At 50.6% G+C, this 105,007-nt stretch overlaps 5 protein-coding genes across 5 annotated transcripts; 2 read left to right on the top strand and 3 right to left on the bottom strand.

The window, feature by feature from the left end:
* Window positions 1–6,401: 6,401 nt before the first annotated feature.
* Window positions 6,402–25,689, bottom strand: LOC130491685 (protein-arginine deiminase type-3-like). Its single transcript, XM_056865472.1, has 16 exons — window positions 25,595–25,689; window positions 20,348–20,522; window positions 19,222–19,291; window positions 18,784–18,845; window positions 18,026–18,143; window positions 16,796–16,921; window positions 16,262–16,440; window positions 15,445–15,548; window positions 14,779–14,902; window positions 13,883–13,990; window positions 12,915–13,072; window positions 11,546–11,678; window positions 10,581–10,674; window positions 10,423–10,502; window positions 7,854–7,979; window positions 6,402–6,635 (listed from the first exon to the last, which is right to left on the bottom strand). Exons 1-16 carry the CDS (start codon window positions 25,687–25,689, stop codon window positions 6,402–6,404), a joined length of 1,986 nt encoding a protein of 661 aa, XP_056721450.1.
* Window positions 25,690–36,802: 11,113 nt separating this feature from the next.
* Window positions 36,803–67,362, top strand: LOC130491807 (protein-arginine deiminase type-2-like). Its single transcript, XM_056865601.1, has 16 exons — window positions 36,803–36,909; window positions 42,709–42,892; window positions 44,736–44,808; window positions 46,237–46,298; window positions 47,054–47,171; window positions 48,164–48,289; window positions 52,662–52,840; window positions 54,542–54,645; window positions 55,163–55,274; window positions 55,918–56,025; window positions 62,711–62,862; window positions 63,409–63,553; window positions 64,715–64,808; window positions 65,342–65,427; window positions 66,272–66,400; window positions 67,120–67,362. Exons 1-16 carry the CDS (start codon window positions 36,818–36,820, stop codon window positions 67,351–67,353), a joined length of 1,998 nt encoding a protein of 665 aa, XP_056721579.1. The 5' UTR covers window positions 36,803–36,817; the 3' UTR covers window positions 67,354–67,362.
* Window positions 67,363–72,743: 5,381 nt separating this feature from the next.
* On the bottom strand, window positions 72,744–76,629 carry TRIM62 (tripartite motif containing 62). The gene is made up of 5 exons (XM_056865471.1): window positions 76,147–76,629; window positions 75,780–75,875; window positions 74,559–74,815; window positions 74,238–74,353; window positions 72,744–73,297 (listed from the first exon to the last, which is right to left on the bottom strand). Exons 1-5 carry the CDS (start codon window positions 76,627–76,629, stop codon window positions 72,747–72,749), a joined length of 1,503 nt encoding a protein of 500 aa, XP_056721449.1. The 3' UTR covers window positions 72,744–72,746.
* A 1,238-nt stretch (window positions 76,630–77,867) lies between these two features.
* On the top strand, window positions 77,868–78,601 carry SVBP (small vasohibin binding protein). The gene is made up of 2 exons (XM_056865606.1): window positions 77,868–78,017; window positions 78,509–78,601. Exons 1-2 carry the CDS (start codon window positions 77,868–77,870, stop codon window positions 78,593–78,595), a joined length of 237 nt encoding a protein of 78 aa, XP_056721584.1. The 3' UTR covers window positions 78,596–78,601.
* A 2,180-nt stretch (window positions 78,602–80,781) lies between these two features.
* Window positions 80,782–100,282, bottom strand: TMEM269 (transmembrane protein 269). The gene is made up of 7 exons (XM_056865605.1): window positions 100,224–100,282; window positions 86,986–87,050; window positions 85,557–85,704; window positions 84,372–84,469; window positions 83,144–83,287; window positions 82,402–82,602; window positions 80,782–80,900 (listed from the first exon to the last, which is right to left on the bottom strand). The coding sequence occupies exons 3-7, from the start codon at window positions 85,604–85,606 to the stop codon at window positions 80,791–80,793; spliced, it is 603 nt and encodes a 200-aa protein (XP_056721583.1). The 5' UTR covers window positions 85,607–85,704; window positions 86,986–87,050; window positions 100,224–100,282; the 3' UTR covers window positions 80,782–80,790.
* Window positions 100,283–105,007: the final 4,725 nt, after the last annotated feature.

Raw genomic sequence — 105,007 nt, 5'->3', positions numbered from 1 at the left:
TGTGTGTAGTGGGGAGGTAGTTGTGAATTTCCTGCATTGTGCAGGGGGTTGGACTAGATGACCCTGGTGGTCCCAACTCTCTGATTCTATGATTCTAGTTTGCCCTGGGATATTTTAATGGGCTTCTTTCAACACACACTCTGTCCTGGAGGGAGGAGATCTTCCTCCTCATGAGAGATCTTAACTGCTGGCCATTGTAACTGTGCTGATCTGTCTCTAGACAAGCGGAGTGTGTGCCCACATTGTCCTGGTTGCTCTGTGACTGTGCCAGAACCACTCAACCCCCAAATTTGCCTTTTATACCAGAGATCAGTTTGGGGACTTGTGATAAAAAAGAAGAGGTGGACATTAGGAAACAGAAGAAGTGAGCTGTGGCTCACGAAAGCTCATACCCTGCCAGAAAATATTTTTGTTAGTCTTTAAAGTGCTACTGGACTCTTGCTCTTTTCTATTAGGAAACAGAGTACACATTTACATTTGAGGGGCCTACATCATAGGGGACCATATCACTCCAGGCATGGACCATCTATACTGGCTCCCAATTTGATTCCGGGCTGAACTGAAGGTGTCAGTGTTTACCTTTAAAACCCGATATGGTTTTGGATCAGTATACTTTAAGGAATGCTGGTTCCCATGCAAACCTACCCTACCGCTATGGTAATCTACTGAGGCTCAACTTCAGGTGCCCCAGCCTTCAGATGTTAGACAGGTGGCAACCTGAGACAGGGTCTTCTTGGTCATGGCACCACAACTGTGGAATTCCATCCCCAGGAAAATTCATGTGCCCCCTTCTATCTCTGAATTCTGCCAGTAAGCAAAGACTCTTGTTTTGTTTTGCATTGTGATCCCTCAAGAACACTTCCATCCTGCCCTATGTTTTAATTGTTGTCCTCATGTTTGATAGATGTATTTTAGTTTTGTTTTAACTGATTTTATGATGCACTTTTATATTGTTTTGTTTTTCATTGTTAGCCACCTTGGTGGTGCTGATTGGACAGAAAAACAGAATATAAATTTTGTAAATAAAATTTAAACACATTAGAAGAGCCCTACTGGATCAGACCGGCGGAGGTCCACCTAATTAAAATCCACACTGGCCAACCTGATGCCTCAGAATGCCCACAAGAAGGGGCACAGAAGCCAAAATTCCCCCTGCTGCTACCACAATGATCACTGTGGTTTTATTTTATTTTTGTTTCTTATGGTTGTTAGAAAAGCTGAGCAACCCCCACCCCAATTCAACAAAACAAGGAGAAATCTGGTTCAGATGAGTATCCCAATCTTTTTGAAAGAATTGATGAGTTTTGATCTTTGGGTCTTCATGGGGTGAACTTCTAGTAAAACATCCAGGTTTTGTCTGTCTTAAAGTCTTCTGGTCACTCAAATGAAAGCAACTAGATTCAATACTAGTAGCACCTTGTTCACCTTTCAACATTATATATGCCATCAAATGTCAGCTCCATCTTCCACTCTCTACATCAGACAAACAGGTCAGTCCCAAGCAAGAGAACAAATGGACATATAAATCCGTCATTAAAAGGCACAACACTCAAAAACCAGTGGGAGAACATTTTAATCTTCCAGATCATTCCATTTCTGACCTAAGTGTGGCAGTCCTCAAGCAAAGAAACTTCAAGGGGAAATACAACAGGAGATTGTGAGTTCATTCACAAGTTCAAAACAATGGACCCTTCCAGGCCAAACAAGGACATATGATTCTTATCTCACTACAGATGCTAATTTTCTCCCCCCAAGCATTTCCCTTCTGCTCTAATCAAGCTGCTTACAATATGCATGGCACCTTTGCATCCTTCTCAAGCATTCTTTACAACACCCCTCCCACTTCTGACTAAGATTAAAGGACTAAGAGATCTCCATTTCTACTTGACTGGTGTCTGACTAAGAGAGCTTTGACTCTTGGAAGCTTATACCTTGAAACCTTGTTGGTCTCTAAGGGGCTTGTTGGTCTCTAAGGGGCTAGTAGACTCAAATCTAACCATTCTATCACAGACCAACAGAGCTACCCTCTGAAACTGTCAAATGAAAACAAGTTTGGCCTATCAGAACCATCTCCTATTCCTCTCTGTTATCCCCTTCCTTTCTAAATGGTTTGGAAACTTGGAAAAATTAAGTAAAATTAAGCAGAGGTAAACTTTTTTTTTTTGCTTTTACAAGCCTCTAGATAGCAGCAAACTGCAGCTAGAAGCAAGCACAGCCTTAATCGAGAAAATCTGCACACCCGTCTTCTTACCCCCTAGTGCTGGATGAGTCCCCACAATTGCCACAAAGGTGTAATGGCCCCAATCCAGCTAAAGCTCATTGCCACTAAGGTTGCAGCCATGTGCACATGTTCTTGGGAACAAACCCCCTTGAACTCAGTGGAAGTCAGTTCTGAATAAATCGGCTAATGCAAATTCCACCGAGCCTAGCAAGTTAGACCAGTTTAACTCAAGTCCTTTCAAAGTGCCGTAATCAGGACAGACCTTTAGACCAGTGTCAACAGGGTACTGGACATGTTCTTTCCAATGTTGACTGATGTTCATTTAAGCCTTTGTTTACTGGCTTATTAACAAACTTAGAATTGGCTTGGCTTGAGGTTTTTTTGTTTTTGTTTTTTAATAACTGGAGTCCACAAAGGCAGAATTTACTTGGTTTGGGGACATTCAGTGTGAAAATTTCATGATAAAATATATTTCCATTAATTTTTAAATTTGTAACAGTTTAAAAAGTGAGAGGGAAACCTCTAAGGAAAACAACAGAAAAGAGCTGTCATTCATTGCTCTTCAATACGAAAAGGTGTTGTACAATAAAATGATTATGATGATATATATCACAAAGGATGTGGATTTCTGACAGCGCCTAACCTGATCGGTTCCTCCTCAAAAACTTTCCCTGGATAAATTAGCATTAGTAACAAATTGCCAAGGGAGGGCAGCTGACACCAGCAGGTAAGGATTGCTTAATTCCCCCCATTATAAATTACGGTGATTTACATGTCAGCTTCTACTTGGACAGACAATACACTCTGCCCTGGAGGGTTTGCCATTCAATTAAGACCAGAGTCACAAGACCAATACAAGCAGGGCAAGTAGGAATAGCAACAACGCTTCCTCCAGAAGTGGCTGCAAGAAATCTTTCTCTCTCTCCCCCTTTCTCATGAGTGGGTGTTACAGGTGTGTGTGAACATAAGGGGGCTGCTGGATGGTCCGTCTAACCTAGCATCCTGTTTCCCACAGTAGCCAACCAGAAGGATGAGAAGCAGGGATGAGAATACCCAAACCTTCCAGCAGCTTGCATACAGAGGAATGCCACCTGAACAGCAGCTTATATGACACTGCTAACAGCCTATTTGTTCAGTGGGACTTGCCTATACAAATTTGGGTCCATAAAATCATAGAATCTTAAAGTTGGAAGGGACCACCAGGGTAGTCTAGTCCAACCCCCTGCACAATGCAGGAAAGTCACAACTGTCTCAGTGTTTGGTTTTCAAACATGAAATATAGGGTATCCAAGAAAATATCTGTTTTCTTTACGGGTTTTTAACTTAATTATTTACTACTGATGTGTATTATATGCTGCCTTTCTGTTAAAAAAACGCACACCTCCAAAGTGGCTTATAACTGTTACAGCAAAATCGAAGGCTGATACAGCACCTAGAAAATCCCTAATAAATCAATTTTAAAAACACGACTAATCAGAATAGCATTATCAGCCTGGCTCCTCCTAAAAGATAATAAAGTCAGCTCATGATTCCATAAAAAGGAGAGGGACACCACAAAGGCTCTTAGTCAATGTTGCACATGTGTAAAATGGGTATGAGTTGCCTGCCTTTCAGGGAGAACAGGAAAAAAAATGGTGGTAGCCCACAGTAAACTAGTTGAAAGCAACAATGTTGAGGGTTGGAGGAATTTCCTAATTTTCGGAAATGTAGTGTAATTGTATTAGAATACGTGTTTTGTTTTTAATTCCATCCAGCACAATATTAGGCACTTATTAATACTGTTTCAGAACAAGAATGAAAAACTTTACATATTGGTGGTGTGACTTTGGAGCAATATGAGCAAAATGTAAAAGACCGGGCTTTTCACCCAAAAAAATGGCTGCCATCCACTTCAGCATTCCCTGCCTGGATTTTCCCGCCAGCTAGGAATAAAAAGTGTTTCACTGAACAGTCAGTATATTTGTCTCCTTGGCAAATTTATGTACTTCCTCCTTCCTTCTTATATGCTATCTTTGTAAAAATAAAAAAATAAAAAAAAAGACCAAGGAGCGATTTCCCCTTCCTTCTTTGACAAAGGCGCAGCAAAATTCTCCTCAGCGGCTCAACCAAAATGGCTGCCATCTGCCTCACTCTAAAGGGCAGATTAGACATAAAGGCATCCTGGTGGCTGCTATGAGGATGATGACGCCATTTTAAAGTGGAACCACTCCTGTAAAAAGTAGCTCATCATATATATAGAAATATTATTAACTGGAAAGAAGGGATATGGATTCTAAAAAGTAGAGAAGAACTGGATATAAAGGATTGGTTTCTATACTACAAAATAAGAGATATATTTAATAAAGATAACCAAATTGGATTCAATAGAAATAAATCAGAATTAGAGAAAATATTAATAAAAGGAAATAAAGGACTGATAGGTAGACTGTATAAATTGTTAATGGAAATTAATCTGGAACAAGAAAGGGTTAAACCAATTATGATTAAATGGATGAAGGAGCTAGGTTTTAACATAGATTTGGAACTATGGGAAAAATTATGGAAAAAAGAATTTAAATTTACAATAACCAATGAAATTAGAGAAAATCTATATAAAATGTTTTACAGATGGCATATAACACCAGTGATGATTTCTAAAATAAACAGAGAAGACAGGGGTCTGTGCTGGAAATGTGGTAAGGAAAGAGGAACATATATGCATGTATGGTGGTTTTGTAAAAAAATAAAAAAATTCTGGAAGAAAGTTTTGAAGGAAACGAATAATTTGATTAATGGTAGTGTGAAAAGAAAACCATTATTTTGCTTATTGGGAATACCACCAAAAAATATCAATGATGAAGACAGAATTGTCTGCCAGTATAGCTTTGCTGCTGCAAGAATTGTGATAGCTAAAGTTTGGAAGCAAGTGAATAAACCTTCAATTAATATCTGGAGAGAGAAGATATGGATATATATGAGGATGGCCAAATTAACAGATTTCCTACATGGGAAAGATATGGAAAAGTTTAAACAAACTTGGTCAAAGGCCGCCTCATATTGGGATAAGATGGCAAAAATGGATTTTATGGTTATAATTAACGAGTTGTAGAAACTAGAGTAATTTTATACCTTTGTATTTTTAATAGTAAAATCTGATTAGACACCTGCTGCGGAAGTCGGGTGAAGGGTCACTGTTAATGGTGGGTGGTGGGGGAAGGGGTATCTTTTTCTTTTCTTTTTTTGAATATAAGAACTTTGATATTTGAGATTGTAATAAATGAGATATATGGATACTCCTCCAAGTTTGCATTATGTATTTTGTAATTTTTGTTACTTATTTTTTTTGTTATTGTTGTTACATGTATTGTTTTTTTTTGTTTGATATTTTTTTATTGTTAAAATAATCTTAATAAAAATTTATTAAAAAAAAAAAAAAGTAGCTCATCATTCAGTGGGATAAAATACACCAGTTGAACCAGGTCTTCCCTTTTCCGATTTCCACCCTATATGATACTAACACCCTCTGTTTTGTCACTCCAATACATCACAGCAATGACACATTTCTTCCAGATAAGAGGTTGTGGTTTCTGAATTCTTGAAACCTCCCCATGTTCCTTCTCAAGAATTATGCTATTTCTCCCCTTTATAGAATGCTTTGGAAATGTATTTATTTTGAAACAGCCCGGTCCCATAGAACAAACATTGCCCATTCCATTTTGTGGAAAAGTTGCATTTTTTATTCTATTACATGTTTCCATTGCGACCCTCAATGGGTGTTGTAAAAAGAGAATTGGCATATTTTATAAAAAATAAAATTATAAAGCATGCATGATTCTGTTTACTCCACAGCTAAGTCCTATAACATTCAATGGGACTTACTGTTCAGTAAGTGAACATATCTCTGTAACTTTAAATATCAAAATCCCCCCTTCTTCCAAAGCCCTCATGTCTCCTAAAACATCCTTTCATTGTTTTATAAAGTTTGATGCCCCTCTCATTTCAAGGGGGTTTAATCCCAGTTTGTCTCTCATTTAAAAAAAATCCAAGGGTTGAGGAGTTCTGGGGTGTCTTTTCCTTTCTCAGTTTCTCCCACTCTCTTCACAAAATCTTCCACACCATTCGTCCTCTCTCCTTCACGCAAAGCGCTGAGGAAATGTTAGGGCTCCAGAATCCTCCCCCCCCCCGACATAAACACACTGATTCAGGGGGATATATTCCACCAGTGGAAGGAGAAGGGTTCCCGTCGGACATTGGTGCCACAGTGAACTTCTCCTGACAACTGGTGGTAGGTGAAAAAGTCATCAATAAAGGTCAAGGTCAGGCCCAGCGGATCCAAGAGGGAGCGGACCTTTGCTTCCAGGCAACACTGCCCATCAATGATGGGGCCGAACGGTTTGGGAATGCCCAGGTGTTTCCCCAGCACGAGCATGTTGACCTGCAAGGAGCAGAAGAGCAGCGGTCAGTGCTGGTTTCAGCCAAGAACTTCCCTACTAAGGTTTCCTTGCACCTGAACACCACCTGCTTGCAACCCCCCAGGTTTGGGCCGGACCACGCTCAAGATTTAAACTGCATCAATTGTTATTCTGTCCCCGCAGAGTGTGTGTATATTACACACATACTCCCCTCCCTCCAAGACAAAATAACGTACTGTGGAAAGGAAATAGCTATCAGAGTTCTGTAGATTGTCACTCGACAAGATTTGTTAAGCATTCAAACGACGATTCTTGGGATACTTTGGCAAAGCTGTGCCAGAGAAACTGGTATTAAACCATTTGTCATGTGGGGAGACAGTGCAGCTTTGCCACTATTGTGAGAACAGCACAACAGACACTTTGGTGCTTAATGGCCATTCAACGTTTGTATTAGTATTTGTGTTTTTCTGGCTTAAAGCCACAAATAACAACAACAACAGAAACATTTGCCAAAGAAGCAAATGCTTAAGTGTATCCTGATTTGTGGCTTAGCTCCTCCTGAGTTTCAGTGATGCAACTGCTGAGAATGCAGCAAGATGCCCCTGTTTTTAAAAGGAAGGTGGAGAGGGAGGGTCACTGAAAGAAGAAGAAGAGTTGGTTTTTAGATGCCAAGTTTCTCCCCACAACAGACACCCTGTGAGGTAGGTGGGGCTGAGAGAGCTCTAAGAGAACTGTGACTTGCCCAAGGTCACCCAGCTGGCTTCATGTGGAGGAGTGGGGAGACAAATCCAGATTAGCCTCCACCGCTCATGTGGAGGAGTGGGGGGAATCAACCCCAGTTCTCCAGATCAGAGTCCACCGCTCCAAACCACCGCTCTGAACCACTACACCACGCTGGCTCTCTCTGAGACCTTTGAGAGAACTTTGAGACTTGACCTGGCCCACTGGATCAGGGCGTAGGCCAGCATTTTGTTGGAAAAGGTAGCCAGCCAGGTGCACGTGGGAAATTCACAAGCAAGACAAGATGGGGAGGATGGCTGTCCTGACTGCGTTGTCCTCAGTGCTGTGTATTCACAACCATTTCCCACCAGCTGAAAGCTGCCACAGGCCGAAGGGGAACAACACCCACCCGCCAGTAGGAGCAGGCTAGGGAAGCCCCCACAGAAAGCTTGACTTGGGTGGTGGTGGTGATGTCCCTCCGTGATGGATAAGAAAGGCAGAGGGGTGGGTGGGCGCCTCACCATGTTTGGGAATAAGGCAGTTGCTCTGGAGCCCTCTAGCTCGAAGAGCTGAGGGATGTCGACAATGTCTGCTTCGCTCAGCCCCAGCTTCCGCTTGAGAATGCTGCGGTTCCAGTCAATCCAAGTCTGCAAGAAAAAGAAGCGGGCAGCCATCATGCCCAGTGCCAACCGCCTCAGGGGTCAGGCCAGAGTTGCTTCTCAAAAAACACCCCCGTGTCTACCTCAAGACACACCCCAAGTCTTCGCTCAGGGTCAGCCTCGGTTAACATTTTTCCTCAGGTTACGTTTTACATTTATTGACTAAAATACTGATGCCCTGCCTTTCTTCTTGGACCAAGGCTGCTTCCTCTCAGTGAAATGTAGTATATTCTAGACTAAAGAAAGATAAGGCAGCCTAATGAATGACAAAATGTACCATCGTGAATTCACGAAGTGCTTTTATCACACCATCTCACAAATGATTGCTTTTTGACATAATCAGCTATGCTCCATGTCCAAGCCTGAACTAATGAGAGGTGTGTGTGTTTTTAAACCGCCAGTGTGTTACAGTTTACCTCAGTTTAGCCAGCTGCAGTTTCTGTCAGGCTGTTACCGCACTAGGTACCGTATTCCCAGCGATGTATCAAGAGTTTGGAAATGTTATAAAAAACATCGCTTTAAAAGGGTTTTTGGATGCCACGGCTAAAAAATGGTTGGAAGACATCTTCACAGTTAAAGGGGCCAAACAAAGTGCGAACAGTATTTTTTATAACCGTTTCAAACCCTTAATACGTCGCTGGGAATACATAGAAAGTGCGAACAGTATTTTTTATAACATTTTCAAACTCTTAATACATCGCTGGGAATACCTAGTGCGGTAACAGCCTCAGTATTCACTCTGAAATGGAATCCCCTATGAGGCTTAAGAAAATGTCAACACCTCAACAATGCCACATTTTGCCTGAAGATAAAGCCAGTCTTTTTTTCTCTACCAAATATCAAAACCCCCATGTTTGAACAGAATTATGTTTCAGTCCCATCAGCTGTGAAGCTGTGATAGCTACCGGAAGATATCACTAAACACACGTGGTGGGGCTTTTCATGAAAAGGCACATAAGCTTTAAAAAATGTTTTGTTTCACAATAAACAGTAGTGCCTTTCATTCATGTCCAACCAAGTGACTTTTCACTAGTGGCTTGTTAAAATCTGTATCGAACTAGAATCGAATCTGTATCGAACTAGATTGTCCAGCCCCTTAATTCTCTGTGTGATCCTGGCCCATTCATGGAGGTAAAAAGAAAATTAGGGGGGTTATTTAGTAATACATTTTTTGCAAAGCGCCTCTTGGGTTGGTTTAGGATATTGAAGAAAGTTTTCAAGTGCTATCCATTTTTAATTCAAATGTACTGGGGTTCTCTTTCAAATTTCCTGGAGGATAATAATTTCTAAATTTCAGTTTCTTTGGTAAAAAAAAAATTGGGGGCTCTGGTAATGGGATAGTGACCTTCCCATTCTGGTGGAAGCAGCCCTCACTCTTGGGATGCCTGGATGGAAAATACTGGGACATGTGTACCTACTTGCCTCTCTCAGCAATAACACCTGGCATTTATACAGCACTTTCAGTATCCAAAGTGCTTCGCATGTATGTCCAACAGCCCTGAAAGGTAGGTCAGTGCTATTTCCCCAATATTGCCGATGCTTAGGTGAGGCTGACAGTGGCTTGCTTAAGGCCACTTAATGCTTCCTTCTGCTTCCTTTCCCTATCTTGTATGAATATTCTCTATTAGAACTGACATTTATCTCTGTTTGACAATACTGACATTTCCTTTGGGGAGATTGCTTCTTCCCCCCTTTTCTTTGTATCTCTAAGTCTGGTTCACTCACGCAGGAGAAGGAAGCAGTAGAATGGGCAGCACCGCTGCAGGTGTGGATTCCACATGTGAATGCTCCTTTGCACAAAAATATCCTCCATGGAAAGAGAAAAATAGCCCAACAGGGAAGGGAGTTCTGTTGGCTTGCCATAATATTGTTCAGTTTGCAGGGAGTTTTTAACATAAGGCAGTATGCCAAAATGTGACATTTTTAAGAGCTGCGGCCTGTTCTAAGGCTCTGCTGCTTTGCTCCTCTGCCATGTGTGAACCATATCCCAATCTTTAGAGCATATAATAGTCTATTCCAATACAGCAGGGATTCCCAACATGGTTCCTGTGGCTGCCGTGGCACCAGCTGACACCTTTCCTGGCACCTGCCAAGTGTTTTTAGAAAGTAGCAGGAGCCAGGTGAGCATCTACCCAGCAGGGCTTCTGATTGGCCAGTTGGAGATCTGATTGGCTGTGGAGATTAACATTACGTGTTTCTGCTGTGTAGGTTTTATTCTTTCACCCTCTTTTCTAGTTTATTTTAAAAAACTACTTCTCTTGTCCCCTGTACTTGGGCTTCTTTTTTGTTTATATGTGTGTGTGTCTCTGCCTCCTGTGTGTCTCTGTGTGTGTCTCTGCCTCCCATTAGCTATTGTGAAATGGCTAAATTTTGGGAGGCCACTATCACAGTTCTAAAGTCCTAGATCCAGAAAACTTCAATAAATTGTTACCTGTGCATATTCATTGGCACTGCGCTCGGTTTTGTTTGTTAGGATCTCGTCAATAGTCCTTCTCTTTATTCCCTTTAGGCCTGCAAATAAATTTAACAAATAAGCCCTGTTGACCAAAGAGGGTGACTATCCAGGAAGAAAACACATTCCTGACTCACTTTCAAAGAGCGTGGCATCTCCATAACCTTCTTTCTGCTTCTCTTTGAATAGTTTATAACAGGCAAGGGGGCTGGCAAGAAGCAATCTGAAACCCTGCATGGAGAAAGACAAAGGAGGAAAGCTGGGCAAGATCCAATTAATCTTTGTAATCTCCTACTTTTGTCTGCCTATTATAGCCTGTTGACTTACAGGCTTCTGTAATGCAATGGCTAAGTTGCCTTGATGTCACAGAATGTTCATCAGCTTTCCAACGTCTTAAGCAAAAGGCCACAGAATGTTTACAACCAGAGCAGTTTTTGATTATGAAAGTGAGAGAATGAAATGAAAAGCCCTCCTCCATAAATTGGGCAATTTCACTGACAATAAAGCTTATCAGTGGCTGTTATTATAGCTATAGGGAATCACCAGATTCAGAGGCAATGGGTATTTGAGTACAGAATGCAGAGAAGTGACATCAGGGGAGGGATGCTGCCTTTACACCCTGCTCATGGGCTTGTAAGAAGCATCTGATGCATGGTGTCTGCGTCAAGATGCTGGACTAGATGGACCCTTGGTCTGATCCAGCAGAGCTGTTCCTGTGTTCCTAGGTCAAAACTTCACACCACACCTGAGAACAGCTGTTGGTAGGGTTGCCAGGTCCCTCTTCACCACCAATGGGAGATTTTTGGGGCGGAGCCTGAGGAGGGCGGGGTTTGGGGAAGGGAGGGACTTCAATGCCATAGAGTTCAATTGCCAAAGTGGCCATTTTTCTCCAGGTGATCTGATCACTATCAGCTGGAGATCAGTTGTATTAGCAGGAGATCTCCTGCTACTACCTGGCAGTTGGCAACCCTAACTGTTAGTGACTAGTGGCCCAGGGAGCCCAAAGAAATGGCACGATGGGTTGGTAAAAGCCGTCCCAGGCTAGGATTAATGGAAAACTGAAGCATCTTAAGAATTAAACCATCTTCTTGCAGATCAGTACCTGTCTGTCAGGAGCTGGAACGAAGGTCAAGAATTCATCCACGTGCCCCACGGCAAGCCAGTCAGAAAAGAGTTCCACTGGGGACTGAACTTTCTGGGCATAGAGGAAGTCCCTGACAATTTTGGCCATTCTCCTGCTACCAGGCCTAGGAGGGAAGAAAAGAGAGACAGAGTGTGCGCAAAGTGGAATTAGAACAGAGGAGCTTGAAACCTGAGGTTGGCTTTTCACATTAATACAATTTCATAGGTGCAGAGGCATGCTCATACATTAAGTTCCATGTATTTTGTAATGTAAGAATGCCCAAATGTGTATTGCATCTAGGAACAGAAACAGGGGTTAGCATGCAGAAACAGGTACACACACACACACTTAGATTTTTGAGGATACTCATTCATGCATACCAAAGCTGGAAAACAAATATGCACGTTGCTCTAGGCACACAAAATGGCAATCATGATCTTCCACTATAGGAGGCTGGATCGCTAGACTTGTAATGACTGAACAGGCCTCGCAACTAAAAGCATCCATTGAAAGCAGCCATTTTATCATACTTGGCATCTTTGCCCCTATATAAGCTGGGAAGTTGGAACAGTGTTCCTTAAAAATGCTTTTGCTTTAGCCATATCTCTAGCTAGTCTTGTAAGCTGATACTCTTCTTTTCTATGGATGCTCACATAACTGACAAAGCAGCACCCAGTAACAGAAAACCTCTTGTTTATGCCTTAACAGTATCCTCCTAGTCTCTCTCTCTCTCTCTCTCTCTCTCTCTCTCTCTCTCTCTCTCTCTCTCTCTCTCTCTCTCTCTCAAAAAAGGCCAACAGTGCAATCCTAGGCAGAGTTACCCCACTGATTTGAATGGGCCGAGACTGGAGTACCTCTGCATGGGATTGCACAGTAACAGTGCACTCCTAAGCAGAGGTAGAGCTTTTTTCCCCTGGCACTGCTTGCTGCCATACCAAACGTTAGTCAACGTTAGTTTAAAGGTTTGCCCACACTTTCTCTTGTAGGGGAAAAGGCAAGGTTTTATTTGAAGTACAGTATATTATTTTGTACTGACATGTTAGATTTTTTAAAGAAAGGTGCATGTAACATGTACATGTACACACTCATATAGATCTTGTGTCTGCCTGCATGTGCTCCATAACTATGATACCTTTCCTGTTAGACAACCTCATTTTATCATGGAAACTAATCATGGCTGACCCTGGGATGCTTCTGGTCTCTGGGTCACAGATGTTGGGTGTGTCTCTCCACAGTTCTGAGTTCCTAAGGTCATGCAAAGTCTAAACCACTGGCAAGCCAGAAGCCCAAGAACATACACCCCCACACATTCTCTGGCTATTTAAGGTGCAAAGTGCATTCTTCCTACACTTTAGAAGCTCCTGGGAAACTGCTCCCAATGAGGATTCTCCCCAGAGGATATTTCTTCCCTTCAACAGTCACAGGAGGGCTAACATCCAGATTTCCAAATGAGTCCAGGCTGGAGACATCTTTAGGTTCTCGAGTCACATACCCAAAATCAGGTCCCTTAAAAAAGAATAAAACATTAAAAAGTAGTGTGTGTGCAAGAATTTTAAAAAGGAAGGCATTCCACAGGAAGCTGGATATTTAACTTTTTGTTGGTCTGTAGAAAACTTTTTTTGATGCCAAAGGGGGAGGGTGAAATGCCATTACCCAGCCAAAGAACTCTTTAGGACAGTTGGTGTGGGGTAGAAGGGACTTGGACTGGGAAAACTTCAGATTCCCTCTCAGCAGTGAAGCCCTCTGTAAGCTCTCTGCTCTCCTACTGTAAACAGCCAGCCAGCAGCGTTTAGAGAGAGTGGGGAGATCCAAATTCAAACCCCCACTCAGGCCCAAACTAGACAAGGCATTAGCCCAAGAGTTGGGTCAGGGTTCTCCCAACCCAACTCACCTTCCTCTAAGCCAGAGCGCAGATGTGGGGAACTGATTTCCCCAAGTGCTGATTCAGATTGGGACTGTGGTACCGGGGGAGGAGGGGCTTGTGCCTTCCCCCCTGAACTGTTTTCCTGAGCCGAAACAGCTCTGGGAGTGTTATTTGCCCCCCTTGGAGGCAGATGCAAGGGCACCACGTCTACTTCAGGCTTTCGTTACAAAGCTTAGTAACTTTGGGCCATTCATTCATTCTCTCACCTAATCTGCCTCACAGGATCCTTGAGGATACAAAGGTGGAAATCCCCTCCCTACCCACCCCCAACCTCATTGAAGGAAGGATGGGGTAATAATGTAATATCAGTGTTTCTTTTCTAGGCATCATTAAGGGAAGGAAGGACCACTCCCTAGTTAAGGAAACTACATGCTGAGGAGCCCTTGCCTTACCAGAATCTTCTTAACTGGGAAATACTTAAGTCCTCTGTTCCTGGGAGAGTCAAAGACAACAGGGAACAACTTATGGGGAGCTTCCACATAACCAAACTCCATCTCATCCTGTAGGTAGAAAAATTAGGGTCAATGTTCCCATTCAGATCTCTCTCTCTCTCTCTCTCTCTCCCCCTCTCTCTCCCTCCCCCCCCTCTCTCTCCCTCTCTCTCTCTCTCTCTCTCTCTATCTATCTATCTATCTATCTATCTATCTATCTATCTATCTATCTATCTATCTATCTATCTCATTCCACTTCCCAGGTTGGCAGGTGATTTTCCCTGGGTGGCCACCTTCCTGTATTTGTTTCCTTGTATTGAGATCACTGGTGTCTTTCGTAATTTTAGATACTTGCAAAATATACAAGTAGAGCATATTGGGAACATGCAGATTCTAAAGGTGAGCATCACAACTGCTAATCCAGCAGGTCCCCAAAGAGCCATCTGTCCATCCCCTCCCCTGCATCACATCAAAATCTGTGTTCCACCAAGTCCAGCCAAAATTCACAGATCACAGTCTTCTTCTTTCTGAGCTCAAATTCAGACTGTTCAAACTGCTCCTTCTCTGTAGATAGAATTCTGGTTCTACAGGCAGATGGCCCAGTAATCGATCATGGCCAGGGATGTTTGGGTGATATTTTTTTCAAAGGGAACTGAGGCTAAAACACGTTTTATCAGCCAAACATCCCTGGTGATCAGCAATTCTTATTGCAACAAAGGAAGTCACATGCCTTGTGGTATGAGGCTAGACTTATACGCTTGGATCAACTGGACTTTATGGCTGCTTGGTGGACTAAGTTCTGCTCCCCCCTTGACTTCCTGCTTCAACCCACTGCTGTGCAATCTTAAGGAGGATACCTGGATCCAGCGGTCACGGTGATTGTCTAGCTCTGGGCAAACTGTCAACTTGCAATTGGCTTCCTTGGCCAGAGTTCTCACAGCCTCCACAAAGTCCTTGTTGGATTCCGACCATTTCCCAACGCTGGGAAGAAAAGGAAGAATCAACAAAGAGGGCAGTTCCCTTCCCCTGGGAAGCATCTGTGTGCCTCAACTGCAAATTTAAGCCCATTTCAGATTAGGTTGGCCATCAGGATTCTACCCATTTCCCAAACTTGATTCTTGTCTTGTCACATCTGTTCCCAGCATTCCATAGGAAAATTGTAAGAGAGTCAGCGTGGTGTAGTGGTTAAGAGCGGGGGACTTTAATCTGGAGAGCAGGGTTTGATTTTTCACTCCTCCACACGAAGCCTGCTAGGTGACCTTGGGCTAGTCGCAGTTCTCTCAGAACCTACTTCACAAGGTGTCTGTTGTGGGGAGGGGGAGGGAAGGCCACCTTGTAAACCACCTTGAGACTCCTTAAAGGTAGAGAAAAGTGGGGTGTAAAAACCAACTCTTCTTCTTCTTCTTCTTCTTCTCAATATCCAGTCCAACAGAACAACCAAACAAGCTTCACTTTAAACACTGGCTTTACAATCTTAAGCAATTCTAGCATCTCTAACACTGAGCACTGTTTTCCCTTCTTACCTACAGACAAAGACCTCTAAGGGCTTCTGGGTATTTGGGGTCATTATCCAAGGAGCCACCCGGAAACGCACCGTGTCTGAGAAAACGGGGGTGTCTAGACAATCCTGTGGAAAGCAAACAGGGAGAGATTATATTTTAAAAGCAACGATTAAGAGACCTATGGACTAGGAAGTTGTCTTGTATTGAGTCAGACCATTCTTTCATCTAGTCCCGTTCTGTCCACCATGAAAGCCAATGTCTTTCCGGCATCTTCATGAGCTGGGACCCACAGATGTCCCTGTGCACCAACGACAGTTGTCAGGCAGCTCTCCCACCACTCAGGGTGGCCCATCTGGCATCAACCAGAGCCGGGGCCTTTTCCATCTGGCTCTGTGGAAGGATATCCCAGAAGAGGCGGGGGGGGGGGGGCTCCTTGGAGATCTTCAGGAGGGGCTGCCAGGCCTGCCTGTTTGCCAGGGCTTTTGAGGATGTTTGAATGGCAGGTATCTTTTAAGAAGGGGAAGAGGGAGGCCTTTGGGGTGTGATATTTTATCTTTGGTTTCAACTGGGGATGTTATAACTGTATTATTGTAAGCCACCTTGAACCAAGAAGAAAGACAGGATGTACATGTTTTAATAAACAAATAAATAACATCTCAGAAGAACTTCCCAGTCAGATTGCTAGGCAATGAGCACATGACTTGAAAGCTCGGCCACTGTGCTGTGTCCTGTACCACTATGCTATGGCCACTCCTATAGTAGGCTACATGGGCGGTAAGCAAAGGCTCCCTCCGCTCCACTGCAGACCACATCCCCATTTCCCCCACCAGCACTGTACCTGGCTAGAGACCTCCAAAAGTGTGGCGCTCAAGGAAACCAGGCCATCAAATCCAGCGTCTGGGAAGGCCAGGCCCTCCACAAGGAAGGAAGTCTGCTGTTTCCCACCAGAGCATTTCACTGTATAGGAGAGCTTATCTGACCCCAACACATGCTCATAAGTGGAGAGAGAAGCATTACCTGCAGCAAAACAGAGCACATGGCATAGCATCAAAAGCATTTTCTGAAGACTGGTAAGGCTGAGAGGACAGGAGTTATACAAACATGCAATGTCAGACTCTCTGCCTCCTAAGCAGTTTGATAAATCTGGAATATTCCTTAAGAAATCAGAGAGTGGTTTTAAACTGGTTTAAATGGTCAGGACAGACACTGTCTTGGGCACTTACAATGCAAAAGCATAAGGAAAGGCATCAACGGCTCATGCTTCATCAAGGATGTGAATCATACGCTACCCCTCTGCAGTCCATTAAACCCGCCAGAAGCATCTGTACCTGGCCCTTCCACCAGACATTAGAATAAAGCAATGACATCTCACCACTATCATGGAAAACTCTCAGTTTGGGTGCATCAGACATGGAGACGTAGAGATGAAGTTTATAGTTCTCAAAGACGTCAGCCGGGCCTTCGGTGGTCAGGATCATGAGTGACATGTCTTCTAGGTCTTGGAAAAAAGAGGGAAAGGCTGGGTTGCACAACAGCAGTTCCTCAAAGAAGTCCTGATCAGCCCCAAGTCTGGGGTGGGGGGCTGAGTTTCTAGCTGTCTGTCTGCCCAAGGGAAAGTCTAGTGTAAGCGAAGGTGACTCTTTTGGGCTACCTCTTGAAAACTGTGCTGGGAAATAACCAGTCAAGTCTCTGAAACTGAGATGAGTCTATGAACCTTCTTTTGAAGCCATGAGGGCTGGAGGCACTGGATGGCTACCGTCTCGATTCCTTGGTTTGGGGGTTATTATTTCCGCCATATTGATTAGTATATAAGGGGAGAACAAATTAGTATATAAGGGAAGTGTGCAGACTAGTAGGTGGGCAGGGCCCATTCTCTGGTTATTTATTTATATCTATTTATAAACCCACCTTTCTCCCAACACTTTGGACTCAAGGCAGGTATGACAAGATTAAAAACAACCCACACCAAAGGCAGAAAAGCCAACACAAAATAAAAACCATCTCCTTTCAGTCCTAGACCAAGAAGAGTCCCCATAGATCCTCCTAAACAGCTCCTGGCTATATCTCTCTTGAACACTACTAAGGCAGGGATTTCCTTACACTTTCAGGGAGGTAGCTCCAAAGCAAGGAGGCTGGGAAAGAAGGACCCCGAGGGGCAGTTCTCCAAGAATGTGGCTCCCAGGTCAAGACAGGTCAAAACTGAGCCTGGAAACCTCCAGGCAGCCAATCTAGCTTCTGAGCAACATGAGCACAATAGCTCACCACTGATTACAAATGGGCCACTGCATTTTGAACCCACTGAAGTTTCCCAACTGATTTCAAGGGCAGCCCTACACAGAGCAAACAGCACATCACAGTAGTTCTAAGTTTGCTGTGTTGTGAAACTGAGTGGCCAGAGTGAGTCAAGAAAGGGAGATCACTGCATGAGGTAGCAGATAAGAGACCTGGTTATTTATCTTGACTGCTGTCAGCCACCTTAGCACGATGTCTGTCCAGGAATGGCTGGAAGAGGCACGAGGGAACTGAAAGATAGTTTTTCCTGCCTGCAAATTGTGCCCCCTCTCCCCGGCTGCATAATGTAACCCTTGGCCCTAGTGAATACCTGCAGAGGATTGCACGTGTGAGTAAGCACTGTCCATGTTCCCAGAGTTTGGGCCATCCCTATCACAATTCACCAGCAAAACAGCTCCTTTTCCATTGGGGCCCCAGGTCCATTTTTTCTGTTGAGGAAAGGGAGAAAGGGGAAGAAAAGATCCCATGAGGGTGTTTTGACTCTCCCCTTCCCAGAGCGAGGGCTTGGTGCTCAGGGGCTGTTGAGGGGAGACTGAGCTCACTGCTCCTCATTCCAGTTCCATGCATGTTTTTGTGCAGATCTCTTTCCAGGGTGAAGTCCCTTGACAGGAATTCCCCCTACCCCACCCCATTTAGAGGTCATTATTATTCAAAACTGCCCATGGATGCGCATAATTTGAACAGATCTTGTAAAACAATGAGAAACACTTCAAACATTGTGACTCATCACTTTGCTCTTCCCCAAACACTTTGCTCTTCCCTGTCATAATGGGGTTGTATGCCAGAACATTCATGAGACCTGGTTTCACATAGGAAACATTTTGGTCCCATCGGTTGGAGAAGATTTTGCAAGCTTAACCTTATAGAAGGCTGCTCAAAAGGCGGTATCACCTTCTTTATACCTGAATTGGGCAGCGTTCTTCATGTGAACTTCATTCAGTTTTCTGGCTCACAGATGCTGTGTAGAGAACGCAGACTGCCTGTGGTTGCATGGACCCCTTGGATTTGAACCTGGATGCAGAAGCGCTCTGTGCCTCAACCCCCAGGGAATAAGAATTCATCTGTTACCTTGTTGGTTGCATTGGTCTGTACCACTCCATTTCGGTTGGTATCAACATCCAGAGAAATAGCTAAGATAGAGCCAAAATTAAAATATCGGTTATCTTCTCCTAGCCACATCTTTGATTCCCCACTCCTCCACGTGAAGCCTGCTGGGTGACCTTGTGCCAGTCATAGTTCTCTCCGAACTTTCTCAGCCCCACCTACCTCACAAGCTGTCTGTTGTGAAAAGGAGGGGGAGGGAAGGTGATTGTAAGCCACTTTGAGACTCCTTATGGAAGAGAAAAAGTAGGGTATAGAAACCAACTCTTATTATTATTATTATTATTCCTGGAGACACTGGTGTGAGATACCAGTTCTTCCATTTCTGCAAGATCTGAATTAGGACTACATTCTGCAGGAATGCAGAACTGCATTGCAACATCTCAGAGTCATCTTATTACTTACCCATGCAAGTGAGGTACAGCCAAGCACTGGAAAGCGTCTCTCCTGCTGGACCATAATAGGAAACTTTAACCTACAAGAAGATAAAACACTTGCTCACATTCAGCAGCAACTAAATCTTACGTCCACCTGAGGCTTAAATTTTCTTTTGCTCACTTAGGTCTGTAAATGAATGTATAACAGTGACTCGGGTGCTGGGAAGGGGAGCCATTAAAGGGGGGATCAGAGATGTTTCAACCCAGAAGCACAAAGTAGGAACCAGTGGCTGAAGAAAAGGGCCCTGTGCCAGCGTGCCACTTTGGAGAACGGGGTGTGATGCCTGGTCCTCCTTTTTCAAAACGGTCCTCCAACAACCTATGTGCTATTCAAGGAGGTACGTCTCAAGAACCCTGTTCTCTAGTGCAGGAGTCCCCGAAGAGATGCCCATGGGCACCACGTTGCCCACCAGCACCTTTCTAGGTGCCCACCATGTGTTTTTAGAAAGTGGGAAGGGTCAAGTGAGGCTTCCCCCCAGCAAGGGTTCTGTCAGGCTATTGGAGATTTGATCAGCTGTGTGCAGGTTTTTTTTTAAAAGTTGCTTTTACAGCAGCTGCCATCACAGAACAAGGATCTTCATTGTGTGACCGAAGGTAAGTTGCAGTAGCCATCTTGTGATGGGCTCCACCTCCTGTGGGAGCCATTTTATGGCTGCACCCATCATGCTGTGTCAGAACTCCAGAGGTGCCCTGCCCATAGGCTGAAAAAGGTGGGGATCCCTGCTGTAGCGTATCTGGTCTTCCCATCACCACCACCACCTCATGCCCAGAGGGTAACCAAGAAAAGACTGAGGCCCTAGCCAGACACTCTTCAGAGGAATTTGCCAGACACCAGCAAGGTAGGGATGGTGCAAACCAGGACTGGTGGGCAAGGCCAGGAGACTCAGGATGATGCCTAGGAGAAGTGGAGGGGGGCTTGCTTCCCAACAGCACTGAAGCAGGAGCAAGCAACTTATGGGTGAGAGACCCCCAGTCTAGACCCAGTGGCCTAGAGTGGCCAAGTAACCAAGCAAACTTCTGACCCCTAAGCCTACCACTTGCTTCCAGGAGGTATCCGGTGACTCATGAAGTTTTCTCATGATACCTGTGCTCACCTTGTTATCGTTGACAGCGCTGCTGGGGCCATTCATGGCCACGATGACCTCCACACCAGAGTTCAGGGGCCATCGTGATGCACTTGGTGTGACAAGCTTTGGATCGTAGATTACAGAGACTCTGAGATCAGTGGTTCCCTGGACCACAAAATCTGTGGCACCCTCTGGGATGGATCTAGTGCCAAAACAAATTATTGAGGGAAGCATTCAGTTGCAAAAGGTGTCACAGTGAAATCAGAGGCAAGATTCTTTGAATCTGGCAGCAGAAGCACCAGTTAATTAGCCAGTCTTGCCCTGTTGTGCTGCTGATTTCTATGATCTTCAGGCCCTGATGGGCAGGAGGCCCTGGAGAAGTCGTTCCACAAGTGCAAGCTGTGGAAACAGACCTTGTGTTTATCCCGAGGAAGGGCAGAATTCGAGCCAAAGCCTATTCTGGGCTAGAGACAGTTTGATCTGTGGTGGTTGCTCTGTGTTGATGCATGCCAGTGAACATGATGCTGGGTTTTTGAATACGCATGTGTGAATCAGAGAGAAAAGCATCTGACAGTGCCACTTTATTCCAGGTGAACACACATGTAAGAGACCAAAATAAGACTTCTTTCCTCCCTTGAAATTAACTGTACTCTTTCTCCAGTAGAACGCTTCATTCTGATTTCACTCCTGAGATTTAAAATGTGCAACTGCAGGCCTGCATCTTAAAATATGGTAAATATTTGTGTGGTTTCTTTTTCTTTTGGGCCTTAATCGTAAGTCTTTTCTGAATGGCTGTTTCGCTTGCCGTCACTTGAAACCATGGGCAAAATGCAGGAAAATGCAGGGGGAGAGCGAGGCAACCTCTGACGGTCGGAAACAGCATGCATAATCAATAGGGTTGCCAGGTCCCTCTTTGCCACCGGCAGAAGGTTTTTGGGGCGGAGCCTGAGGAGGGTGGGGTTTGGGGAGGGGAGGGACTTCAATGCCATAGAGTCCAATTGCCAAAGCAGCCGTTTTCTCCAGGGGAACTGATCTCTGTCACCTGGAGATCAGTTGTAATAGCAGGAGATCTCCAACTAGTACCTGGAAGTTGCTGCCAAAAAGCCACAGACTCAATCCTTTAAAGTACAAGATTTTAATATCAACAGATATTAAGCAATAATTCTATTCACTGCATTATTACAAAAGACTGTATAACTATGTGAACTATTACAATAATAATAAACCAACTAGTGAAGTCAAATTACATATCCCAACAGGTATATACCATGCATATACCAGGTATGTATCACAAAGTTCATTCCTATCAAGTTCTAATAATAATATTTTGTCCCAATAGGACTAATCTTCTATATGTTCTTTTTCCAGATGTCAGGCAGAAGAGGAAGGCGGCCGTTTCTGTTCTTCTTCAGTTCCTCCTCTGACACTTTATTTCTCCAGTCGGTATAAATTTTATATGTTATACAATTCCATTCAACAAACTCCTTCTGCCTTCAAGAGGCTAGTGTGATTTCATAAAGTTCCTGGGTTCCCCTAATGGGAGGTTGGCAACCCTGATGATCAACACATAGACCCAATATCATCGGAGGGGTGACTCCGAGTGAAACAGCCATGCGGGAAAAAAGAACTTGCTGTGCTAGTCTGCTAATGAGCGGACACTTTCCTTTCACCTTCTGTTCTTATTTCACAAGCCCAAAAAGAGTTTTGAGGCCATCCATGTTTAAACTACTTAAGTAAAAATTATAACAATTTCATAGATAATGATACTTTCCCTAGGTGCAGTATTTCATACCTTCTAAGAACATGACGGGTATCAATCAGCCTTTACAAAGCAAAACTTCTCTGTGGGATCTGTGTTTTGCATGGCTGCATGCTAATCTTTCCGTCAACCCTTTCAGGAGAAAAAGAGAGAATAAAAGGGAGAGAGAAGAAAAAGAAAAACAGAACGAGAGCCAGACAGACAGAAAGGCAAAGAAAAAAGAAGAAGAGAGAAAGTATGTAAATCCAGGCAATTAGTGTATGTGCCCTGGAAACAGTTAGATTCAAGTCCAACAGTTTAGAACAACCTCCCCAGGGCTGAATAGGGACTTAGGATTCGTATCTCACTCCAGATGCTAACCCTCCCCCAGCATTTCCCCTCTGCTCTAATCAAGCAGATTTCATTTTGCATTGTACCTCTGCATCCTGAGTTCCTTCTTTCCAACACCCCTCCCCACCTTCTGACTAGGATAAAAGGATTCAGAGGTCTCCAATTCTACCCCACTCGGTCTGATGAAGGGAACTCTGGCCCTGAAACCCTTATTGGTCTCTAAGGTGCTGCCAGACTCCAATCTAACTGCCCCGTAAAAGGATATGTAGAACCTTTATGCAATAGAGAAAGTAATCTTTCCGCTACTCTCTCTCTCTGCCCCCTCTGTCTCTGCTCCATCAATGCCTTGCAGCTACTTGTAAAGAGAGATATTAATCTGTCAGCATGCAGAATTTAACAGGGGAAAGAAAGAGGCAATATATCTAGCCATAAACCCCTGTAATAGCTTCTTCTCTTGCAGTTGGTTCCGCTAGATTTATGATCTGTAGCCATTAGGGTTGCCAACTGCCAGGTAGTAGCAGGAGATTTCCTGCTAATTCAGCTGATCTCCAGCTGATAGAGATCAGATCACCTGGAGAAAAATGGCAGCTTTGGCAATTGAGCTCTATGGCGCTGAGGTCCCTCCCCAAACCCCGCCCTCCTTAGGCCCCCCCAAAAAAATCTCCCGTCGGTGGCAAAGAGGGACCTGGCAACCCTAGTAGCCATGCAGCCAATAACCATATTCCTGAAGCTGGTTCTGTCTGGAGGAGTGGTTACGGGGGAGGGGGGAATCTCAGTAACAATTGATCCTCAGACTACAGAGATCAGTGCCCCGTGGAGGAAAGGGCAGGGCAAACTGATTTCCATCACATCCCCACTGAGCTCCCTCCTGTCCCCGAACTCCACCCTGCCAGCCAGGGTGGCATGCAAAGGGCTGCCCTCCCCCATTTTATCCTCACCTTTGAGGTGTGTTGGGCTGAAAGAGAGTGACTGAGCCAAAGACATGTGAGCTTTATGGCTGAAGGGGGATTTGACCCCAGATCTCCCAGGTCAACACTCTGACCACCTCAGCATACTACTGCTGAGTGAAACTCCCTCTTGGGAGTGAGGATGGGCCGTCTTAATATGAAACATATCTGGAGAAAAGCTCCAGAATGTCACCATCTGCACAATGTCCCACTTGCCCAGGGCTGCTCCCAGAGTGGTTCAAGACAAGCGTCACTATTGACATCATAATGGAATGACTGAGGACCATCAACCCATGTCAAAATCTTGGTTCAAGCCCATTTAAAACTGCATGTCTGTCTTCCATGCATAGCCGCCAACAGTGGGACAGGAGCTGTAAAACACTTTCAGACACCCACGTGAAATCCATCTAAGGATTTAAAACTGTGTGCAGGGCGGCTGCCACCACCGTAGGGAGGGTTGCCAAGTGCCAGGTAGTAGCAGGAGATCTCCTGCTAACTCAACTGATCTCCAGCCGATAGAGATCACATCACCTGGAGAAAAATGGCCAGTTTGGCAATTGAACTCTATGGCATTGAAGTCCCTCCCCTCCCCAAATCCCACCCTCCTTAGGCTCCACCCCCAAAATCTCCTGCTGGTGGCGAAGAGGGACCTGGCAACCCTAACCGTAGGACATCCTTCTTCGCTTGCACAGTATGATTTGCAACCAGTTACTCATGTGAAAGTCTGCAGCCTGATGTCATCATAGACAGAAATAGCACCTGGTTCCCAGGGGTGTGCACTTTTTGTGTGTGTCTCTAAAGTCTTTTTATGTTGAGTGCTTGAGTCCCCACCCCCCCATATATAAGGAGTTCAACGTAAAGCTAGACCTGATCCTCTTGAAAATGTACACCTTCCCCTGCTCAGAAACAAGGGCAATGTTTCTTATCAGGGTCAGGATCCAGAATTTCGGATTCAGAGCTCAGATCCTGCAGGACTTTAACTACTTCCTGGGTTGCATGCAGAGGCTGGAAATGATCAGAAGACCCAGGCCCTGGTCATGGTACAGGGAACCGGGGCCATTTATGCAGGGCTGTTTCCCCGCGATCACCCTCGTTGACTGCTTTAGGGCTTCCTTTTGATTATGCATGCCTTTGCCAACCGTCAGAGGTCGCCTCGCACTCCCCGCGTGTTTCCGTGTGTTTTGGCCGCGTTTTCCAGATTCTGGCTAAAACAGCATCTGGAAAATGCAGGCAAAATGCACGGAAACGCACAGGGAGAGCAAGGCGACCTCAGATGGTCAGGAAAGGCATGAAACCTCTGTGTAAAAAAGGTGTAAAAAAAGGTCCCCTGTGCAAGCACTGGGTCATTCCTGACCCATGGGGTGGCGTCACATCCCGACGTTTCCTAGGCAGACTTTGTTTGCGGGGTGGTTTGCCAGTGCCTTCCCCAGTCATCTTCCCTTTACCCCCAGCAAGCTGGGTACTCATTTGACCGACCTCGGAAGGATGGTAGGCTGGGTCCACCTTGAGCTGGCTACCTGAAACCAACTTCCGTTGGGATCAAACTCAGGTCATGAGCAGAGCTTGGACTGCAGTACTGCAGCTTACCACTCTGCGCCACGGGGCTCCTATAACCTCTGTGTACCTCTCGCTTATTTGGGGACAAACAAGAGGGTGGGCTATTGCCACAATGCTCTAATGATCAACTTTTCTGGGGCATTCCAGGAATAGGAGAAGAAGGAGAAGAGTGGGTTTTTATATGCCGACTTTCTCTACCACTTAAGGGAGAATCAAACCAGCTTCAACAGACACCCTGTGCGGTAGGTGAGGATGAGAGAGTGTTACTAGCCCAATGTCACCCAGCTGGCTTCATGTGGAAGAAGGGGAAACAAACCCGGTCCTCCAGATTAGAGTCCACTGCTCCAAACCAACGCTCTTAACCACTACACCACGCTGGCTCTCAATAATATTAACAACATTGTGCAGAGAGTTGGACTAGATGGCCCTTGAGGCCTCTATGTTGCTATAACAACAATATTTAACAGCATTTATATAGAACTTTTTCCTATGTGCCCCAATAATAATCCTTACAATCACCCTGTAAAGTAGGCCCATACGCTGTGGAAGGGAAGCGGGGGCCAAGGAAGAGGCACTTTGGCAAGGGCTGTCCCAGACAGCTCCTGGCTGAACGAGTGTCCACGTGGCGCATGCTCTTCCCTGTCACACAGCAAAAGTGTCCTTTCAGCCGCCATCACTTACCCGCCGACGTCCAGAGAGATTTCTGTTCCCATCACACAGACAGCATAGGTGGGCTGCTCGGTGGAGACCCTGAGGACTCGTTGCTTGGTTGTCATTGTCTCCTCTCGGAGAAGGTGGTCAAAGGGAATGAAGGCTTCTCCGGTGCGCCTGGGCTGTTTATGGCCAAACAGGAGCGACTGGCTTGAAGATCATGGGAGTTTTGCCCCTCCTTGTTCTCTCCCTGTGCAGGTAGAGCTTTATATAGTTGGGGATGGGAGAGGGGGAGGTGCCAGTTCTCCCCCAGAATCCAGCCTGCCGCCTGCCTTCCGTAGGTTTTAAGGACTGGGTGTGCTACATCATCACCAGGGAGGTCATCACACATTCAGACACAAAAAGGGCTGGTCCCCTCCTGTAGAAATGCTATAATTTAGCAATTCACACTTCCTGTAATATTACTCAGGGAATCTGGCTGCTAACAGGTGGTGTGCTTGGTCTGAAAGGGAAGCAGGACTACCGTATGAAATGAACCAGACTTAGGGGTTGCCTCATTTCACCAGGGGCCTGTTCATTCTGAAGAAGCCACCAACAAATCCCTCGCTTTGGCTTCGGTGGCTGGTCTTGAATGCTCAGGGAGACATATGGGTCGATGGGTGGGCTGCCATCACCCCACTGTGGGATTCCTGGACAGCAAGATTTTATTTGTTTGCAAAGTATCCTAGTTCACTACAGGAAGTTCTCAATGTGACACAAAACAATGGAACTAGAACTTCAATGCAACTAATGTTAAGAAAATACCAAATACTGTGTTAAATATCACAGAGACAGAGGAAACAAACTGTCCCTATGTTAAAATCCTGACAGGACAGGTCCCTTGTCACCTAAGTTTCAATAAAGAGTGTAGGGAGGGCCTCCTTGAATGGCACATGCCACAGTTTGAGTAGAAACTCAAATATAACACTCCTATAGCATTATTGGGAGGGCCTATAGGCAAACGTAGATTGTGCGACTGTCGCTATTTCTAGCCCCCCGCTTCCCCTGCAGATGGAACAGCAGCTAGTGACTGCTTGAGAAGCAGCATGTCTCTCCCTTGCCGGATCCCAGGGCTGTGTAAAGATGTCCCGCTGGCATAGAGTACAGTGCTGGAAGACACCGCCAGACCACCCTGACAGCCTGGGGCCTGAATGAAGAAGACAAGGAGCCAACGTTCACCTCAAGACGCGACCTGGAGGCTTAAGCCCCAAGGAGGCAGATTTTGTTTAAACATCAGGAGGAGCCTCCAACGGCAGGTAAACTGCTTTGGGGGCCTTGCGGGAGCCTCCTTTCTTAGAGCTTTCCAAGACAAAATAATAATTGGAGAGGTGTTTTCTGGGGACTCTTTAGGCAGGAGGATGACTGATGGAAGGTTGGATGCATCCCATGGCCAGCCAGTCGCCTAGGGCTGGCTGGGTCCAGGTAGAGCTTGGAGATCTCCTGGGATTGCGATTGATCTCCACACTGCCGAAATCAGTTTCCCTGGAGGATGGAGTCTGTTGTATTACCCCACCGACACCCCTCAAATCTTGCCCTTCCAAGGCTCCGTGTCTAAATCCGCAGGAATCTCCCAACCTGAAGCTGGCGACTGAGTTGCCCACCTCAGTGTTAAGACGACCTGCTGAAAGAGGGCAGATCCCTTTTGACAAAGGAGAATCGATCCTCAGACCTGCTGATGGCCCCCTTTGAACCACCACTTTGAAAAATGCATTCCATGCCTCATGCTGGACACTCATTTTAATCAGCCACGTAGCAGCATTGCTGCATGGGAAGTCCTTATGCGGCTAATTACTTGCATTAATTATTATGCCACGTGTTTAATTGCAGCCGGTGGCTTTCAAAGGCTTCCCAGCTAATTACAGCAATGAAGAGAAGGCGGCAGACCAGTTATTGTGCTCCTGTCCTTGTTTGTGGGAGGATTTATTTAATTAGCTCAATCGCTTTGGCCATATGGGGGATGTCTGGCTCACACACAGCGTGCAAAGCCTCTACGGAGCCTAGGAATAGCACCAGGTGGCAGAGAAGATGAGGAAAGACGGAGAGGGAGAGGGAGAGAAACAGGCTATAAAGGCACGCTGGACCAGGAAACTGGGAATCTGATCCCGTTAAAAGAAAGTGCATGTCTTTAACCTCAGAAACACAGTACAATAGATATATCAGAAAGCTGCAGCCCCTCAGAATTGGATAGTTGTCTAGATAGTTGAGATCACACATAAACACATGAAGCTGCCTTATACTGAATCAGGCCACTGGTCCATCAAAGTCAGTCTTTTCGATTCAAACTGGCAGCAGCTCTCCAGGCTCTCAAGTAGAGGCCTCTCACGTCCCCTGCCACCTAGTCCTTTCAACTAGAGATGCCGGTGATTGAACCTGAGACCTTCTGCATGCCAAGCAGATGCTCTACCCCTGTGCCTCAGCTTCTACCCTGAAATCAGTTTCAGATGAGTGACCATGTTAGTCTGTACTAGTAGAACCAAATTTGAATAGAACAAAATTGGCTTTCAAGTTGCTACTGTACTCGACTTGCTATCAGAATTGACATCTCGTTCTCAGCCAGCTCTCCACAGACATGTGGCCAAGCAGCCTCAGCCCCACAAAAGCTTACGCTACAATGAAGGTGTCGGTCTTTATATTCCACAGGACATTTGATTGCAAAGAGCCAATGGACAGAGTTGAACTTAGCGACAATGGCAGGTCTCGCAAACTGGACTTCTGGCCCAGCAGAGGCAAGACACCTCCTCTCTCAACCAGCAGCCCAATTAATATTTTGTTAGGATATTAAAAAACTATGAGAAAGCTGAATGTGGCAAACAGGTTGACTACTGGAAGGATTTTACTGGCCCAAGTCTAGAAACATAACCAAGTACATGGAATATGGTATATCTTGTTAATGAATAAACTTACTTTCCTCATTTACTGTGGGAAGGAAGACATCTTCCACCATTTGCATTCTACCCTTTTGTCATGGAGGAACTCATGGATGGGATGACTCAATCCCCCACCCCAGACAACAATCCTGTGCAGTTGGTTGCTCTGAGAGAATATGAGCGAATGGCCCAATATCATTCAGTGAACTTTTATGGCAGATTTCCAATACTTTGTACAACACCATATTATAGTGGTTGGGGGGTGGGTAGAGCAAAGAGCAAAGAGCTACCACAGAAGTAAGAAATCTTAGTTGGTTAAACGTATAAGTTTTAAATTTTTATTTATACCCCACTTTCTCCCTAATGGAGACCCAAAGTGGCTTACAAAGTGATCTCTTCTGTCTTATCTTCACAACAACCCTGTGAAGTATAACTGCATCAACATAAATTTGCATAGGTATGAAAACAGGCTGTCCCTCATTCCCAAGTTCAGCACTCCCATGTGTCAACAATGCCTCCTCTCGCCAATGGTTGTTTTGCTAAAGATATTGTGTAATTGTTAAAACTCTGCTGCTCCGATAAAAAGCTGCTTCATTAACTCATCTGGTTAATCAGGGTGTTGCAGTCCATAACAGATCTAAGCCAATTGTTCACCCCCATAGGGAGACAAGATTTCTCCCACCCTTCACATAATGTTTCAGGTCCATCTTGCATGACTAGAATAAGCCTTTAACTGGCTTTCCATCATCTGTGATGTGTATAATTGCTTGAGGGACAGGTACAAAAGCCCCAGCATAAGACTTATGAGCAGTGCTGATGTGCCTGAACCAAAGCTGGGTATTAAGTAATGTGGTAGCTCCATTTGTCAGAGGAATCGTGGCTTATTTCAGAACAAGCAGGTTGAATTTTTGGTGCCACCTTGGTAAGAGCTACCAAATGGAGTCTGGGAAAATACTGTTTGAGGCAACATTTGGGAGTAGCAGTTGTCCTTCAAACATGTATGGCAAAAAAAACCCACCTAATTAGGCCAAAGACCACAGTCACTTGAAAAGACCCTAATGATAGGCAAAGTTGGAGGCAGCAGGAGAAGAGGAAGACCCAACATGAGATGGATTGACTCCATCAAGGAAGCCATGGCTTGCAAGATCTGAGCAAAGCTGTTAAGAATAGGATGTTTTGGAGGTCTTTCATTCATAGGGTCGCTGTGAGTCAGAAACGACTTGATGGCACTTAACCCACACACACAGGCCAAAGACAGAGCTGGAGAAATGTACAAAGGGCACATCAGGATTGCTATTTGGGTGGCTCAGCTGCCGTTGGAGACATAGCTCATAAAAGGGTCCTACCCCACGAGGCTCACCAACCCTCGGGTGGGGCCTGGAGTTCTCCTAGAATTCTAACTGATATCCAAATGACAGAGACCAGTTCCCCTGGAAAAAATGGCAACTGGTGAGGATGACCTCCTTTCTCCCTCCAAGCTCCACCCTCCCCAGACGGGCACCCCCACCCAAATGTCTAGGAGTGACTCTACCGCAGTTGGCGGCCCTAGGAGGGGCTGCTCTGTGACAGGCACCCGCCGAACTGTGTCTAGGTTCAGGGAACTGGCTGTGTGTTACTTTGAGTACTGCCCATAATTACTAATTTTACATGATCAGTCATCTTTAAATGTAAAGCAATTAGGCAAATCATATTCACATGGAAAGCAACATTCAGAGAGGAATAATAGGAAATGGAATTTGCCTCACAGCCTTCTAAAAGGGGGAGGTCTCCTAAATTCTTGTGGATGAATTGAACTCAGATGTTGGGAGCTAGAAAAACTATGAAGGGAATGGGTTGTGGTCCAGGAAGAAGACGAAATGTTGGTTTTTATATGCCGACTTTCTCTACTACTTAAGGCAGAATCAAACTGGCTTACAATCACTTTCCCTTCCCCTCCCCACAACAGACACCCTGTGAGGTTGGTGGGGCTGAGAGAACTGTGACTAGCCCAAGGTCACCCAGCTGGCTTCATGTGTAGGATTAGGGAAACAAATCCAGTTCACCAGATTAGCCTCCACCGCTCATGTGGAGGAGTGGGGCATCAAACCGGGTTCTCCAGATCAGACTCTACCGCTCCAAATCACCACTCTTAACCACTACACCACCATCAGCCTGGAGAAAGTGCTCTGTCCCTTTAATAGGGGCTTAACAGGATGATATTTACCCCCATGCCATGAAAAACTTCACATGCCCATTTCCATCCATGAAACAGGACGTTTTCTCTCTCTCTCCAGGTTGTTGGTGTCCCTAGCCATCTGGGAGGTCCCTGGTTTGACTATCACCTCTGCCATGAACTCAGGAGGTGGTCTTAGGTAAGCCCCTTTCTCCCAGCCTTGACACAGTCTACAATGTTTATTTATTTCAATTTATAACCCGCCCTCATTCCCGGTCAAGCCGGGCTCAGGGCAGATAACAACATTTCAACAACATAAAACCATAAAACTCTACTTTAAAACAGCAACAAACATCATAATCAAAGCCACATTAATGTAAATGAGTATCAAATAAATACCCTATAAAATACCCACAAAATACCAAGCTGGCTCTCAGTCAAGTAGCAATAGTAATAATACTAGCAGCTACAAAAGACTGATCAGGCAGCTCAACCCCACAAAGTTAACAAAAAGTGGGGGGAGGGATGGGGAGGCCAGCGCCGATGGACACCTCGCGGCTGCCCTCAGTTGTGGGCCTGGTTGAGTAATTCCATCTTGCAGGCCCCACAGAACTCTTTGAGGCAACAATACTAGCATGCCTCACAGATAATGTGTGTGAAGCACTTTTGAACACTGAAAGTTCAGTATAAATGTCAAGGACTGGTTTTCTTATGTATATCCCCCCTTTGTCCACCATTGAATCAGGTGATGCACCTGGGATTCCCAGGAAGCCCTTCAGCCAGGCCCTGAGGAGGCCCAGCTCCACTTGGCTTTACCAAACACTCCGCCTCCTGTGCCTTCCACCATCCCGTGCCATCACAAGTGGTAAGCATGACGACTACTGGAAGATAATTCCTTTCTCCATGTGGCTGTCAATAAGTAGGACTGGAAATGAATCCCCCCAAGCAGATCTGACAGAGACCCCTGAAGGTCTTTTGCTGTCCCCTGAAGCAAGTGGTTTGGTCACAGTCATTGCCTGAGACACATGAACACATGAAGCTGCCTTATACTGAATTGGTCCATCAAAGTAAGTCTTGTCTACTCAGACGGGCAGCGGCTCTCCAGGGTCTCAGATGGAGGTCTTTCACATCACCTCCTTGCCTAGTCCCTTTAATTGGAGATGCCACTGGGGATTGAACCTGGGACCTTCTGCACGCCAAACAGATGCTCTACCACTGAGCCACGGCCCCTCCCCAACATTTGGCACTGTTGCACTCTACGCTCTGCAGGGCCTCTGCACTGCTGGCTTGAGGTCTGGGAAAGTGTGTGTTGCCTGGTGGAGAGAATGGGCAGGGTGGGCATTTAGAGGACCCTTGGTTCTTTCATGCTCTCTTCTATGAAACCAAGGTGTCAGTTGTGCATGAGGACCATTATGCAATGAAACTGATCCATGAGGTCCACACGTACAACAGGTGGGGGGACAAGAGGCTGAAACCTATCTTCCCCACATGCCAGGCTCCCAATTTGCATCAGGCATGTACAAACCTAGAACTGGGTTCCTAGCAGGGAACTCCCAGAACAAGTCTGTTGAAAGGCCATGTGGGGAACATGTAGACTCCGTAGTATGCATTGTGCAGCCTGCCATTCCTGGTTCAAGAGATACCAATTGCAAGGGATGTGAAGTTGCGTGCCCCGTAACAGCTCTGAGATCCACAGGCTTTAAGAGTGTGTGTTTTTGGTCCCTTATCAGTTCTCCAGGCTTTCCTTTTGCTCTGGGACAGGTTTCCCTTCAGCACCACCTGCCTTGATTGTTACAATGAACCCCCCCCCCATGGGAGGGAGCCCCTTCAGAAGAGTCATCCTCAGTGTACCCGTGGCATTGGTTGTCCTGCCCAGGCAGGTTGGCAGTGGCATCACCCTGGCTTTGTAAAGTATAATCTTCCAATTTGTCATGCAAAAAACAGTGAGTGGACTTTTAGGTTGTCTGCTCCATTTGCAACCGGTTGGGTTGGTTGGTTGGGTTCCTTCTCTTCCCTCTCCAGGTGTCTCTATAAAAAACTTTTTAACTGAGGGCTTGATAGATGAGAGGTGTGGTCCTTCCTGGAGGTTAGGGAAGGAGCACCTGGAATGTGTGCACTGGGTTCGAATTCTTGTTTGAACAGAGGTTAATTTGGGCTTGTAAATTTTGCCTTGTGCCTCTTGGGCAAGTAAGAAAAGGATCCAGATGGTCAGATAAGGAAGCGTTTATTTCTTTGACTTTTGTCCTAGCTCTTTCCCAGCAAGTCTGGCTCAGAGTGGCTTGTAGTTTGCGTGATGGTCAGTGGGTTAACTGAGGGCTTGATGGATGAGAGGTGTGGTCCTTCCTTGAAGTTAGGGAAGGACCATCTGGAATGTTTACTCTGAGTTCAAATTTTTGTTTGAACAGAGAGGTTAATTTGGCCTTGCGGATTTTGCCTTGTGCCTCTTGGGCAAGTAAGAAAAGGATCCAGATGTTCAGATAAGGAAGCCTTTGCTTCTTTGACTTTTAGCCGGCTCCTTCCCAACAAGTCGGGCTCAGAGCGGCTTGTCCTTTGGGATGGTCGGTGGGTGATTCTTTCAGGCGCGCCTCGTTAACTTGGGGAGAGATGAACAGACGAGCCGGCGACGGTTTCGGGGGCGGGGGTCAGCTTTTCTGCCCTCCTTTCCGATCCTGCGCGGCCTCTGGTCAGTCCCTGCGGAGGCGCTGGCGCTGGGGCCGGCTCTCTCGCCAGCTGACCCCCGGCGGCGCGCCTCCTGCCCCGGCGGGCGGGCAGCAAGAGGCCGGCCGCGACCCCCGCGCACTCCCGAGCCCTCCGCCCGCCTCCGACGTGTTTCGAGCGGCCAGGCACGGTGAGCTGGCGACATCTAGTGGAACCGGCAGCAAACTGCAGCCGGTTTTGCAACCGTCCCGGCTCTGTCCGTCCCCAGTAAAGTTCTCGTCCTCCTCTGCCTGTGGAGCCTCGACCGGTCTCACGACAAAACTCCACGCGTGGATCTGGGATTTCGTTTTCCTCTCCGCAAAAGATGCAGGTATTATAACCATTGCTATTGATGTTGCACCATCAAGGTCCCTTCCAACTCCATGATTCTAGGTGTGTGTGGTGCTGTACAGAGCGCAAGAGCATAGTTCCCTCCTACCCCCCCCCCCACCAGGAGCCTAATCTTTGCCCCCAGGGAGATGGCAAAAGGAGGCGGGAGTAAACCGGAGGAAATCTGCCCTCGTTCCCACAACAGGTGCATCAGCCCAGCTTCGGCAGGGGATGACGACTCAACGGCTCTCCCAAAGCCTTTGTGGCAAAAGGGAGCTTGGGGGAAAGAGGGGAGGGGGGGGGAGAGAGAGATGACATCTCTCCAAGCTCAGTGGAATACCAGGCAGAGAGTCGCAGAACGTTTTCACATCTTTAAACAAGATCATGCCTGCTTCTTCGAAAGTAATAAAGAATTACTGGGGGAAAGGTACTGGCTGGATATTGGGGGTGGGTTACAGTAAGAGTTATTCTGGCTGCCTAGGGAGGTGGTGAACTCCCCCTCACTGGCAGTCTTTAAGCAGCAGCTGGACAAACACTTGTTAAATCTCCCAAATCCACAACAAAGGGAGGAAAGGCATATGCCACACATGGTCAGGAGCATTAGTCAGCATTTTTTCCATGGTCCTGAAACACCCTTTTGAGGACCAAAGCCCTGGCCCCCGACCCCTTGCACCTAATTATGGCCAGCCAGAAGAAACACAGCTCTGAGTTTTGAGTCCCTGCATGAACCACCATCCAGTTCAGCCAGGGATGACAGGATTTCCTGCAGAACCTTAACAGAGCTGTGAGGAAGGAAGTGAGAGCAAGCGAACACCCCTGACCAGTGCTCTCTAAAGAGGTAACCCTCTGTGGAGCAGTCAGCCGGGCATCACGACCTCTGTCAGGACAAAAGATTTGTATGCCCTGTGAGAGGTGCTGACAGGCTGTTAGGCTCTGAGGTGCCCGGTCTATTTTAAGGTTCTTCATAGCACATTAGACCTATTCCAATTATTTTTAAAAGACCGAGATCTATTTCTGAGGACATGTGGGCCTCTGAAATCTCCCCCAGCCCAGAACTTCCCCCAGAATGTTCAGTGCTCCGAGTTTTATTAATACTTTGCTTTGGCTTAATTATGAGATCTACAGGAAGGTGACAAATATATAGGCTCTCGGTTCTCACTGTAAAAGGAGGGTGCAAAATTTAGGGTTTTAAAGGCGAGGGTCAGATTTGTTTATTTTTAAAGGACATTTCTGCTCAAACTATCACTAGGAGACTATCACCAGTTTGAGTACACAGTGCAATATTTCATTTGAACTTCCTTGCAGAGAAAAGATACTATAATTTTTTTCCTTGTGGACCGAAACTTTTATGATTTTATCATGTTTTATCTTGCAAGACGCTTGGAGCAGGTTCTCACACTGCATACAAGTTTTCTAAATCAATAATGCCATGGCTGATATGGTAAGACAAAGGTAGAGGAAGTTCTAAATCCTTCCTCAGCCTTCTGTTCATTGGGGACTGTTTGTAGCCACAAGTTCCTGAGAGAAATGTACACTGAACGTGCCTGCGCATTTTGCCTTTTATCCAGATATTCAAGAGCCTGGTGCTCAAAACTGATTCCAGGGATGCAACATGCCTCCTCCCTGAACTGCTGTCTCTTACGGTAACTCCAAGAACCAAGCAAAGATTTTGGAAGCCTGAACTTGCCCTCTCACAAAATGTCCCCTGAAGTCCTTGTCCCCATGAGCTCTTTGGGAGTCAATGAAAGGAATAAACAGCAGCAGTTTCTCATGCTTGATCCTTGCAAACATGTTTGGGGGGGGGGGGCGGTAACCTGACCTGAGTCCCTTCTGGCTCCAGAAGAACTCCACAAAGGAATGTGTAGATAGTAATTCTATTTGTTTCACCCAGGAGAATGTTCCCTTTTGCATAGATACCTTCTGGGTGTTTTGTTTTGTGCTTCCTTGCTGCTTTGGATCAGTGGTTGTCCAACCTCCAGTCCTGTGGGGAATCTTTTGCACATCCATTTGGCTCCTGATCACATAGCATAGCACACAGGAGAAGAGGCTGAGCTATGTGTTCTGGGGAATATTCTCAGGGCTTGCAGGGCACTGGCTGAGCCTCACCTCTCTTGAACCAAGAAGGGTCCCCCACAGCACCTGTGAGCAATCTGTTGTTCGGGTTCCATGAGCTAGAGCAACTAAGCCTTACACTTATCTAACCATCCCCTACCTAACCATCTCTTTCTCTCTCTCTGTTGCCTGCTGCAGGGTAGCCTTTTCTCTTGCAATGACTCTCATAAATCCACGCCTGCGAAACAGGAGTGTGCTTTCAGAATGTTGGTTCTGAGGCTTTCGGGGCCAGCCCAGTCAGTCTCAGGGAAGGGCAGCCTTGCCCAGGGAGTCGGGGTGTGTGTGTGTGTGTGTGACATTGGAGGGATCCAAGCTGGCTCCAGGCTGAAAACACAGGACATTCCCTCAAACACTAGAGAGGGATGCTAGGGGTTGCCACACACCAGGGCTGAGCGCAGAGTAGCTTTCAAGGGCAGGTGTGGCACCCGGATGGAGGGCTGCGTTTCTGTGGAAGAGCTGGATGCCTTGGCCGCCCTAAGTGGACAGCTAAGCAGCAGAAAGGCGGGGGGGGGGAGCCGCGGGGCTTTGCTCCATCTGCACACCAGACCTGGCCAAGGCTCTCTGTTCAGAGCAGCTGTCTGTCAATCAAGGCCAATCAGGGCTGGCATTTCAGGCTGGGTGGAAAGACCCTCCTCGTGGCCCCCGAGTGCTGAGGCGGCGGCTCAGTGGGCGGGCGGTGCGCTCTGCCCCTCTGGCCCCGACCGAGCGGGCATAGGTCTCCCTGCAGCAGCAGCAGCAGCAGAGCCTGCCCTGGGGGCCCTGCCGCCCTCTGCCCCGCGGCGCCAGCCCCCTCCGGCCCCACCCCAGGCGCCAGGGGGAGGGGGTGGGCCGCAGCCTTGATTGGCGCCCCCCGGGGCCACTGGGGGGCCGGGAGGTGGGGCCGGACTGGGCCGGGTTTAGGGAGCGCGCGGCGGGCGGGGGCGCGCAGTGACCACCTGTGGGGACCAGAGGCGGCGGGCGGGCGGGCGAGCCGAGCCGGGCAAAGGGTCGGAGGAGGAGAGGAGGGGACTTGGCCCCGGGGCCGCGACGGCGACTCCGCTTCGCGCCGACGGCGAGATGCTGCGGGACCGCACGCTCCGGCTGCAGTTCGGGAACCGGATCGAGGCCGTCTGCGTGGTGGGCACCCAGCTCTCCATCGACGTCTACGGGTGAGTCGGGGGGCCACAGCCTTGCCCCCAAGCAGCAGCGGCGGCAGCCCCCTCCGTGGTGACTGGTTTTGCTTCTGGTGCCTCGGAGTATCCCCCCCTCCCGTATGGCCTGGGCAGCCCCCTTGCCGCCCCCACCCAAAGTCGCCCGAGCTCTCAGCCGGTGCCCTAGACTGGCATTCCTGCGAGGCAGCCCCCCGCCCCCGAACCTGCCCCTGGCTACTGCCTTCATGCTGAAAACGTCCAGGCCCGGCCCGGCTGGTCTCCCCGGGGGTCTTTGGACTGCAGCCGCCCCCTTTCACCTGGGGCATCCCCTGGCGACCTTACAATGGAGAAGGGCCCCCTTCCTGCCCCCCCTTTAGCCTTTAACGCTCCCTTGCACATAAATTGGGGAATAGGGGTCAGAGTGTCGGACTCTGATCTGGAAGAGCCAGGTTCAAATCCCCACTCTGCCATGGAAGCTGGCTGGCTGGCTGACTTTGGGCCAGTCAAACGTTCTCCGCCTAACCTACCTCACAGGATTGTTGTTGGGAGGATAAAGTGGAGGAGAGGAGAACAATGTCAGCCTTTGCATCTCCACTGAGGGGGAAGTCAGGGTGTAAATGAAGGAAATCATCTGAAATGTCCTGATACTGCAGCAGCTCCTCCAAAAGAAATGCACCACCAGGCAGGAAGGGCATGCACATCGACCCACAGTACCCGTCTTGTTTAGAGAGACAGTGTTTAAAGGAGGTCCCTGCTTGCTGGTCAGGTGGAAATCATTTGGCAAGTAATGACTGAACAAGGGGAAATTGGTTACCAGATTTTCTATTGGCCTAGAAATGTGCAAGCTTTTCAGTCATTCAGAACTCTTTGTCGGATGCAGCCCAGCAGCTCCTTCTGTGAATGAAAAGGCCTGCAAACGTTTAGCTTGATGCTCCTTTACTAACAAGTGTGAAAAAAAGAAAAGCAACCCAGCAATCCTTGACTGGCGGGGTCGATGTACTTGAGCTGATCTCATCTGCTCCCTGCCCCCCCTCCGCGCGTTTTGGCTGCCACCAGCTGCATCCCTCTAGAGAAGGACCTTGTGACATCTGTAACGTGCCTCACATAGAGCGGCCACAACATGCAGCATTGCGAGAGCTCACTCTTCTTCCCAGGGCACCTTACGGGTGCCAGCCAGGTCTCTGTCCAAACGAGGCACACAGAGCCAGGGCCAGAGGGGGAGTCTCTTTGGGAGTCTCCCAGGTCTCTTTGGGAGTCTCCCAGGTCTCTTTGGGAGTCAAAGCAGTCTTGCATGCAACACACAGCGGCATGCAGCTGCACCAACTGCAGGCAAGTCTGCATCTTTCTGTGTCAGCAAATAATCCAAAATATATCTCCGGCTGATGTTAGAATGTCTTGCAATGTAACTTTGCCGGGGGGGGGGGCGAATCCATGCTTCCGAGTGTCGCATCACTGTAGGCTGTGGAGACCATGGCTCCACCGTCTCTAATCCAGTACCCTGGTTTGTTCTTGAGGTGCTGCTGGGCTCTGGGGGGGGGGATTAGTGCTAGGACAAACTAACACACCTGCCCCTCTGAGATACAACCTTCTTTTCTCTTTCTGGTCCCCGCTGGGCAGGTGTCCTTCCCTTCTTCTCTGCTCGCTCACTTGGCTCTCCTGGGATCAGCCGCACCCTCCGCTTTGCAGAGCAGCTGGTTTGGGGCATGCGAGCGCGGAGATTAGACCTTGATCCCTGGATTCCTGTTCAGAGGGCCTCTCAGCTTCATGTGCTGGGTGCTGGAGATGGAGTGGGTGACTTGTCAGCCCCTGGCACTAATGCCAATATCTGTCAAGAGTCCTGTCTTCACAGACCTGCAGGGCCGTCACCAGGCTTTACTTGAAGCCTTTTAAGAATCGGAAATATTTTTAAACCCCCAAACTTTAAACAATCTAATCATGTCTTAATGCTGCATAGTACTGAATTTCTAAAATGCCTGGCAACCACCACACCCTCTGACCCGACAGCCTTTCTTGCAGTCCCAGGTTCTAAGGGTTGGATGTGGCAGCAGGAAATGTAGCTGCCGATGCTCCAAAGCCTGGTTTTCCTCTGGCTGAACCCTGACATGGCAGAGGGATCCGTTTAACCCGTAACTTTCCAGCATTTTCTCCAAGGGTGCCAAAAACTCTCTTTAGCCAATAAAACATCACTCTCAAATGCTGTTAGTTTCAGAGAGTAGCCACATTGGTCTGCAGTAGAACAGCTAGGTTCAAGTTGAGGAGCATCTCAGAGACCAACAAGATTTTCAGGGTATCTGACGAAGAGAACTTTGACTCTCAAAAGCTGATACCCCCAGAATCTTGTTTGGCTGTAAGGTGCTATTAGACTCAACTCTCAATGCTGATGGGCAGCAGAAATGGAAAGAGAGCTGTTTCTGAAACAAACATACATTCTAGTCAGTGTCGCTTTTCATTTAGATGGAAAGGGCGTGGAGGGCAAAGGAAGTTATCATAGCCCAGAGATGCTGCCCAGGTACTGGGGCGAGGGGCGGAAAGAGAAGGCCATGCAGGGCTCCACATCGAACCATTTCTAAAAAAAGAGGTGCTGCTGGGGCTCATAAGCCATGCTTCTGCTGGCGAAATGTGGATGTATGGTTGTGGATGCACTTGAGCGGTTATATATGGTGCTTTAGGTTGTGCTCAAAGTAGGGAGAAAGACATTTTGCACATGCTCTAGCTGAGGTTGATTCCTGGCACTGAAGCAGGATTTGGGGCTCAGCTTCAGCAAAGCCCTTTTTGTACATCCTTCCTGCCATTGGGACTGGGGGAGGGGAGGCTGGGTCTCAAATTTGCCCTAAAATCACTCCCTCTGCTCTAGAATCTTTGCAGAAGTTGGTTGTGGTTTCTTGGTGGTGGGAAGCAGCAGGAAACCTCCGTATCCTCAGGGGTACGCTCGTTTCTCGATTGACTGCTTGCCCCGAAGCTTACACACACACCCCTTTCCCAGCCCTCTTGGCTTTGTGTTTTTAAGCAGTGATCATCAGGATAGCTCTCGTAATCCCGGTGTAAGCCTCTCCTGTCACTGCAGATGCTTGTTTACAGCTGATTGTTCTTTGTTCCTTCACTAAATGAGCCATTCATGCCAGGCTGTGGGCCAGGGCATTTGCTGATGCCACCATCCCACGGCTATTCTGTGAGTGTGTGTGTGTGTGTGAGAGAGAGAGAGAGGCAGAGATAAGCCTTAGGGAAACAGAGTTCAGAGGGCCTTCGTGAACATCTCTGCAGGGTACATTTCTTTCCTGTTTCTCTTTAAATGCTCAGTCAACTCCATTCCCTTTTGCCAGAGCATTTTATTGTCCGGCAAGTCTACAGAATGAAAGAGGAAGCAGAATTGTTTCTCTTGCAAGCCCTGCAGCTTGCGTGCTTATTTTTTAGCAAGTTTCACAGATGCAGGTTCTTGGATAGCTGAGACCTGAGGTCTAGTAAGGAGATGCCAAGATCAGAATTTACAAAACAGAGTGGAATTCAGTCTACTGCTTGGCCTTCAAACACATGTAATGTGTTCTGCATTTTCTATACACTTAGGAATGAAGTCCAGGAAAATGCAAATCTTAAAATAGCTTTTATTTTCACTTGTAACTGAAATAGTGGTGATGACTGAGGTTTGGGTAGGAATCGTCTTCTTTTCGGTTGTTCAGACATTGATAGGAGAGCAACTGGTAGGGCACACGGAACATCTGTCAGGTGTGCTGTATTACACAGGACAATTGTTCAAATTGGTCTGAAGTGCCACGTTTGAACTGGAGCTCTGGGTTTCTGTATTGGCCACAAATGGCTACGCCAAGCCTCTTCCCCCGGCTGAGCAGAGCAGAGGTGATGTGGGCCAGCACAGTGTCGGTTGCTCATGCTGCACTCCAGCTGCTGCTGTCAGGGGTATGGTTGATGCAACACTTAAAAATAGATGTGGGAAGCCATGCGTATTATGCAACGCCGCCCAAAATGGGTGGTGTGGGCGTGGCAGCCATCTTCTGAGAATCCAAAAGAGGAAGGGGTTCAGGTACCTCCCCTGACCTTGAAGCCCATCGTGCGCCTGCCAGGACTGAAAAGTAACCCAAGGGAAATTGGGATGCCTGTAATAGCATTCAGGGCAATCATACTTCGCCAATCGGCATCATCTAGCCGCTGCCATTCAACAAAGCCAGCCCTGATTAATTTGCAACGTCGGTAAGATCCTGGAAAGAATGTCTTTTTGACTGGGCGCTCAGGTTCTGCAAAACGTCCCCAGGCCCAAGAATATATCTCAAGTCTAAGGTCTTGCAAGGTGCCTGGCTGAGAATATGCAAGCAAAAGAAAAGATATTCCTGTTCATAAAACCTGCCTTTTCCTGGGAAGTGTTTGACCTGAGGGCCAGTGTGGCACAGTGATTAGGGTGTCAGACTAGGACCTGGGACAACTGGAAGCTGTTGGGTGACCCTTGGCCTGGCACAGTCTCTCAGCCTAACCTACCTCACAGAGAACTAGCATATCAGGAGAAGAGTTCTAGGCAAGTCTGCAATGCTGGCTTTCTGTAAGCAGGGCTTTTTCTTCTTCTTTGTATGGAGGCCCATAGAAACTTTATTATTGTATTTTATTAGATTTTTATCCAGCCTTTTCCCAACTAGTGTTGCCAGGTCCCTCTTCACCACCGGCGGGAGGTTTTTGGGGTGGAGCCTGAGGAGGGCGGGGTTTAGGGAGTGGAGGGACTTCAATGTCATAGAGTCCAATGGCCAAAGCGGCCATTTTTCTCCAGGGGAACTGATCTCTTTCGGCTGGAGATCAGTTGTAATAGCAGGAGATTCCCATCTAGTACCTGGAGGTTGGCAACCCTATTCCCAACTGAGGTTGGGCTCAGGGCAGCTTACATCAATAATGTCATCCACAACTAGGGTTGCCAACCGCCAGGTAGTAGCAGGAGATCTCCTGCTAATTCAACTGATCTCCAGCCCATAGAGATCAGATCACCTGGAGAAAAATGGCCGCTTTGGCCATTGGACTCTGACATTGAAGTCCCTCCCCTCCCCAAACCCCGCCCTCTTCAGGCTCCGCCCCCAAAACCTCCCACTGGTTGAGAAGAGGGACATGGCAACCCTATCCACAACATTCCAGTTAAAATACAACACACATGATAAATCATAATAAATAGTTTCAAATTAAACGCCTATAGTATCCCAGAGTTTTGACAGTTAGAATCAAAGGGTCGAGGTGGCACTTTCCATGCCAGAATAATAGCGAAGGAGTCAGGGAAGAAGGCGAGGCAGAGCCAGTCAGGAGGCCAGCCTATGACGGGACCGCCACTGCCCTCAACCACAGGCCTGTTGGTAGAAGCTCCGTCTTGCAGGCCCTGTGGGGACAAGCTCAATCTCACAGGGTCCAGGTCCCATTAGGAAAAAGGAACACACGGATACTTGCATGTTTGTCATGCTTCGCTGACCTGAATTGTTCAAGGCACAGATTCAAGGCATTAGAAAAAAAAAGTTCTAATGCTCTGGGGTCGACAGCTGAATATTTAAGAGCCAATGTAAAATATTTTGACACTTGAGTAATAATTTCTGGGTGACTTTTCCTCAGCCTTGGCACCAGGGTCCTTTGTGTCTTCTAGGGATGGAACCCAAAGCAGAAGGAAAATCCCACCCCCGCAGGGAGCTCTGGAGCTTTCAGGGTAGAGAAGCGTCTCTCCTGCGGGTTGTGCGACACGCAGCACGTTGCAGCAGCAGCAGTGGCGAGAGGTGTCCTCCCTCGTGGGCGGGGGCTCCTCTCTGTGGCTGCCTCACACACCTCTTTCCTCTCCTCTCCCTCTTACAGAGCAGCTCCTGCGGAGGCACTCACCTTCAGTGTGAAGCACACAGATGGGGTGGAAGTGGAAGTCATCACCCTTGACCAACTGGAGCCGGCGCCTACCAATGGCGGGAAGCAGTGGCCGCTGGACGCCAAGACCATCCTTAAGGTCCAGATGACCCGGCCCAGCACCGAGGCCAACGACAACAAGGTGAGCCATGCTGCTTGTTCCTCATGGCCCTGAGCAAGAGGAAGTCCTGGGGGCAGCCTTTTGCAGGGCTCGTTTCCTTGGGGTGCCTTTGTAATAATCTCTGTCTACGAGAGAATTTCAGAAGAAAATCAGCTTGTGTTTCATAGATTACAGCAAAGCTTTTGACTGTGTGGATCATGAAAAGCTATGGCTGGTTTTAAAGGAAATGGGTGTGCCACTACATCTGATTGTTTTGATGCCAACCTGTACTCTGGACAAGAGGCCACAGTTAGAACAGAATATGGAGAAACTGAATGGTTTCCAATTGGCAAAAGTGTCAGACAAGGATGTATTTTATCTCCCTATCTCTTCAATCTATATGCAGAACATATAATTAGGAAAGCTGGATTAGATTTAATGAAGGTGGAGTGAAAATTGGAGGGAGGAACATTAATAATTTGAGATATGCTGATGACACTACATTATTGGCAGAAAATAGTGAAGATTTGAAATGACTACTGCTGAAAGTAAAAAGAGAAAGTGCCAAAGCAGGACTACAGCTGAACATCAAGAAAACAAAAGTAATGACTACAGGAGAATTACACAACTTTAAGGTTGACAATGAAGAAATTGAAATGGTTCAAGACTTTCTATTCCTTTGCTCCACCATCAACCAAAAGGGAGACTGCAGCCAAGAAATTAGGAGATTGAGACTGGGAAGTGGGAAGGGCAGCCATGAAGGAGCTAGAAAAGATTTTGAAGTGTAAGGATGTGTCACTGGCCACCAAGACTAGATTAATTCATGCCATCGTATTCCCTGTTACTATGTATGGGTGAAAGCTGGACAGTGAAGAAAGCTGATAGGAAGAAAAATAGATTCCTTTGAAATGTGGTGTTGGAGGAGAGTGTTACGGATTCCGTGGACTGCCAAAAAAACAAATCAGTGGGTTATAGATCAATTCAAGCCTGAACTGACCCTAGAAGCTAAAATGACTAAACTGAGGCTATCGTATTTTGGTCACAAGAGTCACTGGAAAAGATAGTCATGCTAGGAAAGGTTGAGGGCAGCAGGAAAAGAGGAAGACCCAACAAGAGATGGATGGACTCAATAAAGGAAGCCACAGCCTTCAATTTGCAAGATCTGAGCAAGGCTGTCAAAGACAGGACATTTTGGAGGACTTTCATTCATAGGGTCGCCATGAGTCGGAAGCGACTTGACGGCACTTAACACACACACACACCTGCAAATGGACAGGTTGCGCCCGGTGGCTGGCAGTCAAGCAGGCAGATGCAAAAGGCTAGCGTTTGCCCAGCCCTCCGCCAGGGGAGCTCCAGACAAACACGGTCTCTGGCTGCCACTGGGCATTTGCCCTGGCCGCTGGCCTGACCCCACCCTGGCCAGAGAGGGGATCAATGTCCCAGTCCCTGGAAGCATTGACTGACCATCACTGTCCTTTTCTGAGTAAAGCTGGTGTCAACTGACCGGCTGTTCCTGGGATTCATCCACTGGCCTGCTGCTCACCAAGGTGCCTTGGAAGCTGTCCTCTGGGTGTGAGCCCCTGGCCCACAGATTTCAGTGGGACCCTCGCAAAGCTTGGAGTCCCTCTTTGGGCACCTGTGGGGGTAACTGCTTGGATCCTCCTGCTGTCTCATCTCAGTCCCAGCTTATTCTGGAGGAGCTGGTGCTGGCCTTTCAGGTGCTGCTGGAGTCCGGTTTCCCTTCTCCTCCTGTGTCTCCCTTCCTTTAGAGTTTTATGTTTTAACCTTTTATGTTGTAAGCTGCCTTGAGTTCCGCGAGGGATAGGCGACTAATAAATGTTCTAAATAAATAAATTACAATAACCTGATGTTGTTACCCCTCCAGGTAACCGTGGGCTACTACGGGGAGAACGGAGGGGCCCCTATAGACCAAGCCGGCGTTTTCCTGACAGGCGTCGGTGAGTGCCTGAGCGTTCTTCTGCCGGTGCCATTTGTGCTGGGAAGTGTCGTCATCCTGTTCTTCTCTGCTTTATGTTGGGAGTTATTACAGCTTTCATGGGCTACTTGAAGAGACTCAGAGCTTTTCAGCTTTGGAATGTAACAAGAATAGGTTTTCTTACTTGCCTTGGTGGAGTGGGCAGGACACAAAACCTGTTGCTTTGGGCCAGCAGCCCTCAAACTGGATGCCTGCTCCACCCTGGCATTTTCAGACTTATTAAATGTTAACATTACCTCTCTGTCTATTTACTTAGATATTTATACACCGCTTTTCTCCCCAATGGGGATCCAAAGCAGCTTTTGTACCATTGTTCTCCCCTCCTCCATTTTTATCCTCACAACTACCCTATGAGGTAGGTTAAGTTGAAAGAGAATGACAGGGCCAAAGTCACCCATAGAGCTTCCATGGGGAGTGGGAACCCATCAAGTTCAAATGCCAGTGTCATGCTGGTCATAGTACCAATGGAGGTAGATGCTTCCAGTCTCCCTGCAACCTGGAATAATATGCATCGTGCATCTGAGGCTGGCCAGAATGCTTTTCTTTCCCTGCTGTGAACCCATAGCCAGTTCCCTACCGATCCATGACTGAGGTAGCAAAATTAAGCATTGGTGGCGGCTGCAGCTAGAGACAGGGCATTGGGTAGCAGGGAACCACACTCAAGGAAACTATCTGGGGATGAGCTGGGAGCTGGATTTTGTTCCCCTTTGGGGTCTGGCCAGTTGCTGTCTTTGCAGTTATGTACAAGAGTGGGAGCACTTGACTTCTGGTATCCCCTTCAAAGGGTCACGGTCCCACTGCCCGATCTCCGGCTGGAATGTCCCTCCACCCCTGCCATGTCTGTGAAGTGGGAAGCCACTCTGCTTTGCTTGCTCCAGCTGAGCCTCTCGTGAAAGGCACTCGGAGTAACCATAGACGTGAACGTTGTCACAGCCGTCACCAGGGCAGCAGCAAAACAGATTTCCAGTAATGTTGGGACTGTCTCACATGATGGCCCCAAATGTTATTGAGAAACATGATCGTTGGCCGCCTTGTAGGCTTGTGGGGTTTACTGGGCTTGTCATTCAGGCTGGGAAGGGCTGCCCATGCTGACACCGGCCGGCCCTTCCTCCCCGCTCCCCTGCCCTCGCCAACATTTTGACACATTACACAACTCTGATAAAGGGGGCTCTCACCTGAGGCAAAAAAATTTGCATCGAGATTTGGGGACTGGGTTTTTTTGTGTGCTGTCCTGCCAGCCAGTTCCTCTTGCAAGGCAAAAAAATCTGCCTCAAAATTTGGGGACCGGGGAGATGGTTTGCCTACGACACACAGCCATTAAAAGGGCAGGAGAATTCTTGGCCATTCCTTCCGTAGGGAAATGATCACTGACTCAGGTTGATATTTCTAGGGATTTCCTTGGACGTCGATGCAGACCGTGATGGGGTGGTGGAGAAGAACAACTCCAAAAAGGTGACTTGTGTGTTTTCTTTGTGTTCGGGATGCCCTACGCTGTAGTATGCCCAGGTGAAAGACCACAGTGGCCAGTCTTGGAGAAAGAGTGTGCGGGAATTGCTACAGGTGTTTGTATCTTTCTCCTGCTACGTTGTCCCCCCTTCCCTTTACACACTCTGCACCTAACTCTTGGGGAAAGGATGCAGGCCTGGGAGACCCGGAGCACGCTGATCCCCGTCACGTGCCTCTGTGGCCAAGAACTCGCCCTGGGGTGGGAGAAGTAAAGTCAACTGGGGTTTCTTCTTGGAGCCTGCCGCCTTGGAAATGGCTGGGACACTCTGTACGACAGGGATGCCACCCGCTCTTTGCCTGCCTCCCCCACCCGCCGTACGTGCTTTGGCACCGAGGCCTCCACGCCCACCCCAGCATTCCTCCAGGCTCCCCTGCTGAGCCGGTGATCCTCAGCTGCACGGCTCCATTGACACGCTTTTGCCTTTGGGCCGGCAGATAATATTCTGCACAGCAGAGCCCAGAGGTGGGGCAACACATCCATGCAGGAGGCCAGGAAGGGCTTTCTTCAGTTCAGAAGTGCTGCTTGTAGGCCAGCTCTGTGGGTGGTTTCATTAAAGCACGTACCACTAGTCAACCTCAAGCTGCTGTAATCTGACGACTGACGGCCCCAGTTTCCTGCCTCTGGGTTTCCAGATACTGGTGGTAAAGGAGCCGGTCCTTCCTCTAGCGCCCCACACTGAACTCAAACATTGCCATTTCAGGCGTCGTGGACGTGGGGTCCGGACGGACAGGGTGCCATCCTGCTGGTGAACTGTGATAAGGAGAATCCATTCATAGCAGTGGAGGACTGCCAGGATGACAAAGTATATTGCAAGGAAGGTATGCAGGGGCTTCTCTTGACAGTCTTTTTGGAGAGCTCCAGGGAGGGAAAGCCCCCCGCCAAGCAGGACAGGGGAGGACCTTATTTTGAAGGTGTTTGCACACAGGCCAGGCCTCTCAGTTCCCACTCAAGTCCAATCCTTGTCATACATGAGGTGGCTTTTCATCTCAGCTGCGGACTTCTCCAGTTCCGATGGCCCCTCTCCAGTCATGCTGGTGAGGCCTGACCTGGAGATCTTGCTCTTTAGGGTTGCCAGCTTCCTGGAGATTTGGGGGTGGAGCTTGAAAAGGGTGGGGTTTGGGACTTCAGTGGAGTTTAATTCCATAGAGTCTACCTTCTACGGTGGCCATTTTCTCCATGGAAACTGATCTCTGTCACCTGGAGATCAGTCGTAACAGTGGGAGGTTGGCAACCCTATTGCCAGTGGATGGGCTAGCTCCTTGGCTGTGCGAAGCAGTTTTATTCTGAAGGGCTTTCTGTTCATGGTTGATGTATCTGCTTTTAACACTGTTATTTTATGTGAGATGTTTTTATTGTATTGTTTATGCTGTGCACAAATTTGTAAGCTGGCTTGAGCTCACAATGAATGAATGAATGAATGAATGAATGAATGAATGAATGAATGAATGAATGAATGAATGGTGGTATTGCGCTGATGGTTTCCCAAAGGGTCTAGGGGGAGAGGGGCAGACTCATCCTGAGAGAGGGGCAAAGTGTCTTTCAGAAGAAGGTGCTGACTGGCTGGGCATATGGAGCCTCCGGCTGCCAATGTCCCAGAGTGATGGTTAGCCCGTCACCCACAATGCTGTTGCTAGGCGGCCCGGCACAGGGATCAGCCTAGTGCCACGTGGAGTGTGCATGTCCAGCATGCTGGTTCCAGCCCCAACCCTTCACCAGAAACAGCCGTGGTGACCGTTCTGAATCCAAAGCCCTCATGTGTGCTGTTCTCCTTCTCCCCCTCCCTATCACTGCCTGGATGCTAAACCTTCAGACCTGGAGGACATGTCACGGATGATCTTGCGCACGCAGGGGCCTGACAGACTCCCTCCTGGGTACGAAATGGTTCTCTACATTCCTATGTCGGACTCTGACAAAGTGGGGGTCTTTTACCTGCAGAGTAAGTAGGTTTTCTACTTATTGTTTCTCGCTGTGTGTATCATGATATCTCTAACATCTGGGCTACTGCAAGCTTATTTCAAACTCTCTCTCTCTGGTTCATTTTGCTTCACCGTTGGCTGTGAATCCTTCCTGTAGCAAGACCCAAGCTAGCATCTGTTGAGAGACCAAAATAATTTATTGATTTCGTTTTTAGTTCACCTTTCTCACAGCAGTTGTTTCCCCATGGGGTGGCTGGTCGTAGGGTTGCCAGCTCTGGGTTGGGAAATACCTGGAGATTTTGGGGGTGGAGCTTGGGAAGGATGGACTTTGGGGAGCAGAGGGTCCTCAGCAGGGTATAATGCCACAGAAGAGGCTAGATGGCCATCTGTCAGCAGTGCTGATTCTATGACCTTAGGCAGATCTTGAGAGGAAGGGCACCTTGGCCATCTTCTGGGCATGGAGTATGGGTCACTAGGGTTAGGAGGAGGAGGAGGTAGTTTGGAATTTCTTGCATTGTGCAGAGTGTTGGACTAGATGACCCTGGTGGTCCCTTCCAACTCTATGATTCCCTAGGGGCACTGATCTCTATAGCCTGGAGATCAGTCAGAATTCCAGGAAATCTCTGGCCACTACCTAGAGGTTGGCAACCGTAGCTGGTGGGCATGCCAAATGTACACTCCTGAATGCGTGCTCTCTCTGTGTGTCGCTGTCTTACTTGAACAACAAGAAAGAATTGTGTGACTGACACAGCTATCCTTCTGTCAGTTTCCGATTAAGGGCCTGACTATGATAGTCTGGTTGGCCTGAAAGCTCCTTCTGGCAGACTCTTGTCATTGCTTTCCTTCATCTGGTTTTTCTTGGTACTGGATATCATGCAGGAATTGTTTTGAGAGTCCCAGTTCAGACCAGAGGGATTGGCATCAGTTTATGCGCCTGAGAAGCATTGAGGGAATTTTGTCATAGCCGGTGCTGCATATCTAAAAGGCAACGAGGGCCCAAAAGCAGAGGGGAGAAGGTTGAAGTCCACGTTCTCATTGGACCTAACCAGCTCATTCAAATTTTTGCTCTTTTGGATCGTTCATTCTGGAAAGGGGCCAGGTGCCGTGTGTAGCACTTAAGCCTCTAATTACTGGAGATATTATTCCACCTCTCCTCCCTCTGACGTCTGAGATTTCAGCAAGCTGTGTCCAGGCTCTTTCAAACATATCTCTACTGCTATTAAGGCTAGAAAATTGGGTGCCAAAGAGAAAGAAAGCTATAGAAACAACCTCCTGTATGGTTTTTCTGGGCTTCTGCATAATTGCAGCAGGCACAGAGGGTGAGTTCCCACGTACAGTTGTCCAGCCTGATGGACAGTAGACCGAGGGCCAGCTGCCACCATGGACTCTGGCCCAATACTCTTCTGCATCTGGGGCAGTGAAGACAGAGCATGGGGGGGGGGCTGTGTCCCCACCTGCTGGGGGCCCCCCAGGAGGCTTCTGTCTTTCCTGACGGGCCCAGCCGGTGTGCCTGCTGGCTTTTTTCTGCGCGTAGCAAGTAAACGCTTGGTTTTTACCATCCCCAGAGGACCAGACATATTAATTCTCGTGGCTTGTGCCAATGACCAACTTGGGAATAAACAGTCTTTGGTCTGGTGAGTTGCCCTTGTCGTCAAAATGTCCAATTAGAAAAGCCCCCCATGTCTGCAGCATTCCAGCTGCTTAATTGGACCACCGACATGTTGCCAAAGACTTGTTGCAATCTGAGCTGGCAGGCCGAGGGCCAGGCGTGTCTGGCAGGGCGCCGCTGGGACTTGTCACTCAGTCCTTCACCGGCTGACCAGAAGCCGCTCTCCAAGCCCGGTGGCTCAGGCTGCCCTCCGCGGGTTAACTCCGCACATCCCTCTGAATGGGGCAGCTGGGGCTTCTGCTTTGTGCCAAGGCGGGTGCCGCTGGAGAACTCCGCAGATACTCTTGAAGTCTTAGAGAAAGGAGGAGCGAAGAAGTGGGCAGCCGGGTGCTAAGTAAAGCTGAAGGGCATTTTGAGGGGCAGGGGAGCAAATTGTGAAGCGCTCTCTTTGCCTCGAGACTTGCCTGCCAACATTTGCCTGCAGCCCTGGAAAGATCTGTTGGCCTGGGGTGAGTCAGGGCCTCATGCAAGTGTCCGGCTCAAGAAGCTCTGCAAACAGGAGCTCTTTTTCCTGTAGGCCTCAGAGAGGCCTGTCTCAGATAAGGGATGTGGTAAATCGTAATCTGAAGGGATGAAGATTAATGTAGGGGTCAGATGCACAGTGTAGTGCATACTATTACTTCTGCTCAAAGAGCATTTTTGGAAGCCTACAAAATGTGACCATACACACATCAAGAATCTTAATGGTGGTTCATTTTGCCCCTCTCCTTCCCCTGTCTAGCAATTATCACCCCGGGGTCTTGGGAGGAGACCTTCCCAGCCTCACTGAACCCACTGAACAAGGATTGAACCTTGGCCCTTCTGCTTTTGAAGTCTGGCTAGTGCCCCTCCCCAGAAGCTGTTAAGTCCGTGGGTTTGCGTTGTCTGCAGGGTCTTCTCCAGCCACGCTACCCAAGATTCTCTTTTAAATGAAAGATACCTGGGCTTGAACCTGAGGCCTCCACACTCACGCAGAACTTGGGTGCTGCCATTGAGCTATAAACCCTTCTTCCAAAAACTTGTCTTTCAAACCACCTTTGACTTTTTTTGGGGGGGAAGAGGAAACTATCATTTGTCTTTAATATAAGCTAAAAAAGTGGAAATCGTTGCATGATGTTGCTTTACAATTTTACCAAAAAGACTTAAAGATTTAGGTGTATTTTGTAAAGCATTCTTAAAAAGTGAAATTTGCAAGTGGGATTTTGCATTCATTTGAAATGTAATCTCAGTTTTTGGTGAAGGGAATGAAACAGAAAGAAACCGAGGAACAGAAGGGTCCCAACTCCTAGAATATCAGAATCTCCGGATCTGCCTTCCATCTTCCATAAGAACAGAGGATTAAAAGCCCAAAGGTCAATTGCTCATCACGAGGAGTGTTTAGCTCCTAAATGGAAGCGGCTGAGGGGGTCTCATACCCCAGATAAGCCACATTTTGGCTCCTGCTTCTTTCACTACAGCAACGAGGCACCTGAGATGCTGCACTTGGAGGGGATTTCGGTGCTGGAGTGTTTCTGGCCATGATACCCACTCTCTTTTCAGCCTGCCTAATCCTCCGGAGGCATCTCTGCCTCTCACTAAGCTTGTTGTGTCTTCATTGCTGGTTACAAAACCACGTTCAGTTACAATGACACAAGATACTCCGTGTCGACAGAGTTGGGGTGGGCAAACGTTGCGGGGGGAGATCACACGGGTGCCCTTGGCAGGCAGGGGCTGGTGGGCTGTGCCGCAGTGGAACGTTTCTTGTCCCTCGGAAAGGCCAAAGAATTCAACTGGAAGATGCACCCAAGGTCAGGGTCATCCTTTTTCAAAGTCGGAGGGTGGAGAGAGAGGGTCGTGTTGGCCCTGAGACTTGGAAGTCCTCTCGGCAGGCCTGCCTGCGCTTCAACATCTGTCAGTCACAAACGGGACCAAGAAGGGGGTGGTCTTCACCCTGTTTCTTCAGCCTCAATTTCCTTTTTCCTGTAAAGGATAAGTGAGAACAGGGCTTGATTTCCAGCCCAGATTCCAGCTTTTCTTGGAGCAGATTTTGTTTTGGGGTGCAAAATATTGATGATGATGGTTCTTTCACGTAATCTTTTACAGAGCGCACAGCTTTCCCCCAGTGCTTTAGCTCTGAAAAGCCCCTCCCCTTCAACCTGCAGGGCTCATCTCTTTTGGTCCCTTCTCCCAAGAGTGCAAAGGTCTGGCTGAAGGCAAGCAAAGGCCCTTTTTTGGCCCAGTTGTTCAGTGGTGCCCTTGGAAGGAGGGAGAACCCAGAACAAGGGCCATTTTTTTCCCCCAAAGTCAATGGGAGAAAGCTCACCAAAGCACCCTGCTGTACTGAGGCTGGATTCCTGTTTTTCAGCACTGAGGGGAAAGCACTGTGCACATGTTCTAAGATCATTATTTGAAAGTGTCTACCAGAGCTGTAAAAGAGCAGTATTTCTTTCCTCCCACATAAGACAATACCTCCCTTTGTCTCCAGTGAGAGATGTTTATGCATTTGCAGTTGGCAAATCTATGGAGTCTCTGAATGTAGATTTGAACCCGGCTCTCCCAGACCCTAGTCTGACACTTGAACTGCTGCCTCATTCCGACTCTCTTCTCATTGAGTAGCAGGAACTGGTCTCTGCATCAGGGAGCGGCAGCTGCGCTCGGGACACCTTGACTTCCAGTAAGGCTTGGGCCCTGGCACACACACACCCTTCCCACAGAAACCATGACCCTTCCCTCTCTCTGACGACTGCTTCTTCCTCTGCCCACAGACCCGTTCTTTGGCCAGCGCTACATCCATGTCCTGGGCCAGAGGAAGCTCTTCCACGTAGTGAAATATACAGGAGGCTCTGCAGAGATGGAATTCTTCGTTGAAGGTCTTCGCTTCCCCGACGACAGTTTTAACGGGCTGGTCACAATCAGTGTCAGCCTGCTGGAGAAGTTGGCAGAGGTAACCCAAAAGGGGAAGCAAACAGGCGATGGGCTTGCTTTCCTCCATGACAGAAGGTGTGAAAATAACTCAGGGAGGTGGCTGCAACTGGTGCCATCTGGCATAGCCATGAAGCGTGACAGGAGGTCTTTGCAAAGAGTGACTGGAGAGGCAGAGCACGCCGGGGCACATTGGCCATCGGTGGTTTGTACTGATAGGCCCTGCAAGGCAGGCAGAAGAAGGAAACCACCATGATTAAGGGGCTGGAGCACCTTTCCTGTGAGGGAAGGCTGAAGAGTTTGAGACAAAAAGAGATGATCAAGGGGTGACACGATAGAGGGCTATAAAATTATGCATGTGATAGAGAGAGTGGGCAGAGAGAACTTTTTCTCCTTTTCCTAAACTTCTAGAACTTGAGGACATCCAGTGAAGCTGATGGGCAATAGTTTCAGGATGGGCAAAAATAAATACTTCTTTACTCAACAAATGATTAAAAGGTGGGATTCGCTGCCAGAGGATGTAGTGATGGGCACGGGCATAGACGGCTTTAAAAGGGGATTAGACAGACTCATGGAGGAGAGAGAGGTCTCTCAGGGGTTCCTAGCCAGGGTGACTAAAGGCAGCCTCTGCATTCAGGCGCAGCAAACCTCTGAATCCCAGTGCCAGGAGGCCTGGAAGGGAAGGCCTCGGCCTCTAGGCCCTGTTGTTGGCTCTCCAGAGGGACTGGTTGGCCACAGACAGGCTGCTGGGCTAGATGGACCCTCATTAGTCTGATCCAGCAGGGCTGTTCTTATTTTCGGTCACCAGAGAGCTGGAGCACCCAGTTTAGCCATCTGAATGCCGAATGCTGCTTCCTGTCCCACTGGCATGGCTAACCAGCTGCCCCCTCCGTCCCATGGGCCCCACCATCTCCCAGCTGCCTGTGAAATAATTGGGCGTCCACCTTGCCCACTGCACGTTCCTCCACTCTGCCTGGCGGGAGGTGTTATGTGATTGCGGAAGGAGCTGCTGATGTTACGGCTCGACACTTCACTTGACACTTCTAACGAGCCAGTCTGAAGCTGGCAGGTGACGTTTCCTTTTCAGGTCCCCTCCCTTTGTTTGTGCTTCAGCTGCAAAAAGCCTGGTTGGAGCGCAAACCCTCCGCACTGCGTGAACTGGACCAGGAGAGAAGCCCACTTTATATTAAGCCAGGCAGCCCTCTCAGGTTCCCTTGCCCACTGCTGACATACCAGGCATAACCGGGAGGCCTGGCTGTGTTGCTGGATAAAAATACAACCTCTATTAGCAAGTTGCTAATTTGGCTAGATATTTCTGATCAATACTCCTCCTGCCTTCCGCTTCCTCACCACTCCCATGTACTCACCTCTTTAGCCCCCGTTCCCCTAGCCCGAAATGACCTTTCTCTTCTCTTGCAGAACCTGCTGTTGACCAGCAGTCTATAGGAGACACATTTTCAATGTAGTTGGAGTGCTTTGAATTCTCCATCTTAGGTCATGGCTTTTAGCCAGTTCATTGATTGAACAGATTTTCTTCAGTCAAAAAGATGCTCTCTCCCACGCAACAGTTTTTTAAAAAATGCTTGTGGTAACGTGGTAAGGCAAGTAGGAAACCTCTCAGATGGCAGACGAGGTTTTGAGAGTCAAAGCTCTGATGAAGGGTATCTGATGTGACAGTTGTACACTGAAAAACAAATGGTGTCAACCGTTGTTTTCTCTACAGGGTATTCCACAGACCCCCATTTTTACAGACTCTGTAGTTTTCCGGGTGGCTCCATGGATCATGACCCCAAACACCTTGGCACCAGTCACTGTCTTTGTGTGCAGGTAAAGCAATAGGGGGTGCTGGGGGAGGGGGAGCAGCAGCTTAACCAAAAGGACCTTATAGGGGGAGTCATTTCCAAGGGAAAATCTTACAAGGTTTTTAAACTGAATTTTGAATTCTGAAAATTTTTTCCTGTCCTAGTGAGGAACCCCCCACCCCCTGGAAGTAGACCACTTATTGCAATAGCAGTTCCTGAGAAAGCTCTAAGTGGCTGCAGACAGCCCTAGCCAAAAACCCACAAGAGAGATCTGGCACAAACTGTGCCTTGCAAGCCGGGTGGTGGCGTCTACTTGCAACCAACTTGGCTGACTTGAAAATTAGCCTGGCTCCTCTGCTAGTTAGAGCAGATTGTGGAATCAGCCAGTCAGGTTTTGGGGAAAGAAACAGGTTTCCCACCCCCCTATCTGCCCAGCCTGTGGGTGAGGCCGGGTGCCCCACAGAACCCCCTTCCAACTGGCAGCTCCCAGCTGGCTCTTGCTGCTGACTCCATTAACAACGTGGTTCTTTCCCCTATGGCAGCGTAAAGGATAATTATCTCTTCCTGAAGGAGATAAAGAACTTGGTGAGCAAAGCCAACTGCCAAATGAAAGTTTGCTCCAAGTACATGAACCGCAGCGACCGGTGGATGCAGGTGAGCGGGGGCTGGGGCCGAGGCGGGGGAGTGGGGCTGGGCCTAAAAAGACAGCAGTGCTGGCACCAGCCTTTCAAATTCAGAGGGGACTGGTCTTTTCTGGAGATATTTGAGGACAGTTACTGTGATACAAATATGTCAATTGCCAGTTTCTTAAAAAAAATTAGAAGCCCTCAGGTGAGAAGGGGAAAGAGAATTGCAGAGAACTGGGGCAGGGAAAATGTCACTGATGTAGGCAGGGCTGGGAAGGTCCGGACTTCTGTGCCCACACAGGTGCCACCTGGCTTCCCTGCGATCTTTCCCAAAACATCTTAGCGAAGCAGGTTTGGGAGAGGAAAGATGTTCACCCGGGAAGTGAACAGGATGCTGTGTGGAAGCAGAGGAAAGACCGCTTCCCAATAGCATTCAAGCTGGGGGATATGGCCTGTGTGTAAATAAACTTAACTCACCTGACAGAAATAGATTCCTAGCGTCCCTGAGAACGGGGAGTGACCACTAGCCCAATTGAAAGCTATCATTTAGTTGTGCCTCATCTCTGCCAAGGAACCTGGCAGGGGTTCTGTGACCAGCTGTTGCCAGCCAAGACACGTGTCTTGTGTGTGTAGATGCATATCACTTTTTAATGTTCTTCTTCCCTTGCCAGGATGAAATTGAGTTTGGCTACATTCATGCTCCTCACAAAGGTTTCCCGGTGGTTCTGGACTCCCCGAGGAATGGGGGCCTTCAGGATTTTGCCATCAGAGAGATTTTGGTAAGAGCTGCCTCTTTGGCCATGCACCTGAGCATGTGATGCTTCTGAGGTAGATTGTGTAAAGGAAGGTTGACAGGAGAACCTATGTGGTGCTGAGCTTGTAGCGGTTGGTAGCATTTCTCCTGCATCAGGCCCTCAGAGAACTCCTGTTTTCTCACGCTGCATAGAGTTTGCTAAGGGACAGAGCAGTCGTACCCACCCCTGGGCCTGACCTGCCACCACTGCCTGTTCTGGGTGCACAATACTTTGGGGGAAGGGGTGGGGACAACATATCGCCTGCCGTACTCGAGAGCCTCTTGTACTGACTTAGGAAACTTTGGGGAAGTTCCGAATGAGGGTGTTGCATGGTGGCAAAAATGCGAGAGATGTGATATCAGAAACAAGAAGCCCAGAGTACTGAATCCTGACCAGATATCCAGTTGCATATTTTTATGGTACAATTGCAGATTCCCAGAATAAATGCAATCCATGAAATGCAGGAAGGTGGGGGGGGGCAATACAGGCACGCATCTGCACACAGGCACACACACACACACTTGTGGCTGATGGCAATGGGAAGGGTCATGGTTTTGAATTGTGTTGTTTTTTAAAAAGAAAAGTTTTATGCTGGGAGATTGAAACCACCTAGAGTAAATGGTTCAAAAGCAGAGTACAGATTTTAAGATAAATAAATTGAGAAGACATCCACCATGCTTTCTGGTTCAGGGAGAGTGCACCTTCGCAAGGGTCATGACGGATCCAACGTTTGTATAAAACCAAACCAACATCTAGCGTGTCCATCAAATCCTCACACATAAGGAAGGGCTATGAGGCTCAGAAATCCCATGTGGAGCCTCTGTGTTTGTTTGCCCTCTGTTCCTGCTTCAGAGGAGTTCTCCTTTGTCATGGCTGAGCTGGGAGGCCCCTGCAATCCCCTGGGCACCGGGGCACTCCAGCCTTGAGGAACTGGCCAACATTTGTATAAAACTTCTAAGACAGGCTTCCAAATGCAGGAGGAGACCTCCAGTATGCCCAGAAATGTAATGTTGGCTGAACCTGGTTCATCTCCCCGGATCCCCTCTGGAGCCACACTGAGCAAGGAGGCAGTGCCGTTCTATTCTCACAGCAGAGAAAAGAAAGAAAATGATGAAAGGGGAAGCAGCAGGGGGTTGACGCAGAGACGACAGGGCAATTTGGCTAAAAAATGAGCTTTTAATTCTGCTTTTTGCTCTGCCAGGCCACACGGCCCTCAACTGCGCAGTTCCCCTTTGAAGAGCACAGCCGAGGAATTGCCTTGAGGCTCTGCTTCCTGCTCTTAAGATGGTTTCTTTTCTGCCCTCTAAATGCAGAGGGCACCTTCCTGATTGTTCCCAGGGGTTATAAATAGCCAGCAGACCCATGTTGGCCACAGCCAAGATCTGAGAAGGTTCGTTTTCAAAGCCCCAGATCTAATCATGGCGGATTAGAAGCGAACTGGGCTACCTGGACACTCTCTCCCCAGGGATGGTATGGGTCCCAAGAGGGACTGGAATGGGTACGATGTCTAAAACTGGCCCCCTGGCATGCAGTAGAAAGTCCACCAAGGGATTGCATCAGGCAAAGTCAACCAAGGACAGATGGGACCCTTGCCAGCACTGCGACAAAGATGGAAGAAACAGGATTTGGGTCCGGGGGACCTTTCAGCAGCCGTCCTTGATGGATGAAGGTATGGATTCACACAAACTGTAGGACCCCGGACACCTCTGAAATTTGGGGGAGATTTTGCATTAGGACGCACCTGTTGCCGCTTGGCGCCGCCTCTTGCCACTTTCATGGCGGTGGCTGTAACTGGAGACGTGAGCGAGGCGCCGCAGGAATTAAAACACAAACGGCTCCCTTTCCATATATGTCCGCTTGGAGAAGGTTAATCGCTTTTAAATGTGGCGAAATCTGTCATTTATCATGCCTCGAATGAGTGCAGGAGATCCTAGATTTGTCATGCGGGATAGGAATACCACATTGGTCTCTCACTCTCTTGGTAAATAGAAAACGGGCGCCTTCTTCTTCCTGCCCCTCTCTAAAAGATATTCTGAGCATTTACAAAAGCAATTTTCATACTCCGGAGTGGCTAAACGTATTATATTCCAATCTTCTGTTTTGAAGCCTCCTGTAATCCCGAAGCTATCTTTTCCAGATGGGCCTTTTTCTTCCAACGCCCCCACCCCACCCCCGCTAATGGGGCACATGTCCATCATCAAGCTTTCAGGGGCCGCTTAATGGAAAAAGAGGTGGAAGGGAAGGAGGTCTTGGCTGCCATCAGGGGGTCCTGCACTCTTACTCTTTTTTCCGTGGCGGAACCTGCACGGGCAGGTGGGGGCTGAACGTCATTCTCTAGAAATTCCAGACCCCCCCCCTTTCCTTGTACAATCCAACAACGGATGCCTTGCAGGATAATAGAGAAGTCATGTACATTTTAAAGAAGATTAATAAAGAGGCTTGATACCTATTCAAAGTTGGAAACCCATCAGCTATGTTGGGTCATGATATGTTGCTCTCTACTGGATTTAGATTTGCCTGCCGAACTTGCTACTCTTTACCAAGTAAGGGCCTCCAATGTTTCTCTTCCCTGCTTTGAAATGAGGCCTTGCGTCTTGATTGTTTGGTCTATTGGTATAAAAATGGATAGCACTCTTTGTCTTTCAACACATGAACACATGAAGCTGCCTTCTACTGAACCAGACCCCCTCGGTCCATCAAAGTCGGTATTGTCTACTCAGACCGGCAGCGGCTCTCCAGGGTCTCAGGCAGAGGCAAGTCAGGCGGCGAGCGGGGGCCGTCCTGGAGGTCTCTTCGCCACCCCCTGCAGTTCAATGGGACTTTACAGTTCCCACCCACCAAACTCACAAAAGGACACGCTGGTTTGGCCACCTCCACATATCCTCTTACGGAGAAAGTTGGTGCCAACATACTGAAACTTTCATCTAATGAAAAACCAGAGCTACGGAAACGAATCGGGCATTTGGTCAGGATTACTGAATGATTAAGGCTATGAAATTAATATCGTGAGTCATTCTGGAGTCTATTTGGGGAGGTAGGGAGCAGAATTAGAACACATCGTAACGTTATCCAGGCGGTCTCTTTGCTTTGTGAAATAGCTTCGCCCCTGCCCATGCGGCCTCTCATGCCACCAACTATTTAGGAAAAAGCGGAGGTTCGCCCATAGAAGTGGGCTCAGCTCTTTCCTGGGCTCAAAATGAAGACGTCAGGCTGTCAGCTGCCGCGCAGTCCCCTGCTTTCAGTCTTTTGGCGCAATCTCCAAAGCATCTCCTGGCATGGAAAAGGCCCTTCCATGATGCTCTTCTCCATACCTTCCAGTAACTTAATCATGCAGATGGGATTAAGTCTCTCAAAGTGGGTTCAAACAATCTAATTTACTGCTGTGCCTGAGTGCCATCTCTTAACCTGAACTCTTCCTGGATCTGAACTGTGCCTTTCTCACATTCTGGTTTTAACCGTGTCGTGCTGAGCCTATCTTTGTTCTTCCTCTGGATTGAGTCCCATGGGAAATAGTTCGGAAGAAATATGGACGCAGGCTTGTTTACGCAGGGTGTGTAGGAAACAGAACGCTCAGGGGAGATCTTTGGCAGGGGCTCTCGCACCAATGCGAGGGACTCGCTTGACATTTTGCCCCAAAGCGCGGCCCCTGTTGCTGATCTCAGCCGGTGGGCAGGGTCATGCGGTGCCCTTCAGTGGCTCAGGCCTTGCCTGGGTGTCCTCGTAGAGGGCAGCCTCTGTCACATGACGGGCTGTGCTGATGCAATGGTGTCCCCACGGCTAATGACCTCCTTGAGGAGTGAGCCAGGAAGTTGGCTGCCTTTCTGTGGGCCGGCTGCCTACTCATGCAGTGGCCTGTCAATTGGCTGGCCTGTCCAGGCTTTGTTTTATACTGTCCTCGTGTGTCGTGTCTCTGTTGTACACTGTGTGCAAGTAAACGTGTGGCAATGATGGAGCCCACCTTTGGGGAATGCTGACTCAGGAGAGGTAGAGAATGTCTCCAAAGGTACTCTTAAATACACAGGAGGGGAGCCACTGTCCCTGAGCCAAAATTGCAGTCATGCATGGTGCAGCTTCACCCAAGTCACGCATTATGCCCCTGTGTAAAAAAGGTTAAGGTCCCCTGTGCAAGCATGGGTCATTCCTGACCCATGGGGTGACGTCGCATCCCGACGTTTCCTAGGCAGACTTTGTTTACGGAGTGGTTTGCCAGTGCCTTCCCCAGTTGTCTTCCCTTTACCCCCAGCAAGCTGGGTACTCATTTCACCGACCTCAGAAGGATGAAAGGCTGAGTCAACCTTGAGCCGGCTACCTGAAACCGACTTCCAGCGGGATCGAACTCAGGTCGTGAGCAGAGCTTTTGACTGCAGTACTGCAGCTTACCACTCTGCGCCACGGGGCTCCTATGCCCCTGTGATCCACCAGCATTTTGAGAAATGAGAGAAAACTAGAAACCTCCATTCCACATGAGGAGGCATCTCTTCCCTCCCCACTCCCCCACCCCACATCTTTCCCTTTTAGGGCTGAGATTTTTTAAATGTTGAATTGCATATTCCAGTTTGCTACTCGTATATCTTTCTAGTGATGACTTGAATCTGCGACATCTTATCCATGTACTAGACAGGTGCTTCCCAGCAGTTGCTGGCTTATAGCTTTCACCACCGCAGACTGCGTAGACCTTCTCTGTTCATTTTTTTCCATACGTGGACTCCCCAAGATCAAGACAGATCTACAAGAGAACAGGGTGGCTGGGTGCAAAACACCCTTGAGAGAGGGCTAAATCAGCAGCTCCTGATTTATCTCCAAGGAAAGCGGACGGTGCATCTCTCCTGCCTCTAAATTTGAACCAATTTCAAACCAGAGGAATTTCTACTGTGTGGAGACTAAAGACATTACATGTGTGCATAATTTCCACTGATCCCATATAAAACATTCTGCGGTTGTCTGTGCAATTTGAGCCCTGCTGCCAGACAAGTTGGAGCATAGCAGGCTTGGAGGCCTCTCGCGTTCAGCCCGTGAACTCCCTCCCTTTCTTGCCGAGTGAAAATGGAATATTTTCAGCGCCAGGCTGTGAAGATGCCTCTGAACATGGGGCAGGTGTTTTTGTCTGTTCTCTTCCTCTGAGGAAGTCTGAGCACACAGGTGATCTGTGGTTCCCATGACATCTGCCAGTCTAGGTACAGCTCAGCTCTGAGGAACGGCATGATTGAATTCCTGCCTCTGGAGCCATTCCCCTACCCTGAACGAGAACCTGCAGCAGTGCCAATGTTGGCATAGCTGGGCATCTGGAGGGTATCTGGCCATCCAGAACCCAGAGCTGGCCCAGAACCGCCGCTCACCCTCTGCAGTTAAGGGCCAGCAATGGTCAGAGGATGCCGTCTCCCAGACAGCCACCTCTTAGCACCAGTCATTACGTTCTGTGATGCCACTTCAGTTCATTACATGGTTGTGCCCTTGAATGTTTTTCAGGTATTGTGAGGGGTTCCCCTGGCATCCTCCCACCACACGCCAGGCACAGAATAGTCAGCGCATTATCATGTGCTGAACGGAGAAGATGAAATTCCACAGGGGGTCCTTCTGCCTGCTTAACTTCTGCTGATGGCCTCCAAGCACAGTTTATGTTGGATTTGAGGCCTTCACCACGGGGCATTTCAGGTTGATTAGCACAATATTGCGATGATAGCTTTTGCGAGTCCGTCTTTCAAGGGCAGCTGCTTCATTCGCCTGAAAGGATAATGTCAGGTGTGACCCTCGTCGCCTCACTGTGCCTTGTGTGTGTTTTAAAATCTGTTTCTGGGGACAGCCCTTTGTGAACCATGGCGCAGGAAGCCCGGGACTGGGAAGAATGGCATCCTAGCCGCCCGGGTGACAGATGAGGGACTTCGACATTGCTTGTAACTCCTGCAGAGCAAAACCTCTTCTTGTTCCACCAGTCTTGTTCCTGAGGCTGCCGTTGTGCAAGAAATGGCTCTGTGCACATCGTGATGGGGAAGGAGGGAGGCTCAGGATGTTGAAGCTAACGTTGTTTGAAGCAAGGCTGCTGACATTTCTCTCTGGGAGGCATGTATAAAATCCAGAGGGGGGCAGGAGCTCCTCCATCCCATAAACTTCTATGAAACAAAATCCCACAGGTGCATTCCTTGAAAAGGGCTCCTGCTTGGATATCCTGCGAGGCCTCCCTCCCAGGTTCTGGCCAGACCCGCGCGGGTTCCCTTCCAAGACAAAACTGTGTCCTGCCGTTTCAGATCCTTCTCCCAGGCTCTCTTCCGCAGAGAAAACCAGCCTGGCAGAGGCTGCCCTGGACAACCCCACTAATGCTAATCCTGTAAACCCCAGTGAAGTCAGTCATGCCTAACGTAATTTTATTAGCATTTAAGCACAACTAATTTTAGTTGGATGGGGATCCACAGCTTTGCCAAGTTAACTGAACTATCTGTTTTCTTTCGGCATTATCTTTTGCTAGTCTAGACTTACAAACTGTAAACAGAACTTTCAACAGATGATGGGTTAGCCAAGTTATTTTGTTAGACTTTATAGGATGTTTATATGAAAGGGTTTGGATTTTACAAGCTGTTGCAGCCACCAGAGATAAAATGGTGGGAACGCACTGCTACTCCTTTGTGCTGATCATAGGGCACCTCTCGTAACCAAATCCTCTTGCTCTTTTTCGCAGGGTCCGGATTTTGGCTATGTGACCAGGGAGTCCCTGTTTGAACTGGTCACCAGTCTGGACTCTTTTGGAAATTTGGAGGTCAGCCCCCCCGTGACCGCCAATGGGAAGGAGTATCCCTTGGGGAGGATTCTCATTGGAAGCAGCTTCCCCACGTAAGAAAGATTTGGGGAAACCCACCGAGCTAAGATCAGAGAGGCAGCTGACCTTTTAGTAAAAATTGAAAGCTGTCACCAGCCGTGATTCTCTCTGTGAAAGCCAGGCGTGTGCTTGGGAAATCAGGGCAGAAAAACGATTAAAATTTAGACCAGAAATGCTAGTAAGGATCGCGGTGTGCAACTGTCTTTGTTTTTGTCACAATGGGAAGCATTGCAAATTCTCATTGGTCTGTCTCTCTGTAATTGCCGTCTCTGGCAGAGCTGTTAATTGTTATGTTTCATTGCCGGGGCTTTTCCATGTATTTTGATTTATTTGAACATCTTATTAGTATTTATGTATCATAAGCCATTCTGAGGGCTTCTTGTGATGCTGGAGGTGTCAAATTGCCTTTTAAACACCTAGCAGGGGTTGTTCAGTATGCCTTTATGTCTTACTAGTTAAGCGAACAACACAAATGTGTAAGCAAATATTGGAAAAATGAGTGCATACCCTCTCTCTTTCTCTCTCTCTCCCTCCCTCTTGTGGGGAATCCAAAACATCAGCTCTGCTGGAAGAAGAATGACGAAGGTTGTCCGGGACTTCCTCTATGCCCAGCTAGTCCAGTCGCCTGTGGAACTCTATTCAGATTGGCTGACCGTGGGTCATGTGGATGAATTTGTGACCTTTGTTCCCATTCCTGGCAAAAAGGTGGTGGTTTAGTGGGTTTTGGGGGAGTAGGGGTAGGGCAAGGGGAGTCCAACACACAGGCATGGGCCCCATGACACACAGCTGATCTTCGGATCCAGCAAACCCAACTGCCAGATGCCACAAGCAGCAAGGGGCACGTTTGCAGAGCAGAGGACTCAGAAAAGTGGGCCTCCTACGACCCCCTCCCACAAATACAGCTGCCGGAGCAAGCAGAGGTTTAATTCCAGCATCCGGCAGGGAAACTGTCCCGTTTCCTCCACCAGGGAGTCTTTGAAAGACTGCTGGCAACATGTGGAGGCAGCAGAGTCCCTCCTTCGGAAGGATGCCGTTCTGCCTCTTGTGTAGTAGCTGCTTCTCACTCGCCGTCATCCACTGGCTGGGAGCCATACCCTGCCCTGGCTAAGGCTTAACAGCCAGATTGACCTAGATGGACATGTCTGTTTACCATCCATCCTCCTGAGAATCCATGGCTGCATACGCAGCTCTTCCCTGCTCCACCATCCCTCACATTGAGAGACACTTCCATCGTATGTAGGAACAACATGCACCCGGGTACCAAGACTGAGTGAATCTGTGGTTTACTCAGAACAGGGCACCTGAGGGGCTAGAGGGCGGATGCAGTGAACATCCCATAGCTCACATGTATAACAGCCTAGCAACTGGCTGTTGCTTGCCTGTGAGCTCCCACCCACACTCAGCAGAACGGCCAGGACGTTATTTTGAATGGCTGCGCAGAAAAGTCGGACGTGAATTGCTGACAGCTGAGACGGGAAGTGGAAGGGCCTCATGCTCGGATGGTCAGCCTTTCTACTGGCCCCTTCAGCAGCGATGGCATGGCCTGCAGATATGGGCACATAATACTGTTTATTGTTACTCCATGAAGAAGTATCACCTGCCTATTTCTGCATATCATGCCACTCTTAAAGGCACCCAGAGAAGAGAGTGCCAGGCCAGTTCGTTGGCTTTTCCTGGCCAGCTAGAAGCTTCGCCCACAGGTCAAGGGGGGGGGGCAGGAAGAGCAAAAGGGCATCAGTGTTTGGGGAGGGGAGATAACCTCCTGCCTTTGGCAGGAGTTGGGTGCTGAGAGGCAAGGACCGCAGAATTCCACCTCTTGATCAGCCCCCATTTACTCCGATATTTGTCTGCTGCTTTTCCTCCCAGCAATTCCGGATGCTCATGGCAAGCCCCTCTGCCTGCTACAATCTGTTCAGGGAAAAACAGAAAGAAGGTCACGGTGAAGCCGTCATGTTCAAAGGTAGGCTCCCTTCCAGCAGTGGGTGCACGTCGAAAGGAGCCACATCCGGCTCCACCAAATCCAGAGGCAGAACGGGAGAAAAGCAGGGGCGCCCAGGAAGATCCATCCTCTGCTCACTGGGCGTGGACGGGAGGAAGCCGGCTGCCCAGCTCCTCTGACATTGTGGAGGATGAAGAAGGGCCCTTATTTTAGGCACTTGTCGTGGGGGGCACAACGGATTCAGCTTGTAAATTCTCCAGCCACCCCTTGCGGGAGAATCTGATCTTCCTGTAGCATCAGCCCCCACCAGATGACACCTGCTGTGTGTGAAATACACCCGGACAAGAGGAAGGCCTCAGCTGTGCCTGTTAATATTGGCAGTGTTGCTGGGGCAAATTTGTCAGCCGTGGGGGCCTTGCAGAAGCGGGGAGGGGCCTCCACAAGAGGTCTCTAATGCTCCCAGTCTGGTACTCTGGCAAAAGGAAGCCACGGCAACACGAGTCGTGGCTTTCTTTGGAAGAGTTTTCAGCGGCTTCCTTTTTGTGTCTTGGCAGGGTATACCGGGGCAGACACAAAACGAGTCACCATTAACAAGGTCCTCTCCAATGAGATCATGGCACAAGAGAATCAGTATGTGCAGGTAATGTACTCCTTTGAGAGACTGATCTCCTGTGATCTCCAAAATCTGCCCAAGGCAGTAAGGAAATATCTTCGTGTTGCCATGGTGGTGGATCGAGATAGTTTGGTCTCTGTGTCAATTGTGTACGGCAAACTTCAAAGATGTTCATATTTTAATTTGTAAGCCCAAGTATTTTGGGGGAGACAAGAGCAGAGCAAGGTTACGGTTGCTTTCCTTCCCACTCAAATATACTTAAACTCTAGTTGGATGATTTAAACCCCTCACGACAGAGCTGTGCCTGTATGTTTCCCATACGGGGATGAGGTTCAGGGTGTGGCCCCCTTGCCAGGGGAGCCTTTTGCATGGGTCTTTACTGGGGGAGATGGAGCTGAGAACAGAGCCCTCAGGAGAGGAAGGCTGAAGAACATGGGGGATTAGCTTAGAAAAGGTGACTTAAGGGAGGGGGCTAGGACTGATCTCCAAAGCCATAAAAGGTTTTTCTCCCACTCTCATAACTCTAGACTTTGCATCCCCCTGATAAAATTTATGAATGAGGAATTCAGAGCAGAGAAAAATAATTACGTCTTCACACAACGCATAATTAACTTAAGGAATTCACTGCCATAGAAAGTGGCATCGGCCCTTGTACGGGATGACTTTATGGAGGAGAGGTTGATTAATGGAGCCTCCATATTCAGAGGCAGTGTGCCTCTGAATATGGGCTGGTGTGGAGCAAACAACAGAGGGAAGCTATTGTCCCTTTCTTGTGGGCTTCCCAGAAGCATCTCTGTAGCCATGGTTGGAAAAGGGATGGGTCCGCCTTCCTTAGGACTCTGTGAAGGACTCTGTCCTCATGCTTCTTTAGCGTTGCATCGACTGGAACAGGGACATCCTCAAGCAGGAACTAGGGCTGTCGGAGGAGAGCATCATCGACATCCCGGCCCTCTTCAAGATCGACAAGCAAGGCAAGGCGATGGCCTATTTCCCCAACATGGTGAGTGCTCATCCCCCCACCCTTTCCCGGGCTCGGCTCAGTCAGGGCATCGTCTCAGAGGCCCAATCTTTGGCGGCGGCCGTGCTGGTGCTGCCCTGCTCTGGGATATTCAGAAGGAACACATCTTGGGTGCTAAAATCAGAAGTGGCATGGTGGAGAAATGCCCGGGGCATCGCTTCTCTCTTTCTCTCTCTTCCACTCCGTCCAACAGCTGGGTCTTTGAGACCAGCAACCATTCAAGAGAGAGTTGTACATAGTCATGGAGAATATCTTGGGATTCCTGGCATTTCAGTTACTGATGCTGATTGGTACAAGAAAAGGGGTGTCCTGGGAGGCTCCGGGAATCCCCTTTACAGACGGGCACGAGGTGGCATTTCTGCTGCCATGTGTGGACTGGCTCTCTGTGGCACCGTAAATTGCTGTAAGCAGATCTGTCAGGAACTGGTGGCCCCAAGGCTGATTGGCAGAGCTCCTGCTTTGCACGAAGAAGGTCCCGGGTTCAGCCTCCAGCCATGTCTTCTTGAAAGGGTCTCCAGCAGGAAGGCTGAACGCAGTCTCGGGCCCAGATGCTGGAGAGACCACGCCACAGAGAGTTGACCTCGCAGGGTGGGAGTTTGCCAAAAGCCTGTGCAGTGGGTGAATCCTTTCCTGCTGTTTCCTGATTCTGCCTCTTCTCTCCCCCCAAAACCGGCCCTTGCTTTCTCCCCTCTGGCATGCAGGTGAACATGATTGTGCTGAACAGGGACCTGGGCATCCCCAAGCCGTTTGGGCCCATTATCGAGGCTGAGTGCTGCCTGGAGCAATACGTCTGCTCCCTGCTTGATCCCCTGGGGCTGACCTGCACTTTCATCGACGACATCTCCTCCTACCACAAGCACCTGGGAGAAGTCCACTGTGGTACCAACGTTCAGCGCAAGCCATTTTCTTTCAAGTGGTGGAACGTCATCCCCTGAAAAGCCACGGAGCTGTGGGAAGGGAAACGGGGAGGAGGGCTGCCGGAGTCAGAAGTCAAAGAGCGGATTCAGACCAACAGCCCTCCCCCTCGGCACAGGTTGACCCGTGCCGCCCTTGACCGCGAGCTTTGGATCGAGCTGTGGATTCTGCAGCCGGCTCTCCTTGGAGAAGCTGCGCCAGTCATTCGCAGCTGGGCCTTCGGGGAGGGGGGGGTTTGTTCTTCTGAATCCTCCTGGCAGAAGCTTCCTTGCCTTTCATTGTATTTCATTGTTTCCTTGGTGATTGATCCGTGTGCTTAAGGGAGCCTTCTGGGGCGGTGTGTGCAATTGAGGTTTTATTTCCCCGATAACTCTGCGAGTGCCGTGTGTGGTTCACTGTGCCCACGAGGCTGCCGAAGCCCTTTGACAAAGGGCCCTCCTCCTCCTCCTCTCTTCTTCCTCGTGCATGCGGTAGACCCAAAGCCCATTCCATATTGTGTGTGTGTGTGTGTGTGTGTGTGTGTGTAGGAAGTTATGGCAGCTGGAGGTTGTCTTGCTGGTTTGGGGGCATTATACCAAAACAGATTTTCGGAAACCATGGTACAAAAGCTGCTGGGTTCAGGTGGCACCGGTTTGAAACGACGATAATAAAATGGGGAGATGGCTGGTTGGCTTGCGAGTCGTTTCTGCACATAACTTCCCTTCCTAAGCCCATCACCTGTTCCAGGTGGCACATATTCACAGGTAATTCCTGTACTTCAGCAGACTGCTGTATCAACAGTTCCTTTTATATGCAAACACACCACAAGCTAGCTTTTTCTAATGTTCACATTGAATGGGGAAGGCAGATGGGCCGTTGTGAAGTGAGCAAGCTATGTTATCTGCTGCACCATTATTGTTCATCCAGTGTTTTTTGTAGCACCTTAGAGACCAATGAGCTTTTCAGGGTCTAAGCCTTCAAGAGTCAAAGCTCCCTTCATTTGACGCAGACCCCGAAACGCTTGCTGGCCTCTAAGGTGCTTCTGGACTCAAATCCCGCTGTTCTACTGCAGACCAATGCGGCCACCCTCTGAAACAAATGTTTTTGGAACAATTCCCCTGGAGACACGGATGTGGGAAGACACGGCACAGGAGCTGGGAACATACCTGTCTTTTTCTGGAGACCAGTGACTCTGAGGAGGCCACTGGGCCCCACTTTCCCCACTGCAAAGATGAGGGCAGCGTTCCCCAAGGGCAATGGAAATGGGCCCGGCTCTCCCCCCGGGAAGGGCAGTTTGTATACACCCATGTTGTTAGCCAGATAAGACACCTAGAGACAAGGCCGAGGGCTTCCACAGGAGTATCAAATTAAATGAATCAGGGATATTGGCTTAGGAGGCAAAGTGGAGGGCTGAGCAGAGCAGGGGGCGGCTGCCACAGAACCCAGGGGCGCAGGCGCTTGGGCCGAGCTGCCTCTGACAGTAATACCACTGACATTGAGAAATGGAATTAAATTTAGTCCCACGTCTCCCCAGTGATGATAAATGGCTCCCATGGAGTAAGACCACTGGGATCTACATACCAGGCAGAGAGCAAATTGTGATCACATTGCTGGCTCTTCTGGACAAGGGCCAGGGCTGGGGAAGGGAGGGAGGAGGCTGGGGATGGACAGCGTAGTGGCTTAGCAGGCTCCAGACCCTCCTGCCTTTGTTGTGGGTGCAGGTAGGGTGACCCTCCAGCCAGGTGAACCTGGCCCTCGTGCCCCCCCTCAACCATCCCAGTTGCTTGGGGATACATAACCCCCACACACATTCCCATCAAGGGAGGCGGCTCCAAGTTTGTCCACATGTGGCTTTTCTCCCCGTTGAAGGGACTAATGATGCTCCTCGGTACGTGTGAAAGGTTTGCTGAGGTCTCCAGCCAAAGCCCATGGGCCACAGCAGGGCCCGAGGCAGTGGGTCACACGGACGAGCTCCAGAAATCATCTTTCCTCTGTGGATTTTAAACTCTGAAGGAAAAATGGCTAAAATCAGCACCTCTCCACTGTCAGAGACTAATCGTTTTATTGATGGATTTAATGCATTTCTTTGCCACTTTCTCCCCTGAACAGACCCAAAGCTGCTTACAGAAAATTCAAAACCACTTAAACAAAGACGACAAAACATAATTGTACTTGGGCTGGTCTTGGACCACTGGGGGTGAGTCACGGGACTCAGGTTTCCGGCTTCAGCCAGGCTGTGAGCCCTTCGAGTTAGTACATCTGGCTCCAGGACCTCCCATACCTGTTAAGGGCAGGGAAGAGACTCCACTCAGAGGAGCTCAGCTGCGGCTAGGAAAGCATGGCATCTTGTGGATTTTTTCAACCCAAAAAAAGCATGCACCTCTAGAAGTCAGCAGCAACACTACGCAGAGTTAAAGCAGTGTTTAATTACATGTTTCAGCAAACAATCTGTGGACGGGGGGAACAGAGGCTTCTCCACCTGTCCGGAAGCATCTTTTTCCTTCCCTCTTTTTACAATTTGAATAGAGAATATTCAGGCTGAACAAGAGTTCCAAGGAACTCAAAAGCCTGCTTTGTGACACTTTCATTGATCCTCATAAAAAGTTCTGCTACTGCTGCATTTGGGTTCTCTCTTAGGGGCCAACCTGCCTGTCTACCTGCCATTTTCCTCTGTGCCGCATCAGTTTTATCTCTGACTGATCAGGCATCTCCAGGCAAAGCGCTCCCCCTGCAGTTTCACTCTCAGAAGGAGAAAAACCCAAAGGAGGCAATCCGGGAATCTTCCAGCAGGAAAACAGCGTGGGATACTGCCTTGTTCTCTCTTCCCACAGCCAGGTGGGGGCCCCTCACCACCTTTCTGCCTCTTGCATTAGTGGCTTAGCAAATTAGATCAATTTGGATTTTTCACTGGAGAAAATAAGCACAATCCTGGCTTTCAAACAAGCCATCTAATCCAAAGATTTATCGAAGTATTTGTTAAGGCAAGGAGCTATGCAACGGGATGAAGCCCTGCGGAGCTTCCGTTAGCAGCACCGATCCCATTTCTCATTCATATAAAACTAAATCCTTTCCTTGTTCACCTCTCTGAGCAGGGCAGGGGCCTTCAGGATTCTAGCATTGCCATGAGGTTAGCCACGGAAGCCTTGTCGTGGAAACCACGCCAGCCACGGTTACGAGGGCTCCCCAGATCCCAGGTAGCTGGGAGCTCAGATCAAAATAGGAATGAAAGCCACGAGTATGGCTGCTGGAGAGACTCCATTCCTCCACCACCCCACTTTCTCAAACTAGCACGATTCTTGCCCTCAAGATCCCAAACAAAAAAGGCTGAAACCCCACAAGGTCTGCTGGATGCACAGAGCACCGCTGCGCATCTGGAAGTCCAATGGTGCCAGCCAGCTTCCGGGTTCCCTCAGCAACATCCAGAGGCCCCTCAGCCCATATGGGCGACCGTTCCCCGATAACCAAAAGCCCTCCAACAGGCCCCAAAGGCGGCGAGGGGCTGGGCAATGCAGAGCCACTGACCACAAAGGCATCCTGGGGCAGCTGGGAGATTAACCGGGCTCAGCTGACGGAGGGCCAGGGGTCACGCGCCGTAGCAGCAGGCAGCTCGCCTTCACCTGCTGGCCTGGAAATGGCGGCTCAGGAGAGCCCCTCGAAGACCCGGTCAGCACAGGCTACTTTCTGGCTCCTGCACACCCCCCAGCAGGCAGCACAACTGACTGCAAGCAGCTTCCAGCCTGCCATTTGACGGAGGGGGGGAGGCCTGAATTTCACTTTCACAATACAAATGAAGCCTTGAAGTAAGGAAGGTGAACATGGCCCCCGGTTGCAGAGTTGGTGGCTTGCCTAGATCAGGGGTCTGCAAACTGCGGCTCCCGAGCTGCATGCGGCTCTTTGGCCCGTTGAGTGCGGCTCTATGAACTTGGTTCGGAGCCCCTGCTCTTGCGCCCGCTCGCGCCAGCAGCAGGGCTGTGGAGCTGACGCGCCTGAGAGACAGAGAGAGCGAGTGCGAGAGAGCAGGTGAGCGGGCGCGCTGTCTCTCCCCCCCCCCCCACGCCGTAGAGAATGGCCAGGTTCCCCTTTCCCTTGTCCTCAATGGTTGGGAGGCTAAAGCCTCCCCTCTAGCCGCGCGATTGCTGGGCGGCTCGGCGGTTCCTGCCCCCCCCCCGCCCACCTATCAGCTGTTGGGCAGGGCGGGCTTCCTTTGGTAGACCTGGCCTCCGGCTGAGTCCCATTGGGAGGCCATGTCTACCCACTGACTTTCTTGGCGGTAGACCTGGACTCCGAGGAGGGGGAAAAGTTCCCCTTCAGAGGCCAGGTCTACCCATTGGCTTCTATGGGCCTCTGGAGGCCAGGTGTACTGCCAAAAAAGCCAATGGGTAGACCTGGCCTCCCAATCGGACTCAGCCGAAGGCCAGGTCTACCAATAGGCTTTTATGGCGGTAGACCAGGACTCCACAGACGGGGAGGGGGAAATGGCAGGGACCTACAATTTATTTTTTATCAATAAATAAGATCACTATTAAGTATGATATCAAGTTTTATTCAGTGTGCCTATAGTTTAATTAAGACTTAAAACTTTAATTAAAGTTTATTAAGTTAATAAACAGTGTACCTACCTATATAGTTTAAGTTTAAGAAATTTGGCTCTCAAAAGAAATCTCAATCGTTGTACTGTTGATATTTGGCTCTTTTGACTAATGAGTTTGCCAACCCCTGGCCTAGATCATTGGGCAGGTCTGGGGGGAGGAGCCGAGAACTAAGGGCAGAAGTTTGCCCGTCAGCCTCTGCACCCTTCTGCTCCACGAGACACCAACTCAGCGGGTGGGACAGAAGCGGAGGCTTGGGTAGTTTGGCGTCTCATTTCGAGGAATGCAACAAAGCAGAAGGACAAATGGCTGATCCAAACTTTGAGTTTATTTTATTGTTTTCCCTCACCCTACCCACAGTATTTGCTTTTTTTAAAAAAAACCTTTTAAATTGGGAGTTGACCAGTATATCCAAATGATAGAAGACAGAGTGTTCATTTTACACGCAGCCTCTGTAAGAGCCAGTAAGAAGAACGGAAGTCTGTATGAATGCACATGGACCCAGTTCCCAGGAATGCCTACAGAGAGGGGGGTGGGCATTTGGTGCATTCAGACGTGCAGCCCCGGCTGCTCCTGGCGAGAGTGCTGCGCGGTTCCTTTGTCCCCTCACAAAGTGCTTCTCTGCTGGTCCAGGCAGAGATCCTGGCAGCCACCCGCATGAGGGCTGACTCCCCACTGCCCGCCCCCCCCCGCGACACTCGGCACGCGGATAAAGCCCCCCCCTTGCCCCAACTTCTCACAAGGAACCCTCTGCATTCAACCCTCCCCCCTGGCAGCTGTGCACCGCCACGAGCAATGGCCGTTTTGCTCACACAAGCACTGCCCCCCCTTCAGGACAGGAGCCCTTAGATGCGGACGGTGTTGATCCGGAGCGGCTGCACATTCTTGCCGTTTGCGTGGCTCTGCCCAGGGCTGAAGTAAGAGCAGAGCTTGCCAGGAAACCTCTCCCGAAAGGTGTAGAGCCACGACATGTCGTCTGCATTGTAGAAGATCAGCAGCCCCTTGTCAAAGTCCAGGAAGACGCCCACCTTCTCCAGCTTACTCTTGACGTTCAGCCGCGTCCAGGGCTCTGTGCAGGCACTGTACTGGTTACCGTCGTGCATGACGATGCAGTAGAAGCCGCGGCTGGGCTGGATCTGAATGCTGCCCTTGCGGGTGACGACCTCGTGGGCCAGGCCGATCATCCACTGGGTCTTCTCGGAGACCACCACCTCCCAGTAGTGCACGCCGCTGCCAAAGGCCTCCGAGCCCAGCACCGACACCTCCACATCGAAACGCTTGGGAGAGTCCTGCAGGGGCTGCGGGTGCAGGTTGCCGTAGGCCACAATGGTGCAGTCGTCGGACAGGATGAGGCGCTGGTGAGCGGTCAAAGGGTCCAAGGTGAGGGCGGCTGGCACTGTGACCATGGGAAGAGAGAGGGAGGGGGGTCAGAAGAGGCACCAGGGGGCCAGGGGGGCAGGAGCAGCTGGAAGGAACCCTTACTACCTCAGAGGCAGAAGGGCCTCCAAGGATGCCACGCGGGAGCCACAGGGTCCAACCCTGGGAAACTGCCTGGGCAGAGGTCAACGGAGCCTTCCAGGGAGGTTCCATCCCTCTGCACTGAGAGGTAGGACAAGCCCGATCTCCCTGCCCGTTGCTTAAAAAGGGAAACAGGTGGCAGCCTAGCGGTGAAGTCCAACACAAAATTAGGGGGGAAACCTTTTTTCTTCCTGACAACTTTTCAACTTGTCTGGTAGAAAAAAAATATTAGGGGGGTACTAAAAAAACCTCCTAGGAAAGATAGTCTTTTTGGGTTAGAAAAACCTTCTTTTCCAAAGCCTTTCACTAATTCCAAACGTACAGCATGAAGTTGTCCCAGAACTTTCTCAATTTTCCAATGAGAAAGTTGGGAAATTTAGGGGGGCATTGGAAAAGAAACTGGTTTATAATGCAGACACTCAACATTTTCAAGAACTTCTTTCTTTAAACATAAATAATTTTTGCAACAATTACTATGCTGTGCTTTTAATGATAATACATTATTAATTAAAGTGATGTTTTCAGTGTTAGAAAGTATAGCTTAATCCCCAAACGTGCTGACGGTTCTACCTGATGTAACCCTATGAGATAATTTTTCTTCCAATAATACTTTTTAAAACCTCTTACTGACGTTACCTGGCTCCTGGCAAGGCATCTCCGGGGCTCTCCCCAGTCAAAGTGTGCGATACAAAAAAAGCATCCCTACATACAGAACATCCTGGGCCAAGGTGGCTGCCAGGGCCTCCGTTCCCCCAGCACAGACGCCACAGGTGTGGGGCCCTGAAAGCGCCGTTGGGCTGGGCAGGAACCCAACTCACCTGGGTGGATATCCTGGAAAAGAGACTTCCAGATGGTGTACTGCAGGGGTCCCATGTACTTGGAGGTGGGGAAGTCCTCGTACGTGAGGTTCGTCTCGTGGATCTTGCCCTTCAGCCTGCAATAAGGAGTGAGGCTGCCAGTCCGCAGCAAGGCCCTGCCTGTCATTCACCGCGGGTGGGGCTTCCCTCGCCCCCAGCTGCTGAGGCTCAGATATCACAGCCTTGACCTGGACGGCCTGAAAACCTTGACTGTGAGCAGTGCAAGCCTGAACACTCTTGCGCTCCACCCGCTGCCACACCCACCCCTGCCCCCGCACATACCTCTCGGAAAGGGAGCCGATACCCTCCAGGAAGGCGTGCTTGTCCGCCTCCGCCAGCCTCTCCTGCAGGATCTGGCTGCCCTCCTGCACTTTGCGCAGCTGCTGGCTGTAGCGCTGGATCTTCTGCTCAATGTCCGTCAGGGTCCTGGCCGTGTCGGCCTCCAGCTCCTCCAGCATGGCCTTCTGACGCTCCCGCAGCAGCCGGTGCAGCCGCTCAAAGGCCTCCCCGATGGTGGCTCGCAGGCTCTTGGCAGAGGACTGTGCAGAGAAAGAAGCTCAGGCCAGTCACAGCCGGGCTCCCTGCTGGGCCAGCAACCCCTCCCCCCGTGTCCCACCCAGCCGGCCCCATCGCAGCCTCAACGGGGCTGGGAAGAGACAAAGCCAACTCTCACTCCTCGCAACCAGCAGCCGCTTCCTAAGCCCAAAGAGCAGAGCCTGGAGACCCCCCAGGGCTCATCGTGCCTCTGCCACAGACTCGTTTTTATGCCCTTGGGCAAGCCACGCTCCTGGCCTCAGGCGTCCATCTGCAAAGCGGGGGCCATCGCAGCCAGCCTGTTTCACAGCAGAGTTGAACAAGCGATGGGAATAACATCCACCCCCTTTATTAACTGCTTTGCATCACTAAAATGAGCTCTTTAACCAAGTTAAGGAATTGTATTGGTTTGATGTGCTTTATTTATGCTTAGCATGTACCCTTACATTGGCTGATCTTGGATCATAATAAATGAAATGAATGCTCACCCCCTGTAGAACAATTCATAAGAAAAGAGAGAAGAACAGTGGATTTAGTGAATAAAAGCAAAGTAAGAGTTGGTGCTGTAAAAAAGACTGGGCTGAATGTGTGCCACAGGATGAGGCAGCCAAGCGGGAATCCCCGACATGGCCCAACTTGCCGACGGGACGGCACAGCCGCCTGGACAGACAGCGAAGCGTTCCCCAAAAGGGAGTGAAGATGTGCCCGGCTAGGTCGGAGCGAGATCCCTCTGGCCTGGCATCGCATGATCGCCTGGGAAGATCCCACGCCAAGCAGGGCAGGAGCAGTTGGCTCTTTTCCCCGCTCACCTGCAGAAAGGAGCTGGAAGCCCCCAACGGGGACGGAACTCCGGCCTCGTCCCTGCGGCAGAGCCATTCTTCCCCCGAACACAGGCGGGATTCAGCCTGCCCCGCCGCCCCAGACAAAGCGGCCACTGTTCTCCTCTGGCTCGGGCAGAGGCGGCCTTACCTTGGTCTCGGCCAGCTGGCGCTTGAGGAGGGCCAGGGCCTCGGCGTGGCCGCGCTCGCTCTCCTGCAGGGCCTGCAGCTGCTCCTTCAGCTCCCGCTGAAACAGGCACGACAGAGCGGCGGTCAGGGCCGGCCCCAGGGACCCCCGCCCCTCCCACAGAGTGTCCCTCGTGGGACAAAGCGGGTGCAGCAGGGCCAGAATTGCACCGGCGGCCCTGCAGGGCTGGGCTGCAGGTGGAGGCCGAACCCCCGAGCGGGCGAGCGAGCGAGCGAGGGAGGGAGCGAGCGCCTGCCTGCCTGCCTGCCTGCCTCCCCCGCGCGCGGCCCCGTCCATGTGTGGCCCCGCGTGCCCCGGGCGGGGGCGGCACCTGCAGCTCGTCGAAGGCGTCGTCGAGGCTGGTGACGGGGTGCTGCTCGTGCCGGGCGGGCTGGTCGCAGAAGAAGCAGACGACGGCGCGGTCGGCGAGGCAGAAGAGCTTGACCTTGGCGTGCTCCTTGGCGCAGGCGAGGCCGGCCGGCCGCCGCGCGCCCCCCAGGATGGCGTCCAGCGGGAAGGCGGCGTAGCGCTCCACGATGTTGGCCAGCTTCAGGCTGGGCGCCAGGCAGGGCTGCGCGAAGCGGCGGCGGCACTCGGGGCAGTCGCGCCACCCCCCGGACCCCCCCGGCCCCGACGCCTCCTGCTGCTGCCGGCTCCAGTGCTCCGTGATGCAGCGGCGGCAGAAGTAGTGCTCGCAGCCGAAGCTCACCGGGTCGGCGTACAGGCTCAGGCAGATGGGGCACACCAGCTCGTCCTTCAGGCTGCACGACGGCGGCGGCGGCGGCACCGAGGGGGCCCCCCCCGACGACGCCATCCCGCGCGCTCAGGCGGCCCCGCCGGGCATCGCGCCCCCGCCCGCCCGCCGGGGAGGGGGGGAGAGCGGCGGCCCGAGGCGAGGCGCCCCGCCTGCCCGAAAGCCCACCCCGCGGCGCAAGGGGGGCGGCGGAGGGGCGCAGCTGCGGGCCTGCCCGTCCCGTCCCGTCCGCCCGCCCGGCGCACAAAGGCAGCGTGAATCAGGCGAGCGGTGGGCGTGGAGCGGGGCCGCCTTAAAGGCGCAGGAGGCGCCGCCGCCCGCTCCGCTCCCCCCCCCCGCAGCGCGCAGGCGGCGGCAGGACAAAGAAAGGGGCGGGGGTGTGCTGTGCGACCCCCCCCCCCCACCTCCCACCCGCCGCGCGCGGAGCCGGGGCTCCTGCGGCCGGCGGCTCGGGCCTCGTGCGCGGGCTGCGCCCCGTGGAGCCGCGAAGCTGCCCGACCCGGAGCCAGACCCGTGTGCGTGTGTGTGCGTGTGCGCGCGTGCGTGTCAAGCGCCGTCCAGTCGCTTCCGACGCGTGGCGACCCTGTGCATGGAAGTCCTCCCACGGGTCCCGTCCCCGACAGCCCCGCTCAGGTCCTGCCAACGGAGGGCCGCGGCTGCCTTGATCAGCGCCCGTCCGTCCACCCATCCGCGGTGGGGCCTCCCCCTCTCCGTGCCGCCCCCCGCTTTCCCTAGCAGGACCGCCTTCCGTGCAGACCCCGCAGGGCCCATCCAAGCCGGCGCCGTCTGCTCCGGCCGGCAGCGGCTCTCTCCCCGGGGCCCCCCTCCGGGGGCCTTGGCCGCCGCCCGCTCGCCGGGCCCCCTCGTTTGTGGGCGATGGAGGGGGGGGCCGGGGGTGGGGGGCCCTTCGGTCCTTCCGGGTGCCGAGCAGAGGCTCCACCGCACAGCCACGAGGGGACACGGAGGCCGGGGCCAGAGGGACCCCCCCGTCAGGGGGGAGGGGAGGGCCGGTCCAAGGGGGGCCGCGTCGCCCGCAGCCCGCCTTTCCCACCGAGGCCAGCCCGGGCGGCGCACCGTGGCGCATCAGCAGTCAGGCCTCCTCCTCCTCCGCCCCCCCCTCCCCTCCCCATTGCGGGGCGGCGGGTCGCTGCGATGCCGGAAGTGTCGCGCCGCCGCCGCCCGGCCCTCTTCGGCTGCCCCGCGGCCATAGAGGCGCGGCTAGAGCGGCCCCGTGCTCCCTCCGCGCATGCGCCGCCCCCCGCCGCCATCTTGCCGCCTGGCTCCCGGCGGCCGCGAGGATGGAGGCCGGCGGCGCCCGCCGCGAGAAGCCCCCGCCCGCCCCCGCGCCCGCGCCGCCCCCCCGCGCCCGCGACCCGCCCGGCGGCCCCCGCGACAAGGCCAAGCAGCGCGCCGCGCAGCACGAGCTCAAGCAGCGGCAGCGCGCAGAGGTGGGCGGGGCCGGGCCGGCGAGGGGGCGGGGCCGGAGCCACGCCCACTCCTCCTGGGTGCGCAGGCGCCGTCCGCCTCCTGCGGGGGCGGGGGCTGGGGCGGGGGGGGCCGCTCGCTCCCCTGCTGTGGGGCGAGATTGCCTTCCTCCCGCAGGGTGGGGCTCGTGCCTTTCCCCTGCACGCCCCCTCCCCATCCTTTGCTTCCGCCTAAGAGGCGCGCAGGGGACCTCCGCAGAGCCCTGCAGGAGCTGGCCCCGGTGGCTGCTCCCTCCTGGCCGGATGCCCCTGCAAGGCCTCAGCCCTGGCACGGGAAGGGAGGAAGGGAAGGGGGGGCGCAGCTGTTGTCAGTCCCAGGAAAAGCGCCCAAGGACTCTGAGCTGCACCCTGCCCCTGCCTGTTCGAGCGGCCCTCCCAGGTAGCCCCCCCTCCACCCCCGCGCAGCCGGGCGTGTAACCCGTCGCTCTTTTGCTTGCTTCCCCCCCCCCCCCCAGATCTACGCCCTCAACAGAGTGATGACGGAGCTGGAGCAGCAGCAGTTCGATGCCTTCTGCAAGCAGATGCAGGCGTCTGGCGAGTGAGGGCCTCGTGAGCCTGCACCCCGGGGGGCCAGCCGCCGGTCAGCCTGCATGGCCAGCCGCCAGGAACCGAGCCCCGCGCTTGGCCACCGCCTGCGGCCGAATGGAACTAACCGGACAGCCCCTGAGCAGAACAGACGGAGAGCCGGCGGTGCTTCCCCGAGGCAAGCCCATTTGCACCCCAGCCAGTCTCTCTCGGGTGCTCCAGTCTGTCCTCACTGGGGAACACTGGTTTCTAACTCTATTTATTACTGTGGTTTGAGAAATAAACTTTTAAAGAAATAAAACTATTTTCTGCGTATGCCTGGGGTTATCTGAGGGTCCAGGGACTCGTCCCCTTTTGAAATGGTGCAGCAGTGCAGACTCCCTTCCCTCACAGTCCTTTCCCACCTGCGTTTCATGCGCCTGGCCCGTCCTCCCCGCTGAAGGCAAACCCCAAGCACGCCACGCCAGATGAAACTTGCAAAACATAGGGATCACTTTTCTTCACATTTTATTTCCCAAAACACAAGATCATTAGTTTCAAGTACAGTTTTCCAATGAGACAAAATAAAATCTTCCAGACTTTTCCGCACTCCCATATCAAAACAATTGTAGGAAGAAAATTAAAGTTTCCTAGGAACATCTCACAACATTGATCAGTAAAAAATAAATAGCACAGTGCTTCCCAACATGGGGAGTTTTTGTTCTGTTTGGACAGCAGCCAAATCTACTTGCTGGCTCAGCACAAATAACTGGATCAGGACTTTGCCCCAAAGGAGAGGCCAGAGTTCTAGCCAAGCAAGTTTTGGGGTAGGTAAAGAGCGATTCTTCTTGGGCACAACCCAATGATCTTTTTCAGGACTCGGGGGGGGGGGGGGTTGGGGGGTTGAGCAAAGTGACTTCAGAGGCACTCCAGGTATTTCCATGCAGGGACTGGCGCTCAGATGGCTTCGGTCTCTTTGAATGGGTGAGGGAAATACTAAGCTCCGTGCTGATGGCAGATGTATCACAACCACACGGGGCCATTTATTACAGAGGTAATTTTTGTGCAGGCCTCTAATCATTGGAGTCTGAGACCTGCAGGACCTTTGGACATCCCCATCAAGGAGAGCTCTGTTTTGTCCCAGGGCCTGTGGACTTGTTTTTGCAGGAGTGGTTGGTTCGGCTGCTCAACGGTGGAAGGAAACTGGGTCAGGGTCTTGATGCCAAACAACTGAGAAATCTCTGAGCTCGCCTCAGGTCCTCATCCCTGAGGACAAGCCCAGAGGACTCTCATTGCCCACCAGCATCTCTGCAAAGGTTGGAAACTAGCCAGAGTGAAGGTTCTGGGCTAATGCTGGGCTGGTGACCCTGCACATAAAACTGGACAAGGGCTGGACCCTTTTAAGAGGCATGAAAGGTCAAACCTCAATAGTTTACATTGTTCTTCATTGCGGGGGGGGGGGGTCGGGGTTCAAACAGGGCCTTAGGCCAGGCCAACCTGGAGAAGTCAAAGGAGGCCACAAAAGCCACGGCCGCACCTTTGCAGGATGGAGGGATGTGCTTGCCGTGAGGGGAGCAGTGATTCCTCCACCACAGTCCAGTTTTGGTCCCAGAGCAGTAAGAACTAACTGAAAGGTGCTCTTAGTTGTGTCACACATCTCAACAAACCCAAGAGGCCCGTACGCTCGATTTAATCCCCCCCCCCCAGGTCTCCCAGACAAAGATGGCCGCATGTCGGCAGAGAATGCGGGGGTCTCCTTTTCTGGGCCCCATCCTGGAGAGAAGAGGATTCCTATCAGGCGGTGGAGAGCGCGGAGCACAGAGAAGCTCCTAGGAGCCGTCAACATGTTACACCAAGGACTAAGAAGAAAAAAAATTCTAAAAATGACTTTCTTTTAAATCTCTAGAGTGTTCTTTGTTTATCAAGAATCTGTACATTCACATCTACACTGAAGATGAGGCTCGGAGGGTGACGCCACTCGTTCGCCTGGCAGCAGGCGGCTGCTGCGCTCCCCAGACAGCCCTCCGGGGTGGAGGGCGCAGCGCTAGAGGATGTGATGGAGACACCCCAAAGCCATTTTGTTCAAGTCAGGACGGTGAAAGCTTTAGTAAGGTTTTAGGCAACTCATGGATGTTAACACTGGATCGCTTGGTCTGAAGGGTGGGGCTGCCTTGGACACGTCACCGTAGCTGTGCACGAAGCCGGCGGCGTCTGTGCGATGCCGCGGCTGGTCTCACGCTTTGTGGCTCCACAAGGCAGTAGGGAAGAAGATGTACGAAATGGACCAAAGGAGATAGTAGAGCGAGGCTGTTGGGAAGGCAGAGAAGAAAACCACCACGACCCCTGCAATGCCAGAGAGAGAGTTAGTTCAGATAAAGGCTGGTAGGACACAAGCATCCCTTCCAAAGTACACGGTTCCCTCTTTCTGCTGAAGGTCCCCCAGGATACCAGCAGACAACATTCACCTCAGCGTGCTTTGAGCATGGGAGAAGTCGCTGCATTGTGCAATCCAAAACTGCTAGCAGAAGAAAAAGGATCCCAGAAAATGCTGTGCCAGGATTTGGGGCGCGGTCACATTTGAGCACCTGCCCCTGTCACAGCAGCTAAGCAAAAATAACCAGCACTCGGCTCAGTTCTAAACATATATTCAAAGGAGAGACAGTCAATACAAATGGTAGTGCAACAATATCTACAAGTGAACGGTCATCAAACAGGAAAACGTGATACAACAAATAACAAATTCTATATACCAGAAATCTATGTCATAAGTTTTCTTCTAGGTCCTTAGGACCTTCCGTGTATAATAACAGTCTTTGTAAGAGCTGGGCCATGTGTATTGACTGTCTCTCCTTTGAATATATGTTTAGAACTGAGCCGAGTTCTGATTATTTTTGCTTAGCCACTTGTATCGCACAGTGTTGTTATACCCTGTCACAGCAGCAGCAAGAGTTCTGCCATCTCTCCCATGTCTCTCCAGCATTTGAGCACACACACACATGCGCACACGCTGCCCAAACCTAGTGTGGAGTTTTGTCCCGCCCCTGCATAATTCACCATTTGTACAGCAGAGGGAAGCCGAGAGCTGCCATCAGATAAGAATGGGATGCTGGGGGAAGCGGAAGCCTCGTGCTTTGCCAGAGATGGGTTCTGATGCTAGCAAGAATGAGAACGTTCCCAGCTGAGGGTCCCCCCGAACCACTCCATGGCCTTTGGTGGTGGAATTGAGGCAGAGAGAGCCATGCGTGGAGTCCCCCAGCTGGCTACAATCCCCTTCTCTGCTCTTGGCGACAGGCTTGCTGGGTTTTGTCTCAATTCAATGCCCATTCCGGGTCTGGCATTGGGGGCCCAGAGAAAACGGGTCTCCAGTGGGGTCTCTCCTTGCTAAGAAGCTCAGACTCTGGCTTCTGACCCAGTGGGCAGAGCATCACAGACCACTGTCAAGCATAGAATCCTAGAATCATAGAGCTGGAAGGGACCACCAGGGTCATCTAGTCCAACCCCCTGCACAATGCAGGAAATTCACAGCTATCTCCCCCACACACCCCCAAGTGACCCCTACTCCATGCCCAGAAGATGGCCAAGGTGTCCTCCCTCTCATCACCTGCTTAAGGTCATAGAATCAGCATTGCTGACAGATGGCCATCTAGCCTCTGCTTAAAAACCTCCAGGGAAGGAGAGCTTACCACCATGTTTTGCTTAGTGATTTTCCCTGGGCCAGAAAGGAACTGTCCCATAGTTGGGGACAGAATGGACCACCGTCACCCCGAGTCTGCCAATGTGGGCCGCCCTGGAGACGAAGACCGTTGCAGCCAAGAAGCCCCCAACTGGCCTGCTTGGAACTCACCTCCCGCGTACACCACCTTCTTCCAAGCCTGGGACTCCAGGACCTTGTCGTGAGGGTAGAAGCCCTGATCCACCATGAAGAGAAACATCACCATGGCAACGATGCGCATCACCACGAGGTTGCCCCCGGTCAGGAGGTAGGTGGAAGCCAGCACAGAGGAGCCGTAAGGGCAAGGCAGGCCCCGGTACATGAAGGGGACCCCTGTGAGAAAGGGGGTGAAAGGGAGATGGAGAATGTACTCTGCAAAGGGAACACAAGAGCAGCCAGGTCCAACCTCCTATTCCCCTCCGTGTCAGCTGCGTGTAGGGCTCCCCCAAGCAAGGCATGACAGCAGAAGACACATGAATGTCTATGAAGCACCTTTCTACTGAATCAGACCCTTGGTCCATCCATGTCAGGAACGTCTACTCTGACTGGCAGTGGCTTTCTAGGGTCCCAGGCAGAGGTATTTGTCTTTCACATCACCTACTACTTGATCCTTTTAACTGGAGAGGCCGGGGACTGAACCTGGGACCTTCTGCATGCAAAGCAGAGGCTCTTCCACTGAGCCACAGCCCACAGATGTTCCATGGGAACAGAGGGACCCCTTGTCCATAAATGTGCTGTTTCAAGTGTCCTTGACAAAGAGGGTGGAGTAGGGGAGAGGCACAAAGCACTGTGGTCATTCTGTCTGTTTTTCTTAATCCTATTCCCTGCAATTCGGATGCCCTGCTCTCTATGCTGGCCCCAGCCAGGGACTCACCACTGGAGAAGAAGCACAAGCGTGTGAACACGGCCAGCACATACACGATGGCCAGCACCCCATCCAGGATCCCGTGCGCCTGCAAGAGCACAGCCGTAGCCAGGCCGAAGGTGGTAAAGTCTGCAAAGTCATCCAGTTTAGCGCCTGCAGGTCAGAGAGAGAGAGAGAAGCTGGTGAGTCCCTGTCAGAAGCACAGTCATGGGCTTTGGCCACAATCCTCCTCACGCACAAACAGCCACTGGATTGGTGAAGGGTCCCCTCTGGAATAGTCGGGCATGTTTTCTGTTCAAACAGGATCCCCAAATTCAGCACATCAAATGAAAGACATCCTCAAAAGCAATCCTCTGCGGTTTTAGAAGCAGAGGGGGGAATTCAGTTCCTGTCGCTGTAGAGATTTGAAGCCTGTATTGCTTCCCCACTTTTATCTGGGGCTGCTGCCCAGTCCTGGACAACGTGGCCGGCCCAACTTAGGCACCCTCTTCTTGGAGCCTTCTGGGAGGGTAGGGGTCAAGCTAGCCAGGCAGAGGGATGCAGGCGCAGGCCACAAAGCAGAAAGCCAGAGGGCAATGCCATGTGGCATGATATGGGACACCCCGTCCGGAAGCTTGGCCTGAGTCCTGTGGCCCCCCTCTCGCTCTTGTCACCCCTCGCTGTTCTCCATGTTCCAGCACCCTGCAGCCATAACTGAGCGAAGTGTTGGGCCCCTGGGCTGCCGGATTAAGGGTCACCCAGGAGTAGCAGGACAGGAGCCAGGGGGTCTTGGGAGTCCCTGTCAAACATCAGGGGCCAGCTAGGGTTGCCAACTCCGGGTTGGGAAATTCTTGGAGACTTGGGGGTGGGGCCTGGGTTGAGTGGGGTTTGGGGAGAGACCTCAGTGGGCTGTAATGCCTTGGAACCAGTCCTCCAAAGCAGGGGAACTGATCTCGGTCGTCTGGAGGTCAGCTGTAATCCTGGTAGAGCTTCAGGCCCCACCTGGAAGGTCTGTGCTGGCAGCCAAGTCTGCAGAGTAGAGCACCAAAGACCCCCCACCCCCCCACCCCTGCTCTTCTTGTGCCCACGGTTAGGAGAGCAGCCGCAGGCTCCGGCCTCACTGCCAGGACTTTGAAACTCCTCTGGGGATGAGAAAGATTCTCCACTGAGGCCTTGTTTGCTTGCAAAGCGGGCCAAGGACTCGTCCGCTGAAATGCAGTGTGGGCGGGGGGAGGGAGGGGCCGGGGGACCGACTCACCCAAGGCGGAGCAGGCATTCAGCTGCCTGGCCACGGCTCCGTCGGCAAGGTCCAGCAGGAACCCAATCAGGACCAGCCAGCAGGCGTGCTGGTACAGCCTGGAGGGAGAGAGGCGAGGGCATGAGCGGGCGTTGCCATGGCTGCCCTCTGAGGTCCCGCATTCTCCAAGCCAAGCGAGAGGCGCGCTCAGTGGACAGGGCGAGGAGTGTGGCCCGCTGCCAAGCTCTGGCACCCCCTCCCCATCTCACGCACACTGGCACGTGCCCTAGGGGGCTCCCACACTGCAGGGGCAAAGACTCATGGTGCGTGCACATCCCTTCCGCTCTGACAGCAGAGCGTTTGTGTCCTGTGCACCCCCACCCCGAGCAGAAAGGCTTCTGGGCACATTGCCCAGGAAACAAAAAACCTCAACAGGCTTCGAAAACCACCCGTCTCCAACAAACCATCCTCTCCCACTCAGGAGGAGTGTCTGCTGAAATGGTTAGCTTTTCAACAGCACATTCTGCAGCTCTTCAGCCAAAGGTCATGGTTGCATGGGAGGGGGCCGTGGAGCACACTGGGGAAGAGCCGAAGCCCCCCCACCTCAATCTCTGGCAGCCCCATGCAGCTCAGTGAGCGATGGGGATGGGCGCTTTCTGCCTGAGATCCCGGAGAGCCGCTGCTGCTTAAGGGAGACGATACCGGACGAGGCGGACAGAAGGTCTGAGTCGGTACACTGCTCTACTAGGTTGATACCTGCACACATAGTATATGAGAGTCATATACTAACCAGTATTACAACTAGAACCAATATGATCAGATGTTTGAGTAACTGGTGATAGACTTTACAACCTATACACATGCCTAGTTGGATTTGAACTGTTTGTATATTTATTTATTTCTGTAAATGTGTGCAGGCTTAACATGTGTTTTAATTAACCACTGATGAAGGCCCAATAGGCTGAAATGCATTTGATATGTGGTTACAGAGATCAACCCTAGGAAATGCCATTTTACTATTTTAATGTTTTTAAATATTTTTAACCTTTACTTAGCGCTTCTAATAAATTATATTTTTAGTATATATATACATATATATATATATTCTTTCTACCCAACCTTGGGTACGCAGCTTCTGACTCGGCACAAGGACACCTTCCTACAGAAGCCCCGTCTTGGGACGGCAGGTCAGGCGGCTCCACGTACCCATTGAGGCTGCACAGGATGGAGGACAGTCCCATGACGAGGTTCGCCATGGAGATGGAATTGGCCACATTCTTACGCAGGAAGTCCACCGCCTGGACCCGGCCAGCTTGCTCCGTCAGGAAGAGCTTCTTGATGTACTGAAATATACCTGGAGACCAGCAGAAGAGAAGTCAGAGGGGGCTGCCTGTGGCCACGGCCTTCCTTGCTGAGCAGAGGTCATTCGGAGAGAAGCGGAGGCTGACCCAGGGACCAGCAGGGCCTCTTCAGGTACATCCCCACTTGGCAAGCTTCTCAAAGGGGCGCTTGGGAAAAGTCGGCGAGATAGGTGGCGCATGAACACCGAACCTCCTCGGCCCGCCCCAGAAGACAGGGGTTCTGATCAGAAGAGGGCCAAAGTTGCTGGATCCGACAACCTGATAAGCTGGCCTTCTTCAAGAGCCCCATCCTTAGCTTGGCCAAGAAAGGAGAGTCGGTGGAGGGGCCAGCCCTGCTAGCCACTTGGGCACAATTACCTGGCCACCGTGGCTGCCCCTCTCCTGGCCGACACCCCAGGAAGGCTGCCCGTGCTGCTTGTTCTCCTTTGGTAAAAAAGAATACCTTTACACAGCCTGCTGAGAGTCTTGTACGGCGGCCCGGTATCATGCAAAGGGGTTTTGGCTCAGTGGCAGAGTATCTGCTTGGCATGCAGAAGGTCCCAGATTCAGTCACCAACATCTCCAGGTGGTAGGTGATGTGGGAGACCCGTGCCTGGGACCCGGGGAACTGCCGCCAGTCTGAGCATACAGTGCCGGCCTTGGTGGACACCAACGGCCTAGTATAAGGCAACTTCATATGTTCATATCCCCCCCACCCCCATTTGCTGGGCCTTGGGACTCTTGGTCCCCCTCAGCCTTGCCCCGACAGTTCAATTGGCAAGCGCCGTAGCAGTGAAATGCTCTCCCGGGCTGCTTCGGCTTGTCTCTGGCCGCCTAATTGCTCTCCCCGGATGAGCCGGCCTTCTGGAGAACCGCCGGCCGCAGGAGGTGGGCTGTCTCTGGAACAGCTTCGGCACTGAGCTGGTGTTACACTGCCCTGGCTCGTGGTGCCAAGCTCAGTGGAAGACATGGCAGGCCGAGGGCAGGGCACGCGGCTGAAGGGGACGCGCCACTCTGCTTGCCCCGCTGGCTTTCATTTAGCCAACCCTGAAATCGCTTGCTACAGGCACATGCATGGATCTGCTCTTCAAAAATAACTCTTAACGATGCTTCTATTTCATTCCACCCCCAGCACAACCCCATATCTTACCATTACCATCCAACTTACAGTTACTTGGAAATGAAACATACCCCGCCGCAATAAAGAAAAACAACCCCGCTCCTAACTGCTAACCATTTTATCTTCCCCAAGAAAGGGCTACTCTTTAGAGAAAGTGTGAAGGGACATATCCTACTAGTGTGTTTTGCACCCTGCCCTTGACGGGTTTCCAAAGCCAGGGAAGTTCATGGCATTCTTCATCTGAAAGAAAACAGCAGTCAGAGCCAAACAACATCCACAATCCAGCAGTGTGAACCCGGCATTTCCAGACCCCCCCCACCCCACCTGTTCAGCAGCCCTCTCCCCTCCCCCCACACCCCCCCTCACTCCAAGCCACCTCCCCAACAGAAGCATCTCAGGTGTGGGCCCCTCCGAATAAAAACAGAATGGCCAAGTTGGGCCAGTTCATTCCATGAGCAGGGTGAGGTTGGGCACATGGGACGTTAACAGACAGACACACCAGCCCTTTTCTGGCGCCACTTCTCCAGAGACCAGCCCTTCCGACTCTTAAAACAGACACCAGTCCAAGCGGAACATTGCGCCTTCTGTCCAAAAATGTGACTCTCGCAGCCAAAAGGGAGCACAGAGAATGTAAGCGGGTGAAACCCAGTACCGGGTAGCCAGCCCACCCTCCACAGAAAGCAAAGCCAAAATGGCTCATTCCTACGGGCTGCCATCGAGAGGAACGGAAGGCCTCGTGGCTGGCTGGCTGATCTGCATGGGAGGAGGCAGAAGTGTTAACCAAAGGAATCTGTGCCACGGTGTGCTCTTTGGACTCGCGGCCCGTTCGTTCGCGTGGAATGCTTTTTAAGTGCTTGAAGAGCAAACAAAAGGCTTTGAGCTTCTTTTAGTCACTGTGGGGAAAATGCCCGTTACATTCCCTCCCTTCAAATCGTTTCCAGAAGGAACTCTTCCATAATTAATACCACAAAAAGAAATGTCAGACATGCCTGCAAGGAAGCAACAGGAAATCAACTGGTGATACCGCTGAGGATTTGGGGCTAGATTCTCTGCTGTGAAGCGGGGTGCAAGGGCTCGAAGGGCTTCGGATTTATTTAGTAGAGGCAAAAGCTCGGGAATCCCTTTTGGACCCCGAGAGACCAGCAAAGGGTCCTTCGAGGGTCCTCCAAAGGGTGGGGGGACAAGGCCTCACTCCCTGCAGGCCATGCAAGGACTGGCCACCTCTCCCGGCTCAAGCACTTCCTCTCGGCATTCATTTATATTGACATCCCTTTAAACCCCAGCTCTTCTGAGCAGAGAGGGTTCTCCTTGCCGGGTTTCCCCTCTTTGTATTCTTTCAGCAACCCTCCAAAGCATCTTTTGGCTGTGTGTTCTGGAGGCCCCATGGAACGGAGGCACAATGAACAGGGTGTCTTCTGTGCCAAAACCGTTTGCGTGGCCATTTCTCCTTGCGTGTCACGTCCGCCAGAGGGCTGCCCAGCAGCAAAAGAGGGTGGCCATTCTGTGGACTCTCCCACCCCCCTCTTCCCCTTGGCTTGGTCCAGCTGGAGCATGGGGGGGCTGTTGTTCTGGGCAATGGTCTCTGGAGTTTCTGCTAGCTGAGCATCCAAACTTTCCTCCACCCTTGCAATGTAGTTCTCTCTTCCAGGAGGGGTTTTCGCTCTACGGGATCTTTTGCCATCAGTACTCCAAGCCAGGGAGAGTTGGGAGCTTTCCCCAGCTGGCCCAAAGCTGCCTGGGGTTGGCAACGTGGAATGGAAACCTGGGCAAGGGGACAGAGTTACACCCTCCACACGCACTGTGCCAGGACCCCCCCCCCCCCAAATCTGCATCTGCATTTCCAGGAAAGAATAAATGAACCCAGGTGGCAGGAGGGGAGAAAACACAGAATGAGATACTAATGTGCTATTCTGTGTTTAGTCCCCCATTATTTGCCAGGATTTGAGAGTTACTCTAAATCCAGATGGGGGGATTCCCCTCCCTTTGTTTATAAAAATTAACCCCCACCCCCCAATCCTTGGATGACTCAGAAGCAGGTACACCCATGACTTCTTTTCCAAGGGCAATCCAGTCTAGAGACAGGCATGTGGGTTCTCTGGCTGGTGAGTTCTTGTTACTGAAAACATAAATAACATATCAACAATAATCAATATTTAAGGCTGACCTCCCTGTCAGTCTGGTCACCCAGGAAAAGCCCTTCTGAATCCTGGCAGGAATGCAGCACCACACAGAGCATCCCCCCCTCCCCAGAGTCCTCCCACTCTTCTTGACAGACGCCGGGCATCCCTCTGCCTTGAGGAGACTAGTCTGACAAGGGCCGTGGCCGGCCCCCTCCCAACAGGCCTGGGCTCCAGAGGCAGGGAGGCATCTCGGGCCCGGCCAGAGCAGCAGTGTTGCTAAGCACGCTTGCTAACCGCAAGAGGCCCTGCTCCGCAATGCACAGTTGGTCACTCGAGGCCCCGAGGAGCCTTGTGGGAAGGCCCAGAAACCTCCAGCGACCTCGTTGCAGCCAGAGGGATTTGCGGATCTCGCGTCACGAAAGGAACTCTTGCCCCCTCGCATCGACAGGCAGCCCTGGCACCGAGGGCACTGTGGGGCCATCTTTTGACCCCCACTGCTTAAAGGGGGGCTCAATCCAGCCAATTATAAGCCTGGAGCCCCATCTTGGAATGTCTCATGCTGTCAGGAAAGGGGGGGCACCTGTGGAAGTGACAGGTGAGCCCACTCGCCTTTGTGTGGGGACCTGGCTCCAGCAGGACATCCTTGACGGGGGGGATTGGCTGATGGCGGCGGCAAGCTCCCCACTCCCCTAGAAATCACCACCCAGACTCCAAATGGGGGGAGGCTGCAGACCAGCTGACCTGGGATAAAAGGCCCCTTAAAAGATGTGGGGACTTCTTTCAAGTCTCCAGTGACCACATCCAACTTCTGATTAATAGCTTGGGATGCTTGACCAAGATTTGTCATCATAGAAGTCAACTATGCCATCTGTGCAGACATCTGTTCAAACTGTTTATTTGTTGCCTCAGTTTGTTTAGTTAGCATATCCTGTAACTTTTTTTCCATGGTCGAGGAAATGATTGTTATGAAGACAGATATGCAAGCGATGGATGTATCAATTAAGAAAGTGATGGATGAGCACAAGGACACAAAGAAAAAATTAACAAGCCAAGAAAAACAGATTGAAACAATACAAGCGGATCAGATGGCGGCAAAAAATCAAATGGCAATGATGGAGATGAGAGTGAAAGAGACCAACCTTCGTATACGCAATTTTCCAGATATGATGGGAGATAATAAAGAATCTGCAATACCAAATTTGGCCTACTTATTTCAGATAGATGAACAAGAATTAAAACAAGCCATTAATAGAATATACAGGATACCACTACCTGCTAGAATGAGAAGATCTAAGCCAAGAGATTTGATGATAGTGTTCTATGACACCAGAGTTAAAGACAAGATTATGAAGATTCATTATGAAAATCCAGTGTCAGCAGGAGACTCCTCTCTTATACTACTGAAGGATATTCCAAGGCATCTACTTTCACAGAGGAATAACTACAAAGACTTTGTGTCTATACTGAAAGCTAATGGCATCAAATATCGTTGGATTATGCCACAAGGTTTGGCTTTCACCTATAAGGAAGTGAAAACGACAATTCTATCCCAAGCAGATGTGGGGAAATTTTTGAGAAAATATAAAATGGACCTTAAAGAATTACCTGGAGAGAAGGAGGAAGAAGAAGAGGAAGAAGAAGAGGTACAGGGTGCAGAAGGTGGTACTAAATTATAGACTTTTTATTTTGCTAAAAAATACTACATTATGGCAAAAGCAATTTCTTGGAATGTAAATGGACTGAATGAGAAAACTAAAAGGGCCAGAATCTTCAAATATCTACAGAAATATAAATACTCCCTAATTTGCCTACAAGAAACCCATATAGCTTCAAAGCATAAAAAATACTTGGAGAAACAGATGCTTGGACAAGCATTTATTGCTTCTGCTAAAACTAAAACAAAGGGAGTGGTAATCTATGCCCACCCCAGTCTCTGTCCAGAACTAGTATATAAAGACAATGAAGGAAGAATTGTAATTATCAGAACTAAAATATTGGGACAAAGGACAATAGTGGTTGGAATCTATGCACCCAATGAAGGGAAAAAATCCTTCTATGAAAAATTACATGACCTGATAACCCAGTACTCACAAGACCAAATTTTATTGATGGGCGACTTCAATGGAATTATTCTCCCATCTCTGGACAAAAAATCAAAAGCAAAAGATATCAATGATGGATGCTTGCCTAAAACTTTCTTTGCCATGGCTTCAGAATTAGAATTACAAGACATTTGGAGAACAATGAATACAACAGCTAAAGAATACACCTTTTATTCAGCAAGACACGATTCACACTCCAGAATCGATATGATATGGGCCAGTAAATCAATTTTCACGCAACTACGTAAAATTCATATTTTACCTAGAACTTTTTCTGATCACAATCCTGTTACCTTTGATTGGAACAATAAACAAGCATTTAGATGGCGAATGAACGATAAACTTTTAAAAGACAACCAGATACAAAAGGAATTACAGGTTTTAATGAAAGACTTTTTTGAAATTAACCTTAATGGGGAAACTTCTTTAAATACAGTTTGGGACGCATTCAAAGCTGTTCTGAGAGGTTTTATGATACAGAAACACTCGGCCTGGAAGAAGACTCAATTGCAATTTACAAACAACATACTTTGGAATTTACAAAATTTGGAGCAGAAATTGGTAATGGTAACACAGGAAGAGGAGAGAAGAGAAATTCAAATACAGATTTCTGCATCTAAACACCAATTAAATTTGGTAATAATGGAGGAAATGAATAAAAATCTGAAACTTGCTAAACAAAAGTATTTTGAATATGCAAATAAACCAGGAAATTTTTTAGCAACACAACTGAAGGACTCATTTCAAAAGAAGATTATAACACAAATCCAAACTGCTAAAGGACCAGTTTATTCAACTTCAGAAATTCAGAAAGAATTTGTTTCATTTTACTCTAAGTTATATCAGAAAGAAAATACTCCAAAACAGAAAATAGACAAATTTCTAAACTCAATACAGATGAAAGCTTTGTCAATGACCCAGAGAGAATGTATTGAAGCTCCAGTAACAAGGGAAGAAATACAAGAAGCAATACTGAGACAAAAAACGGATAAAACACCTGGACCAGATGGAATTACTGCACTATTTTATAGAACTTTTAGTGACAATTTAGTTGGATTTTTTGGTTCACTTTACAATGCAATTTTGGACGAGGGAACATCCCCGGAGACTTGGTCACACGCATTTATATCACTGATACCCAAAGAAGGAAGAGATCCAGAAAAAACATCTAATTACAGACCTATATCGCTCCTAAATGTGGATTACAAAATTTTTGCTTCGGTTTTGGCATGTAGGATAAAGCAATTTATTAAGGATCTTATACATGAGGATCAAGCAGGTTTTATACCAGGAAGGCAAATAAAAGACAATGTAAGAATTTTACTAGATTCACTGGAATATTATGACCATAATATTCAACAAACTGCGGCTTTTGTATTTTTGGATGCAGAAAAAGCCTTTGATATGGTCTCTTGGAACTTTTTGAAACGGATTTTGGATAAATTGAATTTTGGAGATCGTTTTCAGAAAGGTATATCGGCTATTTACACCTCCCAACAAGCTAAAATTTTGGTTAATGAATCAATGTCAGATAACTGCCAAATCACGAAAGGGACTAGACAGGGATGTCCCTTGTCTCCACTTTTATTTTTGTTGGTGTTGGAACCGCTATGTGTGAAACTAAGAAGTATGGAGGACATCCGCGGGCTAAGAATTAAAAAACATGAATTTAAGTTGAGAGCATTCGCGGATGACCTACTGCTAATTTTGGAAAACCCAACACAGTCAATGAATATACTTCAGAAGACTTTGGATGATTTTGGAAAAGTATCAGGCTTTAAAGTGAATCAAGAAAAAACAAAGATAATATTTAAAAATTTATCGGAAATACAACAACAGGAATTTATATCATATACTGGCTGGGAGAAAGCTAACAAAGTTAAATACCTGGGAATTTGGATCACTGCAAAGAATAAAGATCTGTTAACCAACAATTACCTCAAGTTATGGGGTAAGATTAAAACTGATATGATTATATGGTCAAACAAAAAATTGTCATTAATGGGACGTATCTCAACGATCCAAATGAATGTCTTACCGAGGATGCTCTTCTTATTCCAAAATTTACCAATAATATCACAAACAAAATATTTTGAAACTTGGAGGAAAGACATTTCAAACTTCATCTGGCAAGGAAAAAAACCAAGGACTGCTTATAAATACTTGGTGGATCTAAAAACTAGAGGAGGTTTAGCACTGCCTAACTTTCAACTCTATGCTGAAGCGGTAGCTTTAGTATGGCTAAAAGACTGGATGAATTTGTCAAATGTACGTTTGCTAGACTTGGAAGGTTATAATAACTTAAGTGGATGGCATGGTTATTTGTGGTATGATAAAATTAAATTACAAGCAACATTCCGTAATCATATAATCAGGTCCTCTCTACTTCGTATTTGGATGAGATATAAACACATTTTGGAACCAGAAACACCGATGTGGATATCGCCCCAAGAAATGCTAACTTTGCGCCCACTTAGACCAGACAAATTTATTACTTATCAAGATCTAACTAATTGGGAAGGAAAGAAATGCTCACTAAAAGACTTTCAACTGCTTAAGGATGATTTACAATGGCTTCAATATTACCAAATCAAATCAGTTTTTGTACAAGATGCAAAAAAAGGTTTCTCTAAAGAAAAATCTCCTTTTCAAAGGATTCTACTAGACAATAATACAAAGCTGATTTCTAAAATGTATAATCTCCTTTTAACAATATACTGTGAGCAGGACACGATTAAACCAACTATGATCGATTGGGCTCAAAATGTGGGACATGATATTGTTTTAAATAAATGGGAAAGATTATGGTCTAAAGATTTAAAAGGAATAAAAGCACAGTCAGTGCGAGAAAACATCTATAAAATGATGTATAGATGGTATCTAACACCCAAGAAAATTGCAAAGATTTATAAAACGATGTCCCCTACTTGTTGGAAATGTAACAAAGAAATTGGTTCCTTTTATCACATGTGGTGGACCTGTGACAAAGCCAAAGACTTCTGGGACATGATTTATAACGAACTGAGATTAATACTACAAAAGAATATATCCAAAACACCAGAAATGATGTTATTGAGTATGATTCCAGATGACTTAGCAACACAAAGAACCTTTTTGATATATGCCACAACAGCTGCGAGACTGCTTTATGCAGCGAAATGGAAAGGGCTAGAAACTCCAGAGAAAAAAGACTGGATTGTTAAAATGTTTGAAGTGGCAGAAATGGCAAAACTCACAGCTATTCTAAATGAAGAAAATGACGTTCGGTTTTTGGGGGAATGGGGGGCGTGGATGCATTATTGTGAATATGAGTTAAAATTGGGAAGAATGGAAGAATATTTTCTAATCTGATCCAGAGGATTATTTTTGATTTTTTTTTTATATTGAATAAGCATAATTATATTTACTAACAGATTATGGTTTTTTATATATGGTATTGATATTTTATCAAGATTAGATTACCTATGACGGGAGGAACTTTTTATTAAGAGGCAGATAGAGGTGATGGGGAAGTCAAAAAATTTTCCATTTCTTTTTTTTCTTTTTTCTTTTCTCTTTTTTATTATATGATATGGAATTATAACAACTTTAGGTTAGAATTGAAATTCGATATTGTTATAGATGTTGTTTAATGCAATGGAAAATTTCTATCATAAAACCCAATAAAATTTATATTAAAAAAAAAAAAAGATGTGGGGACAAGAGAAGAATCAGGATGGTGGTGCTGGGGGGGGGGGGCTGTTTGTCTCTAGCTGCTTTAAGCTTTCGTGGCCCAAAAAAAGCCGTCCCTGTGTGCAGTCCTGTCTTAACCTCCCCAGGGTCACAGCCTTGATCCACACCCAATCCCCGATCCTGCTTCTCTGTGCCGAATTAGTTGTCTGGAATTCCAGCTGCAAACTCCAGGAATTTTTTGAGCAAGGCTGCTACTAGCTGGAATGAAGCCGAGGGCTCCGTGAGCCGGGTGGCCGTGCTGCACGTCCTGACTGGGGAGCAGGCCCCGTGAAACTCAGCCGGGCTCATTCCTATCAGGTCACACACAAGTCCCACGGAAACCAATAAGACAATATTAATGTGCCCCTTTGGTTTCAAGGGGGCTTGGTTCACAAAACATTAGTTGGATCAGGACTGTCTCTACCATGAGCCCCCCTCCCCGCCCCAGGGGCAAGGAAGAGCCACCGGGTTCTCTCCCTCTAAGCCATAAGTTCCAAAGCTCCACCCTGACAGTTACAAACAAGTTCTTTTGAAATGCTCCATCGAATAATTACAGGAACCCGGAGAGACAGCCATGCAAACCTGTCAGCAGGAACCTTGGGTTTTTTAACCCTAAAGAAAAGTCCCACCTCAGGCTTTGACATGGGCACACACGCACCATCCACATCCCAAAGGTACTTTGGCCACCAAGGAGGGTGGTCCTTCTGGTCGGAAAGGAAAGAAATCCCACTGTCGTCGATGTAGCAGGAAGGGCTGGTGAGAGGGCCTCCCCCCCCCCCCAATTCAGGAAGAAGATTTGGAGCAGGAAGGAAGGCTAGAGGGAAACACTGGTGGGAAGAATGGGGTGGGACGGGGTAGCCAGCAGAAGGCTTGAGAAGGCTTTCCAGAATCTCTCTTGGGCATGCACAGAGTGAAGGGAGAGGGGGCCCCAGTGCCAGTCTGGGCATCTCTCCATGGCTCTGCCCAGCTCAGGTAACAGACTTTGTGTCTACTTTGAGCCACACACACCTTTCAGGGCTGAAGGGACGGGACCAGCAGCTTCAGAGGAGCGGACCCTCCCCCTGGCATTCTGGTCCCTGGAACAGTACCAGGCTCTGCCCCTCTGGAGGAAAGACCTGTGCCAAGTTGCTGCCTGCCCTGGTCTCCCTGCGCATCCCGAATGCAGGCACCACCTTCCCAAGAGAGGCAGGCTCTCCTTCACCCCCCTCCCTAATATTAGACAGAATGGAGGGAGGGAGAGCAGCCTGTGGAGCCGGGGTTCCCGGTTCTGAGATGACTCCCCCACCACACGCCACACACAGCCCCAGGAAACATCTTGGCTCCCTAAACAAACACTGACCCAAGTTCCCAGCAGAGGAGGAGGGCAGAGCCAGAATCAGGGCCCGTCACGTGCAGTGCCCGCATGCAGATGCTGTGGAAGGGTGCGGTCCCACTGCCATTCTGGCAAAAGCATGTTAGGCACACACCCCCAGCTGACGTTTGCAAAAGAGCTCCTTGGTGAAAAGCTCGGTTTGAGTCCAGGGGGCACCTTCGAGGCCAGCAAGACCTTCAGGGCGTGAGCTTTCGAGAGTCACAGCTCCCTTCGTCGGGTACAAGTGAAAAGATTTGCTTTCAGAAAAGGGGCAAAGAGGTCTCGGAATGATGCTCACATCCCGGCTACCAAAAGGTCTCTCCGGACTTTGGGGGGCTTTTGGGAGAAGGCAGCCAAGTTGGTTCCTTCTGATCAAGCTTGGGAAGGCTCGTAAGGGGCGCGGGGTGGGAGGGCATGAAGATGGTGCTGAGATCCGCTCCTTCCTTTCTGGTTCCACTCTTTACGGAAACACACATTTTGCAGATCAAGGAACAAAACAGAAACACTACGGTGTGGGGGAGGGGAGAGGATTGTTTCACTGACGGTTGTGGAGGGCACCGGGAAGGTGGGCGAACCCTGCATTTTCAACAAAACTACAATAAAGTGATTAAAAAAAAAAAAAACACCCACCATGCTGGCCTGCCAGCAGCTCAGCCTAACCCGGCCTATGGAGGGACCTCCACAGGCCTTTCCCACATCAAGCTGCCTGGAAGCCCCCAGAGCTAAGCCCTTCATTGTCCGAGAAAGGGAGGGGGGTAAAATGCAGGTCAAGTCGAGCCCAGCCCTCACCTCCTGCAGCATCGCAAGAATTCTCTAGCGATCCCATGGCTGGCTTGTGGGGCCACTCACACGCGTGACCCCGGCCAGGCCAGGCCCCACCAGAAGGGAAACGGCCGTGGCTCAGTGGCAGAGCAAGAAGGTCCCAGGTTCAACCCCCGGCATCTCCAGTTAAAGGGAACAGGCAGGTAGGTGATGTGAAAGACCTCTGCCTGAGACCCTGGAGAGCCGCTGCCGGTCTGAGTAGACAATACTGATTTTGATGGGCCCAGGGCCAGATTCAGGATAAGGCAGCTTCATGTGTTCATGTGCGTGTTCTCCCCAGCTGGGCCCAGTCGCCGGCCTTGCCGTGCGTTGTGGGCGAGCCCTGCTCTCAGCTGCTGGCAGGTACCAGCCACAGGCCGCAAGCCCTCTGGGCCCGGGCACCAGGGCACTGCCAAGGAGACTCCTGCCCCTCCCTCGCCCAGGCACCCACCCCACCCCTTGCTGGCCTTTCTGACTGTCACAAGCAGAAGGGCTGGGAGGGACATACTGGAGGAGGCTCTGGAGAGGGAAGCACTGAAGATGGTCGAGGAGCCGCGGCTGTCCAAGGAAGCACAGGGAAGGAGATGGCGGCTCTTGGCTTCTTAAGGCAGATCACCAGCCACTCAACTAGCAGCACCTGGAGGGCCCGGCAGCGCTGCTCCACCCCCCACCCCTCGAAGTGGTCAAGAGTGTGTGAGCCTCTGTGTAAACGGTTCAGGGCTGTGAATGGGGGGGAGGGGAAGGGCACAACTGGAAGCATTTTGACCTTTGCTGCCGTTTGCCGAGAAGGGAGGGGCCTCTCTAGCTCCTTCGGAGCACCCGCTTCTATGTGACCCTCCCCCGCCTGCTTTCATTTCACCAAAAGAATGCTACAAGGCATGAAGGCAGCGTGTCTGCGGCATCCCGGATGCCCTGCATGACCCTCCAGGTCTGCAGAGACTGAGACAAAGATCAAGAGGCAGAGAGACCCCTCCAAGGCTCCAGCAAAAACCTTCCGGAGGGGTGTTGGGGGCCCTGCCCCCTTGAGACTTTGCCCCGTGCGGGTCCTTTCCCTCCACTTGGAGCAGTCCTCAAAAGGCAGCTCAGAGGCTGCGGCAAATGCAAATCGCAGCCGCCCATCTTGGAGGCCGGAGGGGGGAGGAGCCGGGATTGCACAACAAGGCAGGGGCTGCTCACAGCTTCCTGGGCACACTTCCCAGCGCCACACGTGACACGCACGCCCCTGACCTCCAGCTCCCTGCGTGCCAAGCCAGCATCCATTGGCCAGTAGCGGGGCCAAGGGCTCTGGCACCAGGCCCCGCAGAGGGGGACCGCGGGAGACAGCCCCTGCCTCTCCCGCCAATGGGTCCTGGCTGCCTGCTATTATAGGGAAAGGCCTCTCTGCTGCCAGTCAGAGAGCAGACTGGGCTCCATGCACCAAGCAGGTCCACGAGTGGCGTGTGCAGAAGGGCCTTCTCTCATCATCAGCTGGCAATCCCTGCCCCCCCCCCAGCACACGATCCATGCTGGCCTCTTCCCATTGGGGTAGCTTTACAAGACGCTCTGTTGCCTCAGCAACCCTGGGACAAATCCTTCCCCTCCATTCCTGCCCGGCCTGCCTTTCCGCAGCAACTCCCTCTGGAAGCCAAGCTTTTCTGCTGGACAAACCTCTGCCAGTCGCAGGCTGTGGGCATGAAAAGTGTGGCCTCTGTGTCTCCATGTCAGCTGCCCATGACACACAGGGGAAGCTCTGTCTGCTTGCCTCAGCTCTGCCAAGGGGCTGCCCCACAGGCGCCAGCCTCTTGCTGGGGATTCGCTTTGAACTGGAATGAACGAGGGAAGGGAGAAACCTCCACCGAGTCCCCCATTAGTGGGCCGGGGTGGAAGGCCTTTGAAGGTGCAAAGTCAGAAACAGTAATGCCCAAAGCAGCCCCACATCTGGACTGCCTGACACCCCCAGTATCCAAAAGAAGGCTGCCAATCCAAAAGCAAGAAGGGCTTCTGCAGACACACACATGCACCCCCGCGCACCCGGCTTTCCTAATCCCATCAGAGCAGGAAAGAGACCGATGCCAGGCTCAGACCCCAGCCACCCCAACAGCACAGAGCACTACGTGGAAGGGGGGCTCTCTCCCCTCTTCCCACAGCCTGTCCTGGGCGAGACTCACACACAACCTTTGGTGGTGACTGGCAGGCAGGGAGGGGGCTCACGGGTCATTAGTAGGGAAAAGATAACCTTTCAAGATCCTTTCAGAGGGTTAATGCTCAGGAGACAGGCTGTGCCCAGAGCCAAAGAGCTCCATGGAAAACCTTCAAGAAGGGGCAGGGGACCAGAGAGGAAGGTAGCGACAGGAACCTGGGGACGGGGCTCTGAGCCTCCTGCCTCTACAGGGAACCCCAAATGGAATTGGCCGGAAACCTCATCTCCAAAAGGGGTCTTTGCGTTTCCTATTGATATCAAGGGATTGTGCCCATACTAAAGCACAAACAGTTCTGAAGTGGAGAGAACCCCCAGGGCGAAATCCCACCGTTGCGTTTTCATTTCCAGTGAGTCTGTCTGGGTCCTGAGCTCCCAGGCAGCTGCTCTTGGTCGCCTCCTCATGCGATCCTGGCTCAAGGCCTTGCCAACATTCGCACCAGCAGCTGTGTTTTCAAAGGCCGCCACTGGGCCAGGCCGGCCTCTGGCTCCCATGGGGAGGTGGGACAGAGCCTATTCAGCAGCTCCCCACAACTGGGGAGGAGGGTGCTTCAGTCAACACAGTGCCTTTCCCCAAAAAATGAAGAGGAAGATAAGGATCTGGCCTTTTAGGTGCGAGTGTAAAACGGGCCACCGCTGTGCCTGATGAGGCCAGGGGAGCCTCAGAACACCAACAAGATAAAGAGAGAGAGCAGGAAGCAGATGGATTAAGGTCAGGCAGCATCTCTGCCTGGGGATCTGGTGAGCGTTACATCAGGCTGAAGCCACAGGATCTTATGAAAGGGTTAGATCAGGCAAAGCCCTGGATGCCGGCCTGCTTCTTCCTCTCTCCTCCCCACCTTCACCCCAGGGGCCTTTGGAGGCCTGCAGATCTGCTTCTCCTGGCTCCCACAAAGGGGATGGCCCCTGGCTCCCGGTGGCCGGACTGCTGCCGATTAGCTTCGCTCCTCCACAGGCAGATTTGGCACCCCTGAATGGGATGCTCTGCGAAGGAGCAGCAAGCCTCTCCCTTCCCTGGTTTGGCCCCGGGGGGGTGGGTTTTCCTTCCTCTCTGGTTCCCGGGCAGGTGGGAAAGGCGGGCGGAGTGGCTGGGCAAAGCCGCTCCTGGGTGGGCACCGAGGGGAGGGGAGCTGTGCAGCACTCGGGACTCACCAGAGGGGGGCGACACCATCCACATCTTGGCAGGGCTGCTCGGGGGACGCCGACTCCTCTCGTGTCGCAGCTGCCCGGGGAAGGAGAGGGAGAGGTCAGAGGCGCGCCGCTGCCCTCCCTGCCTCCCCAGCCGGCACCCTTGCCCGGCACCCTCCGGCGGCTGGGGGGCGGGGGGCGAGCCTGGTTTTTGCACACACCCCCCCGCCCTCTTCCCCTTGTAGGGATCCCCGGCTCTTCCAGGGGATGAGTGCCTGTGCCATCCTACTGCCCGGTGCAGGGAGCATCGCTGCCAGTCGGCGCGCCAGGCCGGGCTGGGCAGCTCCGAGACACAAAACCGGAGGAGGAGGAGCGGGGGGGGGGTCCCTCCGCTGCCTCTGCCGGGGCGTCCTGGGCGGAGGCGCCGGTGGACGGGGAGCCCAGGTCGCTCGGCGGGATGCTCGCCCGAGCGCCCGCCGCTCCAGCGCCCCGTCCCTCCGCCGCCGCCGCCGCCGCCGCCGCTCGGTCGCCGGGCACTGGTAGGCGCGCGCATCGGAGCCCCGCAGGCCGGGCGCGCCGCCAGCCCCGGGGAATAGCGGAGAGGGGCGCACCGGGCCGCCACGCACCCCTCGGATGCCCCCCCCCCGCCCCGCTGCTGCGCAGCACCGGGCCAGAGAAGCCGGCGAGGCGGGGCGGGGGTAGACTGCCTCCGGGCAGGGAGGCTCGCCGAGCTCACCGGGAGGGCTGCCCCTGGGCCAGCACCATGGCCGGCGGGGCGGCTGGTGGCGGGGGCGCCGCGGGCCCAGGCTCCAGCTGCAGAGGGGCGCCCCGGCCGCCTGGCGGGCCAGCATCGCCCGCCGCGGCGCCCCCCCGGCCGGACCGCCCGGCCGCCCCCCTTGTGGCGTCAGCGCCACGCAGCCCCGGACGGCCGGACCGCCCGGACCACCTGGACCGCCCGCCACTCACCGGCCCAGCGCGCCGCCTGCCTGCCTGCCTGCCCGCCTGCCTCCGCCGCGCCCCGCCGCCGCCGCTTTTATGCCGCCCACCCCGCCTCCTTTCCCCCCCCCGGTAAAATTCCACAGGAAGGGGCGGAGCCGGGGAGCCCCCCCGCTCCCCCTCCCTTCTCGCCCGGGGGGGGGAGCAGCGCCAAGCGCCGGCCCCGCGGGCGCGCTGTCCTGCCGGCCCGCCCCAGAGCCCTCTCCCCCCACGCCCCATGGCCCGCCCCAGGCCGGGAGCGCGGTGGAGAGGGACCCCTGCTTGGCATACTCCCCCACCCCCCAAGACTGGCTCCAGGGGGTCCTCGGGCCAGAAATGCGCTCTGGAGAGGCAAGAACCCGGGCCTTTAGTGGGCCCCCCACAAGCACTGGGAGGGCATGAGAGTGCCAGGCCCCCCTCTTCCTCTGCCCCCTACCCCCAGTTCCCAGCCAGCTCTCCTGACAACTGGGGGGGGGAGCTGCTCACTGAGAGGGTCCATAAAGCACAATCGGTTGAGGGGCTGGAGTTGGGTTTCCAGGCAGGAGCTCTCCAGAGTCCGAACTCCCTCGGTCAAGTACTCTCCAAGGTTCACACCCTGAAACTCTTGCTGGTCTCTCCGGTGCTCCCGGGCTCCGATCCAGCTCTTCTGCTGCAGACCAGCGCAGCTGTACCCTCGGGTGGGATGCCCTGTCCTGCAATGGCATGGTGTGATACCCACTAACCCAGGTGGCTTTCAAATGGGATTAAAGAAAGTCATCGAAGATGGGACTACTGACATCCATAATGGCTAAATGGAGCCTCCCTGTTCAGAGGCAGTGTATCCTTGAACACCAGTGGCTGTGGAAGGGCAAGAGTTCCCTCCCGTGGGCCTCCCGGGGCATCTGTCCAACCACTCTTGGAAACAATAGTGCCAAGGTGGGCTTTGGGCCTGGCTCAGCACAACCGTCCTGCAGGTGGCCAGTGGCACATTCTGGGTCGGCCTGTTGTGCTCTGAGCCCCTGATGCTTTGGGTGCTCGGAGGGCCTGAGGAACTGGCCATGAGTCGGGGTGGGGGGTGGGTTGCGTAATGCTTTCTGTGCGGACTTGTTTACTCAGCACCGGTGCCCTTGCCGGAGAGCGCTGTGTATCCTCAACAAACGCTGCAAATAGATGTCAGCGCAAAGAGGTGTCAACAGATGACTCACGCGGGAGGCTCCGTGAGCGGAGGGCCTGCCTTGGCTGCTCCTCTGCTGTGCCTGGTGCCGTCCTCCTTGCTGCAGCCTGGGGGCCCTTTGGCCATCCCAGAACCGTAGGGGCCACTGAACGGAGCCTGCTTCAGGGCGGAGTGGACAGGGAGGGGGGGGGGGAGAAGGATGCTCCACAAAGCCAGGGGCAAAACGGGCTAGACTGCAGCAGGCAAGGGGGAAGCATCCAGGGAGCCAGAGGGGGTGGAGTGGGCCGCCCTCTGCTGGGGGGGCGGCTCTCTGCAGCAGACTGGGCCTGGGAGATCACAAAGAATCAGTGAGCTATCTCCCCGTCCACAGTGCCCCCTCCCAAAAGCTGAGTCACACTTCTGACCTCTTGCCTGCCTTTCTCTGCAGCAAGAGAACACTTCCCTGGGAGTAAGCACCGTTGAATAAAAGGGGCTTACTTCTGTGTAGATCTGCTGAGGATTGCTCAGCAGTACAGTCCTAAGTAGAGTGATGTCCATCTAAGCCCATTACCTGTAACCTACTTGGAAGGGTGCCAGCTCTGCTGAGGATGACACTGTCACTCGTGCCTTTCCACAGCCTTGATAAATGGCTTATAAGGAACTGATGCAGCCAAAGTCAGAGATTTGGCTCCTCTGGCCAATCTTTCCAGAAGTGCAGGGTTTGAATTCCCGAGTCCTTTCTGCCCTGCTATCACCTGGATGTTCTCTTCCATTTGGAGCTAAGGGGACATTTGTGGTGTGGTGGTTAGGGGTGGTGGACTCTAATCTGGAGAACCAGGTTTGATTCCCCGCTCCTCCACATGAGCGTCGGACGCTAATCTGGTGAACTGGGTTGGTTCCCCACTCCTCCACATGAAGCCAACTGGGTGACCTTGAGCTTGTCACAGCTCTCTTAGAGTGCTCTCAGCCCCACCTACCTCACAGGGTGTCTGTGTGGGGAGGGGGAGGGAAGGAGATTGAAACCGGTTTGATTCTTCCTTAAGTGATAAAGTCAGCATATAAAAACCAACTTCTTCTTCTTAATTTGCTTTAGCTCTACCACTGAGCCACAGCCCGTCCCCATGGCAGATGATCTTGTATAGCAGGGTGGTTATCATCCCTTCTCTAACCCATTGTTTAAAATCATGTTTAGCAGTTCCGCGGGCCATCTGCAGGGAATGTGCATGACCAGTGCTTGAAGCTTACCTTTGCGCCACATGCTTGCAACTGATTTGGAGGGCAAGCAGGTGGGCCCTGCCACTGTGGCATGTGGAAATAAAGGGGAAATCGGCATGAAGGATTTCCCCTCTGGCCTTGAAGAGAGCAAATCAGAGCTTATCGGATCTTCAGGCAACCCAGAAAGGCTCTTCGATATGCACCATTGGGGAGAACTTGCCTTAAAAGGGGTTGTAGTTTCTCCACACGCAGATCCAAAGAAGTTCTCAGTGATGGTCTGGGCAAGGAGGCCAAGAACCAGGCCCTGTCGGAGAAGGGGAGTCTTTCCTCTGCCCTGCCTGGGAATCAGGTACACCTAGCCGGCCTGCAGGACGGTTGTGAAGGAAGGGCCAGGAAGGAGGGGGCTTCCCTCCTTTGCCAGCAACAGGACAACCTGGCCTGGCTCGGAGGTCTCGTGCTTCACGCTCTATTCTCTGCTCTCAACAAGCGTTTGCAGAGCAGGGTCATGTTTGGAAAGCATCGATCACTGATAACAGACAAGCCCTTTGACACGGGTCCAAGGCGTCCACCTCCAAGTTGAGGGCCTGGCGGTGGACGTCTCTCTTTCTGCAGGGAAATATGCCGTGGCATAAAAGAAGGGGCTCTGTTGAGGGTCCTCCCTGTTCTGCTGGGGCTCCAGGAAGTCCCATCCCCCGTGAGTACTGACAACCCTGCAGAGAAGGATGCCTTCTCACGGTCTGACCCTGTGCTGCCCAGTGGGCTCTCCGTCCCCACTGTCTGCCCTACCAGTGCTGGGGGCAAAGTCTCAACCCTCCTGCTGTGGGGGTACGCCTTTTCAGTGGACAAGGTGAGAGTCATTTTGTGTTCAGGGGACCTTGCGCGTGACACTCGCACCCAGCCAATGCCTCTGCAGCCCCTCCGCTGTGGCCAGAACCACCCACTTTGGCACTTGTCTACTTCCTCCTGGCACCCACGATGCCCTCTGTGACTGGCATCTAGCTGGCGGCCCGTTCCAAGCAGAGTCGCCAGTGAAGGTGAGCCTGGAGAGGGTCAGCGGAGCCAATGGAGAAGGAGCCCCCCATGATCCCAGGGAGGGAAGGGGGCAGCAGGCACAGGGATCCCAGGCAGAGAGCAGAGCTTCCTGCTGCATTGGTATGACCCTCAAGCCCGCTACCTGGGTGGCATGGAAGCCCCACATGGTTTTCTGTTGCAAGACTCAGCTGACCTGGGAGAGGAAGTTTCTAGAGAATGTAATGTTTACCTTGCTTGACTCTCAACAAAGTCTGGGCTGCATTAAATGTCAGGCTGGCATCATAAAGAGTAGGATATAGCCCGCAGACAGTATGGCAGCCAAAGGCACAGGCTGTGCCCGTGGGAGCACTGGCACAAAGGACAGCGCCACCCATAAAATTGCCTCTGAAAGGATGAGCAAGGGTTGACAAAGAGGTGGGTATCGTTCACTGCATGGTTCTTTTTTTTGATGGGG

Source organism: Euleptes europaea, chromosome 19 (genome assembly GCF_029931775.1).
Source record: "Euleptes europaea isolate rEulEur1 chromosome 19, rEulEur1.hap1, whole genome shotgun sequence".
NCBI lineage: Eukaryota > Metazoa > Chordata > Lepidosauria > Squamata > Sphaerodactylidae > Euleptes > Euleptes europaea.
The sequence above is the reverse complement of the archived record's forward strand: the minus strand, read 5'-3'. Positions and strand labels throughout refer to the sequence as shown.

Bases quoted from the DNA above. Each gene is read 5' to 3' on its own strand.
- TRIM62 (XM_056865471.1), bottom strand. From the start codon at position 76,629: ATGGCGTCGTCGGGGGGGGCCCCCTCGGTGCCGCCGCCGCCGCCGTCG. The intron at 74,354-74,558 runs GTATGTGCGGGG...TCCTTATTGCAG, and splicing joins ATCGGCTCCCTTTCCGAGAG to GCTGAAGGGCAAGATCCACG. The intron at 73,298-74,237 runs GTGAGTTGGGTT...CCATGGTCACAG, and splicing joins TTTCCAGGATATCCACCCAG to TGCCAGCCGCCCTCACCTTG.
- LOC130491685 (XM_056865472.1), bottom strand. From the start codon at position 25,689: ATGACAACCAAGCAACGAGTCCTCAGGGTCTCCACCGAGCAGCCCACC. The intron at 10,503-10,580 runs GTGAGTCAGGAA...ATTTATTTGCAG, and splicing joins AGATGCCACGCTCTTTGAAA to GCCTAAAGGGAATAAAGAGA. The intron at 7,980-10,422 runs GTAACAATTTAT...TTTTTCTTGCAG, and splicing joins GTGCCAATGAATATGCACAG to ACTTGGATTGACTGGAACCG.
- TMEM269 (XM_056865605.1), bottom strand. From the start codon at position 85,606: ATGGCGAACCTCGTCATGGGACTGTCCTCCATCCTGTGCAGCCTCAAT. The intron at 83,288-84,371 runs GTGAGTCGGTCC...TCTGACCTGCAG, and splicing joins GAATGCCTGCTCCGCCTTGG to GCGCTAAACTGGATGACTTT. The intron at 82,603-83,143 runs GTGAGTCCCTGG...CCTTTCTCACAG, and splicing joins CTTGTGCTTCTTCTCCAGTG to GGGTCCCCTTCATGTACCGG.
- LOC130491807 (XM_056865601.1), top strand. From the start codon at position 36,818: ATGCTGCGGGACCGCACGCTCCGGCTGCAGTTCGGGAACCGGATCGAG. The intron at 44,809-46,236 runs GTGAGTGCCTGA...TGATATTTCTAG, and splicing joins CGTTTTCCTGACAGGCGTCG to GGATTTCCTTGGACGTCGAT. The intron at 56,026-62,710 runs GTAAGAGCTGCC...TCTTTTTCGCAG, and splicing joins TTGCCATCAGAGAGATTTTG to GGTCCGGATTTTGGCTATGT.
- SVBP (XM_056865606.1), top strand. From the start codon at position 77,868: ATGGAGGCCGGCGGCGCCCGCCGCGAGAAGCCCCCGCCCGCCCCCGCG. The intron at 78,018-78,508 runs GTGGGCGGGGCC...CCCCCCCCCCAG, and splicing joins AGCAGCGGCAGCGCGCAGAG to ATCTACGCCCTCAACAGAGT.